The sequence below is a fragment of the Solanum lycopersicum genome, chromosome 2 (assembly GCF_036512215.1).
Source record: "Solanum lycopersicum chromosome 2, SLM_r2.1".
In the NCBI taxonomy this organism is placed as follows: domain Eukaryota; kingdom Viridiplantae; phylum Streptophyta; class Magnoliopsida; order Solanales; family Solanaceae; genus Solanum; species Solanum lycopersicum.
Window position 1 is genome coordinate 67,390,920 of NC_090801.1, and position 104,193 is coordinate 67,495,112.

General features: G+C 32.7%; 11 protein-coding genes and 1 long non-coding RNA gene across 21 annotated transcripts; 6 read left to right on the forward strand and 6 right to left on the reverse strand.

Moving 5' to 3' along the window:
• Positions 1 to 1,095: 1,095 nt before the first annotated feature.
• On the forward strand, positions 1,096 to 2,341 carry LOC101261580 (MYB-like transcription factor EOBI). Its single transcript, XM_004233610.5, has 3 exons — positions 1,096 to 1,409; positions 1,507 to 1,636; positions 1,723 to 2,341. Exons 1-3 carry the CDS (start codon positions 1,262 to 1,264, stop codon positions 2,162 to 2,164), a joined length of 720 nt encoding a protein of 239 aa, XP_004233658.3. The 5' UTR covers positions 1,096 to 1,261; the 3' UTR covers positions 2,165 to 2,341.
• Positions 2,342 to 8,580: 6,239 nt separating this feature from the next.
• On the forward strand, positions 8,581 to 13,161 carry TM29 (developmental protein SEPALLATA 1-like). 2 transcript variants are annotated; one of them, XM_010317567.4, is made up of 8 exons: positions 8,581 to 9,127; positions 10,596 to 10,674; positions 10,913 to 10,977; positions 11,842 to 11,941; positions 12,020 to 12,061; positions 12,140 to 12,181; positions 12,479 to 12,621; positions 12,840 to 13,161. In XM_010317567.4, exons 1-8 carry the CDS (start codon positions 8,943 to 8,945, stop codon positions 12,925 to 12,927), a joined length of 744 nt encoding a protein of 247 aa, XP_010315869.1. In that variant the 5' UTR covers positions 8,581 to 8,942; the 3' UTR covers positions 12,928 to 13,161. The 2 variants fall into 2 exon arrangements, with proteins under 2 accessions (XP_010315869.1, NP_001233911.1); NM_001246982.2 differs by having other exon boundaries at positions 8,598 to 9,127; positions 12,482 to 12,621; positions 12,840 to 13,133.
• Positions 13,162 to 22,424: 9,263 nt separating this feature from the next.
• On the forward strand, positions 22,425 to 27,334 carry MBP20 (MADS-box protein MBP20). 2 transcript variants are annotated; one of them, NM_001374383.1, is made up of 8 exons: positions 22,425 to 22,755; positions 25,316 to 25,394; positions 26,134 to 26,198; positions 26,362 to 26,461; positions 26,541 to 26,582; positions 26,711 to 26,752; positions 26,839 to 26,945; positions 27,061 to 27,334. In NM_001374383.1, exons 1-8 carry the CDS (start codon positions 22,568 to 22,570, stop codon positions 27,188 to 27,190), a joined length of 753 nt encoding a protein of 250 aa, NP_001361312.1. In that variant the 5' UTR covers positions 22,425 to 22,567; the 3' UTR covers positions 27,191 to 27,334. The 2 variants fall into 2 exon arrangements, with proteins under 2 accessions (NP_001361312.1, XP_069149233.1); XM_069293132.1 differs by lacking the exon at positions 22,425 to 22,755 and adding an exon at positions 24,781 to 24,826 and having other exon boundaries at positions 27,061 to 27,307.
• A 45-nt stretch (positions 27,335 to 27,379) lies between these two features.
• On the reverse strand, positions 27,380 to 32,487 carry LOC101251346 (ultraviolet-B receptor UVR8). Its single transcript, XM_004232088.5, has 9 exons — positions 32,110 to 32,487; positions 31,728 to 31,991; positions 30,810 to 31,003; positions 30,677 to 30,724; positions 30,327 to 30,399; positions 29,939 to 30,110; positions 27,991 to 28,422; positions 27,713 to 27,904; positions 27,380 to 27,597 (listed from the first exon to the last, which is right to left on the reverse strand). The coding sequence occupies exons 2-9, from the start codon at positions 31,978 to 31,980 to the stop codon at positions 27,561 to 27,563; spliced, it is 1,401 nt and encodes a 466-aa protein (XP_004232136.1). The 5' UTR covers positions 31,981 to 31,991; positions 32,110 to 32,487; the 3' UTR covers positions 27,380 to 27,560.
• Positions 32,488 to 33,769: 1,282 nt separating this feature from the next.
• Positions 33,770 to 36,683, forward strand: LOC101251049 (uncharacterized). The gene is made up of 8 exons (XM_004232087.5): positions 33,770 to 34,059; positions 34,728 to 34,875; positions 34,958 to 35,077; positions 35,178 to 35,221; positions 35,307 to 35,432; positions 35,754 to 35,838; positions 36,213 to 36,269; positions 36,362 to 36,683. Exons 1-8 carry the CDS (start codon positions 34,019 to 34,021, stop codon positions 36,446 to 36,448), a joined length of 708 nt encoding a protein of 235 aa, XP_004232135.1. The 5' UTR covers positions 33,770 to 34,018; the 3' UTR covers positions 36,449 to 36,683.
• A 156-nt stretch (positions 36,684 to 36,839) lies between these two features.
• LOC101250758 (E3 ubiquitin-protein ligase At3g02290) lies at positions 36,840 to 42,340 on the reverse strand. 2 transcript variants are annotated; one of them, XM_004232086.5, is made up of 5 exons: positions 42,164 to 42,340; positions 41,149 to 41,487; positions 39,957 to 40,383; positions 39,546 to 39,655; positions 36,840 to 37,186 (listed from the first exon to the last, which is right to left on the reverse strand). In XM_004232086.5, the coding sequence occupies exons 2-5, from the start codon at positions 41,263 to 41,265 to the stop codon at positions 37,160 to 37,162; spliced, it is 681 nt and encodes a 226-aa protein (XP_004232134.1). In that variant the 5' UTR covers positions 41,266 to 41,487; positions 42,164 to 42,340; the 3' UTR covers positions 36,840 to 37,159. The 2 variants fall into 2 exon arrangements, with proteins under 2 accessions (XP_004232134.1, XP_010316204.1); XM_010317902.4 differs by having other exon boundaries at positions 42,015 to 42,174.
• Positions 42,341 to 50,775: 8,435 nt separating this feature from the next.
• On the forward strand, positions 50,776 to 52,768 carry LOC101250465 (proline-rich receptor-like protein kinase PERK9). Its single transcript, XM_004232085.5, has 2 exons — positions 50,776 to 51,498; positions 51,594 to 52,768. Exons 1-2 carry the CDS (start codon positions 51,309 to 51,311, stop codon positions 52,514 to 52,516), a joined length of 1,113 nt encoding a protein of 370 aa, XP_004232133.1. The 5' UTR covers positions 50,776 to 51,308; the 3' UTR covers positions 52,517 to 52,768.
• A 7,391-nt stretch (positions 52,769 to 60,159) lies between these two features.
• LOC101261294 (auxin transport protein BIG) lies at positions 60,160 to 82,657 on the forward strand. Its single transcript, XM_004233609.5, has 14 exons — positions 60,160 to 60,400; positions 60,485 to 60,591; positions 60,694 to 60,859; positions 60,952 to 67,040; positions 69,576 to 70,193; positions 70,295 to 70,475; positions 70,775 to 71,009; positions 71,109 to 75,659; positions 75,743 to 75,965; positions 76,520 to 76,924; positions 77,627 to 77,770; positions 78,048 to 79,073; positions 79,799 to 80,305; positions 81,515 to 82,657. Exons 1-14 carry the CDS (start codon positions 60,160 to 60,162, stop codon positions 82,334 to 82,336), a joined length of 15,315 nt encoding a protein of 5,104 aa, XP_004233657.3. The 3' UTR covers positions 82,337 to 82,657.
• Positions 82,658 to 82,899: 242 nt separating this feature from the next.
• On the reverse strand, positions 82,900 to 85,429 carry LOC104645705 (uncharacterized). Of its 5 annotated transcripts, none has more exons than XR_011214952.1 (4): positions 85,336 to 85,429; positions 85,078 to 85,173; positions 83,731 to 83,850; positions 82,900 to 83,129 (listed from the first exon to the last, which is right to left on the reverse strand). It is a non-coding gene; the product is annotated as an uncharacterized lncRNA (long non-coding RNA). The 5 variants fall into 5 exon arrangements; XR_011214953.1 differs by lacking the exon at positions 85,336 to 85,429 and adding an exon at positions 85,272 to 85,301; XR_011214951.1 differs by lacking the exon at positions 85,336 to 85,429 and having other exon boundaries at positions 85,078 to 85,216.
• Positions 85,430 to 86,487: 1,058 nt separating this feature from the next.
• Positions 86,488 to 88,993, reverse strand: LOC101249976 (alpha-L RNA-binding motif/ribosomal protein S4 family protein). Its single transcript, NM_001348176.1, has 4 exons — positions 88,759 to 88,993; positions 88,558 to 88,665; positions 87,486 to 87,560; positions 86,488 to 87,056 (listed from the first exon to the last, which is right to left on the reverse strand). The coding sequence occupies exons 1-4, from the start codon at positions 88,890 to 88,892 to the stop codon at positions 86,825 to 86,827; spliced, it is 549 nt and encodes a 182-aa protein (NP_001335105.1). The 5' UTR covers positions 88,893 to 88,993; the 3' UTR covers positions 86,488 to 86,824.
• A 664-nt stretch (positions 88,994 to 89,657) lies between these two features.
• LOC101249695 (protein kinase superfamily protein) lies at positions 89,658 to 94,960 on the reverse strand. Of its 3 annotated transcripts, XM_019212469.3 has the most exons (9): positions 94,639 to 94,836; positions 94,303 to 94,397; positions 93,202 to 93,589; positions 92,474 to 92,627; positions 91,374 to 91,500; positions 90,730 to 90,812; positions 90,576 to 90,647; positions 90,257 to 90,460; positions 89,658 to 90,167 (listed from the first exon to the last, which is right to left on the reverse strand). In XM_019212469.3, exons 3-9 carry the CDS (start codon positions 93,525 to 93,527, stop codon positions 89,865 to 89,867), a joined length of 1,269 nt encoding a protein of 422 aa, XP_019068014.1. In that variant the 5' UTR covers positions 93,528 to 93,589; positions 94,303 to 94,397; positions 94,639 to 94,836; the 3' UTR covers positions 89,658 to 89,864. The 3 variants fall into 3 exon arrangements, with proteins under 3 accessions (XP_019068014.1, XP_010316202.1, NP_001335108.1); XM_010317900.4 differs by lacking the exons at positions 94,303 to 94,397; positions 94,639 to 94,836 and adding an exon at positions 93,962 to 94,114; NM_001348179.1 differs by lacking the exon at positions 94,303 to 94,397 and having other exon boundaries at positions 89,662 to 90,167; positions 94,639 to 94,960.
• Positions 94,961 to 96,835: 1,875 nt separating this feature from the next.
• LOC101249416 (uncharacterized) lies at positions 96,836 to 99,022 on the reverse strand. Its single transcript, XM_004232082.4, has 5 exons — positions 98,817 to 99,022; positions 98,669 to 98,721; positions 98,450 to 98,519; positions 98,184 to 98,236; positions 96,836 to 97,454 (listed from the first exon to the last, which is right to left on the reverse strand). The coding sequence occupies exons 1-5, from the start codon at positions 98,908 to 98,910 to the stop codon at positions 97,293 to 97,295; spliced, it is 432 nt and encodes a 143-aa protein (XP_004232130.1). The 5' UTR covers positions 98,911 to 99,022; the 3' UTR covers positions 96,836 to 97,292.
• Between the last annotated feature and the right edge of the window lie 5,171 nt (positions 99,023 to 104,193).

Here is a 104,193-nt window from a genome sequence, read left to right on the forward strand (position 1 = left end):
CTTTTACAAAAGCATAGGTAATTAATTAATTAGTGGCATAATACACATCATTACCTATATATGGCATTACTTACTTAAACTAATGTGTTTAGCCAATTAAACAATTCCTTAAAATACTAGAAATGCTACTTGACATCGTAGGTTCACTACGTGTCCAACTTATGACTCATTAACCTGTCCTTTTTTACTTATTCTAATGCGCCATTATCCCCAAATTACAACCCCAGAAGCTTCGATCTTCTCTGCTTAAAATATTAATTAAGGCTGCTAGCTGCATTATTAGTACTTAATTAATTATGTTTAAAACTTACGGCCGAGGCTTACGCACATCAACATTTGTTACAAAAGCATTGGTTAATAAGCCATTTTCAAGGGAACATGCCAACAACCAAGCACTAACTTCAATTTTTTCACGGCTTAGTCCGAGGTCATTAGGCTTTCGAATTTAACTTTTATATATTGATAGTGTAAAATAAACGTTATTATGTTATTAGATTATTAATAAATAATACACATAAGCATATACTATAAATCATAATAATGGAAAAAAGAGCATGTTCTCTTTTGCTACAAAACTATCGATTACGACATATTTAAATGAGTTAAATTTTTTTATAATACTGTCGATATATATAAGTTAATCAGTGTATAATTGAAGCATGCATGCAGTTAAATTCTGTTACGGAATTGCTAATGCTAAATCCAAATATATACTTATCATATATCAAGGAATATTTGTCCTTAATTATCTTTGTTGGTACGGTTCTAATAAGATTTCCAAGGCACACTTGTTTCTCACTAGTAGGTTAATAATCATGTGAGGTGCACCATGGGATAACACATGGCAGATATCACGAGGTGTAACGAAAGATTTGGTAATAAAAATAATTATATGATACTATCTGACTTAACATAAAATTTAATTCAAATAAAAAAAATTTTAAAATTTATAATTTAAAATGAATTTTTAATACTAAGTAATTATCTGAGTAAAAATCATTTTATTAATATTATAATTAAATTATTGTTAATTATAGAGCGTGAAATCAGTATCGCTAGTGCTTTTAAAGTTAGTGAGGTCAGATTAATGCATTAAAAAAGACGGTAAATTGACAGGGTGATGAGAGTATATATATGGTAGAGTAGCCTGTGACTAATTCTGTCATACAAACAGGAGACAACATATTACTAATTAGTAAATCAAGAAGATTTAATTAGTGAAAGTTACTTAGCAATTTTATTACTTCATTAACCAAAAAAAATGGTTAGAGGAATGATGGGTTGGGGTGTTAATACTGATGAACAAGGATGGAGAAAAGGACCTTGGACTCCTGAAGAGGATAAGCTTCTCTCTGAGTATGTTAATTTGCATGGTGAGGGAAGATGGAGTTCTGTATCTCGTTGTGCAGGTATTAATTATAAATATTGAATTTTATTTCTTTATGTTTTGATACGACGTTTTTAAGTTGTTACAAAATATGAATGTTCGTTCGTTCGATCGTTCAGGATTGAACAGGACTGGGAAGAGTTGTAGACTAAGATGGGTGAATTACTTGAGGCCTGGACTTAAAAGAGGTCACATAACACCTCAAGAGGAAGGGATTATTATTGAATTACATGCTTTGTGGGGCAACAAGTAAGTAGATCAATTCTTTCTAGGATATTTAAATTTTCCTTTGGTTCGTTTGATGATTAATTCGTTGATGATATGGTAATGTATAGATGGTCAACAATAGCACGTTACTTGCCTGGAAGGACAGATAACGAGATAAAAAATTACTGGAGAACACATTTCAAGACAAAAGTAAAAGTTCCTGTAAAGCAAGATAAAAAGAGAATTCTGAGGCAGATGAGAAACCAAACACAGCAAAATTATACAAACGTATCCACAACGGACATGTCACCTCAAGCAGAAGAAGTGATCATGATCAAGAGCGATGACGATAACATGTTCAGTATTAATTATAATAACGATGAGGATCCGGTTGAGTTGCCACCAGTGACAACTATTTCAGACACATGGACGGAGAATTTTCCGATGGATGGGTTGTGGAACATAGATGATGAGTTGAAGGTGGCAATTCAAAATCAAGCAGCTACTGCTAATTGTTCTTACGGAACTGATTATGCAGTAAACTTATATAATGGAGGTTTTATTTTCTGAAAAATAAAAGCGTTCATAATGGAACTAAGTAATTAATTAGTCAGATGGTACGTGTATGTTCAAAATGCTTTTAATTTTGAAGAAAAAGATTTGGTACAGTACAAGTGATTGATTATGGTTCTGTATGATGATTTGTATTTAATTAACATGATTAGTGAATTTGATGAATATCCAAAATCAACTTCTTTTATAGCTATCGAGAGTATAATCTGAGTGTTTCATTTGATTTGATTCTAAGTTATGATAATCTTTGAACTGGAATAAATTGACTTCTATTAGCTAGCTAACTATAGGGTTAATGAATACCAATAATTTGAATGTGTCATTTTGTTACCTATCTCTTTTATTTCATTCATCATTTCTTTCTTTATATTTATTCATATTTCACACTATAGAACCAAAAAAAAGAAGAGCAAAACTCAGACAATGATACAAATATCACTACATAAAAAATTAAGTTTTAGCGGCAATTAATTAGCAATCACTGCTATATATATACTTGTAGCGGTAATTAACACTTTTTATATGTCCCTAAAAGCTTTAGCGACATTGGATCTAATGACACTTTAACTAATGCCGGTAAAAACTTTAGCACTCTTTTTTATGTGTCTATTCATTACTGCTAAAAGTTATTTTTATCATAGTATATGATGAACTACTAAAAATACAAATTAACCGTTAAATTGAAAAGTAAAAAAAAAAATCACACATGAGAATATTAAATATACTTCTATATAAATTTTATTGTAATAAAAAAATTAATAATCAACAATATAAATTTAAAATCAATTTTTTCACTTCCGTCCATAAAAAGGATATATCTTAATAATTTATGTAACAAAAAAAATAGGGCAACTTTCACATATAGCAAATAAAAAATTTATATTTGTATGCTATAACAAAGTTTGCATAATTGCGCTCCATAGCAAATATAGAAACTGTATAATTCGCTATACATATAGCGTTGAAGCAAATTATATAAAACAAAGTGTATAAAACAAGAAAGAGAAAGACAATTGAGCACAGAACTGTATAAAAATGAAGTATACAAAACAAATTGTATTATTATAAGTGTATAGAACGATTATATACAATTTGAATTTGTATAAAATGAGAAAGAGAGAAAGACAAAAGAGACTTGACAAGGAATATACAATTGAATCGAATTGTATAAAACGAGAAAGAGATAAATTAGATACAATTTGAAAATTGTATAAAACAAGAAAGAGAGAAAGGCAAAAGAAACTGGGCAGATGAGTATTTTTATTGTATAACTATAAGTGTAGAGGACGAAAATATATGTACTTGCATGTGTATATACAATTTTCTCACACTTTATACAAACAGAAACACAATTTATACATTTCGCTTCTGTTTGTATAAGTGAGAAAGGCGACGGTGGCGATCGAGATTTGGGAGAGTGGCGAGCGAGATCTAGAAGAGGGGAGAGAGGGGAACAAAATTATATGTATTTATACAATTTTTTCTGCTTTATACAATTAAATTTTTTTTTATATACTTGTGTTTGTATAAAAAGTGAGGAAGCGAGCAAGAGATTGGAGGAGAGTGGCGAGCGAGATATTTGGGAGAGAGACGCTTGACAATTTTTTTGCAAACATTTACTATGGAGCTCAATTAAATCAAACCCTAGTTACTCCATCTATTTTAGGTTATTAGTTTGCTATTATATATAATTCTTCCAAAAAAAAATATAAGGCACTTTATTAACTATCTGTTCTAAATCGAAAATTAAGGAATATACAAAACTTTTTTACCATATTAAAATGGTTATATTCATCTGTATTTAGTTTCAATGAACCACGCCTAAAATGTAAGATGGGTCTTAGATTTTTCGTTTGACTTTGACTACATCGTGTACCAATAATCTTCACCATTTGGAGCGTGTGTGTTGACTTTGACTCTCTCATAATGACACACGTGGATAAATTTATGATATATTTATGATATAGTGTGTGTATATATATATATATTAAGTTCATTGAACTAACTTTCTATGTTAATTAAGTAGTCTAGTGAGTAGCTCAAATCTCTAAAACATCTGAACCGACGACTCCTGTTTTAAAAAACAATTTGACGAATATGTATTTAATCCTTATGTTTATATATTGGTCCTTAATTATTTAATGAATTGTGACATAAATTGTATGCTCAAATTGTGTATTGAATTATTATTTTTATGTGGTCCTAAATTGCACTTGCCACAATGTCACGTGAATGTGATAATTATATATGGTCATTTAAGGAAAACAAGAGTCAAATCAAGATTGATATCTGGAATATATATGTTCCAAAATCAGATTGGAAATTTAAATCAGTTTTCTGTGCCTTTCATAAATTTAGGAAAGCTGTTTAAGTAATACCCAAAAGACTTATCACTGTGAGTGGTTTAATAGCAAGAATCGATGTCATAAGTTAATTACCTTCAACATTAATCAATTTTTCGATCTTACCTTTAAAAAAATCAACCACTATATATTTTGAAGTTTCAAACTTTTTTATATAAAACTCAAGATTACGATATCTGTTGTGATTTTTGTAACTCTAGCCTATATAATAGGGATAATGCCCAAGTACCCCCTCAACCTATGCCCGAAATTTCAGAGACACACTTATACTATATTAAGGTCCTATTACCCCCTTGAACTTATTTTATTAATAATTTTTTACCCCTTTTTAGCTTACGTGGCACTATCTTGTAGGCCCAACGATGGTTGACTTCTTTTTTAGACTAGTGTCACGTAGGCTAAAAAGGGGTAGAAAATTACATATAAAATAAGTTCAGGAGGGTAATAGGACCTTAGTATAGTATAAGTGTATCTCTGGGATTTCGTACATAGGTTGAGGGGGTACTTGGATATTTTCCCTATATAATAACATATGTGGATAAATTTATGATATAGCTATAAAATCAATTTTTTTTTATTTTCTCCTAATAAATAGATCTTTATGCATATATCGCTGTTTGGGAATTGGGATGATGTATTTAATTTGATGTTGGAAAAAAAAAAGAAGATGCAAACCATATGTCTTATGTATTATTATTTAATAATATATATACATAGCTTGTGTTTTAGCATGGTATTGGTCTCTTTCCACATAATAGAGCTATTGACATTTTGTTTTTTGACCAAATCTGTCATTCCAAATATATTTGCATATTTAACATATGCTTTTTTTTTTAATCAAAAAATTAAAATAAATACAGATATAGCCAAGTTTTACAGCATGCATGATTCATGAACAATGTATAGCTTTGTGTTTGTTAGCCATCAATTACTAGAATGTTATACCACCTCTATACGTACTATATGTATATATTGTCTTGCTAACAATGTATAGTTTTGTGTTTGTTAGCCATCAATTAATCAACACATTTTACCAACATATTATTCCTCAACTATTGACAAATACACACATAACCCATTTCCCAAAATCCAATAGCATATTTAGACCTTTTTTGGCCTTCCCAAAATTCAAAAGATCTACTAGGAGTAATATAGATTAAGACACGACACGTATGTCCCAAAAAATATACACCCCTATATATGATATTAACTCTTTTTAATTTTTTAAAAAAATCTATTTTCTAGTAATTAAGTACACCAATCATGTTATGCATATATATAATTAGGTATTAAGGAATGTTTATACATTTTTGTTATATTATTAGCCTTAATCTTCTTTTGGAGTCACAGAATTTCATATAAGTGACCATTATTAATTACTTTCCTAATGTATTCAAATTGCAGAATGTCGAACATGTTCAATTTCGGGAAAAATATAATTCAACGTAACCCTTCAATTTTTGAATAGAAAAATTTCTTGAAAATTAGACCTCAAAATTCATTGACCATTAAGCACTATTAGGGGTCATTTGGTGTTATGGATAAGATTAATTAATTTTAGAATAACTTTTTAGTGGACTTTAATTCATTGTTTGGTTGCAAAGCAAAGGTAGAAATAACATATCTCAGGATTAATCATTAGTCTTGAGATAAGTTATTGCTCAGTGGGGGTGGTATAGTAATCTCGGGATAAATTATTTTGGGGTAAAGTGTGTAAATTAACAGAAATATCCCCATAAACTCTCTTTTATGCACTACTTTTACATTTATACATATTAACATAATTTTTAACAACATTTATAATAACATTCACAATCTTAATTATTTGTTGTTTTTAGGGAAAATACCCAAGTACCCCCTCAACCTATGCCCGAAATCCCAGAGACACACTTATACTATACTAATGTCCTATTACCCCCCTGAACTTATTTTATAAGTAATTTTCTACCCCTTTTTTGCCTACGTGGCACTAGTTTGAAAAAAAAAGTCAACCATCGTTGGACCCACAAGATAGTGCCACGTAGGCCGAAAAGGTGTAAAAAATTATTAATAAAATAAGTTCAGGGGGGTAATAGGACCTTAGTATAGTATAAGTGTGTCTCTGGGATTTCGGGCATAGGTTGAGGGGGTACTTGGGCATTATCCCTTGTTTTTATGATAAATATATGCTTCTATTAAAAAAATACATTTTTATAAATACAATTTTTATTTATGGATATATTATAAGTTGAATTTATTTGCATAATTATTATGTTTTTATATTTTGATTTCTCTTACAATGTTCATTCCACTACTAAATTACATATTTTTCATTAAATAGTTTATTACTCACTTAAAATTATATTTATCTATAACTAAAATTTAGATAACTTTAGTTATAAATTTTTTTATACTTTAATAAACTTAGAATGAAATTATTTTTAAGCTAAATAAGATGAAAGTTATTTTTACGCTAAATAAGATGAAAGAATCTTATTTTTATGTTAAATAAGATGAATATTTTATTTTAAAGCTAAATAAGATGAAAGTTTAAGTTAAATGAGATGAACATTTAAATTTTAATATATACGACATAATCATGGCAATACACACAAAAAAAATATTTAAGCTAAATAAGAGGTAATTTTTATTTGTAAGAATGAATAACTAAATCTTGTACAAAAAAAAAAAACTAAATAAGGTGAGGGTATTTTTGTAAACAACCAACAACTTATTCTCAAAAAAAATAAATAATAAATATTAATTTAAATATGACAAACCAAACAAACAACTAATCCCTATACAACATATTCCAGCATAACTAGTATTCAAATCAAACAACCCCTCTATGAAATCCATAAGACAAGAAATAAAACAAAATTGCAAAACAATCAATAGATTAAGGTCTAATAAGACATAAGTAGATAAGTGAATCGTTGAAGAAGACATTGAATTTTGATATAGTACAACTCCATACCTTTTTATGGTTATTCATGTTAATCTTAGGGTATTCGATATAACTTTACAAGTAAAATCTGTAAAAGATATACATTATTCTTATCTTTATTTAGAAAGATTATTTTTGATTGACTCTCAAATCAAAAATAGTGTAATCGAGTATGATTTTTCAAAAAAACAAAAAAACATCAATATAACAATATGAGCGAAATAAACTAAGTAATAGGCATTGTAAAAAAGGAAGAAAAAGATGCTTATGACTTATCTCCGTTACTGAATTGGTTTTCCTCTTCTCCCTAATAAGCAAAGAGCCAAAGACTAATATTGAAATGAGTTATTTCCTCATATGATATTCGACATTAATCCTTTCATCATCAATTAGTTTTTTCGAATGAAGTTAGACTCAAAATCCCTTGTGAAACTTTCAAAAAATTAGGTTTATGAGTTGAGTTGGTTTCAGAATGCTAAAAATAAAATGCATAATACATATATTGTATCCTAAATTTGGCTTCAAATTTTAACTTTGACCTCTAACTTTCATAATGCACAAACAAACACTTTGACTATCTAACTTTCAAATAAATAAACACATGAGTCTTACATGACAAAAATATACATACGACACCACGTAGGACGAAAAATGACATGTAAGACATGTGTGTCTATTTGTTCAATTTTATACAAGTTTAACTGTTTAAGTGTCTACTTGTGCACACCCAAAGTGGAAGGGCATAAATGTTATTTGAAGTCAAGTTAAAGCCATACAAAATAAAAATTGAATTATGTCTTATTTAAGATGGATAAGTAGTTTAGCTAAATAAATTTTTGTTAGTAAGTTTTCCATTTCTATAAATTTACAGTGAAGAAGTGAGTTATTTGCTTACGCATGATATGTACGTAATATCCACTAATACACCGACGCGTGTCCAGCCAATTTAGTACACGCCTTTGTTCTTTCACTGATGGACCGCACAAATGAGAAGCAAAAGCTCCAACAAACTAACCAAGCGCGTGTATCCCAGACAACGAATAGTTGTTGTGCGTGTACTCCACGCGCATCAACAGAAGCGTAAGACTAGTCCCTATAATGCATTGGCTAAATACATGAAACTTGAAAAAGTAGTGGAAATAAGAACCAACCCTAAAGCTCTAAGGTATCTAAATTTGGAGTACCTAAGCAAATCCTAAAGTTAAAACAATGAATCCCTAAAGAAGATAGGAAGAAATGCCATAGATAAAAACAACCCATGTTCACTTTTTCTCTCTCTAAACATTGAAATTCAACCAAAACAAAAAACAAAAGTTGATAAGAATCCTTTCTTTCTTTCTTTGTGTGTGTGTGTGTCTAGCTAGGGTTTGCATTTCTTTCACAATTTTGGTTGTTTCAGTAGGAGAGAAAAGAGGATCTAAGAGTTAGCCAAGAGAAGAAATTAGTGAGAAAATAAAGTAGAAAAAGATCATCAGAGGAAGGAGGGATGGGTAGAGGAAGAGTTGAGCTGAAGAGGATAGAAAACAAGATAAATAGACAAGTCACTTTTGCAAAGAGGAGAAATGGATTGCTCAAAAAAGCTTATGAACTATCTGTGCTTTGTGATGCTGAAGTTGCTCTACTCGTTTTCTCTAATCGTGGAAAACTCTATGAATTCTGCAGCACAAACAAGTAATTTTTTTTCTTCTCTATTCTAAGATCTGAAATTAGGATTGAAGCTCTATATTATCAAAGATCTGTTACATACAACATGAAAAATCATACTCCCATCCTAAAGTTGTTCATAAAATAAATAAAACATATAGATCTTATGTTTTAGTGCGTTTCTCTAGGAGATCACACTATTTTTGTTTCCTTAGTGACTCGAATTCACAATTTTAGAGTTGGAGATGGAGGTTTTTTATCATCCGAGCAACCTCTCGTGTCAGATCCTGAGTTTTAAAATCGAATAAAGTAAGAAAATGCACTTAATATTGTTTAGATCGATCATTAGACAATCTCTTCTTATAAAGAAAAGAGTAAATGGACCGAGTATAATCGTACCTGCAGATCTGAATAACCAGATAAAACGTCTTCCAGTCCTTAATTCTACGCCTTTTTTGATGATGGCAAATAAGACTGATATGATAAAAGACTCATAATATCCTGTTTTTACCTCTGTGATCATAGACATTTGTGATATAAATCAGTCCACCGGGTATTTCTGCGTGCTTCATAAAGTTCATTCACTTTAAAATTTATAGCTAAATATTGACTTTAATTTATAATAATATATATCAGTTCAAATTTTAAGGAAGCCTAGGAAATATCTTTTGGGTAATCTCATGACATGCATATATATTTTTTTTTTCATCCGTGAAGCAAATTTCTATTTAGTTATCATTTGAGTTGTGACTTCTTTAATAGAAAGACTGTAAATTTAACACGGTGGGGAAATTGTATAGAGTACTTGGATTAGTGTAGTAGTCAAAAATTCATGAAGTTGATTGAGTGGCCTTCAACTTAACATATACGGTTAAAAGAATTTATGTTATTTATATCGTTAGTGTAAGGACTTATCGGGTCATTAAAAAGATGTGATCATTATTGAATATATGCATAATCTTAAAAATAAAAATAATTACAATATACAACAAGTAAATGGATCTAATGAGGAAGTTAGGTACATTAGTAAGTAGCATTTACTTCATATCTCTGTGCATTGAAAACAGTTTTTGAAACTGTTTTCTAACAAGGATTATGGCTAACTCAAGTCAGGTTGGTAATCGTAGTTTTAGAATATGATAAAAAATGATTCATTGGTTTACAATAAGTAGAAATTATTTACATTGTTTGTCCATCATATAAATGTTGATCCAAATAATTTTACAAAGAGGCGTAGATTTTATCCTTAATTATCTCTTGAGTACATTATTCGAACATGTTTAATATTTTCATCCCGTTTATAGCTTTTGCATGGCCATATAGGGCAGGCAAAATGTTTTTTTTTTTAAAATAAAAAGAGTTGCGAGCTAGCACATTTTTTTATCCGTGTTAAATAAAGATGGATCGAATATTTATTTATACTTGCTCATATTTGATTCAATCCAATCATTTGAGTATTAATAACTTTTTCCTTTTTATTTATCTTGTGCAACAGTATGCTCAAAACACTTGATAGGTACCAAAAGTGCAGCTATGGAACATTGGAAGTCAATCGATCAATCAAAGATAATGAGGTAACAAATGCTACTAATTTCGTTGACGTCACCTTTTCAAAGGATGAACGTATGTATGATTTTTACCATAATATAACTTACTATATGTAAGTTAGTTGCTTTAATTTCTGACATGATCGAATGCTGCTCGATCACAATTTTTTCTGATCGAATTTTTTTCGCAAATAAAGGAAGAATTTTTTTTTTTATATATATAGACCCTTTTCAAGTTATTGATCCATCTTGTGAGCCATTGCAGCAAAGCAGCTATAGGGAATACTTGAAACTCAAAGCCAAATATGAGTCGCTGCAGCGATATCAAAGGTAATTAACTACTAGCTAGAAAGATAATCTATAGGTGTCAAATGAAACCTAAATATTAGTGACCCGTTCAATTCGTCCAAAATTTTATTCTCAAACATGGTTCAAGAATGGGCTAAATCATAACACGTTTAGTCAGAATCCATTTGCCAACTTACCGCAGTTTTTATGCCCAAATTAACCCAACTTTCGACTTGATAATGAAATAGGCGTCGGTGCAGTTATGTGATCATCGCGAAATGTCATCAGTTTCTATGATACTTTAGTTTCTCTATTCTCTCTATTTTAATTTTTTTTAATGTTTAGTGTCGTCTAAAAGCACTAAATAAAATTAGATATATTCATTTTTTAGTTTAATTTGACTATAAAAAATATTTATCTAAACAACAGTCTAGTAACATTTTATTAAATCCAAAACTTTCGATATATTTATATAATCTTTTATGTACTATGTGGAGGTTTAGAGTATCACCAATTAACGGTGTTTATGATGCTATTAATTTCAAAATAAATAAATATAACAAACTAAATAAGCTTATATAAGTGACATCTTTGGACGCTCTAGTCACAAATATTGTATTTTCTGGCTTTTCTTTTTGTTGAGAAATTGGTTTGCCTTTATTAGTTTGGTTTATAAATTACTCTGGTATGTAAGTATTATTCAAATTAAGTGAGTCGGGTCATGATCTAATCCATTATTTTTGCTCAGCACATATGCTTTTAGTTGGATCAATTATTTATTCAGCCCATTTAAATCCGATTATCCATTTGATACCCCTATGTTAACCATAATCATGCTGTCTAAATTATTTGACATAGAAGGATGTACACAAATTGTATTCTTGATAACTTATTATACTTTAACAGACACCTTCTTGGAGATGAGTTGGGGCCTCTGACTATAGATGATCTTGAGCATCTTGAAGTCCAACTAGATACTTCCCTCAAACACATTAGGTCCACCAGGGTAAGCTTAACTTATAACAAATTTTTAGACCAATTTCAATTCAAGTATTCTGATTGTTATCTTCTGGCTGCTCTATAGACACAAATGATGCTTGATCAGCTTTCTGATCTTCAAACTAAGGTATTCTCATTTGATTCTAAAATGGTCAACATGATGCATGTGTTCAATAGTTAGTAACTTACTATTTTATCATAACAGGAGAAATTGTGGAATGAGGCTAACAAGGTTCTTGAAAGAAAGGTAGGTTGCCCATACATGTGATTCTAACTCATTTTCTAGCTCCATGTATATTACTAGTTGTATTGTGATTGATTTTTGTTAGATTAGGTTTATTTTTCGTCAATTTTTTTTTTTTTACCTAACTAAGTTGCTAAAGTAAAGTATTTCTGTTGAAGAGTCTCACATCGGCTCTTTTTAAGGAATGGGTATATGGGAAATTGTGAGCTAGTTTTTAGGGTTCAGTAATTATTAAGCCGAAGATCAATATTCCTTATTGATTGATGTACCAAAGTCATTGAATTGCATATAATTTGTTAGCAGATGGAAGAAATATATGCTGAAAACAACATGCAACAAGCATGGGGTGGTGGTGAGCAAAGTCTCAATTATGGTCAGCAGCAACATCCTCAATCTCAGGGTTTCTTCCAACCTCTAGAGTGCAACTCTTCCTTGCAAATTGGGTAAATTCTACCATATTCATTCTATATATATCTTAATTTTTAATTTATCCTATCTATTTTACATCTGCCCATTAGTTCACAAGTGAGATTTTTTGAAAAAAAAAAGGAAGAAGCAAAACAAATATAGCTTTTCATACTCTAGAGATATCGATGAAAGTTATTCACACAATTAAAGTGCTTGGCTAAAACAAAAATGTTATTGTTTTGATTTAATGCAGGTACGATCCAATAACAACTTCAAGCCAAATAACAGCAGTAACAAATGCCCAAAACGTGAATGGTATGATACCTGGTTGGATGCTGTGAATGAAAAAGTCCTTTATCTTCAGCTTTGCATAAAAGCATATGAAGTATATTTCTATAATAATAAAGGAAAACTCCAGTACCTTTATTTTCAGCAAAATACCCTAATTAAGGTGAACGTTGTGAACCATTTTCTTTGCATAAAAACAAACTTGTTTGCTTGGAAATGTTTTATTTTATTCAAATCATAATGTGGATGTTGCTGAATATGATGATTATTAGCATCTTTCATGTGAATTCAGTTTCTTTTGTGTATTCAGGTACAGAGAAGATGTCAAAATTTTTTACCTTCATTCAAAATGACTTCTTTAGTTGAAGTAGGAACAACATTTCACAATCAGCATTCCAATATCCTCCGCTCTTCACTATTATTTTTAATCTCTCACACCAAACGAGTCCTGCCCAATCCTTATATCTCCTGCTCTCACCCCACAACCCCAACCCCCACAAATTCCCCGTATTTGTCTAGCTAGATAATATGTAATATTTTATTCTTTTAGAATAATATATATTTTTTTTCTTATAATTTACCATATCGAACACAAGAATAAAAAGTGGAGAATCCCACTTATTTTTCAAAAAAACATTTTTGAAAAACTAATAGTATATGATAAGTTCAAAACTTCCTACCAAACAACACTTAAAAATATTCCTTGGCAAAGTTTTCCAGAATCGATCGGGTCATTTAAACGCTTGTTGGAAAGTCGTAGATTGAAACTTTTATCTGTATAACATTGTAACTCTATATGAACAAGAAAGGAAATATTAGTCGCATGATATCTTTTAATAAATAATTACTTTTTATTTATTATTATTTATAACAGTACATAATAATGATATGATAAATCTGCAATATATTAAAAGTGAATTATGTATGCAATATATGTGTATTGTAACTGTTTTAAAATATATTATGCTTGTTTGTTAAGAAATTAACACATTTTACTAAAATATATGATAAATGTATTATCCATCAATAAAACTTGTAATATATATGTTTTATAAATTACTATATTTGTAACATGTATTAAAACTGTGATAAAAGTATTATCCATCAATAAAATTTATATTATAAGTGTTTTACTGTAATATGTATTAAACTATATTATAAATATATTAAATGTGATCAAGTGAATAAAAATATTATTGCTATAAATGATAAATATTCTTTTATGATATTTTAGGTAAGTTTCCTAAGATGAAATTAGTCATTGTCAATCACATATCAACCCATTTGTATCGTGATTAGGCCTAGAACACAAACTTAGAAATAATGTTCTCAGTTATCAAAGGCCCAAATTAGTGAGATGAACTACAATATGGCCCAAGAAACCACATGGCATTTAAGGAGCCCACTAGATTTTCCAGCCCAATACACTACAATAATGGAACAAAACTTGTTAAATTTGGAGTTCTCCGAAAATTCAAAATCGCTTATCTTCAAGGTCATTCTTATAAATCACCCTAGTTGCTCGAAACATTATCAATGACAAAAAAGAGGAGAAAAAGATTTTTTTTTTTATAATCCGTGGAATATACTTTACTTTCTACATTATTAAGAAATTTTGTGAGAGGAAAATATAAAGTACTTTTAAAAAATATAAATCTTTATTCGAATTAATTAGATTGTTATTTGAAGAGCAAAATTTGCTGGATTCCTATTATTATATTGAATTTATTATTCTTTTGTGAATATATGTTAGTTAGCAGTAGCTATCCAAGCTTTTTTTTTTAAACTATAAAACCCACTAAATTTATTGAAGAATCTAAAGTGTGGTTTCTATTCAAATTAAATAAAAAATATAAAATAAGGAATTGTTCTATGACATGATATTATTTGTAATTTCATAGAGTAGAGTAGCTTTAGGTATCTACGCAGTAACGCAACCTTCTCGTAAGGGAAAAATAATAAATTTAATTAGATACCCCTCTATTATTATTATTATTTGCTTTACTTATAACTTATTGTTTATAAATTGTTCTTTTGGGCTTCTATTGTTATAACTTACAAACAAAGGTGCTCCATCTGCAAAGGATACACCCTTTACGGGGCAAAGTGTCTCCCACGAAAAATATTGAGTGATTATTTTAAAATTTTCATATTATTTAATTGAATTAATGAAGAAAATATAATAATTCACACGGAAGAAAATAAAAAAGTTTCTTAATATTTTAGTGATTACTTGTTTCTTACAACGTGTTTTCGCATTGATTCGGTGAATATAATACTTTTTAATAAAAGGTTTCATTGATTATGATAGAAAAGAATTTAATTTTTAGTTGTATTTTGGAAAAAAGTAAAGACATATAATACAAATATATTATTTTTATATTTTTATCGTGTTATTGATAAAGAAAAGAACTTGAACTCTACTCTAGGCGCATACAATTGAACTTTACATAGTTGAGTTGTCGAGTGACAATTGCTTCATTTCTGAAGAAATGATTTCAGAAATGATGTGTGAATTTGCATTACAATAAAAGAATACTATCTTTTCTGATGTGTGCTTTATTGTTGTATTTTATTTTTTCAAGGAGCGGTTTAAAATTAAGCTACTTGACGGTATCCAAAAAGAGTAAGTAATTGTGATAATTTAAAGTTCGTCAAAAATAATAATTTTTTTAATTAAATTTTAAAGAAAATTGAATATAAATTAAATATAGGTGCAGCTAGCGGCTGCGTGGTATAATTTCTACCTCTTTTATATGGAGATACTATAAATAAAGCAAAGTGAAGTTATTTTTCTCCTTTAGTAGTACACAAAAATATTCTGTTTCCAATTAAATTAACTCTGATTGCCCTGGCAAGGGATCTGGGCTTCATTTTTTTCTTTTTAATTTTTAATTTCAGCCGCCATGGCCACTCACAATTTTCTAATTAGAGAGTCAGAAGATAGTTGTTAGGAATATATATTTTATTTTAACGAAAAAATAATTTTTACATTTTTTTTTGGTTGATAACAAAAAGTAGCTAGCGTGCTGCTAGAGGTGTAGCTTCGTATGATTAGGATATTTATATTTTTATAATAATTCTTTTTAATTTATTTAATTCAATAAATATTATGGTCTTCCATTTGGCAAACCTTGATCCTTGTCACCCTTTTATATAGCAAGAATGCCATGATTAATTATAATGAAAAAGAAAGAGAAGTTCATATGGATTATTCATTCATCTTTTCTTTAAACTTTATTTTAATTAAGTGTTGGAAAAATTATGATATCTCAAAAAGGAAGATTTATTCCTTTAATAATTGCTATTGTGGATGTGTCCAGATTCATTCTCCAGAAAATTACAATGACATAATATTCTCTAAGGAAAAAGGTCAAATGTACCTCTAAACTAATCAAAAAGATCTATATAACTCTCAGTTTAAAGTTTGGTTCATTCATGTCCTCATCGTTTAATTTTTGATTCAAATATGTCCTTATAGGCGTTAGTTGTCATGTTAGACATATCCAACTCATTTTTCATTTCTTTAAATGCCACATGGAATTGTCATTTCATTTTGACCTTACCACATGACATTTATATGAAAATGGAAAGATATTCGGACTCATAAACATTTAATCTGACTCATAAATCAACCCCCTTTAAAATAAATTATCCGAACGATTTTCAATAGTCTTGTTTAATTTTCATTTTTTTCGATAAATTCTGAAAATGAGTAATTGATTAATAAAAAATAGGAAAAATATGAAAAAAATAATATAAAATTAATGACAAAAAATCACAAATAAATATAATAACCTGAAATCTAACATTTCAATTTTTTTTTTTGAATTTTATTTTTTTTGGTGAATCTCAAAAATTAGTAATTGATTAATAAAAAATATGATTTTTTAAATTTTTTTTTGATAAATCTCAAAATTTTTATTTTTTTGGTAAATCTCAAAAATTTCATATGGATTATTCATTCATTTTTTCATATTCTTCATATTTTTTTATTAATCAATTACTCATTTTTGGAATTTATCGAAAAAATAAAAATTAAACAAAATTATTGAAAATCGATCGGATAATTTATTTAAAAGAGGATTGATTTATGGGTTTGATTAGGTGTTTATGAGTCCGAATATCTTTCTATTTTTCATATAAATGACATGTGATAGGATCAAAATGACATGACAATTCTATGTGACATTTAAAGAAATGAAAAATGAGTTAGATATGTCCAACATAGCAACTAATGCCCATAAGGGCATATTTGGATCAAAAGTTGGACGGCGAGTACATGAGTCAACCAAACTTTAAACGAAAGGTATATCTAGACCTTTTCGAATAGTTAAGGGACATATTTGACCATTTTTCCTATTCTCTTTGTACGATAATAGTTGTTTACCGTTGTCTACTATTAATTTGACATAAAATTAAGAAGCCATAAATTATAGGGATAATTTTACCAAATCACCTTTATTAAATATAAATTATTTAAGCATTGAAAAATAAATACTACTCACCCCATTTCAAAGTTATTCAATTGTTAAGATATTTTTTATATTTTTAATTAACTTGATTGTTCAATCTTTAAGATTACTTTCAAAAATATTCTTCAGTTTCTACTCTCCATTTGAATTTTCTATGTAATGAGCTCAAAGAAACTTCAACTAATTTCAATTATTTTCTAGAAAATTTCGTATATTAATGTGGCTGAGATTTTCATAAAAAGAATTCTTCACTATATTGACAAATTAACACTCCATCTTTGGTGTAAACTCTACTTGTAATCTGCACCAAATTTAAAAGTGAATTAGCAGATTTTATGAAATTGCATTTTGAAAATTCGATTGACATAGTTCACAAAATTATTATGGATGACAACTAAATTAATGTAATTCAATAGCATTTTTTAGTCATATTTGTTAAAGTTTTACCTCCAAAAATTGACTGTAAATTTCTGAATGGTTTTACCTCTAAAATTTTGGTTTTAAAAGAAATTTTCTTAGTCATTTTAAGAGTCACACATTGTATTTTGTATTCAGAATGATATAAAAATTTTAGTTAATACTGAAATTAGTTATTATGATCAATATTTAGTTATTCTAAAGATTATTTTGATAATAATGACTAAGAGTAAAAATGAAAAGTAACATTTAATTTATGTTTTAATTTTCTTTTTTTTTAAAAAATTTGTAAAACATTTCAACAATTCAATTGTTTTGAAATGGAGGGAGTAATATTTAATAGCAACGGTAAAATAGACTAAAAAGATAAATTATTTATTGATTTTATAAACTGAATAAATTTTATAAGGCATCTCAAAATAGTGAATATATATATATATATATATATATATATATATATATATATATAATGCAACAGGATTTTCCAAACATGGTATCGGTATATTCATTTTATTTTGGGACAATTAATAAGAAATGACACGAAAAGGGAAAAAACAGACACTGTTTTTATTTATTTTTTTATAAAACAAGAAGTCATTTTTGGGAACAAAATTGAATAGGAAATAGAGAAATTTTCATGGAGGAGGTAATATTTACCATTATGTACTCTTCATTTTTTTTTTTTACTTGTTTTTTTCAAAAAAGAGGTTGGTAGAGGCCATAATAAAAGTGAGTTGTTGCCATTATTATAAGGGCTGTGAGATAAGACATGTTTTGCCTCATTTAGCCAATAAAACATAATCTAAGGGAAATGCTAATAATATATATGCACATAATTAAGGTTTTCATTTTCTAAAATCAACTTTGTATATGCTATAATTAAATGGAATGTTTTTAGGCGTGTTTGACCATATAATTTGAAAGTCTAATCTCACATTATCATTAATTTATGGAATGTATACCATCTTTTTAACTTTAAATCATGATTTGAAATTATCGACTAGTCATATGAGTATTGTACTGTGTTTAATTAATTACTTGTATTTATTAAGTTAATTTATATTAATAAAAATACTCAAAGTTAAAACCAGTTTATCCACCAAATCATATACTATAGTAATGACTAATGAGGGTATGTAGTACCTCATTTTCTATTTTTCGAGGTTATACTTTATATTCATTCTATACACTAATGAAATTTATTATAATATTAAAATATAATAAGTTCAAAACTAAAAAAATTAAATCAATACAATTTAAATTCTGAATCCTCCTTGATTTCGATACAAAACGACTTAATCAAAATAAAGTAAAATAAGACCTCTAGATCACCAAATTGTCCTAAACAATGCCAAAATCTTCTAATACGATAGTAATACCTCGCCATTATCAAAAAGATAAAAAGTTAATACTAATAATTAATTTGGCAATAAGAAAAAAGTAGAATGGCTAAGATTGTCTTCTCATCTTAATACAACGGATATAATGTCTTCAATTAAAGTAACAAACTATAATAAAGTAGGGATTTGAGATTTTGATATATTTTATTACATAATAAACGGAGTAATGTCTCTTCTGATAAAAAAAAATAAATTAAACACTGTCCTTTTAATCTAATTTTTAATATTAATTTACCATAATTAAGTCATGGTCCCCTACTTAAAGCTGTAATATAATTTGAAAGGATTTGGAAAACCAATTTTTACTGTACTATATAAATATTCTAATTAATTGTGCCTGCTTGCATTTTATGGTCCCCTATGATTCTATATTTATTTTTGTAACGCGTGAAGTGTCTTACTAGGAAACAACTTGTTCGTAAAACTCCAAGAAACATAGTACATATTTTTACTGCTCATTAAAATGAAATATCTTGGTTACAGGAAAATAAAAGTGACTATTATTCACATCAACCATGTGATAAAACACGGTGTCATGTATTTATTGGACGAATAAAAATATCTAATGCGAACAAATCTTTAGCTTTACTTGTGTGCATAATAAGGACCACCAAAGTTAATTTTAAGCATATCCATCGTCTTGTTTTTTGGCCACCTTAAACCTTAAGGTGCGTGCAGCGTGCCACTATTCACTTTTATATATTTTGTGCTTGACTCATGATTAAAAGCCCACAAATTTAAAAAAATTGGTATATTATTTGCCTATTGATAATAGCATACTATAAAGGGTAAATGTTAGGATTTTCTCTTTAAAAGTGTTTGATTTGTCTTAAATTTTCCCAACTTATTAGTCTGTGAAAGTTTTGCTCACTGTAATAAAAATAATATTTAACAACAATAAATATTGGTATTAATAAAAAATGTTAAAATCTTTTTCGGCATTAGTTAAGTGTAATTAGAAGCCAAAGGTTTTAGGGGCATACACAAAGAGTATTCTTTTGGGGATGAGTTAGACCTAAGACCTAATTTCACATGGTATCAAAGCAAGACCCGTCTCACTTGATGTTGGTTACCCCAAAATCAAATTGCTCAGGCACCAAATGCTAAGCATTGAGCGTGAGGTGGGTATTAAAGAATGACAAAAAGTCTCACATCGGTGGTTAATGAGATGGTGGAGTCTTTATAAGGCTTGGACAATCCTCCTTCCTTTGAGCTAATTTTTGGGGTGTGAGTTAGGCCTAAGACATAATTTCATAAATTGCTGCTAAAAATACATATTTAGCGATAATTAAGAATCAATTGCTCAGGCACCAAATGAATAGGCCCCTTTTTTTCTTTCCAACCAATAAGGTTTCATCTTCCTCACACTTCACCACCCCACCATCTTTATCCACCAACAACCCCCACCCTTTGGTTCTTCGAACCCCCTACCCGCACCCCTTTCTTCTTCTTTTTCTTCGGTGATCTCGTCCCCCGTCCCCCCCCCTCACCCCCGCCTCCTTCTTTCTTCTTTTTCGGAACACCCTCACCTATTTCTTCATTTCAAATTATTCTTACTTATTCTTAAAAGTGATGAATAAGAAAAAAATGAAAAACCCAACAACTTGTTACATATCGAAGGGTTTGTTGATTATGATGAACTTGAAACATTTTTTAATAAAAAAATTTGTAATTTCTTCATCTCAAATTAGTTTTTTAATTTATATTATTTATTTATTTTGATAATGTGTTTTAAAAATTGATGTTTCTAGTTTTGAATACGTTAGAGTTTGATTTTATTTTTATAATCTTGGATTAATTCATAATTTTCTTTTCTGTTTTTATCTTTCTAAAAACGTATAAATAAAAATAAATAAAAAAGAATTAAAAAAAGTCAAAATTTTTAATTTTCAATGTGGCACTGACGTGACACTAATGTGACAATAAAATGACGCGTGTGTAATACACTTGCTACTGTGAGACTGGTATTGTAGTATTAGGGTTGAAAAAAATCACTTTAAAGATGTTAAGGGATAATTTAAACGCTAGTGTAGTTTAAGTGCTAAAGTAAGTTTTGCAGCCAAGTTCGAGAGAACTTTTATGTATTTTCTCTTTAAATATATACTCTTCTCACTGACGATTATCGATGTAATGATCTGACTGTTCTTTAATTTTCTTCAAAGTTTTATTTGGATTAGTGATTAAATGGCTAAGACTTAATTGTCAAAGTAACTCCCTAACCATGATATTTCTTTTATTTTCTTTTTAAAATTGATCTCTTTATTGGCTTATTTCTCCTATTTTATTTCACCTCTTTCTTCCCTATTTCCTCTAAGACGCAATAAAAAGAGTGCTTTGAAAGAAATAAAAGAAATTGTATGCTTAAAAAAGTATTAGGAAGAGAACTATTCCCAATATTTATGGACAAGATAGTATATTGCTAAGATGGCGGAATTTCAATAATTTTTAATGAAATATATAATGTATTTATGAACTAAATTAGAATTGAAGATTTATTTTTATACAATTAAATTTTAATTATTAATTTAATTTATATCATGTATCACTAGTTCAAGTAAAAATTTAGAGAAAATGGAAAGAAAATAAACGAAGAAGAGCCAAATCTAATTAGGCATATGCTACAATGGAACCGCATTAACAAACAAAAATATTTAAAACTACTCCTAAAATAAAGGAGGAAAACATATATTATAAATCACAAAAAATATTAGTATCACAAAAATGAACCTGAGGGACATATTATGAAACTTTTATATAAAGTAATAATAATCAAATTTTAGAATTTAAATTAGCCAAGTGAAATATATACCTTTAATTATAATTTTATTTTTATTAAAAAAACGATGTCATATATGAAATGTAGAGAGTACTACATAGTGCAGAAGTACTGAATGTCCTAGGACCTTAGCATATAAGGAGTATATACTAAAAATAAGAATGACGTAAAACACCATCAATGCAACTATTATACGAATAAAAACTCAATAAGTATGGCCCAACCATTACCTGCCAACCCGTTGAAATCTCGATTAATTTAAATTTACGTACAAAATAAATAAAAATTTCAAACTAAAACTATCTAATCACATTTTGTCTGGTGGTATGTAGCATAATTTTGTGGCTCTTAACCACCAGATACTAGCAGTGTGTACGTTTTATCCAATCACAAATCGACAACGCAACACCCCTTAATGCTTAAACCACTCTTGTATCAGGTTATTATTATTCCCTTTCACTCAATCAATCAAAAATCAACAAATAAAACCTCCCCCCCCAACCCTCAATCATGCTTCTTCTTCCATATAGTCTCTCAATTAGTCCAAACAAACCTCTCTATCTATGCTAGGTAGCTTATATGATTTAATAGTTCGATTAATTTAAATACGCATTAAAGATAGAGGATGGGAAGAGGTAGGGTAGAGTTGAAACGGATCGAGAACAAAATAAGCAGACAAGTAACATTCTCAAAGAGACGATCTGGATTATTGAAGAAAGCTAATGAGATCTCAGTATTATGTGATGCTGATGTTGCATTGATTGTGTTTTCTACCAAAGGCAAACTTTTCGAGTATTCCTCAAATGACTCAAGGTACTACTCTACCAATTTTATTCGAAATCTATGACTAAACGCTGCTATAGTTTTTTTCTATTGAAGCAACAAAATGATGTTTTACCTTTAAAAATTCCTAATTAGTGTATATATATATATATATATATATGTCATGTTAGTGTTTTGGTTTTTTATTTTTGACATAATTAGGTCACAAAAGTAATGAAGGAAAATTAAATCATATATGCTATGTATATTTAGTAAGCTAATTATTGATCAGCTCATTGATGTCCTCATGCACTAATTTGAGTAATTTCTATAATTGTTTGTATGGTAACTTATTACTTTATCTTTTCTCATTACATACGATTTAGATCGTTTGTTCTTAGCTTGGTGAATTTATTACATTGAAACTAGATCTCCTATTTCTTTCCAAAGAGTAAATCAAGTGATTATTGATCAGTAATCATGAACACATATTTCATACTTCTTAGCTCCCGTTTTGCCTTAGATTTTGAAACTTGAAAATTTGAGTTTTTTTTTTTTGAAAGTGTGCATTTCGGAACAAAAATTGTGTTAGAATTTTTACTTGGAAAATTTTTGAAGTTTTGTGAGCGAAAGTAAAAGTCATTCAACCTACTAAATAGTTTTGGAAATTTATCTAAAATTTATGACCAAAAGCTAACTTCATCATTGAAGCATTGAAATTTATTTATATTTGCTACACGAAATAAAAATGATATTTTACCCTTCAAATATCCCTAAAACTACCCTCATAAGTATATTACTTCCCTTGTGTTTTCCATGTATATTTTGCAGGTAGTCATGTTAGTGTATATTGACATAATTACATTACAATTAGATGAAATGCACAAAATACAACAAATTAAAAGCAAAAGCTGAAGAAAGAGCATTTCATTTTAAAGCCTAGAGCCTTGTGCCTCTTTGTCAGTTCATTCACTGATATATAGTACGAGGAGCACTCTTAATGACGTACATGTACTCCAATTATATTACTAACATTAATGATAACGCAGAGATTCTTTATACTGTCAACGTATAAATTATCTTCTGGTCAATTGATCTCTATTAATGACAAGTTAAATCTTATTAGTCGTTTGGTTTTCCGAACGAATTAATATTGATCCAAATCCTTCAGTTAGTTGTTTATAGTCTATGATTTCATGTTATATTAAAATTGATAAATAATCTTCTTGAAGTTTGTAATAGCAATGAATACATAACGAGTTATGTAAATCATGAGTTTAAAAGACCTACTAACTAGATTTGTTGAGGCCTCTAATATAGTTTTAACTTATTAAAGGCATATCTTATACAACATTGATAAATCTAAATGATTATGATGAATCTTGTAGAACAGACACAATTTTGTGGCAAAATATTGTCAAACAATCTCATCCAGCTACAAAAAAGAAAAGGCACAATCTAGGTATAGCTTTACCTGTTATAGTAAATTGTAAGCAACTTTTTATTTGATCATGAATGGAAGCTTTAATTAACAACCAAAACATAGCTAATGTAATTCTACAGGTGGAGTCTAAAGAGAATAGAGCTAATGTCATTACCTCAAAAATGATCACTAGTGACAATTAATTCTTAATTACTGTTAAGAATGTGTATTTTTAGCGGCAACTACCATTCTTTGTATATGTCCCTAAAACCTTCAGTTGCATCGGTTCGAATGAGACTTAACTAATGAAGGTAAAGACTTTACCACTCTTTATTAATGTCAATATTTATTGCCGCTAAAAATTATTTTTGTTGTAGTGTGTATGCTGACCCTACCCCTGATTATTGTACAGAGATAGAGTATTTATTGTCTCCGAAAGACCCTCAACTCAAATAACTTGCACCAAAGTAGTGTGAAAAGGAAAATATAGAACTAAAGAAAACATAGCAAATAATAGGGAAAGGACATGAAAATAATGTGATAAACTAAAAACAAGAAACAACCAGTAGTAACAGAAATTGGAGAACAAAAATCTACGAAAATATTGTTAATACTATAGGTATGAAAGGAGATAAATGCACACTGCACCAAACTACCACCAAACCTATACCATAGGAAAGCAAGATGATGTTTAACTACGTACTTACCTTCAACCCTTTACCACGATCTCGATATCCTCCTATCTAAGATCATATTCCGTAAATTCATGCATGTGTGTCTAATTAATCACCCTTATCCAATATTTTTTTAGTCTACCTCTACCCCTCTTTAAACCCACCATTGTCGATTTCTCACACGTTCTCACTTGGGCATTTGCACATCTCTACGTCACAGACTCAATCATCTCAGCTTCGCTTCTCTCATCTTAGCCACCATGGATGCCACTCTAATAAATAGATCTATCTCTTTCATTTTGAATTGATATACCTGACCTGATTAAAATGCAAAAAACTTCTCATTCTAAAATAACCTAGTTAGAATCCTATTTAAGTAATATTGTATATCAATGGAAAAATTACCAACTGTAAATGAAAAAATAAAATAAAATTTTATACTATTAGGTCATGTAGTTAAGTTCAATATGCTTACTGGCTTATAATTTTTTTTTTGTTTATTTTTTGATTTTAGTATGGAAAGTATTCTTGAAAGATATGAAAGATGCTCATATGCAGAGAGACAGATGAATGCTAATGATTCTGATCCCAAGGTAAATGCAAATTAATAAATTTCAAATGTTTCTTTCTCTTGATTTATCCTTTAAATTTTATCATTGTTGGTTAAAAAAAAAACGAGGTCTTATAATGAAATATTGAAAGACTCTCTCCATTTTAATTTATATAATTCTTTTCCAATTTAAGTCAATCTAAAAATGATTATGGCCTTTTTTTCCACATTTGGAAAGAACCAAATTAATTAAAGCTTGCTACTTTATTTTTATTAGCAAGTCTCTATAGTAGATAGAAAAAAATGCTGTGAAAAATCTAAAATCATATGTAGAAGTCTTATTTTTTTCATAAATTTTGTGTATAATCAAATTGGTTCTTTACATAAAATGAATGGAAGATACTATTAAAGTGAAATACTTGCAGCATTTTTAAGTTAGAATTTTTTATTTTCACTCAGTGGCATAGCCACATAGAGATTAGGGTGTTCAATTGTCGGAAAAAAAGAACATGTATACTAACTAGTAAATGATTAAATAATATATTTTGGATATTCTTAACATAACAAGCTGCTATTTCTGAACAACTTTTAAGAAATTTCTGGATGCCACTGTTCTCACCAACTTTAGTCCAAGCAAAGTTCATGTTTTGAACATATAAAGCATACTTCAAATACATTTCCCCCCTCAATAAATTTCAAATTTAATATTTTCCCAGGCACTTGCTAATTAGTTTTCTAGTCTTTTGTTTTCCTTTTGATCTCATTAGATGTATTTGTTGTAGGAAAATTGGAGTGTGGAGTATCCGAAGCTCATGTCAAGAATTGAACTTTTACAAAGAAATATAAGGTATGCATACCCCTTCACTTCATTAGTAGTAATACACATGAAAAATGGGCGAATTCTTTCTACATTTGCAAAAGACGATGTAAGCCCATTTTTAATTGACACGTGAAAACAGTGTCTGTTTTAACGCCGAATTCAAATTGTTCATATAATATTAATTGTGTAGGCATTACATGGGTCAGGATCTGGACCCTCTCAGTTTGCGTGAGCTCCAGAGTATAGAGCAACAGATTGATACTTCATTAAAGAGAATTAGAAGCAGGAAGGTCCGTATTAATTAATTACTAATTGATATCAACTGTAGTTAATCTTTAAGGTTAATAGTATAAATTGAATAATATGCAGAATCAACTGATGCACGAGTCCATTTCTGAGCTGCAGAAAAAGGTAATAACGATATACTATTAATATTCTTCTCCATCGTCAATAATTATTCGGATTTACTTGAATCTATACAGTGTTTCTGTATTTATGATATTTGTGTTATAAGTAATACTTGCACTATATATGAGCAGGAGAAAGCGCTCCAAGAACAAAACAACTTGATTACTAAGAAGGTATACATACATATATTTTGCTTTCTAATATCTCAAACTTGTTCAATTTCTATCTGTCTCTATCTATAAATGTGAACCGAAAACAGCTAAAAGAAAATGAGAAGACACAACCCAACTCATCAGGCCAAAACTCAGCAACAGTTCATGTGTTTCCATCACATTCTCACCACCAACTTCCTAACCTTACAATTGGGTACGTACGAATAAATTTTACACTATCAGATTACCTAAAAAACATAATCATTGCGACATATAATTGCTTAACAACAAAATGTTTTCTGTATCCATATATTATATGTGTTGATCAGGGGGGCTTTTGGAGGAATGAACAGAGATGGATCGGGTCAGGCTCATCACTATCCGGGTTCAAATAACAATAATAATAATTCCTCATTGATACCGCCATGGATGCTCCGCCACGTCAGCAACGAAGGATGAAATAATATTCCGGAGAGTATAATTAATTAATTGTATATGTTTTGTTCCAAACAATATTAATCAACTTTCCTGTTTGTGATGTATAATTAGCTTAAGCTAATAAAACTTTTCATCCTTCTTTTTTTAGTACTAAAAAGATCTAGGTTAAATTAAATTAAAGTATCATCATATATAAATGGCAATTAATGGTTAAATTGTAAGTAGATGTTTTGTTGTATTAACTTAATGATGCAGCAGCATAAAAAGTAGAATACATTTATTCAATGATGAAACAAAGACTCTGTTTTCTCTATTGTATTAGATGGATTGAAGAATCAAATCTAATGGCTGAATTATTGGTATGTTACATATTTAACACCCATCAATGATTTCACAGACCAAACTCATCATCATTGTAGTAATGCTCCCTGCAAATGCCCAACAAAAATAAATTTAGTTACTAGCGCTTTTAGAGCAATGACATTTTAGAGCAAGACAGGTTTTGAACATCTGAAGCATGGCATTCAACAGTAGAATTTCTACCTCAATCTTTCACAAAGTCGTGCTAAAGCATCAGCTCCTGTTCTTGAGGCGACATCCTCAACCACTGAAGCATTGGATGGATTCACTGTTTCTGCAAGCCTAAATTCACACAGCTCTTTTAGAGAGCATGCATCAGTCAGCACTGCTGAATGTCCACCACCAGCAGCCAATTTTCGGACTGCCCCAACACACCTGAACAAAGGGTACTTGAATAAGAAATGACTTTGTATCAAAAGATTTCCAACGTCTAGTCAAGCATTGGTTCTCACGAATCGTACCAATCAACTGGTGATGGACACCAGGCATATGTAGACTTCTCATTAGCCGCTTGACCATAGCAGTTATAACCCCATCCATGTATTCGTCCGTCTTTAGCAGAAGTAAGTGTGTGTGAATGACCACATGCAACGAGTTGCACACCATCTGGAACAACCAACACTGGTATATTTCGGAGCATCATCTCAGATTCATTGAGCTTGCAGGAAAAGAATCCATTTAATGGCCCAACTCCCAATTGCCCAGCCTGACCTCCACCCCAAGCATAAAGAGCCCCTTTCGCAGTCACAGCACAGGTGTGAACACCACCACAGGCAACTTCTTTAATACATATGCCATCAAGGGAAACTACACGCCTAGGTAAAAGTTCCTTGTCACCTGACTGAAGTGAACAATGGCCAAGTTGTCCCACGCTCCCCAATCCCCACGTATAGCTGTAGTTAGTCACAATGATAGAACGATAAGTCAGCCTGTATCAAAATCTTAAGAAATGGACAGGGGAAAGAAGAAGGGTATCAATCAAATGATCCGTAGAGTAGTATCTGTTGAAAAGCAAAAAATAACCATCACTAATTTGTACAGAACTTCGAGAGATCCAATGAAATATGTGAATAAGAAATTAAACAAAAAGAAGTTCAGAACAATAATATCAGCTTAAGTCCACAAGCCCTGTCGGTTGTTAAGTCTTAAAGTATAATGAGGGGTACTGCAAGATGGTAGATCATCATGAAGATCCATGTTGTGAAGCTTCTTATTCATTTGATGAAGGGTCAATGACTACGGGATCAAAGTGGGAGACACTACATTAAAAATGAGCTTTAGCGGCAATTAATTAGCAATTGCCGCTAAATAAGCACTCTTTGTATGTGTCACTAAAGGCTTTAGCGACATTGGATCTAATGACACTTAACTAATGCCGGTAAAGACTTTAGCACTCTTTATTAATGTATCTATTTATTGCCGCTAAAAGTTATTTTTATTGTAGAGAGAGGGCCACAATTCGCTTCTGATTTAAGAGTTTTCGGGAGAGCATGGATGTGTTTATCACAGCACAAGAAAAGTTCAATTTATGGTAAGAAATTCGTACCAGCATAAGAAAGAACTAGCAAACAAGAGAACTTAGCTTTGCTATAACATAAGCAAATGTTAGTACAATATTATTAGGGGTCTTTTCTGGAAGGAAATTTATTATCTCAAAGAACTTCATGAAAAAAAATCCCTACTTATCATGATTCTTCCCATCTGTTCTAACCTTCTGTTGCTAGTAGGACGTGGCAGGTATCCTGTGGAATGCGTCTAAGTGCACAAAAGTTGGTCCAGACACCACGGTCATCAAATTAAAAAAAAAGATCGAAATAACCAAAAAATTTAAAAGAGCTAACATGTGAACAGAAGAATTAAGTAAAGTGAATACAAATTAACACAAACTCAGACAACAAAATTTTAGTTAATGCATAGCAAAACTGATACCACCTCATAAGGAGAAATGAGTAAGGATGCACCACTGTTTCCCTCATACAAAGTTAAGACAGGAATACTGAAAAATGCAGCAATCATGCTAAGTCTCTACTAAAGAAACTAAAAGTAATAGCAGAAGATTCATTTAACTTCCTAGAGAACTGAACAACTCTATCTTCCTTTTCTAGTGTGTATGTCTAAATGGGGTAGTTTCTAGGTATCTTCTTAGTAATGACTATCCAACAAAATCCTATAATCAAATCCAGAAGCCATGAGGAAATTTACAAACGTAATATTTCAGTTGGACCAGGCAACTTCAATTAAATTAGAGAAGTTCCACAAATGGAAAAAACAAATCCTGCAAATTAAGTAGTGTATCTTTATGGTTTATTTTCCCTGAAATCCACGTCCACTTGTGCCATGCGGATAACCATATTCTCATGTTTAGCATCAAAACTTATCTCCATCAAGAAAGGTCCAATGAACACTTACACCTCGCCTTTCTCTGATATAGCTGCAGTATGGTACTCCCCGCATGACACTTGGGTAATCTTCACAAGTTCAGGGGCTTCATCAAGAAATCTAGCATATCCATTAATTACACAAGGGCCTTGAAGGCCTTCTGATGTAACACCTCTGCCAAGCTGACCATATTCATTATAGCCTGCTTAACCAGCGCAGTGACAAAATTTTCATTAATACATGACACAATATGTTTTTAACTCTAAGGCTGTGTAACCTGATAGAGGATGTACACATAAAAATTAAAATCACATACAGAGATCCATACACATATGTGCACTGATTTCATCAAAATTACTGAGAGGATATGTTAAGCATAGAATTGTATATAAAGGTGAATTAAGAAAGTGCAAATTACCCCAAGCTTGTAGTAACCCTTCTTCTGATAGAGCTACAACATGAACAGCACCACAAGAAACTTGGCGAATAACCTGAATGAATTGAAAGAGCATACATATATCATAAAATTTGTTGCGCACTGCGAATGTTAAGTCACCGTTGTTTTTGTATGGAAAGCAACTTCTTAACAAAAAAATTGGGGGCATAGATTAGATAGAGAACTCAGGTAAAGGTAAATCTGCTATCATAACATAAATGCGACTAGATAAATGCTTAAGCCCCACTAGGACCACACAGAACAGAAGTAATGTATTTGCATGAAAAACACAGATATCTCCACAAAAGTTCATTCTCAAGAAAAAATAGTACCGTAGAAGGAGAAAAGGCACCCCAAAAGAGTCGTGGGTAATTGGATCCCTGCATAGAATAACACAGGCAAACAAATTGTGATCTCAAATAAACAAGGTAGCTGCTTGAAGGTTTTTTTTTTTGTGAGACTGACCTGGTTCTGTCCCCAAACCCAAAGTCTCCGAGCTGACATGCTACCATCGTTTTCACGTGGTTCTGCAATGGCAACAGTACAATGTGCTCCACATGAAACACTAATAACAAATTCAGATTGCAATTGTTTCACTTTCTTGGGGTGCTTCCTAGCATTTTCAGTTCCGTCACCCAGCTGACCAAATTCGTTAGCTCCTGTTTGAAGGTATAAAGATTAGGAGTGCTCTCTCTTACAAGGAAAATCAACTTCCCCACAAACAAAAGCAGGAACAGACTTCTGAAATTAATTGTCAAATATCAATTAAAATCTAGATTTTTCCCAAAGAGGTAAACTTTACAAGTAAAATTAATTGTTCTATATCAACTTAAAATGCATAAAGTGGCGATGTCTTCTTTGCAACATATCTCTTTGAGTAAAGGAATAAAAAACAAGTATTACACCAAGGAATTTATTTGAGCAAAAATACACAAAATGTAACAAGATCAATTAAGAAAGGCAATAAATAACCAACAAAATAGAGCAATGACCTTTTTATCAGTAAGAATAAGGCAATGGGTTTTAGAGGCAAATAGATAACCCCAACCGAGATCAAACCATGTTAGGGAAAAATTAAAAGATGCCACAGTTTACATGAGAATTCATCATTCATTTGGAAGATAAATACTATAACTGGCACATTCTTGGGTTACACCCAATCTTCAGAAACTCTTTCTCAACCCAATTTCATCAGATAGCATGATCAAACTAAAGAACATGGTTTTCTTTCTTCATTCCACCCAATTTATATCAGAAATACAGAGACAGCTGATGAAAAAAGATCAAATCTTTGGGCAAGCATGAAGTAAACGAGAGTCAATTGAAATCAGAAATAGAGGTAAAACATGGATACTGAAAAGTGAAGGTAAATAAAGGGCAAACCCCATGTAAAAAGCGATCCATCAGAAGCCACAGCAGCAGTATGCTCACGACCACAAGCAATATCCAACCAACGGGAATTCCCACCAGCTGGGCATCCAAATAGCTCTGGAGGAAGCTGTTTTGGGATCCTCAAACTCCTCTCTTTCCCTCTCCGACCCGTTTGCCCAGATTGATTGTAACCCCAAACATAAATAGCACTCTTGTTTGTCAAACTCACAGGCCGAGATACCCCAAGTATTTCATCAATATCCATTTTATTTCTCACTATCAACAAAAATGAACCATAAATTACAAAAAAAAACTATGATCTTTAACTACTGTTTTTGAACCCAAGTCCCTAACTTTGACTCTAAAAAATAAATGTAAGCAGTGAAAAACTTACGATGAAATCGAGAAACAATGGAAGTAATTTTATCCGGAAAATTTGAAGAATCTAAGGTTGCAGTTTGAGCTCCAAAGAAATTGGATGGAGGGAGGACAGGACTGCCAATTCCTGGCCGACCGTTTTACCTCAACTGATTCTTTGAGACCTTAAAATACTCTAATGTCCAAATTTTGTTACTAATACTTCTCAATTTAGAAAAGAAAGAATCTAATTGAAATTTTGTGTTTGATAATAATAAAAAATTGTTATTGCATATTTTACATCATATAAAAATTGCTAATTCAAACTACAGTAATATATGATAATTGAATGGAGTATTAGAGATGAAAAAGCATTTATAAGTACTGTTTACACAATAAAAGAAAATGTCTTCCTATTAATTAGTATGGTTTAACTTGAATATATGATATCATGTGTTAAGTGATCATTTTTGTGTGAAAATTTATCAATCTCTATTGAAAAGAATAGTAAATATAATTAAAATAAATATATTTTTATACTAACAAATAGTATCTTTGTTTTTATTTATATGTCATTTTAAAAAAATTAATTGATCTTTAATATTTGTTATTTCACAAAATTGATGCATAATTATTTTTTCTATTTTAGTCTTGTGAGTCATTAACTTCGAGATATATAGATTTAATCGATATAGAAAAATTAAATAAATAATTTATGTTAATAAATCATATTAATTTATTTTCATTGATTGAAAATCTGACTTTAAAAAATATTAAATAAAAAAAATATAAACCCACTTAATTTCTTAATATACACAAAATATAAAATAGTGACGTATATATAGAAATGATAGGAACACTGAACACTAATCTTTAACATTTCAAACCCCTTATTACAAATTAATCGAAGATTTCTAATTTCGATATTCTTACGTTGCTTTATTAATTAAATCATTTCAAATCTCAATCTATGATTTTGGGTTGACTTCAATGAATAAAGAACGAGATATTAAAATTTATAAATCTATTCATTTTTTCCTGGGTGTGTGTGTTTGGAGGAGGGGGTGGGGGTAAATCTACTTATTTTCTAGTTTTATATTAACCAAGAAAATTAATAATTTTAATTAATATCATCTATCTGAGAATTTCTTTTTATATATTTTATTAATAATATAAATCTCGTTTAAGAGATTACATTGCTTATATTATTGCAGTATTTAAAAGATAAAATAAAAATAGAAAAATATAATAAATTTAATAAGGCTCTATAACTATAATTTTAATAATTACATTGTATATTTATAGTTTCGTTTGCTATACATATTGATGTTTTATATTTTTGTGTGCTTATATATTCAAGGAAAATATACAAGCATGTAAATATATATAAAAATTATGTATTTATATATATTAAAAAAAATTTAAAACTTTATTTATATATTTCGTTTGTCAATATTCAAACAGGGGTATGAACTTTTCAAAAATGTGCACAAATAGTTAGGGTAAATATATTCAAAATTCACAATTTATACAATCAAGAACTGAATTATACAAATTGAACGAATTATACGAACCAAATAAATAACAAAAATTAATAAAATTATAGCATCAAATTATAACAATAATACATAATAGGAAACCAAAGTTTCGAAATAAAAAAATTAACACCAAATTAAAATCGAAAAACCAAATTTTTTAGATTCAATTCAATTCATCGATTTTTCAGTATTTATGTCTACCCCTAATTTTCTATATGTAATACAATTGATCAATAAAGTCCGAAATACATGGTGTATATTTTAAGTTGTCCTAAGTCCATTTTCACATCACACCAAACTCCTAAATTTTTACCCTTTTTTCCTAAAAAAAATTTGTTCCTATTCAAGATTTGATTTCAGAAGAAGCAAATTCTGGTTAAGGCCCCAAAAGAGTCTTTCCTAATTTATATGCTTCCATTGAATCTCCGAAAATTCCTAATTTCTTCGAGGTAACACTTTTCTTTTTAATTTGCTAATTTCTCACTGGTTTATGCGTTAAATAATGGGGTTCTGTTAAATATCAAGATTTAATTTAGTTTTCCTTTTGATGAATTTGTTCCCATTTTTTAAAGTGGAATACTCAGAAAAACTGAAGCTTTGATGATATGTTCTGTTTGACCTTTTTAAATAGTTACTTGAAATCCTGTTTTTTACAAGTCAACATTTTTTCTTGGGGATAGGAATTGGGGTTCTTGAGATTTTCATTTTTGATCAAAGATATTGTGATAGAATCGACTTAAATTTAACCTTAGGGATATAGCCAATTCTTGAATTAAGATTCCGTGGTATCAAAATGAATGTACGGTTCGAGTTGAAAACAATGGGTGCAGTCACCTATAGGCTATATATCGATTCTGATTTGGGAACTGCTAGTATTAGAATATTAGAATCTATTGACTATATACATAAATTTTAAAGAGGATTAATTGATATATGGATGTGATTTCTTATCTTGAATTTGACAATGCTGATTTTGCAACTTTTAAGGGAAAATGAAGTGAAAAATATTCTTAACTGATGACATCTGTACTTTATTCTAGTAAATGATTTATTTTGTATAACAGGAAAACAGAATGAGGCTAGTTAAGATGACTTGTTTGTGAATGTGTATAATCAGGTTCCTGCATCGATTAATGGCCACCAACTGTGGAAAGAAGTTTATCCGAATTGATATCAGTTCGGATACTGTGTGCCCCTGGTGCTTTGTGGGGAAAAAGAACCTTCATAAAGCTATAGCGTTAACCAGTGATCAGTATGATTTTGAGGTGCCATTTGCTTCTGTTATCTGTGGTTCCTTTACTGCCTCTTCCTCTATCTTCACTGGAAAAATCTTTTTTCCTTTTGTAGATTAAGTGGCATCCGTTTCTTCTCAACCCTTCTGCACCTAAAGAAGGGATTAACAAGAAAGATTACTACAGAAATAAGTTTGGATCTCGCTCTGAACAAATGATGTCAAGAATGTCGGAGGTTCATATTTTCTTCTTTTCTCTGGTAGCCCAAACAATGTGTCTTGAGAAGTTGCCTCCAGTGTGTATCACCTAATTTCAACCTTTTCAAAATCATGCAGGTTTTTAAGGGCCTTGGGATGGAATACAACATGTCAGGACTTACGTAAGTCTCTGGCGGTTTGCGAAACACAAGAAAAGCTGTGAAGTGCAAAAGACTTGTGCTATAACAGTTTGTTTTCGGTATGCAGGGGAAGTAGTCTGGACAGCCACAGGCTACTATATTTCGCAGGACAACAGGGGCTTGACAAGCAAAATAATCTTGCTGAGGAGCTTTTTCTCGGCTATTTCACACAGGGAAGGTATATAGGTGACAGGTTAGTGCCTATTCTCCTGACATAGTGAAATTAGTTGCATTAGCATACTAATGCTACACAGTAACAATATTCAATTTTCTTCTCATTTTCCTTTCTATTGGATCTTTCTCCTGAGTTTTGATAATGATTTAAAGTTTTAGTCCTTGTATAAATATTGATCATTACAGTGATGCATCACTGGTCAATAGCCATTTTCCTTCTTTTTTTCCCAGTGTTTTATGACCATAAGCAGATGTTATGCATAATAAATATGGCGACATAGTTAGTATAGAAGATGTCATATATAGTTTAAAGTGACAGCATTTGACTCTCAACGTGTAGAGAATTTCTTATTGAAGCTGCAAGAAAAGTTGGTGTGGAAGGAGCAGCTGACTTCCTTGAAGATCCCAACAATGGGCTAAAGGAGGTATATTTCCACAGCTTCTATCCAATAGCCAACTGGAGAGTCTGTCTTCTATTTTTCTTGCTCGTTTCCTTTCTCGCAGAACATTCACTGAGGGGTGTGTGGGTGTGGGTGTAAGTAGTACTGCTGGAGAACTGCTAAAGACAGTAGTAAAGCAGCCCATCTCAATTATATCTGTACTTGGCATTATGACTAGTATTTTGTCCTGCTCCTTGATGGACCTAGTCATTCATATCACATGTTACCTAATTTTCAGTACCTCATGCTCACTACTACTACTACTTCCCCAATCCCCCCTGCAGGTTGGCTCGTCAGTAGGATAGATCACAATTTTATAAATATTTAAAGTAAATTTTGTTGGTTTTGGGTATGTGAAGGTGAATGAAGAGCTTCAGCAACACTCATCAAATATATCAGGCGTCCCACATTTTGTGGTATGTAAACGCATTTTAGCACATTGTTCCCATAAGCACTTTCGATATGTTAATCCATGAATGAGAAAGTACTAAGAAGTTATATTTGGCAGCTAAATGGCAAGTACCAGTTGAGCGGTGGCCAACCTCCAGAGAGTTTCATACGAGCTTTTCAAGCTGCTTCAAATGTCACAGCATAGTTCATCTCCAACTTCATCTAAGAGTCTTTCTACCTCTTGTGAAGTTGTATGCCCACTGGATAGATACCGGTGACTCTTCTTAAAGTGAAATATTCGATCAGTATTATATATATGTGCTCGTGGCGACTTAATTGTACTGCAGTAATTACTTCTGTTTTAATTTCCATTGAAGGTTGAGAGATTTATGTGACATAATTGAAATGATATTTGCATCGTATAGTTGTTTTTCATAGTACATTATATTGCATCAGTTGTTTGAGTTATTATCTTTACATGGTACAACATTATATATATGCAATCATCATTAGAAAATAGACTTAAAATAAAAGCATTTCAGGATATTGCACCCTATGACGTTGGAACAGATATAAAATAGTATCAGATCCAGTGATTTTGGCAGACAAATGTGCCAACATTCAACTTGTGAAAGTAGGAACAATGTGCTATACACTGGGAGAAATCACTCATCAAATCAAAACAAGATTACATGATGTACTTTGAAACTGTTTTCTGTTGCATCAAATGATCAATATGAACTCGAAAGTTCCAAACAGAGAGAACAGTAATTTCATTTTTACTGATGTATGGTCACACATTTAGCTGCACAGATATTCACAATGACTTTACGTTGATTAGCTTTTCTGGTTTACTAGTTGTTGCCCTTATCTCCTTCTGGTTTCATCCACGACTAAAGCTTTTTAAGAGCAAAGATCATGGCGACTCGTTGAATAGCATCACCTACAAAGCAAAGAGGTCATTAAATAAGAAAAGAAAATACTATGCATCATATACTATAATGTACTACATATGTATGAATGTAAAAGAAATTACTCAACAGCACTTTGAAACGGTCTAAATCTACACTGATAAAGAAGTGAGGGTTCTTAGAGAGACTGAACAACTTTTCATGCTCTCATATATTCTGCTCCTCACCATAATCATCCCCCAATTAATTTATTAGATGTTTTCTGAGTTGAAGCAACCAATAAACAGAAATCGGAGGGAAAATGTCATATCCACCCGATTATACAGATTCTTGAATAGATTTTGTTTCTCAGCCACCCCTTTTGTGTTTTCTGAACTATTTTCTCTTTCTATGGAAGAGTTGCAAGCGCTCTCCTTACAAGTACCGACAACAGCTTTCTTCTCCTTCTTTGTCCTCATTGTTAGTTATCCATCAGGCTGAAGACCAATATATGCTAGGGAACGGAATAAACAATGTTCAGCAACCTTTGTTTTAAATACTGCCAGAGCCGTATTTGAACATCTTTAGTAACAGTAATACAGTTTAAAACTTCCAACCCATCGTTATTCAAGCCCATCATAAAAGCTCCCCAAGAACACGGTCAAATGCAGTGTAATCTGAACAGAGATTTATGGATGAGCAGAGAACAGGCTTGTGAGACAAAGTACCCTACAAAAATTACAGATTTGCTCAGGCCCAGCCAAATCCCTTGTCTGAACCACAGGCATCAGTAAAGAGTTTTATTTGGAAAGAATCTGCTAATAAATAGTCTAGGTAGGCCATAGCATGTCCCCCACTAGTTGGACTCTCTATCAGGGTAAATATTTCGGCACAAACCAAGCATGGACTAATTTTTCTAGTCAAGAATAGACCTGAATGGATAGTCCAATCAGGCCAATGTTCACTCTTCTTCATTACAGCCATTTAACTAGCATACCATAAGACAAGCTGGAACCTCTTACCCACAACCTAGACAGTGGGTGGAATAATCCATAAACCATTATCGGCACTTTCAGATATCTCTTTGATACCATCTAGGGACAACTTTTCTTTGTAAGCGTCCTGAGTGGTGCATGGTTTGATACTTCGTGGATAATAGACGGCCTCTTATACATAGGACTTCTTTATATCTAACACCCTCCTGCACCTCGGTACACAGTGGATAGATGATTGAACTTTAAAGAACAAACTTACCAAATGTTAACCCTATGAAAAAGAATCTAACCATCTCTCCTAAAACTAATAATTTAAACTTTGCACCATACTATCATATAGTATGAGTATTTATTATGTTGTGTGCCTCAAATTCAACATATCCTTAAGTCCTTGATATAACCTTCTCTTAGTTTATTCTCCCACGTGGTAACCAAGGCCCTATAATCTGGGTAGAAACTCAAGTAGAATAATTCCATTTGTAAAGGTTTTTCATCGAGTGTAGGCAACCTTACACTGCCTAGCTGCCAACGTCATTTCTACTTTCTAGCGACCATCTGGCGTCACCAGGCCTCTTCCCAACAACCACTCTGATAGCATCAGGACTCTTTTAAGAGACCATTCTAGTGGAGTTACGCCTCTTATCCGTGACCATTCTGACGACATCGCATTCGTTTCCTGCTACTCTTGATGGCACTATGCCTCCTTCCAGCCATCTCCTCAATGGTGTTATCTCTTCCCATCTATTGCTTTGATGATCTTGTGCTTCTTTCTCGTGCTCGTTCTGGAGTATATGCGCCCCCTCCACGAGTTATTCATGTCTCACTTATTACTTATAAGTTATAACTATAAGGAAAATGAAGCCCACTAGTTTCGCTACTTTCTTTCAATTATCAACAGCAGAGCAATTTAAACTGTTATCATACACACAAGTGTAATTTTGTCAAATTAATTAGTGCAACTATTGAGAGGTTTTTAGCAGCTTGTGAAGGCACAAGTAGATCGTTAACCACATCAGTTCATACTACTATAGAAAAATAAAGATGTGAATTGTTTGCCTCAGAATGTCTGGGTATCGTTTCTAGTACAATACTCCCTCCATCCCAATTTATGTAGCACTGTTTGACTTAGCACAAAGTTTAAGGAAAGAAAGAAGACTTTTTGAAATTTGTTGTCTAAAACAAACCTTAGACATTTGTGGGCTTATAAATCATTTCATTGAAAGAAAAATGAGAATTTTAAAGTTGTTAATTCTAATTATATAAAGGTGACATGCTTGTTGGGACAAACTAAACATGAAATGGTGTCGCATAAACTGGGGCAGAGGGAGTAGCATACAAAGGGAAAACTCAACCTCATCACAGAGTTATAAAGAATATTTATTGAGTATGCATATAGTATAAAGAACATCGCAGTTACCTTGCCGCATACTGGACAGTTGTCACTTCTCTCCATCCACTCATATATGCAACCCAAGTGGAAGTGGTGAGAGCATTTTGTCATTATTTTTGGGTTTTCTTCAGTATATTCTGGAAAAGAGAGTATCATCAAGATGAGGAAATTAATAGTCAAGATATTCCTGAATTTTCGTAAACACTGAACGAAAATATAAAACGGAAACCAAATTATTTTACAAGGGAAATAAATTACAGGAGTTATTAGTGTATTTCCTATTGCATGCTGAAATAATATTGTCTACCCTATGATACTAGAGGGAAGAAAGTGAAATATGAAAGTGTTCTCATGGTTATTTTAGCAGATGGAGTACATAAATTACTCTGTAATGAAGTGCAACAAGATGGATCACAAAATACCTAAAGCTTGACCTACCTTCAAGACATGTCGGGCAGACATCTTCATCTTCTGAAGAATAACAAATTTGAGTAAACTCAGTAGTTGTTTTAGCTGTTGAGAATTTCAATGACTTGGAATTATATTCTTTTGATCCTTCTTCACATACAGACTCCTTCCATTTATTGCCCATACCCAAAGATTCAGAATCATCATCAATATCACTTCTTCGTAGTGGTTCAGTTTCCTCATGTGAATGACTTGAGCCTTTCTCCCTTCTTGAGACTAGCCCATCACGTTGCAAGCGGAAGTATCTTGGATCAGCATCGTAAGGAAGTGGTCTTGGAGGAGAGCGGTACATATCAGATAGTGAGTTATCAAGGGATGCTGAGGAGCTCAAAGATGTTGTACCTTGAGTGGATGAAGCAATGGCATGTTGTTCTCCTCTATGAAACAATGATGCATACTGCACAACAAAACATGGAGTGCTCTAAATTCTATGGCAAATGAAGGAGAGCGATTACATTTGGTACTTACCAATAGAGAATGAAGAAAGCCTTGATGATTGTTTCTCTAAGATAATGTGCTTACATATTACAAATAATAGCTACTGAAATGATGTTGCAGTATTAATTCTTTACGGTACATGCACGAATGTTTGATGAACAGTAACAGAGAAATCATAAAGTTATCTTATTGCCAGTTAAGTTCTTGGTATGCCATGGAGGAGTCTCACGTACAAGGCTTCCCAAAGTTATGTATTTTCTGCTTAACCATAATTGTTGGCTATTGTTCCCTTTGATTATCTTAATTTTGTATTCAAAGTCATGAATTATCCATCAGATATCAAAATGTTGCTAAAAATTGACCAACTTTAGCTAAAAATTCAGAGCAGTTCTGTTTCACTAGAAATCAAAGAGATGAGCCTAAGTCTCTCTACTCAAGACACCTAAATGAGAGATTCTCATGATAGCAGACTGACACCTTATCCTATCAGATATCAAAAATGTTGCTAAAAATTGACTAATTATGTGCTCGATAGCAACAATGATGACAAGTTCAATTTGAAGCACTCTTAATTAGATCAGTAGACATACAGTTTGACAATTCACAGAAAAGTTAAAAGTGAAATCAGTTATGATTTGGATGTACTGAAAGGTAATGCAATGGGGTGAAATACAGGTAGCAGAAAAAAAGAAGATAGTACTACACAATAGTAGAAAAAGCATACCATATGCAAGAAGTTTTGAACAAAACATCGAAGGCATAAGCAGTTCCTATATATTGAGCTGTTTGGATTGGCAAAATCTTCACATTCATCTCGCAAGCAGCAACAAACTGCACCCATGATGATGTCTTCAAATAAATGTTCGTAACTCAAAAACCTTCCACGGCTATCATTGTCAATCCTCCATTCTTGTGATTAGATGGTTATGGATGCAAAACTTGTAAGAATATAACTTACGGAAAATGCAATTGGGCACCCTCTCTCTTCAGGAAACCCTGAATGAGTTGATGCCCTTCATGACCAAGACCTTCAGAAAAAATTTCAAAAACTGTTGTGTATCACCTGTACAAGTAAAGAACAACTATCATATATGCATTGATGGAGAAATACATGGATGGTCTACCTCGAGTGACACAAGAAAATTACAGCTTCCGAAGAATGAAATAAATAAGCTTACAGTTTAAATTTGATATGTGAGCAAGCAAAATCACATTAAATTCAAATTTATAAACAGCTTCTTTGGCATAATCCAGCTGCCTAACACTCAACAAATTGCAATAAAATAAAAAAACATAAATAGATGGACACTATAAATTTGCAGGGAATTATTCTTAATTCCTAATCTTAAACACCACTTGTGAGAACTTAATTCTCAAATTGTTATCATCATCTTAATTTCTTTAATAAGAAGCAAAGGGAACTCTCATACAACAGTGTTAAAGACACAGCTAAACCGAAAACAAGAAAAAATTAAAACAAAAAATGATCAACAAAACAACACCAACAGTGATCAAGAATCAAGAAAATCAAGATTTCTACAATTCAAATCAAGAAATTGCATTATCGATCCCTAAAAAACAGAACTTTACCGTGAAAATCTCTGCATCAACCGATTCCGATGAAACCCATTTCAGTTCATAACAGTTTACAATCGATTAAAGCTCCAATCAGTAGGAGATAGATAAAAGTGAGCGTAAAATACAGTGATAAAAAAAAATCAAGAAATCAAGAAAAGTACCTGAAAATAGCGGAGATTGCGGGGATAATAGAGAGAAAGATAAAAATAGATAATTTCAGAGGTCAAAGGGTTTCTTTTTTATTTTTTCTATCTACACAATGAACAATGTTCTTGCCTTTTTTTTTTTTCTCGCCAATAAAAGTTGCCCCAAAATTAATATGCCACTAAATCAATGCCAAAATAGTAGTCAATAATAGTGTCACTGTAATAAAATATTATTATCTTTTTTATTTGATTTGTTTGTATTGTTTTTTGTTTAATAATTTATTTTTAAGAAAATACATTTTCCTTTTTTTATAATCTTTCCATTTAGTTTTTTCATATGACTATTCTTATAATTTGGTATATTCTTTTGTTTGTTTCATATTAGTTATTTACGGTATAATTATTTTCAAATTGTTTGTCAATTTATTAAATAAAAAAAAGTTTCCCCTACAAATTATAATTAATATCTTTCAAAAGCATAAACAAGTTTATAAATTATTTTTCAAAAGAGTAGATAAATGATAAATTAGTGAAATTATTCATTTTATTTATGACTTTTTAAGAATGAAAATTATAGAGAGTAAAAGGATATATAATTTTAAAAGATCTTATTTTCTGAAAATGAAGTAAAAATTATACCATCCAAATGAAACGGTGGAGTAATTATTTAATAGTACACCAATCTAGACTATACTTGAAAGACAAAAGAGTAATGCTGATTTACTAGCAGAAACCAAATATTATAATATTTGTGATAATGACTTTATTATATTGTTTAATCGTCCACTAATATTTTAAGGAGAATAAAAGTTAGTTTAAAATTGAGATTAAACTACTGTTGTTAGCACTACTTAGTTGTAGGTAACGACATTTAGGGTGTGTTTGGTAGGAAAGAAAAATATCTTTTAATTTTTTTATGTTTGGTTGGTGAAAATATTTTGGAAAATATTTTTCAAATTCAACTCATTTTTCTTAAATTCAAGGAAAATAATTTTCTTTCAAAACTTGAGGAAAATATTTTTCAAAATTCTCTTCCAATACTACCCCATCTTATCAACCGCCAACCCACCCCCTACCAGCCCCACCCTTCCTCACCCACCCTACCAGCCACTCCTACTCCTAACAAAAATTTAAGTTTATTTTTTAAAAAATATTTTAAACTTTAAAATTTCATTTTTTACCCGTACTCTCAACTCCCCCGACCCTTCCCTCCAAAAAAAATTTTAAAGTTGTTTTAAAAAAATATTTTTAACTTCAAAATTTTATTTTTTCACCCCTCCTCTTGACACCCCCTCAAAAGAGAAAACAAAATTGATATTATCTTTAATTCAACTTCAAATCATAATTTTTTCATCCTTACCGTGGAACCCACTCTTCCCCGCCCCGCTTAAAAATATAGACCACCCCCACTAACCCCCTAACCTCACCACCCTCCAAAAAATAATATTATTTTTTGAAAAAAAAAATCAACTTCAAATTTTAACTTTTTCACCCTTTCTCTCGAATCTCCACTCCCTCCACAAGAAAAACTTAAGTTTGATTTTTTAAAAAAAAATCAACTTCAAAAGTTATTTTCAACTTTAATAAAAACTAAAAGATATTTTTCAAAAATATTTTTCATTCAAAAATCAAAACTAAAATATTTCTTATACAATAACCAAACATAAAAAAAAATTAATTAAATATCTACTTATTTTTAAAAAAAATATTCTCTAAAAATATATTTTTCAAAAAAATATTTTATAAATATTTTTATTCTTACCAAACACGCCCTTAAAAGTAAAGATGAGGTCATTATCATGATTCATTGCTATTGAACTTGTACGGCAATTGCCGACACTTTATGCACTCAGTTATTCTTTGTTTAGTTAATGGGTGGGAATACTAATTTATCATTCCTTTCACGAATTCATTTACTTGTCACTAACTTTTACTCAAGTCCTAAGAGAATATATATTATATCAAAGAAATGTATTATAAATATAATAATTAAAAAATTAGAAGTACTTAAATATTATATACTATTTTGATACTTTATACATTCTTGAACTAATACAGAGGATCAACGATTCAAAAATTGATATTAAATTGGTTTGATATTATTTATAAAATATTTTTAAAATTATATATAAATGAAAGGGATGTTCACTAACGATGGTGATCATGAGTAAATTGAAATAATATTAATTAATGATGACAGTTGGTAATATATAATATTATTATGATTTGTGAATGATAATTACCGATTATAATTGGCGAATGTAATAATGATTGGTGATGATCATAGCAAATGGTGAATACAATTGATTTCGGAGATTGAATATAGCAATGGTTATGGTGGAACTAAGGATAATGATTGTAAAAAGTTAAGTGTTAGGTGATTTTTTTTTTGGTAATTGTGGATGAAATGGTGGTTGTGGGTAGTTGCTCAGAATCGATAGAGTAACGGTGAAACTTTTAAATAGACATCTTAATAATATTAAAACTTTGTCATAGATTATAGTAATTTACCACATTAATTGGTATACAATAAAAAAAAAAAACAAGCACACATAATGATTAATATGTGAATGATTAAGATTCAGACCTTGAAAATAAATAAACTTAATGACTTAAATCTAAATAATTAAAATTAAAATATTCTTTAAGAGTAAATAAATGAGTCCTAAATATCTAAGGATTTCGCTTAAATGGCTTATTGTAACTCCCCATCTACCTCTCATAGGGAATCTGTAATAACAATTTTAATCTCAAAAAGTCAATTTATATTCTACGTTTGTGAGAATATAAATTTTAAAAAGTAATGATATGATTATAAATTTCATTTTCATATGAAATAAATGGTTAATAGATATAAAAGTGGGATTATTTTAACAAATATAAACTTGTGAATCAATTTTTGTATTAAAATATCTCGAATCATGATATGAAATTACCTTATCGTAGTTTTTGAAAAAATATGAAATCACATCTCATGATATGAAATCATGAGATGGAATCAGTATAAAGTCATATATCTAAATATTGATTTCATCTCATTATACTGTATCGTAATATGATATCCTATAGCTACACACTTACAAATTAAAATCAAAATCAAAACCAAAACTCAAAACTCACATATAAAACCCAACCCATCAATACTTTGTGGACAAAACTTCTGTAACGTCATGTGGTTGCATACAAAACAAAAGGGAATAGGTAAAGGCTGTGGGTCAGTAAATGGTAGCTGGGTCGGGCTTTATGTTAATGGGTTTTGGGTTTAGTTTTTAGTTTTAATTAATTGAGTCAATTTAATGAACCTTTTTTATAGGCTTATACGAAATCAAATTTTAATGGACAACCAACCATTTTTAATAATTTAATAACATATTTAGAGCATTTTTTAAAAATAAATTTCAACTTTATTTTATGACAAAAAATCATTAAATTATTGTCATTTGATTTACTAAGTCATTCCATTATCACTATTTCATTAACAAAATCACTTAACAAATTTAAGTTATATTTCGAGTAGATATTAATTCTTCTTCTTCTTTTTTTTACCATTCAGGAGGGCTAATTTTAGGGTCGTTCAAAATCTAATTGAAAATCGATAATTTGAACCCCAAAAAGGTTATTAGTTTATTGGTTTTGATTTATTAATTTAACGGTTTTGATAACGCTTTTGATTTTTTTTTGGTTTTCGGGTTATCAACTCTTAACAATTTGAGTTTTTTTTAACATGTTAACTAATAACCCGTAATACATTAAATAATTATATTTATACAATTTTGTATATAAAGTCCTTGAGTTTGGTTTCCTACTTTTATTTCAGGTTGTCTCAAACACTTGGTTATTCTACAATATAAAAGTCTTTGCTTTTAACAAGATATAACTTGTAAACTCATGGGCATAGTTTATTTGGTTTGTCACCTTGTTTTAAAGTGATTTTTCCAATGTTTTTTTTTTTTGTTAAATCTTGATGGTTAAACCAATAACGATCAAAAATTGATAAAACCAATAATCGATAATTCAATATCATAATAATTTTATAAAGATTTAGCATATTTACAAACCGATAACCAATAAGAATCGAACCGACCGATATACAACCCTAATCTATTATCTATATCGCATTGGAACTGAGTTTTCTTATTTTTCTCTTTTGTCTGTATCACATTTTATAAAAAATTTGTATACCAACGAAATTTGATTAGGGTTTCCGTTTGAATTCAAAGGCGAACCTATATGTACTTTTCTGGATGCTCGATCGTTTATTAGCCTCAATACAAATTTATATATATATATATATATATAATACGTTTCAAAATTGACACTATTAAATGTTTAGGAACAAATTCCCTAACGGGTCCTTGTGTTTAGGGAAGTCAAGGTTCAATTCTTGCCAATAGTAACTATATACACCTTTTCTATTTTCTATTTTCCTCTTTCTCTCTCAATATAAACTCACCTGTTTTTTCCTTTTTACTTTCTTTCTATACTTAACTTATAGTCTTAATATCTTATATGTTTTATGAATTTCTCATGAGATGATAATATTAAAAAGTCAGGTCGAATTACTTTTCTATTCTTTCTTCTTCTTTTTTTGAGAATTTTTGGCTATTTGGAAAGAAAAAAAAAACTTTAAGCTAAAAAAAATCTTCAAAATTGAAAGTTTATTTTTATCTAGGGCAACTTTCATATATAGCAAACATAAAATTCATATTTGTATATGTTATAGCAAAGTTTGCATAATTGCACTCCATAACAAACATATAAATGTATAATTCGCTATACATATACAATTAAAGCAAATTATATAAAACGAAGTGTATAAAATGAGAAAGAGAAAGAGACTTGGGCAGAGAATTGTATAAAAATAAAGTGTATAAAACAAATTGTATAACTATAAGTGTATAGAACGATTATATACAATTTGAATTTGTATAAAATGAGAAAGAGAGAAAGGCAAAAGAGACTTGGGCGGGGATATACATTGAATCGAATTGTATAAATTGAGAAAGAGAGAAATTATATACAATTTGAATCTGTATAAAACGAGAAAGACAAAAGAAACTGGGCAGAATATTTTTATTGCATAAATTATAAGTGTATAGGACGAAAATATATGTATTTGCACGTGTATATACAATTTTCTCTCGCTTTATACAAACAGAAACACAATTTATACATTTAGCTTCTGTTTGTATACGCGAGAGAGGTGAGAGTAGCGAGCGAGATCTGGAAGAGGGGAGAGAGGCGAACAAAAATATATGTATTTATATAATTTCTTCTACTTTATACAAACAGAAATAATTTTATACAGTTGTGTTTGTATAAAAGTGAGAGGAAGCGAGCAAGAGATGGAGCAAGAGAAGAGAGTGGCAAGCGAGAGTTTGAGGGAGAGAGGTGAATGGCAAACAGTTTGCTACGAAACACAATTAAATCAAAGGGTGGTTATAGCAATTAATTTGATCTATTAGTTTGTCATTATATACAATTTTCTCTTTTATTTTTGTCCTAGTATTAAACTTATTTTTTTCTCTTTACTATTTTAAATGAGGATAATTATATAGAATGACAAACTAATAATATAAAATAAATATAGTAGTTACCCTTTGATTTATTTATGTTCCACAGCAAACTGTTTGTCAGTCCCTCTCTCCCTCATATTTTCGCTCGCCACTCTCCCTCTCTCGCTCGCTGATTCTTATAGCTCGCCTCTCTCACTTTATACAAATAGAATTGTATAAATTGTGTTTTTAACTGTATAAAGCGAGAGAAAATTGTATAAACGCATGCATATACATATATCTTCGTCCTATACACTTATAATTATACAATACAAATATTTTCCTACCCAAGTCTCTTTTGCCTTTCTCGTTTTATACAAATTCAAATTGTATATAATTTTTTCATTTCTCATTTTATACAATTCGAATCAATTGTATATTCCTTGCACAAGTCATTTTTTGCTTTTTTCTCTTTCTCGTTTTATACAAATTCAAATTGTATATAATTTCTCTCTTTCTCGTTTTATACAATTCAAATAGTATATAATTTTTCTCTTTCTAATTTTATACAATTTGTTTCAATTGTATATGTATAGCGAATTATACATATATAAGTTTACTATGAAGCGCAATTATGCAAACTTTGTTATAATATACAAATATCAATTTTATATTTGCTATATGTAAAAGTTGCCCTTTTAAATATCACGTTTAAATAATTGTGCACTTATATTATTTGATTTAAAATAAATTTATATTAAAAAAAGTTAATGCCCACAAGCCAAAAATCCTAAATCTTGCCAGTGAATTTGATGGCAGTTCCATCATCATCAAAGAATAGGGGAACCCGCCAAATAAGAAGGAATCCAAGAAAACAACACCAGCTGGTTCATATTCTCGAGCCAAACGAGATTGAATACCACTTTAACGATTATTTGTAAAGACATAATATTTAACATGGATATGTCATGTAGTTTAACTTTACCGTCCCTTAATCCTTTCATCCTTTAGATTTATCATTAGAAGTTGGGCAGGTGACGCTATATGGCAAAGTTATCGAATAGCATTCTTGATCACTAATTCCATGTACAGAAACATATATAAGCATCTTAATTATATTGAACCTCAAGCTACCAAGTTTGAAGTAGATTTGAAGCGGTTAAACTTTAAAAAAGAAATTATCATTAGCAGTGTCCTAAATGTAGTGCCATTTGTAGGCAAGTTCCAGTTCCGCAATATGGAGAAATGAAAAGAAAGGGCTATTAATGGAAGGTCAAGTTAAACTCCCTTAGCGCAATTTCCTTAATCAATATGTGCTCTTTCAGTTTAGCTTCATATATAGTTTCTAAAGTGTACTTATATTTAGGATATAAATTTTCCAAATAATCTTTGGGCAAATAATGTTTGTCCATACAATTTGTTATTATTTGGCAAATATTCCAAATACTAATTTTTTCTAGTATTTGGGTCAAATATCATTATTTGGGATATTTTAAAAATTAAAATTTTACCCCAATTTTTTATCTTTTACAAAAACACCCTCTCTAGTAGTTGCTTGCGTTGTATTACATCATTTTTTACGTGAACACCAAAATAGTGATGAAATATTTAGTGAATAATTCTTGTTGCACTCACTCCAAATTTTATGGCCAAACACAGGTGAAATTTCACCCAAATTTTCACTCAAATAATATTTGCCAAGAATATTTGGAAATCTATGGCCAAACACTAGCTTAATACGCAACTTTGATGTTCATAAGTAAACACCGGATCAATCAAACTACAAACATTAAGCTCCTATTTGAAACTTAAAAATTTGAGTGGTTGAAACCGGATCAATCAAACTACAAACATTAAGCTCCTATTTGAAACTTAAAAATTTGAGTGGTTGAATTTGTGGTTTTTACGATTTAAATGAGTTTGAACATACATTTTACCTGGAAAAAAATTTCATCGTAAGTGGAAGGCCCAATAATCGAAAAACTGGTTGAAAATATATGAAGATAAATTTCATGGCCAAACAGATACTTAAAGATAAAATTTCCAAAATCCAAGTGTAGATACTTACTCACACCTCGTGCATAAGAAACAAAATTTAATTATGATCCAAAACATAAAGAAATAACCATATAAAGAAGCCAAGTAAAATCAACAATTACCATATATAAATATACAATAAAACATAATTTTGATTTTATATATACCATATAAATTTTTAACTAAAAGAGGTTAGCGCATGAACAGTTTGAGATATCCTTGCTCCACCCATGACTAAACGATAAATTTACTAATAAAAAGTACATATTTTTTTATTGATTTGACGTAAACACTTATACATGCTACCACCTGGACACCCTTATAACAACATATATGCTGCAAATTTGAGTTGTCTCAATTGGACCATGCACTTTGAATGCTGGGTTGTTATTATCTACTAATAAAAATAATTAGTTGTACGTTAATTGAGAGCTTGGAATATGCAGAGTGAAATCTGAGTTCATAGAGAATCATCATCAGAAAAAATAAATGCAAGTAATAATAGTCAAACTAGAACTCCTAATATAACTTATTAACTTAGTCCGAGAAGATTAGGATTAAAAAATTAGTCATAATTCGTATTACCTGGTGCAAATTCCAAACAGGAATTGATTTGATAAGAGGATCAGAGGCATCCCTTTTCTTTTTCTTCCTAAATACGGCTTCTCGCTAGAAACCAAATAAGGACAAATAGTATAACCCTATGCCCATTCTACAAAATGATTGACTACCCAAATTTTCTACTAACAACCCGTGAAGAGAGAGAAAGATCACGTGGGACAAATACATCATTTTCATAAACAGAATAATCATGTCACTGTTATCGAAATTATTGCACCAGTAATTAATGAGCCATTAAGAATTTATGGAAACAGTTTTTCTACCTTCATAATAGCCAACATATGTTAATCCGATGAAGATGGAAGATAATAAAAGTTTCATGACTGAAGAATGAGATTTCTTGAAATTCCATTGACAGTTAAAAAGCAGAGATAATTTCCTAACTGTAAAAATAAAAAAGAGGCATGACCAACCTAAAAGTGTGGATAAGCAAAAACTTGATACATTATCATACACATGCATGACCTCCCTCTTGTTCCTATTTTTTTACAAGTTCACAAGGGACCAAAAAAAATTGTGGCTGCTATAGAGGTCTCGTGAATCAACTGGGACCCCCAATTGTCTGTCCATGGTATTTTTCATTCCTTACCAACTAATAAACAAAACCCACTATGTTGAAAAGAGAAAAGATACAGACAAGCAAGTAAGCATTATACCTTTATGATTAATACTTGTTTCTGCTTATCTGTCCCAAAAACTTTCTCGTTTCTTGTCCATGTCTGGCCGTAGTAAGGAAATGAATGAAGTTACTGTTGCAGTTAGCAGTTTACTGGTCTCTGCATGAATGACATAAAGAGGGTTTGCGGCCACTCTCCTTATAAATTAATGTCCCAGAGTTCTGAATATCATGTCTCAGCTTCTCATATAACTAGAAGAATTCCACAATATACTTCAGCATTTCTAACCATAGAAAGCCAAGCAAATGACTGAAATTCTCTATTTTGCAAACTGAGAATTCATATGGTAGTTTCTGATCTAGAAAACTGAACTTAACAAGAGTCTAAAACATGATGAATATCAGAATATCTTGGGTTTGGATTTTAGTCCTCTTTCTTGGTTTCACATTTCATAACCTTTCGACTTCACAGGCAGAGAATACTAGGCATAGGCATCACTCAACCGCAGTTATTGAGGGAACTGTTTTCTGTGATACCTGCTTCCAGCAACACTTCTCAGGGGCTAGTCACTTCATTTCAGGTTCATCATTCTTGTCAAAATCTTTAACTATATCATCTTTCTTGGGTTCTCATTGAGCTTGCAGCTCATTAATGTGCATTTAAATCTGTGTTTAGGTGCTACTGTCGCTGTAGAATGTGCAGACTCGGTCAGAAGATCAAGTTTTTACAAGGAGGTGAAAACCAATGAGCATGGGAAATTCAGTGTAGACCTTCCTATTTCTGTAAGTAAACATGTCAAGAAAATCAAGGGATGTTCTGTGAAGCTGATCAAGAGCAGCGAGCCATATTGTGCTGTGGCGTCGACAGCAACTTCATCTTCCCTTCATCTCAAGTCAAGAACACAAGGGACTCACATCTTCTCTGCTGGTTTCTTCACTTTCAAGCCTCTCAACCAGCCAGATCTCTGTAGCCAAAAGCCAAGCATCCAAAAGTCAAAAAAGAAATTAACAGATCCTCAAAAGTCTGCTATTTCAAATCCCAATGATCCTACATTTTACCCTCCAATTCAAGATCCACCAGCGCCAGGTACTTTACTTCCACCTCTTCCTAGGCTACCTCCTTTACCATTGCTCCCTCCTTTGCCAGATCTTCCAGGACTTCCAATATCACCAGTGCCTAAAGACTCTAGCAAATACTACTCTCAATCAGAAACTGCAGCTAAGCCAAATTTTTTCAATCCAATAGGAGGACTTCCCCTGCCTCCAAATCCACTTCTTCCACCACCTTCAATCCTTCCTCCAAACCCATTTCTACCTCCACCTTCTATTATTCCTCCTATCATCCCATCTCCTCCTCCTTCCATATTTCCTCCCTTATTCCCTTCTCCTCCACCTTCAATATTTCCTCCATTAATTCCTTCACCTCCACGTTCTCCACCTTCATTATTCCCTCCGCTTATCCCACCGTTCATACCTGGTTTAACTCCATCTCCCCCACCACCGCCCCCTTCACTCTTCCCACCAATCATACCTGGTTTTCCTGGTGTTCCTCCAGCTTCCACTTCTTCATCTCTACAAAAGAAGAACCCCTCTCCTTAGTCAAGAATACAGTTACACAAACACCTGTCATATAGCTTGGCAACTTCTTTTTCCTTATGCCTCTGTACTTCTCCAATAAACCTACTCCACTTTGTTTTACTACCTTCTTTGTTTCTTGATTTCTGTTTACCTTTATAATTTTTATCCTCGGTTTCATCTTGTTTCGTTTTGTTTTGTTAGACATATTAGATAGGAAATCAAGTGATTGTATGATATGTAAGCTACTTCAATAAAAGCTAAACTTATCAGCGACTGTGTTTATAGAAGATAATGGCTATTGCTAGTAGATATTTAACCTTTAGTGTTAAAGAAAAATTGTAGACCTGCTGGTATTACATGTGTCAGGAACCAAATACCTATATATAGTTTCTGAACTTCTGCTCAACAGAAGAGATGAATTGAACGAATTCTTGGATGAACAAGTACTGGACATTTTATACTTACAATTAATGTAGCTTGGTGGACAAATCTGAGAGTTGTTACTAGTATGCTGAAACTAATTTTATTTTATTAATCTTATACCCTATCCCCTATACAAAACAATTATCCAGAAAGAACCTTGCCATTTTTTGAATGGTAACTACCTACAAGGAAGAGCAGCACATGTTCCAGTTAACATCAATAACAACAATATTGATCAAACATAACTTCTTTTTTACCCTGGAAACTATTAGATCACTTTTCATTATTTACATAGTTATTGGAAGTTTCAAAAACTAAAGAATTCCTATTACTAGCTCTCCATTAAAGCAAAAGATGAACTATCAGTATGTTATAAGAGAATGTTTGACGAGGTGATGACTAATAAGTATGATGGTCAAGCTCCCTTAGTTAAGAAATAATTATCAGCTATAAAAATAAACTCTATATAGACAGGAAAAAGCATAAGCATTTAGAGTGGAGTAACCCAAAACCCGAAATCATCACTTTTATTCATCTTTACTGGTGAAGCAATATTAATAAACCAAAACCATGAAACTCATATGACTTCATGGAAATGTATGCTCGCTTATCATCATAATTCACACATTCTTAAAATTATGAAAAAATTACTGATTGTATTTCACTATTTGAATTCATAGTAGCAGTTGAATTGCTTCACTTCAGGGTCAATTTAATCTAATGTGTTTATGTGTTAAATAAGGAAAACTATCTCATACTACCCATAATCCCATATTCCATTGATTTCCTTAACTTTACCAAGAATGAACATGAACTAACATCTTCCTCGGTCATGAATACCTTACTAACTACATGTGTGATCTGATGAATAAAACAATGTGATGAACGAGGGATTGAACAATTGTGTGCCAGGCTAAGCCACAAGTATATACAACAAAGAATAAAGCAGTAAGATATATTGCTGAGAAGTAAGCATGTGTGTTAGGTTCAGAACAAATTTTCCACTGATGTTAATGCAACATCATTATGTAAGCCTGGAAGAAGTGAATCATTTGATCAAAACTTACAATAACCATCACCAACTTCTTCCCCTCATTTTTCTTCCCAGCAAATAATCAAGAGAAGAATTACTCTTTGGCCAACAACATTAGAACATCTTCTATAACTTATAGTTCAAAAGCAATGTCATCATATACACGTAGACGTCCCACAATTCCACAGATATTGGAGAAAATGTAACATCCACAAACCTTTTTTATCTATCAAAACATCAATTTCTCTATTGGTAGCGATCAAAAGAAAAAACATCTACCATGAAATAGAACTCTGGCTTGCTAAGACAAATGGCCCCTCACAGAGTCTTGAAGTGTAAATCATAATTAACACCTTTATTCAATTCTTTGAGATGCAATGAATTCAATATCAACAAGAAACCAAACTTATAGTATAGATTCAATTGTTTCTGAAGTAAAATACAATTTACATAAAACGAAACTATTGAAGTGGAGCACATTGGAGTAGAAATATCAATCGGAAGATAGGAGCCAGAGCTTACAATCCAACCGGCAGGAAAGCTATTCGGATCTCGCCGGAAAATCTAACATCCCTAGAGAATTTTCTTCCGACTATTAACATATATGATTGTATGTTCTCGTGCCATGATGTATAGCAAAAAGAGATAGGAATAAACAGAGATAAATTAGCTCACTTAAAGCATTAAAAATAAGCTTAACGAGCAACAAATTGGGGCATCGAACTGAAATTAAGCAACCACGAGATATGAAAACACAAAGCAAATAATAATTCCAGAAGAAACCCCGATTAACTACCCGAAAGTTGCTCAGCGCTTTCAGACTCATGTGAACCCTAAAAGGCTCAAACCATAATTGCCTTGGTAACCGGGTAAAAATCAAAGACGCAGTTAGGTTTACCCCTGGCGGTGGAGGCGGCAGCCGTCAGTGGTGGCACTGAATGGAACAATGGGCGCCGGCGATGATAGAAGTGAAGAGATTTGGATGTTTGTGATTTGCTTTACTTTTCCAATAAGGCACAATGTCTGTATAAGGCGTGCGGAGGAGAGAATTTGAAAAGATAGAAATTGGAGGGAAGTTTAAATGAAATTGGCTTTCATTTTACCGGTCAGTTCTTGTCGTTAAAATGTGTATGTGGCGTTAATTTGCGGGTAGTACTTGAATTTTAGAAGTTAATTAATTATATATACACGTGTTTATATATATTTAGTACGTTAGGCTTTTGGTGATAACAAAAAGGGTTAATAGTATAGAATATCAAACTAATAATATAAAATAAATATCATAGTTATTTTTTGATTTATTAGTGTTTCATAAGTAAATTGTTTGTTAGTCCCTCTCTTACTTATATTTTTGCTTGCCACTTTCCCTCATATTCTCGTTGTTTATTCATGTCGCTCGTCTCTCTGGCTTTACATAATAGCATTGTGTTTTTAATTGAATAAAGAGAGAAAAAATTGTATAAACGCATGAAAATACATATATTTTCGTCTTATACACCTATATTTATACAACACAAATATCATACCCAAGTCTCTTTTGTCTTTCTCGTTTTATACAAATTCAAATTGTATATAATTTCTCACTTTCTCGTTTAATACAATTCGATTCAATTATATATATTCCCTGCACAAAACTCTTTTTGTCTTTCTCTCTTTCTCGTTTTACATAAATTCAAATTGTATATAATTTATCTCTTTCTCGTTTTATACAATTCAAATTGTATATAATTTCTCTCTTTCTCATTTTATACAATTCGTGTTATGCAATTCGCTTCAATTGTATATGTTTAGCGAATTATACATATATATGTTTGTTATGGAGCGCAATTATGTAAACTTTGCTATAGCATACAAATATGAATATTATGTTTGCTATATGTAAACGTTGCCCTAACAAAAAAATCATTTTATTTTAGATTATTTAAGTTAGATTTGTGTTTGATTATATATTTTTGCTTTAACACATTTGATTGTGTAAATTTATTTTTCCTCAAAAATATGAAATATAATACATATTTCTATTTTAAAATTTCTGATTAATTTATTTAAAACATGTAATCAAATCTACTTTTACTTGTCATATTTTGACTTCATACACTTATTAAAAAAATAATCATGATATAACGAATTTATCATTTTATTCCTATTGATTGAAAGGACCCGAACATATTTACTCATTATTCTATTTGTCTCGTATTAGAGGGGCATTTTCTATTTTACATGGTAATTAAGAAATCATTAATATGCTGATCAGCTTTCCTATTTTGCCCTTTGTTCATATTAATCATACTGGAAAAAAAAAATTAGATCTTCGAAGATTGTTTAACTTTCAAATGTCATATTAATTGTTGGAATAAAATGAAAAAAAAATAATTAATCATATCATAATTTAGTAAGTGATCAAGTAATGTGGACAAATATTTAAAATAACTACCTAATACAAAACCAAGGAAATATATTTTTCAAAAACGATTAGCTCAATAATTATAAAATTGATAGTCTAATAAATAAAATATTCTTTCTTAATTTATTAAAAATGATAATTAAAAAAAATCAATCATTATAATACTCACCGTAATATAACGTATGTCGTGATTATAATAGAAATTAAATTAAGCATGTTGGTTAACACGTGAAAAGCGATCACTAATTGGTTGCCCAAAATTATTGTTAGTTCAGTCCATGGCCATTACTAATTGACAATTATACTAGTAAAACTGATTTCCCAATTCCATTTATTTGGAAAAAAACACTAACAGGCGATTATTTCTCATTTAATTATGATTTTGATGTAGAAATTTCAAAAAATGAGTTTTCAAAATTGTATTTGGAGTTATATTTTACTTGGAAATATAATTTTGTGAGCGAAAAAATATATTTTAATATGAGCCAAATTGATGAATATTCGAAAATATATAAATTAGCATTTAATTATAAATTTTCAAATATATTTGACAAGTCATTTGTTAGTGAAGTTTTATCGTGTCTTTGACAATAGATTTTTGCAAAAAATATGTGACTTTTTTAAAAAAATATAGGGAAAATACATAAATCCTCCTTAAACTTGGGAGCAAAACTTACTTTAACACTTAAATTATATGAATATTTAAATACATCTTAAAATCTTTTAAGTGATTAAAATACCTTCAAATAAATGACGTGACAGGGAGTGAGTGTACTCTCCTGAAAGTGCCTCAAAAAAGAGAAAAAGAAAAGGTGAATTTTAAAGCTCTACACATGGCTTTTTTAATTGGTCAATATATAACAAATTATTTAAATAGTTTTTCTAATATTGAATTTTTAAAATATGTAAATTTTCGTATTAAGAGGTAAATAAAATTAGCTTAATCATTTTGTTGTCTTCCTCAATACACATCTTTCTTTATTGAAACATATCATCCAACATCTTCATCCCTACCTCTATCAACTATTTTGCTTTTAGTTGTCTTTTACTAATCCATAAACTTCAATACCAATGTCATTTTATTGACGTATATTTCACTATTGGTGTTGTTTTCGCAAATGTAAACTTTCTTAATTTTTGGGTGAACCGTTTTGATTTCTAGAACATTTCTCGTAAAATTTATATTTTTTTGGATCAACTTTCTTATGCAATCTTACTTTCTTATTTGAGTTATCAAGAAAAAATTAGCTTTCAAAAAATTCAACTCTCCAAGAAGGTAAATTTGATGTGAGCTTTCAAAGAGGATAATGTGATTTTTCTTCTTTGAAGTGACTTAAGATGTTGTTGAATAGTAACGAATAAGAAGAAAAAAGAAAAAGTTGAAGGTTGGAATACAGATAAACAACAAGGAAGAAGAAAAAGAGGGGTGGAGATGGGAGTGGGGGTGATGATATGCATTTATAAATCAATCAATTGATATAATTAATTTTAAAAAATGTTTAAGAAAAAATAGTGAAAAAGTTAATGACATTGTGATTACATGGTTATGATGTGGCGCTTACGTGGCTATGATGTAACGAATGAGAGTGATGTTACAGCCTCGGGATGGAAAAAAATCACTTTGGAGATCTTAAGGGGTTATTTAAACGTTTGTATAGTTTAAGTACTGAAGTAAGTTATCCGACCAACTTCAGGGAAATATTTATATATCTTTTCAAAAATATAATTCATACCTATAAATTATATTATTTTATAATGAAAGAGTACAATGATTATAATAATAGGAATTTTGAAATAAAGGGAGAAAATAAAAGAAAGATATCATTGATTTACGAAAAATACTACTACTATTAGTAATAAGAATGATTCTAGAGAGCAAGCTCGGTAAAAAATGTATAAAATATGTTTATGATTGTATAAATTTTGTACAACATACTGGAATAAAAACTAATATAAAACTATAAATTATGAGTGTTTTTATAAAAAATATAACGTTTTGAGTAATTTTTTTTTAAAAATCAAATATTGGAATTTAAATCTAGTTTTTTCTAGAACTTGGATGTTGGATGCTGGATGTCTATCAAATATATTTGTCAAATAATAACAAATTATATGACCAGATATCAATTTTTATTTTTTTCCAAATATATTTGTGGCTAAAGGGACCATAAAACTTGGATTTCAAAATTTAGTAAAAATTTAAAGGCAAATAAATATTTAAAAATAAAATTTTAAATCTAATCCAATTTTATAAATCAAACACCAATTGAAATTTAAATTTAGATTGTTTTATTGTTCGGCAGACTCAAATATACTAAGAATTGTCTAGATTGAATGAATCAAAAACCTTATGTCCAAAAATGATTGTGTCTCCGTATATTGAAGATTAAGATTTTGTAAATTATGTTGAGTAGTAAAAGTTAATGAGAAATAGAGGGAAGATGAATATTTTTTGGAAAAGATTCTATTATGCTTAAAGAAAAGACATATTTTCATCATTGGTGGTGGTAAAAAAAAATGAAAGAGGGACTCCTCGCGCCGTTGTCGTTGTTTGCTCGGGTTCGACTTCGAAAAATAATTGAGAGATTATTTTTTTGACAAAGTGTATTTTAATTATTTAATTAATTAGCCAAAATGACTCGACCAGATTCGGATCTGCGCGATTCATCTCACTTGAAATCTTTTCCATTTTATTTGAATTTTCCGGCGGTGGAGATGAGTGTTCCGAAAGGTTACAACTCATGAACAACCATGACCATTTGAAAGGTTGCAAACTTTCATGAATGTTCGTGTGGATTCTGAAAGGTTGCAACATTTTAAAACTAATGCTATTGGCTATAAATACCTTTGATTTCTCATATTTCTGCTTACAAATTTTTTGACTTTTTTTTCTTCTGTACAAAGTTTATTCATGTACTTTACTGCCGTTTAGTGGCTCACTGATACTATTATTTTGAGTATTAATACATGGTGGATAAAATTGTTCTATCCCGAAAGGCTATATTATAATTCAAATCTCAAATACTAGAGGAGAATAATTTCTTAAGAAAATATTGTGTATTTAGTGGATTTAATTTTTTTTTCACTCTGCTTCATATGTTTGTTACAGATTTTGATACATATTATAATAATTAATTTTTGTTAATTAATTTATATTATTCACTATGTGATTTAAACTTTGAAAATTTATAATTTTTGAAAAGTAATATTGTTTTAAACATAGATTGCATAACAAGATTAACATTTTTGGAAATTTCTCTTAAAACTAAAACAAATCTTTAATTTTGTCAAACATTTTTCCTTTATATTTTTTCATTTTTTTTTGAGATAACTTCGATTGAGTGATTTACATTTAAAAAAAAAAAAGATAAAAATAAAAAATGTTAATGTTGAATTATTTGACAATGCATCGCACTTGGCATCACACTTTCCAAAAAATGACAAAAAATTTCCAAAGAATGACTTGGAGACTACTCTAGAGTCGCATTTTCTAATATACTCATATCTTTTGATTTCTTGCTTTAAACCGACTTTACAAGTAATTTTTCCTTTTATGACTTCACCAGTACTAATTTTACACGTACAAGACTTTATTCATATTACCCTCAAGAAATTGCCCAACAAGTTCTAAACCTTCAACACTTCAATCTTAAATCTTTCCCAGTAAGTTCACATTTCAATCTCAAAACTCTTTCTTTGCATAGTTCAAACCCTATCTATTTCTTCTGAAATAGCGAGAGCTCTCTGCTCTCCGATCGATCATACTGTAATGCACTGATAGATTTCTCGTAATAAAAAAGAGTTATGGCTGAGATCGCCAAGCTCGTCGATGTTCTCTCATCAGGCGATGATCTCTCTAGAAGACTTCGCGCTGATTCATCACTCAATCTAGGGTTCCAGAAACTATGTTTAATTCTCCGGCAATCAGTAGAACCCACAGCCGATGATGCCAACAAGTTAGGGCTTCAACTTTGGGATCAGTCACAGATTCAAGCACTAGCTTCCCTCGCACTTGCGCTTGTCAACTCCACTCGATCTTTATCAGGTACTGTTAACACTTTATCCGTTTATTAATTTGATATAATTAATAGAAGTTTTATTGCGTGCGGCTTATTTGATATTATCACAGTTGAGCGAGTTGAACCTGTAATTGTGGTGGCTATTCAGCTTTCTGTAGAGTTTGCCTTGTGTTGCCTGGAAAAATGGATTTGCAACGGCGATGATTCAATGTTTCAGGTATTAAATTAAGTACTCTGTCTTGTTATCAAGTTCTGCTAGGCTGTTGTTTATGCACCATATTTGTGCTATATTTAATTATTATGTTCTCTCTACTTTCAGAGTTATATCCTGCAGCTATTAGAAATAGCACTAGTTGATGAAACAGACAAAGAGCTTGATCTTTCACAGCCATGCTCCTCTAATGTTAGCATGGATATGTTGCCAATAGCTGTAACTGAAGATAGTGTTAGTAAATGGCAGGACGATACAAGATGCATGCTTCAAGGTACTCGTGACAATTTGTAATTGCGTCATATGTTGAAATCACCTGGTATATAATGTTCGTTTAACAGTTTCTTATTTTGTTTCATTCTGTAGGGGGGAGATGTTCCAAGGAAGAAAAAACAGCTGATAGCCTTCTAATGACACTGGCTTCTGAATGGATGCACCCTGACAATGTGGATACAGCCACTATTGGGCAATCTGTTCCTTATGATCGTAATAAATTGATCGATTTGTCTCAGCATTGGGCACTTGTACATTTGGAATGTGTTCATCGTCTTGTTACTGTTTGCAAAAGCCTTTTAAAGCTTCCAGTTCCATTTGATGAGAAGTTTCCCTTTCCTAATTTGAGGAAGAGATTTTCATTTTGTGTGAGAGTATTCAAGTTACTGGGTAGACTTACTAAAAATAGCTCATATGCTCACTTTGATCCCAAGTTATTCCAATCTGTTGCTTCATTCACTGAGGTATTGCCCACCCTGTTCAGGCTGGGTTTTGATTTTGTAATTGGAAATCCTGCAGTTGAGAGTGGCTTTGAAAGTCAAGTAATGCTGTTGCTTGATGAGTTTATTCAGCTTGTACAGGCAATTTTCTGCAATACGTATGTGTTTCAAAACATTCAAGCATGCATTGCAGCTGCAATTTTTGATCATTTGGATCCTAATCTGTGGAAGTACAGCAAGAGTGCTGCTGCTAACCTGAAGCCTCCTTTGGCCTACTGCCCCCGTGTGGTTTCTTATGTTCTCAATCTCATTTTAGATGTGAGGAATAGAACATATCAGCTATTTGAGTACAAGGGCCTTGATGGTGAAGGTGCAAGTGCCAATCAACTTGTGGAGCCTCCTTCATGTCAGGTTCACTCAGCCAAGGTCAACCTGCTGAAGAAGCACTCGGCGGAGGAACTCTTGAGAATAATATTCCCACCATCAGTTCAATGGGTGGACAATCTAATGCATCTGCTATTGCTACTTCACTCTGAGGGTGTCAAATTGAAGCCTAAATTGGAGAGGTCATGTTCCAGTGTTACCAAGACATCTGTTATGTCCGAGTCCGAAAGCACCATTTGTCATGAAGATGAAGCCCTCTTCGGCGACCTTTTTTCTGAGGGTGGTCGTTCAGCAGGTTCTGTGGATGGATATGATCAACCTGCTGTTGCACCTAGTTCTAATATAAGCAATATGCCCATTCAGGCTGCAACTGAATTGCTCAGCTTTTTGAATGATAGCATTTTTTCACATGAATGGTGTGGTCCTGTATACGAAGATGGGTGCAGGAAATTTACAAGCCACCACATTGACATTTTGCTTTCTATACTCAATTCCGAATGGTGTGATGCTGAAGAAAGAGATCAGGATGATGGGATAGCTCTAAATGAACAAATAAAAGTTAGTCATAGGCATCTCGGTGACATTTGCCTTGATCTGTTCCATAACCTCCTGTCGCGTCATGTTGTGTCTGATTTAGTTGGAGAATCACTTGTTGAGAAAATCCTGGTTATTGAAAATGGTGCTTTTGCTTACAATGATCTAACTCTTGGTTTACTTGCGCATGCTGTTGTGTGTCTGGTAGATTCTGCTGGCAGCAACTTGAGGACCAAAATTTACAATATATTTGCTGATTTTGTGCTTGAAAAGGCAAAAATTATATGTTCGAAGTGTCCTAACCTGAAGGAGTTTCTGGAGATACTTCCCTCGCTGTTCCATATTGAGATACTGCTAATGGCTTTTCACCTATCTTCAGAAGATGAGAAGGCTGTTCAGGTTAATGTGGTGTCCTCTACTCTTAAAGCCGCTGCTGTTCCCTCCAATGGTTTTGATAGTACGCAGTTGTCATGTTGGGCGCTATTAATTTCACGGTTGATAGTAATGCTTCGTCATATGGCATTTTGTCCCCATGTTTGTCCATCATCCCTTCTTTTGGAGTTCAGGACCAAGCTGAGGGAAGCTGCTTCTTCAAGATTGAGGCCTCGTGTCAGAGGCAGCCATGCTTCATCTTGGGTCTCAATTTTGTTTGAAGGTGTAGTAGGTGGTTTTATCAAAGAAACACCTTTTTACAGTGCTTTGCTAAGTCATCTGATTGATATCGCACCTCTTCCACCATCTGCATGTAGAGATGATCCCACAATAGCAAGCCTAGGCTTGTCCTGGGATGAGATGTGTGCCTCCTTTTCCAGGATACTGAGGTTCTGGGAAGGTAAAAAACCTGAAAAAGTGGAGGACCTGATAATTGAGAGATATATTTTTGTGCTTTGTTGGGATCTACCCATCTTGAAATCCACATCGGAACATCTGCATCTTTGGCTAACTAGTGCTGAAGTTCCTGAACTCTCAAATGCTGAGCATTTTGTTTACTTTAGCCAGTCACTTGTGGGTGAAATGAGGAAAATAAACTACAAACCTTTTTCGGCTATGTTGCTGGAGTTGGTTCATCGCTTACATGATTTATACGTATCAGAAAATGTGAGAGAACTTGGATGGGATTTTTTAAGGGCTGGATCTTGGTTATCTATGTCACTGTCATTGCTTACTGCTGGTACCACTGGACACTGCTTGAATAAGTCACTAGATTCTGCTGTTTCTATTTCATCAGTGCAGACATCAAGAGATGGTAGATTTTGTGCCTTCACTGAAGGTGTTATTTCTACTTTAGTTGATGCCAATCAAGTTGAACGGCTGATTAAAGTATTGTCATCTTTGCTGAAGAGATACCTAGAAGTTTACCAGAGAGCTTTAATTATGACGATCGACAGTGATCAGCTCTTGGCCAACCGATTTTCACCTGCAATGTTATTTGTGCACACTGGTTTTGATAAATGCAAACAGGATGAACTGCTTGAGAAGATGGGTTCTGATCCGTGCCATTATAAGCCTCTCTATGGAACTTTGTCAAAGCTGGACACAACTCTTAAGAAGTTATCTTTAGGAGGTCACTCTAAAGTTTTATGGGAATCTTTGTTGCATGGATTCCCCTGTCTTCTTCAACCTCCAAGTGGGGTTCTCCTTTCATCTATTCTTAATGTTGCAGGAGTTGTGAATTGTATAGATGGGCTAATGAAGGTCATTGATGCTAGAGGAATAGCTTGCTTGGAGTCACAGGTCATCTCACAGATTCTTGAATTGGTCTGTAGGATCAAGTGTGACAGGATATTTGAAGACCTTCATGGAAAATGTAATGCTCTTTATCAAAGGTTGACTGAAGGTTCTGGTGGTGTTGACTATAGTAGCTTATTCATATTAAAACACATGGAGGAGTTTTTAAGGTGTGTTAATGAGAGAGATGGTGCTGATTCTAGCGACATTTATGATGTTCTTGTTGTCAAGGTAATTGATATTGTTGATAGCTTAAAGAGAGAGCCTTCCAGAATTGGGGTTTTGAGTTATTTCCTCTCTCTCGAGGACGTCTCCGGACAAATTAAAGATCTTTATGGTTCACAACGTGGTGATTTGTTGGTTCTGGTTGATGCTCTAGACAGATGCAACTCTGAGCTTGTCAATACCAGGGTTCTCAACTTTTTTGTTGATCTTTTATCTGGAGATTTATATGCTCATGTCAAAGAGAAGTTGCAGAAGAAGTTTCTTCATATGGACATGGTCTACCTGTCAAAGTGGCTTGAAACCAGGCTTTTAGGAGCTGAATCTAGTGGAATTGCATGTGCAAAAGGAGCTTCAGTTTCTCTAAGAGAATCAACAATGAACTTCATCACATGCCTGCTGTCTCCTCCCCCTGAAATCCTGTCCCAGGAACTGCATAAGCATTTGGTGAAATCTATGCTGATTTCACTTGATAAGGCTTTTCTGCTATTTGACTTCACAGTAGCCAAATGTTATTTTAATTTTCTTGTTCAGCTTTCCGGAGGTGAAAATTTAATCAAGCAACTTATGCGGCAGACAATGTTGCTGACTGAGAAGCTGGCTGGTGATGAGAATATGCTTCAAGGGCTGAAATATCTCTTTGGTTTCCTGGCAAGTGTCTTGAGCGATTGCTGTTCTGCTAAGAGTGCCACAGAACGATCGTTTGTGAAGTCTATCTCTAACAGTAGTTCTGTGGTGGGGTCTGAATCTACTAGATCTGTTGGCTCCAGGAAGAATGCAGATGCTTTAGTCCTTTCTGCCAGTCAAGGTGGGTCCGCATCAATTGAATGTGATGCAACTTCTGTTGATGAAGATGAGGATGATGGAACATCTGATGGTGAGAATGGTAGCCTGGACAAGGATGACGAGGAAGATAATAACAGTGAAAGGGCCCTCGCTTCTAAAGTTTGTACATTTACGTCCAGCGGTAGCAATTTTATGGAACAGCATTGGTACTTCTGCTACACATGTGATCTGACTGTGTCTAAAGGCTGTTGCTCTGTTTGTGCAAAAGTTTGTCATCGGGGTCATCGTGTGGTCTATTCTAGGTCCAGTCGCTTCTTCTGTGACTGTGGTGCAGGAGGTGTTCGTGGTAACAGTTGTCAATGTCTGAAACCTCGAAAATTTGCTGGAAGCAACACTACAGCCAGTCGTGGTGCTAGTAACTTCCAGTCTTTTCTGCCTTTCACAGAAAATGGAGATCAACTTCCTGACAGTGATTCTGATATCGATGAGGATGTTTTGGTGGAAGCAGAAAACTCTATCAAGATTTCTATTCCAAAGGATCTTCAAGATGGGATGCCAATCTTATTAAATGAGCTTGATCTTGAAAGTTGTGTGGTGGGACTTTGCTCTTCATTTTTGCCTTCTATTACAAGCCGGAGAGACTCTAGCCTTTCTAGGGAGAAGAAAATTTTCCTGGGTGATGAGAAAGTACTGTGTAACAGTGTTGACCTTTTGCAATTGAAGAAGGCATATAAAAGTGGATCGTTAGATTTGAAGATAAAGGCTGATTATTCAAATGCCAAAGAACTTAAATCTCACTTGGCTAGCGGTTCTCTTGTTAAATCTTTACTCAGTGTTAGCACACGAGGTCGGCTTGCTGTTGGAGAAGGTGACAAGGTAGCTATATTTGATGTTGGACAGCTTATTGGACAAGCGACTGTTGCTCCTGTGACTGCAGACAAGACCAATGTGAAGCCTCTTTCTAGGAATGTTGTCCGTTTTGAGATTGTAAATCTCATTTTCAATCCTCTTGTAGAAAATTACCTTGCAGTGGCTGGCTATGAAGATTGCCAGGTTCTCACGGTAAATCATCGAGGTGAAGTGAGTGATCGTTTAGCCATTGAACTCGCTCTACCTCTACAAGGTGCTTATATTAAACATGTAGACTGGGTCCCTGGATCTCAAGTTCAACTAATGGTGGTCACCAACAAATTTGTTAAGATATATGATTTATCCCTTGACAATATTAGTCCTGTGCACTATTTCACTTTGCCTGATGACATGATTATGGATGCTGCACTTATTATGGCTTCACAGGGTAGAGTGTTTCTGATTGTCCTTTCAGAACATGGTAGCTTGTACAGGTTGGAGTTGTCGTCATCAAAAGGAAATGTCGGGGCCAAGCCATTGAAGGAAATTCTGCAAATTGAGGGTAAAGAAAGACATGCAAAAGGTTCTTCCTTATATTTTTCGCTAATGCATCGGTTGCTCTTTTTGTCCTTTCAAGATGGGACCACCTTGGTTGGCCGAGTAAATCCAGATGTAACTTCCCTAATAGAGGCCTCTGCCATATTGGAGAATGAAACAGATGATAAACTTCGGCCAGCAGGATTGCACCGGTGGAGAGATTTATTTGGTGGCAGTGCCTTGCTTGGTTGCTTCTCAAGTTTGAACTCAAATGCTGCATGTGCTGTCTCATTTGGTGAACATGAAGTACTCGTACAGAACTTGCGACATTCAGTGGGTTCAGCATCTCCTGTTGTAGGGGTTGCTGCTCATAAGCCTTTGTCAAAAGACAAAATCCACTGTCTTGTGTTACATGAAGATGGAAGCCTACAGATATACTCACATGTTCCAGCTGGTGTCGACTCTGGTGTCAGTGCTATCAGTGATAAGGTTAAGAAGCTTGGCCCTGGGATCCTCAACAATAAGGCTTATGGAGGTGCAAAACCAGAATTTCCACTGGATTTTTTTGAGAGAGCTACATGTATAACGCAAGATGTGAAGCTGAGTAGCGATGCTGTAAGGAATGGTGATTCTGAAGTAGCTAAACAAACCCTGGCTTCTGATGAAGGGTTCTTAGAGAGTCCCAACCCTGGAGGATTCAAGGTAATTTTATATTTGTCTCCTAATTCATTGAATTTGCCTCTGTCTAGACATGGTTGTTCAAGATTCACCCTCTGAAGTGGAGAATGTTTCACAATTAAAAAGGTTAAAAATCGGATTTAAGTTATGATTTGAAAGTTCCAATCTTTATTTTTGTGTTTGGTGGTCTTGACTACACAATTTCGGTGTTTTGAGTAGAGATGAGAGCACGACCATATGAGGTTGTCATCCTTGCTTTTGCCTGTTGAATCTGAAATGAGCTAAGGGCTCGTTTGGTTAGGAACAATTTATCCTGAGATTTATTATCCCATTCTCTATGTGGGATAAAAATAACAGTACAATCCCGGGATAAGTTATCCCACAATTTTATCCCAACCAAACATTGGATAAACTCATCCTAAACTTATTCTAGTATTAGTTATCCCTTTATCCTTCCTACTAGACAAGGAAGTTATTCCTAACAGTGCATTGTTTTGATGGGAAATTGGCTGAATTTGTTATTTACTGGAAAGAGAGTGCACTGTTGAGTTTGGACAAAACAAAGAAGTAGGTCTTATGCACGAAATTATATAAGATCCCTTTTTAAGATCAGCCATATCTTTTGAACTGAATATGATTGAATGTTGGATTGCATTGGCCTTTTTTTCAAGATAAGGCTTCTAACTATAATTACCACTATACACATAGGCATATTTCTATATGAGTGCAATCGATATTATTTATAGTCCTCGTAAGTACGGTAAGACAGTAAACATAGTTTTCGACTTTGACTTACCTATAGTTTCTTTTTGAAGTTGGTAATGTTGTATTCTCCAACATTGTGTTCTCCACACCATGTAAAGAGAAGCCTGATATTTAAGTGGAGAAGGGTGAAAGGACGGGCTCATTATCCACCGAGTTTAGAAGGCTGTATATTGGTCCAAAGGGCGGGTCACAAATGGATTTCTCGGTTATAAAAAAAGTGCTAAAAAGAGGCTAGATTATTGACAAAAAGCCTAAAAGATCAACTATTTGTTCAACATCTTCTACATAATGTTCTTTACATATAGTAGAGAACTGTGACTTCAAACTTTCAAGAAACGTCTCAATTACACCATATTAACACATCACACAAAAAAAATATTCAAGAAAAGCAAAAGCAATAGTTAATAATCACCATAAAAATGACAGCATACCCTAGGATAGAAGTAGCAGAACAGTTGGTTGGTAGATTTCCTAGGATCTATGTAATTATGGTTTAAGCTTGTAAGGTTTTGGAGGTAGCCAGCATACCCTTAATGCTGAAGAATACAACTTTAACTTTATAAAAAAAAAACCCATAGAAATGAGATTTCAATCAAGACGAGCAATTACTATAAAATTTACATATCCTAATAAGAAAGAATCAAAATGTTTACAACTCTAGCAGGTGTGGTCTAGTGATCAATGCAGTGGTCAAGTGCAATGAGGTCTCATATTCAAATCCTAGCAACGACAAAAACATAAGGTGATCCTTTTCATCTGTCCTATCCTTGGTGGCCAGTTATTGACTGGAGTAGTATCTTTATTAGTCGGAAGGAATTAGTCTCCACTAGCGTCATTCGAAGAACGAACATGAAAAGGGTTTTAGGATAGATGGATGCGGCCCAATAACTAAAGCTCTTTCTACTTCTTGTAGAATTCTCTTCTCTTTAGGGTCCAATTCTTTTTGGGGTATGGTTGAATTTACTAGTTGCAACGAAGTTCATAAATGACTAGATTCTCCCGGAACGCTAGCTAAGCTAATCTATCCAGTGGAATTAGTGGAATTATTCATGGTGCGTGAAAGTTGGCCTAGACATAAAAAGAATTAGTGTATACGGCTCTTAACGAAAAAATTAAATAAAATAGAAGATAGTTAAAAGAAATACTATTTGTTTCAACTTAAGTACTTTAACTTTATCCCAAAAAAAAATACTTTTAGTTGAAACAAATACCACGACACTTTTGAAGATGACATTAAATGAGGTTTAAGTTGTACTAGTACTATTTGATTATTTTGACTTGTAAATATTTGTTAGTTCTAATCAAACATATGATTATTTTGTAAGTCCTTAATATTCCCTAACGAATTAAATTTAAGATTTTTGACCTTTTATTAGATTGTATTTTGATTAAAAAGTTATTATTATCTATAGAATAATATAATATATATTGATTGTATAATTAATTTAGAATTTTGGTACATTTATTATTACATCACTTATTTTAAATTAGTAACTACCTCCAATAATTTTTTTTTCCAATTATGTTGATCTTTTCTTGAACATGCACACCAAATACCGTAGTACAGACACCACGATATTGATATTTTGGCTTCGGTATGATAATTCAAATGAAGCAAAGCATGTATATCCATACCTGATGATGGCATGATGCTATGGATTGCATTTTTGATGCACTCTGTTTTGGAATCGTTGTCTTTATTTTCATTAAATTAGCATGCTAACTTTTGATGCACTCTGTTTGGAATCTAGATCATAGCCGTCTATAGCTTTCTAATGTGTGCCGTTATTCCAGGTAACTGTTTCCAACTCAAATCCTGACCTTGTCATGGTTGGTCTGCGATTGCATGTGGGTAACACGTCAGTGAATCACATACCTTCTGAGATAACTGTATTTCAGAGAGGGATAAAATTAGATGAGGGAATGCGTTCTTGGTATGATATTCCGTTTACAATCGCCGAGTCACTCCTTGCTGATGAAGAATTTATAATATCTGTTGGGCCTACATTTAGTGGATCTGCTTTACCCCGCATAGATTCCTTGGAAATTTATGGCCGAGCTAAGGATGAATTTGGGTGGAAAGAGAAGATGGATGCTGTTCTTGACATGGAGGCTCGTGTACTGGGTTGTAATTCATGGCCTGCTGGATCTAGGAGGAAGTGTCGTGCAACACAGTCTGCATCACTGGAGGAACAGGTTGTGGCTGCTGGACTGAAGCTTTTATCAAGAATCTACTCGTTGTGCAAACCACAAGGTTGCTCAAAAGTTGAGGAAGCTAAAGGGGAGCTGAGCAAGTTGAAGTGTAAGCCATTGTTAGAAACAGTATTTGAAAGTGACAGAGAGCCTCTGTTGCAGGCAGCTGCCAATCGCGTTCTGCAAGCTGTCTTCCCAAAGAGGGAGATATATTACCAAGTAACTGCCTGGACTATCTGTCTGAAATGAGTGAATTAATTTTGCTCTTTCTCTGTTTTTGTCAAATATTTTAACATGATAGGAGATTTCTGTCTGAATAGGTTAAGGATGCCATCCGACTTGCTGGAGTTGTGAAATCCACCGCCATGCTCTCATTAAAACTTGGCATGGATGGGACCACTTCTGGGTGGATTGTGGAGGAATTTACTGCACAGATGCGTGTAGTTTCCAAGATTGCACTGCATCGTCGCTCAAACCTTGCGTCTTTTCTTGAGATGAATGGTAATTTTTTTTTTGGTTTACTAATAACTCTTTGTATTAGTATCCAATGTCGCACACCCTTAGATATGGTGTGATTTGATTGGGTCAAAATAATGAAGGGCATTGTTTCCTTCACTATTTTGATCAACCCCTTCTCCCTCAATTCTCTCTCTCCTCCCTTATCTGTTTGTTTACATGTCTCTTGTCACTCTTGACAACTTTAGAAGCAATTCATTATAGCATATCAATCTTTGCCTTCAGAAATCAATTTTTGGGCTTCCTTCCATGAGCAATTCCTTAATTGTTCTTTTTGAATGTAGGTTCTGAAGTTGTTGATGGACTCATGCAAGTCCTTTGGGGAATTTTAGACATAGAGCAACCAGACACACAGACCATGAACAATATTGTTGTGTCGTCTGTCGAACTTATCTACTGTTATGCTGAGTGTTTAGCATTGCATGGAAAAGATGGTGGCAGGTCTTCTGTTGCCCCTGCTGTTTCATTGTTTAAAAAACTGCTTTTCTCTGCCAATGAGGCTGTTCAAACATCCAGCAGGTTGTTATAGCTTTTGAATCTATTTCTCTGAAAGCATTTCTGTGATTTTTTCATTTTTCATTTGCTTATGTCTCCAAATCTTCATTTCTTTTGTTCCAGCTTGGCTATATCATCAAGATTCCTTCAAGTTCCATTCCCCAAGCAGACAATGATAGGTACTGATGACGCGGAAAACTCATCATCTGTTCCTTCGCGAGTTGATGCTTCCGCTGGAGCTAGTGGAAGTACTCAGGTCATGGTTGAAGAAGACTCCATTACATCATCTGTTCAATATTGTTGTGATGGTTGCTCTACTGTCCCTATCCTAAGGCGAAGATGGCACTGCACTGTGTGCCCAGATTTCGATTTGTGTGAGGCATGTTATGAAGTGCTAGATGCAGACCGTCTCCCACCACCACATTCTAGAGATCACCCTATGACAGCTATTCCAATTGAAGTGGAAACATTTGGTGGGGAAGGAAGTGAAATTCACTTCACTAATGATGATTTAAGCGATTCAGGTTTGGTGACAGTTGCATCTGATGTTGGCATGCAGAGTTCTGCTCCATCAATCCACGAGTTGGAACCAACTGAATCGGAAGAGTTTTCAGCTTCAATACTTGATCCTGTTACTATTTCTGCTTCCAAAAGAGCTGTCAACTCTCTCCTTCTTTCTGAACTACTTGAGCAACTGAAAGGATGGATGGGAACTATTTCAGGAACTGGGGCTATTCCAGTTATGCAGCTCTTCTACAGATTGTCTTCAGCTGTTGGTGGACCCTTTGCTGGCAGTTCAGAACCTGAAAGCATAGGATTGGAGAATTTGATAAAATGGTTTTTGGATGAGATAAATCTGAATAAACCTTTCACATCCAGAAGCCGCACCCCTTTTGGGGAAGTCACAATCCTGGTATATATGTTCTTTACTTTAATGCTGAGAAACTGGCACCAACCGGGAACCGATGGCTCTGCAACTAAATCTGGTGGTGCGGTGACTGAAGCGCATGACAAAACTGCTTTACATATCTCAACTCCTACTTGTGTTACTGCTTCATCTACCTTAGATGGTCAAGAGAAAATAGACTTCATCTCTCATTTACTCCATGCTTGTGGCAATCTTAGGCAGCAAGCATTTGTCAATTATCTGATGAACATTCTGCAGGAGCTAACTCAAGTTTTTAAATCTCCATCTGTTAGCACAGATTCATCTTCTGGATTGAACACCGCTTCTGGTTGTGGTGCTTTGTTGACAATCCGCAGGGAAGTGCCTGCAGGTAACTTCTCTCCATTCTTTTCGGACTCGTATGCAAAATCACACCGAACAGATATATTTGTGGACTACCATCGGCTGTTGTTGGAAAACACTTTCCGTCTGCTCTACAGCTTGATACGACCAGAGAAACACGACAAGGCTGGAGAGAAAGAGAAGCTCTACAAGATGCCTTCTGGTAAAGATTTGAAGCTAGATGGATATCAGGATGTTCTTTGCAGCTATATCAACAATCCTAACACCAGTTATGTTAGAAGGTATGCTAGGAGGCTTTTTCTGCATCTCTGTGGTAGTAAGACACACTACTACAGTGTTCGAGACTCTTGGCAGTTCTCAACTGAAGTTAAAAAGCTCTATAAACACATAAATAAATCTGGTGGATTTCAAAGTTCAATCTCGTACGAGAGAAGTGTGAAGATAGTAAGGTGCCTAACAACCATGGCTGAAGTCGCTGCAGCTCGTCCTCGAAATTGGCAAAAGTATTGTTTAAGGCATGGTGATGTTCTTCCTTTCCTTTTGAATGGAATATTTTATTTTGGGGAGGAGTGTGTAATTCAGACGTTGAAGCTTCTGAATCTGGCCTTCTACACTGGGAAGGATAGCAGTCACTCATCACAGAAGGCTGAGGTTGCGGAAGCTGGAACAGCTGTAATTAAATTAGGTTCACAGGCCCCTGAAACTAAAAAGAAGAAGAAGGTAGAAGAAAGTGATTCTGGTGTTGAAAAAACTCAGTTGGATATGGAAGCAGCGGTTGATGTTTTCAGTGGAAAAGGTGATGTGTTGAGGCAATTTGTTGACTGCTTTCTATTGGAATGGAATTCAAGCTCCGTGCGCTCAGAATCCAAATCAGTTCTCCTCGGCGTCTGGTACCATGGGAATCTGGCATTCAAGGAAACATTGTTAACTGCTCTTTTGCAGAAGGTAAATTTTTTGCCAATGTATGGGCAGAACATCATTGAATTCACAGAACTTGTTACATTATTGTTAGGGAAGGTTCCCGATCATGGTGCGAAGCAACAGAGTGCTGAAGTTGTAGACAAATGCTTGACCACTGATGTGATTAGTTGCATATTTGACACACTCCATTCACAAAATGAGCTTTTGGCTAATCATCCAAACTCTCGAATATACAACACTTTGAGTGGTTTGGTGGAATTTGATGGTTACTACCTTGAGAGTGAGCCTTGTGTAGCCTGCAGCTCCCCTGAGGTTCCCTCTAGTAGGATGAAGCTTGAAAGTTTGAAGTCAGAAACAAAGTTTACAGACAACCGCATCATTGTGAAATGTACCGGTAGCTACACCATTCAGAGTGTGGCCATGAATGTTCATGATGCTCGGAAATCCAAGTCAGTGAAAGTTCTGAACCTTTATTACAATAACAGGCCTGTGGCTGACTTGTCAGAGTTGAAAAACAATTGGTCCCTTTGGAAGCGTGCAAAAAGCTGCCATCTTGCTTTTAATCAGACCGAGCTGAAAGTTGATTTTGCCATCCCAATTACAGCATGTAATTTCATGATTGAATTGGATTCTTTTTATGAAAATCTTCAAGCTTTGTCTCTCGAGCCATTGCAATGTCCCCGTTGCAGTCGGGCTGTGACTGATAGGCACGGTATTTGCAATAATTGTCATGAGAATGCCTATCAATGTAGGCAGTGCAGGAACATCAATTATGAAAATCTTGATTCCTTCTTATGCAATGAATGTGGATACAGCAAATATGGTCGGTTTGAATTTAATTTTATGGCAAAGCCAAGTTTCACTTTTGATAGCATGGAAAATGATGAAGACATGAAAAGGGGGTTGGCTGCAATAGAGGCAGAGTCGGAAAATGCTCATCGTAGATATCAGCAGCTTTTAGGATTCAAAAAACCTTTGCTGAAGATTGTGTCTAGTGTTGGTGAAAATGAGATGGACTCTCAGCAGAAAGATTCAGTTCAGCAAATGATGGTTTCTTTGCCTGGACCTTCATGCAAGATAAACCGTAAAATTGCTCTTCTGGGCGTCCTTTATGGTGAGAAATGCAAAGCAGCATTTGATTCTGTCAGTAAGAGTGTTCAAACCCTCCAAGGTTTGAGGCGGGTTTTGATGAATTACCTGCATCATAAACAATCAGATAATGCTAGTCCAGCCTCTAGATTTGTTGTTTCAAGGGTACCGAATAGTTGCTATGGTTGTGCTTCAACTTTTGTCACCCAGTGTTTGGAGATATTACAGGTGCTATCAAAACATCCGACATCTAAGAAGCAACTTGTTGCTGCTGGTGTTCTGTCTGAGCTGTTCGAAAATAACATCCATCAGGGCCCTAAAACAGCTCGTGTCCAAGCTAGAGGAGCTCTTTGTGCCTTCTCTGAGGGTGACACTAATGCAGTAGCTGAGTTGAACAGTCTAATACAGAAGAAGGTAATGTATTGCCTTGAACATCATCGCTCCATGGACATTGCGTTGGCTACCCGTGAGGAGTTGTCGCTGCTTTCTGATGTGTGTTCATTGTCGGATGAATTCTGGGAATCAAGATTAAGAGTCGTTTTCCAGTTGTTATTTGCATCTATCAAGGTGGGAGCTAAACATCCTGCAATATCTGAGCATGTTATTCTTCCTTGCCTGAGAATCATATCTCAGGCTTGTACTCCTCCAAAGCCTAACGTTGTGGACAAAGAACAAGGAGCAGGAAAATCTTCTCATGTCACACAAGTGAAAGATGACAGTTCAAATGTTTCTGGATCTAATAGCCTTGTTACTGGGAGCAAGTCAATGTCAGGATCATCAGAGAAAAGTTGGAATGGCTCTCAGAAGGCTCAAGATATACAACTGTTGAGCTATTCTGAGTGGGAAAAAGGAGCCTCCTATCTAGATTTTGTGAGACGACAGTATAAGGTTTCTCCGGCTGGAAAAAGTGGTCAAAGATCTCGTCTTCAGAGGCATGACTATCTTGCGCTGAAATATCTTCTCAGGTGGAAGCGACATGCTTCAAAAACAGCTAGAAATGAGATATCATCATTTGAGCTGGGATCATGGGTTACAGAACTCATACTGAGTGCTTGTTCACAGTCTATTAGGTCAGAGATGTGTATGTTGATTAGCTTACTCTGTGGCCAGAGTTCATCACGGCGGTTTCGCTTGCTGAACTTGCTCATGTCTTTGTTATCGGCAACTCTTTCTGCCGGAGAAAATGCTGCTGAGTACTTCGAACTGCTGTTTAAAATGATAGACACGGAGGATGCTCGTCTTTTCTTGACTGTATGTGGTTGCTTAACAACGATATGTAAGTTGATCACTCAGGAACTGGTCAATGTTGAAAAATTGGAGAGGAGCCTGCATGTTGACATATCTCAGGGATTTATTCTTCATAAACTTATTGAGCTCCTTGGCAAGTTTTTGGAGGTTCCAAACATCAGATCCAGGTAGTTACTCTTCACATTCTTAATATATTGAATTATTCACTGACATATTTGCTGATCAATATTCCTCGACTGTTCTCATGTAGATTCATGAGAGAGCATTTGCTTTCAGAGGTTCTTGAGGCTTTAATTGTGATAAGGGGCTTGGTTGTGCAGAAGACAAAACTTATAAATGACTGTAATAGACTTCTCAAAGATCTTCTTGACAGTCTTCTGCTAGAGAGCAATGAAAATAAACGTCAGTTCATCCAAGCATGCATTTCTGGTCTACAAATTCATGGAGATGAGAACAGAGGCCGAACTTCTTTGGTGCGTAATGAATTTCTTGATTTTCCCCCAAAGAAAAAAGCTGCCATATTCTTTTTGTGGAGAAAATATTCTGTTTTGTGAATTGGTTTCCTACGCTTGCTTTCTGTTTCTTCTTTAAAAATTGAAAATGTGTGCAGCAGATCTGATTTCCTTTTTAGCTGTGCAGTTGACAAACTACTTATTTGGGATAGTAATTTCAATACCAATAGAACAATTTTTACATGATTTCTTGAATTTCTTTCTCCACAAGTTTCTTCATCAGATATTCCCAGGTTCAATTTAGAACATTTAACATGCTTTCTTAGTTTAAATTATATTGCCGGAAAGTTTGTTCTTTAGTTGATTATTGGGGAAGACCATTTTATCAAATAGATTGAAGCCTTACTTTTCCTTTTGCTGATACTTGATCATTGCCTGGATTCCTGTTTATTTTGGTTTAAGGAGTCCGTTCAATTTCTTCCTCCTCTAAAAAGAAAAAAAATTCTTCCTCCACTATCTGCTCGGTGCTTAGTATTTTAGTTGGTGATTTTACATTCTTCTATTTTATCATGCAGTTCATCTTGGAGCAACTCTGCAATCTGATTAGCCCATCAAAACCAGAGCCGGTGTATCTTCTGATCTTGAACAAGGCTCATACACAAGAAGAATTTATCAGGGGATCAATGACGAAGAATCCATATTCAAGTGCTGAAATTGGTCCCTTGATGCGTGATGTCAAAAATAAAATCTGCCAGCAACTTGATCTCTTGGGTCTGCTTGAAGATGATTATGGCATGGAATTGTTGGTTGCTGGGAATATTATCTCTCTAGATTTGAGTATTGCTCAAGTCTTTGAGCTAGTATGGAAGAAATCCAATAGTCAGTCTGCAAGTGTAGTTGCCTCAACAACTTCTCTTTCTTCCAGTGCTGCTATATCAGTTCGAGATTGTCCTCCAATGACAGTGACCTACCGACTGCAGGTTTTCTTGTTTCTTTTTGCTTCCATTGTATTGTAGAATGTTGTTGATGCAAACCTTAAAACATACCCAGTGTAATCCTGGGGTTGGGGGAGGTTAGAGTGCACGCAGACCTTACTACCTCTTAGAGATAGAATGGATGTTTACGATAGACCCTCAACTTAAATAAAGCCTATCAAACAGTTTGGAAAAGGGATACAGATATTGGAACAACAACAACAACAAAATAGCGTCAAATGGACAGTACTACAAAACAACAGGAGAGCTAGTAACAACAATAAAATACTGCAATAATTGGCACACCAAAAAAACACCAATGATAGCCGAAATTGAAGATCAAGTAACTAGGGGAACTGTGCTAATACTATTGCTAAGAGGGAGGGTCCAAGTATAACCACCAAGCCTATCCGCAGGGAGGCAAGAGAAATTCTCAACTACCAACTAATTCTACCCTAATACACGACCTCAGAACGTCCTAGGATAGATCAAGATGTGCCATGTCCTGTCTAATCCCTTCCCCCGCCCTTCCACCAATACTTGGGGGACTTTTCGGCCTGCCTCTACCTCTCCTGATGCAAACCTAAAGTTCTTTTCATGGATCTATTATGTTGGTTTTGTCCTTAAAAAACCTGATTTACATCTATGCTTGATTGGCATTTGTGTAGCTTCTTTGGTAAGCTAACATTTCCTCGGTCTTTTATTCAGGGCTTAGATGGTGAAGCTACTGAGCCCATGATTAAAGAAATTGACGAGGATAGAGAGGAGACCCAAGATCCAGAAGTGGAGTTTGCGATAGCTGGTGCAGTGCGGGATTGTGGTGGACTGGAAATTCTCTTAGGCATGGTTCAGGTATATAAGTATTTATTCAAACTTTAGCAGGTTATTCATTTTATACATGTAACTGATTTCCCTTCTAGTATTGCTTGGTATTCCTGCTTTTGCTTTGGTTTTTATTTCCTGTTGTTAGAACTGGGGTATATTTGGATGTTGGGTTGAAGAGACTGCGCAAGAAAGGTTATACATTTCTGTAGCTTAAACAAATGACATACTGGTGATAAATAAATCATGACAAATTCTGCTTGTGACCTTGTGCATGTCTTGATAATGGTTGATTTTGATTTTGCAGCGTTTGCAAGATGATTTCAAGTCCAATCGAGAGCAGTTAGTTGCAGTGCTTAATTTGCTCATGCTTTGTTGCAAGATAAGAGAAAATCGGAAAGCATTGCTAAAGCTGGGAGCTTTAGGCTTACTTCTTGAGACTGCTAGGCGTGCTTTCTTTGTAGATGCCATGGAACCAGCTGAGGGTATTCTTTTGATTGTGGAGAGCTTAACACTAGAAGCAAATGAGAGTGATAACATCAGCATTACTTCTGATGTAGATGTAGTCTCCAGTGATGAAGCAGGTGCTGGTGAACAGGCAAAGAAAATTGTACTACTTTTCCTTGAAAGATTGTCCCATCCATCTGGACTTAGAAAGTCAAATAAGCAGCAGAGGAACACTGAGATGGTCGCAAGAATATTGCCTTACTTGACGTACGGGGAACCTGCAGCAATGGAAGCTCTTGTACAGCATTTTGAACCTTGTTTACAGAATTGGCGCGAATTTGATAGGCTGCAAAAACTTTACGAAGACAATATGAATGATGAAACAATTGCGCAGCAAGCTTCAAAGCAAAAATACACCCTAGAGAATTTTGTTAGGGTTTCAGAATCCCTCAAGACAAGTTCTTGTGGAGAGAGGTTGAAAGATATTATACTGGAAAAAGGGATTACTGGGGCTGCAATCAGCCATCTAAAAGAAACCTTTGCTTTCACTGGACAGGTTGGTTTCAAATCAACTGTGGAGTGGACCTCGGGTTTAAAGCTTCCATCTATTCCTCTTATTTTATCCATGCTGAGGGGTTTGTCGATGGGCCATTTAGCAACTCAAAAGTGCATAGATGAAGGAGGAATCTTGCCATTGCTTCATGCTTTAGAGGGTGTCGCTGGTGAGAATGAGATTGGAGCCAGGGCTGAAAACTTGTTGGACACACTGTCTGACAAAGAGGGAAAAGGTGATGGGTTCTTAGCTCAGAAAGTTCACCAACTACGTCATGCGACAAAGGATGAGATGAGGAGACGAGCATTGAGGAAGAGAGCAGAATTACTGCAGGTTCCTTGCCATCTCACTTTACTCTTAACTCCTACTTTACTATTCTTAATGTCCTTTGCGTCTTTATTTTTGTGTTGGCTTGACTTAACACTACTGATGTGTTGCGTAGTAATGAATGATTAAATACCACTTGTCCTCATCTGAAGCATATTTTATGGTCAAATCTTCCCAGCAAAATTGCACATCATAGCCTCCTGTTTGGTAACAAAGCATTTCCAGAACTAGAGATCCTTAGGTGACGAGTAGACATAACATGAGGCATGAGCATTACTTTAAGAATATTTCTTAAGTAATTGAAACATTTTGCTAAATATAATTTAAAATTGGAAGTTAGAAGTGTCTGTCTTGAATGTAAGAACTGATATTGAGACGCTGTGGAATTGTACAGAAGCTTATCAACAGTATCTATCTCTTAGGAAGATGATTGATACTGAAGCTAGAATTTTTTCAATGTAGGTCAGTGGTTACTTCATATTGTTATATGTAGATGCTAAAGTAGAATAGTTTTCTGTCAAGCATCTAATCATTCTCTGGCAAGAATATCTTTTTATCTAGTGACACAATATGTTTCTTCCCTTCCAATTGTTCCTTGTGATTTATTTAATGAAGCTTCTTAGATGTCTTTTAGATGCAACATTTAATATCTAACAACTGAGGTTATAAATGTTGTTTCGGTTGGGCCAATATCGTAACTAAGGAGATTCATCTCATTTTTATGGTACCAGGGACTTGGTATGCACCAAGAACTGTCCTCAGATGGTGGTGAACGTATTGTTGTTGCTCGACCTATCTTGGAAGGTTTGGAAGATGTTGAGGATGAGGAAGAGGAAGGCTTGGCTTGCATGGTTTGTCGTGAAGGCTACCGCTTGCGCCCTACAGACTTGCTTGGTGTTTACACTTATAGTAAACGGGTTAATCTTGGTGTTGGAAGCCCTGGAAATGCTCGTGGGGACTGTGTTTACACAACGGTCAGCCATTTCAACATCATACATTTTCAGTGCCATCAGGAGGCTAAACGAGCAGATGCGGCCTTAAGTAAACCTAAAAAAGAATGGGATGGAGCAGCCCTTAGAAATAACGAGACACTATGCAATAATCTTTTCCCTCTGAGAGGTCCATCAGTACCAATAGGGCAATATATACGCTACGTTGACCAATACTGGGATTACCTGAATGCTCTTGGGCGTGCTGATGGAAGTCGGCTCCGGTTGTTAACTTACGACATTGTTTTGGTGAGTTTCTATCTTTGTTATTCCTTTCTATCATGTTTTCATCTCTCCACTCCTGATCTTCTCTTTTTATCTCTATCCCTCTTTTTTCTTTATCTTTTTCTTTTTTAAGAAGGTAACATATTTGTGTATTCCTTTACACCAAAAATCAAACAGCGCTAAGCACATCTTCTGGAATAGTTGGCTTTATCTTGAAAACATCTTTGGTTTCTCTCTTCTCGAACTGTCCCCAAATGCAAACTGGAATATTCTTCCATCTCATTTTGTGAATTGCATTACTGCCTTCTCTGTTCCAGCCTCTTTTATTTTAATCCCTCCCTTTCCGTGTGGTTGGGGTCGAGGAGGGAGGAACGGTTTTGTTGGACGATGAGGTAGGTTAGGGGTGTTAAATGGGAGGGTTGGGTTAATTTGATTCCGAAGGTCTGCATACACTCTACCCTCCCCAAATCCCACTTTATGGGATTTCACTGGGTATGTTGTTATTGTTGATTTTGTGTGATTCCTATTTTGTTGATTGAGAAGGTTAAATTGGTTCAATAAAGTACGAAAAAGTTCTTGCACTTTTTGAGATTATAATTTTGTTCATATCATTCTTGAAAGAAGATCTGAAAACTTGGTCAAAAATGTGTTTCATTTTCTCTAAATGGCAAATGGACTTCCCTCCGGATGGAAAAATGAGACCTCTGTTTTGCTTTCTAAATCCTTTTCCAATTTATTCAACTTTAATTATAATCAATTTATTCTACTTTTTCCCATCGTGATTTGATAGAGTAGAATATTCGCAGAAAGGTAAGAATATGTGTTGAACATATTCCAAATCAGACCATCTGATGTTTAAAATTTGACAGCATTAAGGTCAGAAACATAACTAAGTCAACATTACCTCTGTTAGAACTTGGAAGTACAAAAAGTCGAGAACCCACAAGCTGCTTAGAAATTTATCATTCCTGCTGGGGTTCAAAAGTTGCTAATAGTCACCAACTTGGATAATTAATTATGACCTGTTGCATTGGGTCTTAAAACGTTAGGTAACACTTGTATCAAACCCAATCTGACCCAATATTTTGATGGGTCAACCCATCTTGACCCAATCAGTTCAAGCTTTGGCGGGTTACATATTCTTGGGCTGATTTTTCCACTTCTGAAGTAGGTGAAGCTTCTTACAACAGAGACTGTTGATTTTAATGCAAATCTTTTTTGGGTGACATGCAGATGCTTGCTCGATTTGCCACTGGTGCTTCATTTAGTGCAGATTGCAGGGGTGGTGGAAAAGACAGTAATGCTCGATTTTTGCCTTTCATGATGCAAATGGCGCGTCACCTTCTTGATCATGATTCTTCTCAGCAGCATATCATGATTAAGTCTATCTCAACCTATTTAAGTTCTCCTGCATCAGAATCCAGAGCCTCCACTACCTCTGGAACTCAGACTTCCGCTGGTACAGAGGAGACTGTCCAGTTCATGATGGTTACCTCACTTCTTTCAGAATCCTATGAGTCGTGGCTGCAGAATCGCGCTTCCTTTTTACAACGAGGTATATACCATGCGTATATCCAGCGGACTCATGGTAGGCCTGTGCCTCGCTCGTCCCCCAATATGTCTGGGGCTTTGAAAACAGAGTCGGGAAGTACAAGTACATCTGCTTCTGAGGCTGGGGGATCAATTGAGTTATTCTCAACTATTCAACCAATGCTTGTCTACACTGGTTTGATAGAACAACTGCAGCGCTTCTTTAAGGTAAAAAAATCATCTAGTGCGACCACCTTGCGAACCCAAGGGACTTCCAAGAATGTGGAAGATGATGACGAGGGCAGAAAGCTAGAAGGCTGGGAGTTAGTCATGAAAGAGAGACTATTAAATGTTAAGGAAATGGCAGATTTCTCGTCTGAACTGTTATCGTGGCTTGATGACATGACTTCAGCAACGGATTTCCAGGAGGCATTTGATGTTCTTGGTGTTTTGAGTGATGTGCTTTCTGGGTTCAGTCGATGTGAAGATTATGTACATGCTGCAATCAGTGGTGGGAAAAACTGATCCATCAAAGGTGTTTCTGTGACATGCTTTCTGGGTTCAGTCAATGTGAGGATTATGTACATGGTGGCGGGCCAAACAGAGAATTTGTCGAAGGCTCACTTCGGTTAAGTATTGTATTCCCTAGTCTTCTTACTTCGATATATGTGGAATATTCTTTTGTAGGTGCGTCTTTTATTCCCTTGTTACACGAATTGCGAGTGAGCCTTCTGAGTTTTGTTTCTCAATGTAGTCGAAGTGTACATCTTTCTGTATCGACCATAACTTAAAACCAGTAAAATAGCCCCCACTTTGGGCAGCAAAAAATTTAAATAGTTTTGTCTACTTGAGTAGCACAAACATTTTAAATTCAAGTTGATATATTTTAATCATTCCAAATACACCACAAAATCAATATAGATACAAGCAGACCAAACAATTATTGAATAAGTATATTAAGGACATCGATTATGAAATGGTGCAAAGAGATGTCTTAATACATAGAATAAACAAAAATTATTCTCATGTCAAGTTTGGAGTCATTATGGATTTTCCATAGTGCTGTTGAAAGAAGATGAGACAAAGCATAAGAATGAAAAAATTAACCTTCAAAAAAATGAGTCTTGAGAATTCCACAATTTTGATTGCTTTATACAATTTCTGATCTTAAATTAAGAACTCAATTGATAGTCATTGAGATTGGATACTGTAAAAGGAAAAGAAAATGACCAGTCTCAGGAATTAACCCATGTGTAGAGTTTATATGTAACTCAACTTAATTGCCTGACCACTTAAGAATATCCCTACATAAAAGATCCTGCAATAAAATCGAATTAACACCAAACATTATACCATCCATAAGCATTAGGAAGTAAACAATAAATAAGAGAAATTCTGAGGTTTACAACTCGAATTCAAGCAGCAAAAAAATCTGCAAATTCTTTTTAAAAATATTTGAAGTTATAATTCTCAAGATTCAAGAGGAAATTCAAATGTATCGAACTTAACAAGTGTTCAACAGAATTACTCTAAAGCCATATATGCGAGTTTAGGCAAGATGTTGTCCTACTAAATAACAGGAAACTTCAATTGTAATAAAAACCAGTAAGGAAACAATCTTTTTTCTTGTCAAATCCAAAAAGCCTCTACAAAATATCAAGAACGGGCTTCTGAAGGCAATCAAGAAAATCAAACCCCATGACTTGAAGTAATTTTATTTGGATTTTCAAGCAACTATTTCCAAATAGAAACTAATACAAATGATTTGTTCACAAAATACCAACCAACAGTTGCATCTATAAAGAGATAATCCAATGTGAGTAATATAATTGATGCATGTACAGATCTTTATTCAGGATTAAGTGAGTGTATATCTTTTTGAGATTATCAGTAATACATTTATCAAAAGAAAAGTTCACCTGGTCCAGTGTGGTTTTCGCTCCTTCCATTCATTGTTGGAGAATGCTGAGGATTTCTCCATAAATGTACAAATCATCCATATTATATTCAACCCGGAGAGAACATGCTGTGTCAACCAACTTAAACAATAGCATGATAAATAAATTCAATGAGGAAAGGTATATTCATTTCAACAAAGAAGAACATAATGATCTTGAATGAAACAGTGATTCAAATACAGGATAAACAGAGAAGGAATAACATTATTTTTGAACCTCAACATTCATCACTACGAAACAGTAAAAGTATATCAATAAAACTAAGAAAGGTAAGACCATCGATGTTACTTTTTCTAGAAAGAAACTAAATCCTTTTAAGCTCCTAATGCAAAGCACAGTAACTGCTAACTTTTTAATATACTCTAGCAAATAGAGTCTAATCTTTGCAAACTTCCAAAAACTTTTGAATCGAAGCCAAACAGACACGTATATATCAACTTTCAACATCATCAAAAATCACCTTGTTTGTCCATTTTATCTTTATACATACAATTTTGTGATTACTTCAACTTGACAGAATGAAGTTTATCTTTTTAGTCTGATCAATTGTAGGAACTTCCAATTACGTTAATCAGAACGTTTTCTTGACTCCCCATCGGTGTGTACTTGTGTGCTCCCCTTGAGCCTAGTATTTCCTATTTCAGATGTCAACAAGTTTCATTTTCACACTTGGCCTGAAGAGAGAAACATAACTAATATATTTGATTTAGCGATTTCAAGGTACAAAACATGTCATCCTGTAAACAATGTCAAAAACAACGACCAGGTTAGTAGTGTTATACCCTATCCTAATGGATATTACCCAACTAAATCTCAAAAGAACTTTTCCTTCAAAACCTTTCGATAACCATTTGGCATCCCATGAGTTGTATTACTAACAATTTCCAACAAAAGAAAGGTCCGAATTAGAGCTCACAGATTCTCCTTTAAAGCCAAAGCTTGCTGGGAAAGCACACAAAAACATCTGAATGACATTATTTTGTTGTTGCTAGCGTAAAGGAAGCATACAAAACAATAGTTGATTAACACCACATCCTTCAAAAGTAAAGTACAACTTCCGACAATCCTTCAAAAGAAAGTATAACTTGAGATAATGAAGTAATATAATAACTTGAGCAACATTAAATGCATTAGATCAATGTCAAAAATCATTCATCTTTTCAGAATTCCCCATTATCTTACTTGACACAATTTTCAACTTTTAATGCCAATATATTCTTGAAAACTACGGTTTCTTTTGATTTTCTTAAAGTATAATACGAATGTAGCTTTAAAAAGACAACAAGTTGTTGATTTTCTTCACTTAACTGCGAATGCATGCAAGAAATTCAAGAAAAACTGACAATATCAAGTAGATAGGTCGGCTGCAGCAAAATTGATTTGGGGTTCTGATCGGACATCGCCCTGCAAAAAAAAAACCCCAAAATCCAAATTCAGTAACGAAAGCATACCGAAGATGCACAAAAAAAGGAAATAAATTCGAGTGAGATGAAACGAAGAACCAAAAGCACAGCGCAGACAAAAGATGAAGGTACATAAAAAGTGAGAGAGAAAATCTGTATTTACAGTGATGAGAAGCACCGTAATAAGCACGCTAAGTACTAAAATGTATTAATGACTTATTAAGTACGCTAAAGGTAAAATCGTGTATTTAAACGCTCGGAGGAAACAAAATAACCTAAGAATATATAAAAATTATACATTTATGGTAACTATGTAAGTTAAAAAAATTTATTTCCATAATTATTTTTATATACGTGGTCGTTTTACATTTCATATTCATCAAGAAAACTAGATAAGTTTATCGTTATATATTTATTTAGTGTTCTTTTTAAAGTCAAAATTTTTAATTACTGAAAATAAATTAAATTACGTTGACTAATTAAATTGACCAATGAACCAGAATTAATTATTTAGTTTCTTACATTATACGCTTATAACTCTTAAGGATAAAATAGAAAGCGTAATATTATTTACTTATTAGGAAACATATATTATTAGTAAAGGTCACGTATAAATATCAATGTAGAGACTAGAGAGTATGCGCATCTTTGAAATTTTGAAATTATACTGTTGATAGAATTATAATAAAGAATTGAAAACCATATTTTAATATTGTCTTATTAAACATTCCAAACTTAAATAATTAAATTATCAAATAACTAAATTAAAAAAGAAATACTCCCTCCATTCGATATTATTTGTCATGTTATGTTTTTTGAAAGTCAATTTAACTAATTTTTAAAGTTAAATCACATTAATTTGACATTTTAAATAAAAAAATTAGATATTCTAAAATTATATGAAAAGTACTATAAATAGCAATTTTTGCATATTAATATGATTAAAATGTACATTTTAAAATATTAATTAAAGTTTTCCTAATTTGACTTTAAAAAAATCATAACAAATAATACCGAGTAGTCCTTTTTAACTTTAAATATCTTCTAAACATAACCGTGACACTCCATAAAAGATGTCTTTTAAGATGCAAAAAGAAAAGAAAAATAACTCAATAAAAGATTAGAAAAAATGTAGGAAACAAAAAGACCAGCCTTCAAAGAAATGAGACTGAAACCGTCATAATTTTGATTGCTTCATACAATTTTTAACCTTAAATTAACATGCTCTTCTTTCATCTATTCTAAAAACATGTCTTTAGATTGAATAAGGTAAAATATTGTAAAGTTCATATGCTGACCACCCAAAAATTATCTCTAGAGATATAGAATCTTGTACAGTAAAATTGAATTAACACCAAACATTATACCATCCATAAGCATTAGAAAATCAACTTCGAATATAATAAATTTAACTCCAAATGACTGACATGTGAATTAAGTTACTAACAAAGATATTCTATTAAACTTTACTGTTGAATATAATGTGTACATCTTCAACAGTCTACAGGAGCAAAAATGTAGAGGGGAGGTAGTACAAGGCAAACTAGCAGGAGGTAAACCTGCCAGGGAACTCCAACAATGGCCAAGAAGAATGTGTTCCATTTCTCTCATTCAATCAATTCTCAAATGCTTCATAAATCTGTCACCAGTCATCAATTCATTGCATCATAATCGTCTAGCTGATCGTTGTACTCCAAGACCTTTCTCCTAATCTTAGATGTATCTACCCAAGTGATGAAATCCTCCATATTTCTCGTCACGAGAAATGCTGGGTCAACAACTGTATCGGGTCCAACTCGAATATGACCTTGTTCTATGTATGTCACTGCTTCCTTCATGTGTTCAGCAAACTTCAGCCTCACCAAGATAGTGGACAACCTACGCCTGTGAATGAAGAATACATGCATGTCTTTATTACCAAGAACATTATCCTTGCAAATTTTGATCAGGAAGAACAAAAACATGCAGTAACACAACTCCATTTATGACCAACTAGTGGTGACTCGCAATGTTGTCTTAAATCAACAACCTAAGAAGAGTTGAAAAATGATTGCTTGTGCTTGGAAGATTGGTAGGTAGGTGAGAGGTTCTTTTGTATGCACGTAAAACTGCATAATATTACCTTACAGAGATTTTTAAGTGTAGAAAATATAGAGAATTTAAATTTAAAAGTTTTTTATTTGTATTTGCATAATAATGGCATGAGATGAGTTTAAATGGTGTAATATCGTAAGTGACGATTCATACAGCTGACGCCAACTTGTTTGTAGATGTAAAGAACTACACAATAGGAAATATAGAGAACTCATTTACCTGCAGAAGGATGACACAGATAAGTTCTCACACACGGATAAGCTTTTCCTTGTAGTTATTACGCCCATGTTGTACCTGAATTAAGGAGAAATCTATCAGAATTTGTGATTTCATGAAATCTGTGGAAATACTAAGGAGAGATAAGGAGGATGTGCTTTCATAGAGAAAATGATTGAGGAAAGATTTTCAGCACAAGGAAGGATGAGAGCAATAATAACATCTATCAAACCAGAAAAGAGGAAGAAGGAAAATGTTCATGCACATATATTACACTGCTAATGATCGATCATCTTCGCATTAAGTTCGCAAAATATAGTAATGCATACGAATCAAGCAAACAGAATATCAGAGGCAGGCAGAGATGGATGCAGTCATCAACTGTTTCAGAAGAATCACATGGTTACCAAGTATCTGATGCTCACTTGTTGAAAACAGAAGTTCTGTAGCTGAGTTATTATATAGCTACAACAGATTAAGGTCTATCACTCCTGCACCATTATCTTCTTAACTGGCTATTGTCTACATATACTAAGCAAAAAAAACTAAATAAATATACATATTATTGAAAAATTAATGTAGGCATTAAGTAATTAGCCTACACAATGAAGGTCACAAGTTGATATCCGGAGAAAGGATTTTCAAAATATAAAGAAACAAACATAAAAAGCCAAGGGAATCCAACATCTACTATATATATATATATAAAAGATAATTTTGACCTTGTAGACTGTAGTACACAGCATAAATTTTTGCCCAACTTCACTTGGAAAAATATCTCTCACGAACTTAAATTATCAGGGCACTCAAACTTGATAAGTATCGCAACAACATACCCACTGTAATCCCACAAGTGAGATCCCGTGAGGTTGGTGTGAAGCAGTCTCAGACAGGTAGTTAAGGAAAAAACACATGCTGAAAACAAGGAAACAAGAACAATAGCAACAACAAATAATACAATAATTGAAGCAAGCAAACAACATGTAATACTAAAATCGAAGAAACAAGATACTAAGAGAGTAATAATAACAATAAATGGGATTAACAACATAATAAGTTAGGCTAAAACACTCACAGCTTCTCTAGAAGAGAATCGGTCATTTCTATTCTATATGGATCTCTTGGGTCCATCTGCTTCAGTATATTCACAAGCTTCTGCACTGTTCTGCACAAACCTGAGTACCTAAATAGAGATAAAACAAACAAGAAATTAGCTTTATACACCAATAAGACTGTAAGAACAGAAACATTCACATGTGATATAGGAAAGACATACTTTTTGTAGTCGTCTCTGCCAGTGACGTGGTAACGACGCATGACATCACCTTCTCTGTGACCTCCTTCTCTCTTCCATTCAAGGAAGTTCACCTTCTTCAGAAGCTTCTTTTCATGAGCTTTAAGCTTCCTCATCCTGATTGACTATGGCTACCGATTTCGAGCTCTGTAAGGCGAAGGGGACACAATTAGGTTAACCTAAGGAAGAAGAAGATTATTCAATCGGTAGGGGACACAATTAGGTTAACCGAAGGAAGAAGAAGATTATTCAATCGGTTGGTTTCGGGTTGGGCCGATGTAAACAAAATAATCGGCCCAAATTAATAACGATCTTTGAAAGTTGTCTGAATTAGCCACTTTTTGGTCCGGTAATCAAAGTTTACCTGCTACTTCGAAAATATAATTAAAAAATAGGATATTTTCTTTTTATTGTGCAACTAAAAATTTGGACAAAAATACTCCCAAGTAAATTTGTAAAACTCGTAGAGTTTGAATTGCACATTTTCAATTATACTTTTAAATTATTTTGAATATTTCTATTGCATATAATTGGCTAGGACCGCATAGAATAAACAATACTTATAGTCACTGCTAACCATACTCTAGGTTAGGGAGAAAAAATGTCCAAGTATCATTAAATATTATATTATTATATTAGTAATCCCTAGATATTAGATGGTGTATTAAATTTTTCACATATTAGATATTGTTTAAAATGTAATACAAGGACTATTTCATTTAATACATTCACTCCTAAAGTCTTTCTTGGGCTAAAGTTAGAAATCTTTTTCTCATTTAAAAATGAAAAAAAAATATATTTAACCGTGAAAATCTTGAATATGAACTTGAAAAAGCTAAGATATTAATAAGCGTGAATTAGTAAGAGGTGGAAAGAAAGGATACATGTTAAAATCTTGTCAACTTAAATTTTCCGATATAAAAATTCTTTACATGGTTAGTTTATATAACTTAAATCATATCCAAAAACACCAATTTCATGCCAAGTTGTTGATCCAACACTCAGCGTGATGTCTTTCCTATATCTTTTATGCTGCAAAAAATAAGCTCAAGAATTGAAACAAAGTGTTCATGGTTGTGAATGAAAAGTCATTCAACTTCTCTTTCATTAATGCTGGCCATGTTTCTCAATTCAACCTGTTGATGTTCTATCCTTCTAGCCATTCTTGAACTGTCATATCTTGTAAATGACATGGTATCCTCTTTGACAAGGCGCCTCTGTTTTATTTTCAATATTGCATGTGATATTTCGCCCATGGAAGGACGCTTCCTAGGTGTTCTGTGTATGCATTTATGAGCAATTGCAGCAAGACTCCTCACTTGTTCTACACTGCATGTTCCAACAAGCTTCTTGTCTAGGATCTCATCAACTCCATCAGAACTCATTGCCGCCTTTGTACATAACAGGTCAAGACAATAAGACAACGTAAAATTTGCATTTGAAGTGTGATGGGATGGGATGGGATGATCTGGGAACTTACAAGATTTACATATTCCATTAAGTTCTGATGTGGATGAATAGCGGTGATTAGTTCAAAAAGGATAATGCCAAAGCTATATATGTCACTCTTCGTTGTGAACTTGCTTGTGGATATATACATAGGATCTATGTAGCCATATGTACCTTTAAGGCCTGAATTGCGGCCATCATATACCTCCTCTTTTGACAGCCCAAAATCAGCAACCTAGTCATAAAGAAAGAGGTAAATACTCGGAAGTAACAACTTCGGCTAATATGCAAAGGAAGCAATTTAATAGACAACAACAGCAGCAAAGTTGAGTGTATGGAGTTCCACTGACCTTAGCTCTCATAGATTGATCTAGCAATATATTGGCAGTCTTCAAATCACGGTGTATCACTGGGGGAACTGCCTGTTGGAAGAAATGTGAACCAAGAATAAGTAACCAGTCTTGTGAGCACGGCAAATAGAAGTAAATTGGTCAGTCAGACTACCCCATCGTGAAGATACTCAATGCCATGTGAAATATCAAGGGCTATTTGCACCCGATCTTCCCAACTCAGGCTGTATTCCTCACCTGAACATGTGCAGGACAAAACAGTTTCATCACCTCTTCTTAGTCAACAGAAGATTTAAAATAGAGAAACCACACAGAAGGAAGAAGCTCCATTGAACGTATAACCATAGAGAGACAATTAACATTCAGATTATTTTGCGTTGTTTACTGATCATCCCCTCCAGATTCCTTTACTTTTAAGTGAAGATTCTACAGGAATTGGTTGTTTCATTGCAAAAAAATTGACTTTGTAGAATATATAGAGTGATGGATATAACTGTTGATAGTAGCGGCAGAGATGATTCCAAGTTGGAGGTTAAGCCACTAAAGTACTCTGAGAACTAGAAGAAACAAGCTCTGGAAACCCTTTTTCTTGATTTTGGTAAATATATAGAGAAAGAAATAGGATGATTATTTAAGGCAATGAAAACATTTGTTTCGATTCGAAGTTCTCTTTTAGGGAAAGAACAAGAAAATTGTTTCACAGGCAGCTTTAAGTTAGAGCAAAATGTCTAGAAGTTTCTCATCAGTAGTCATCTCCAATAAAGTAATGTTATAAAAGGAAAAGAGTAATACACTTACTGTATAAAAGGTTTGCCAAACTTCCATTACTCATGAACTCATATATTAACATGCGATGTCCTTTATCAACACAATAACCCACCAAATTTACTAAATTCCGATGATGAAGCCTACCTAGAAGTGTTACCTGCACAAACACCAATCGAAATCAAAACTTTATCGAGAACATTCACCTTCATGAGAAATATGAATAGAGGAGCATAAGATGCATTATTGTACTGTTTGAGAGTTGGAAATCGATATGCTTAAAGAACCTCTTAAGACCTTTAGAACCTATATGCTAGCTTCTTTTTTGGCCCTTTTTTTAGCCTCATGTGAATAGGAATTTTTCCCTAAATATGTCCTAAGTAAATATGCTTCACCATTATCTTAGAGCCCACCTGGCATACAAGTCTCATCCAATTACATTGAAGTGCGGTAACATCATCTCCGCCTTACAAGATAAAATGTTCATTTGAGATGCCCCTTTTTATCTCTATATTAAGGTGGCAGATGTATAACTGCTTTCTGAGACTGACCAAGATGATAGATTAAATTATTGATAAGGACCAATTTACAAATTTGATATAGTTCATAAACAATAGTAAAAGAATTTTTTGACTGTCTCATCCAATATACTAAGATGAGGGGTAGGTAATGAGTAGAGTTAATCCAGAACCTTTAAACAGTCTTGGATGTCCTTTTACATGTGACATTAGGCACTGCAGGTTTTAAATACCCTCCATACATAACCCAATTATAGGGTCTACACATGGATGACAAGTGAGGAATAGATTTATCAAAGGTTAGCTATAATATATTTAAAGAATCTATCCAACCCAATGTTTTAAGACAATTAGTGGGTAAACCATGTGTTTCATAAACCAGTTATGGGTACCCTTATGCATCTAATGTGAAATATTGTATACCTCTGAACAAAATTCTTATTTACGTGAACATAAATCTCAAATAAAACGGATATATAGATACAGTTTACAGCCACTACTTTAGCTTTCACTGTTGGATGAGGCTATATAATAAGGATGCTGCAGCAGAATAATTCTTCATAGAAATGACAACACTGTTATTTCTCTGGGAAAAAGTTAACGAGCAATCCATACCTCAGTAAAGAACTCCTTCTCTCCTTGTTTTGAGTCAGTAGCAAGAACTTTCACCGCAACTACTCCACCAGCAGGCATTGTAGCTTTGTACACTGGACCAAAAGAGCCCTGTCCCAGAATGGTTGTAAAGTTTTGGGTAGCTTTTTGAATGTCCCTGGGGTTCCAAAAAAGATCAGCACCGGCAGTCGGCATTGTTAAGCAGTTTAATATGGAATTCGTAGAGAAAAATGTATTCAATAAACGGCTTATTTTAATAATGCTAAATTGCCAATTACAACTTCTAGGCATTCTTCAAACCAGATTGCCTAACACATCCAATGTGTATTTGAAGGATCAAAACAAAGAAACGTATAAAAATATTCCGTTGCATTCTGACACCTGGATTACATAATCTCTCAACATGCTTATATGATGACAAACGAAGCATCATCAGCTTGCCGCTAAGAAAAGAACCAAAGCCTGATGGCGATGCCAGAGAGAAATTATAGAGACAATTAAAAAAAATTCTGAAATACACGGGATAAAAAGGTATCTATGTATGTTTTATGGATTTAAATTGCTCTTAAGTTGCTAATTTATACACATTAAGAAGAGGAACCATGATTGAAGAGTTTCCCTCAGTTACTATTTAGGATGCAATAACATGAAAGGCTGTTGAATTTAGTCATCTACAAGGTGATTCCCCCACCAAAGATATTAATATCCCTTTAGAGTTGTAGATAACATACTTATAAAAATATCTTGGTAATCCAGATGCTGAAGCAAATTGATCTTTAGAAGGGTGACTCCACCAACTGTGCAGTGGTTTTGTGGCAGGAAATCCTGATGTCTTAATAGCTACAGAATTTGACAGAGATGCACTAAAATCAACGCTTGTTCCAAGTCCATTTGTCCGTATTGGAAGAGTTGCTAGAGATCTCTCATTTGGATGGTGCTGAAGATGAACACGCCTTTTGTACCACCGAATTCCAAAGAAAACAAGTGATGCAATGAGAATTCCAAAAGCCACACCGACACAGATGCCAATAATAACTAAATCAGCTTTATGAACCATTCTTCAATCTTTTCCCAAAACAAAGAAACTTGACCATGTTGTGAGACTAGGATGGAGCTTATCTGTCGTAATGAAGGTAAATAGAAGTGAATAGTGCACCTTCTCCAGTCAGTATACAAATTAAATATTGAAGTAAGAAAGCATTAAACTTGGAAGAACATATGGCTCTTGATGATATTATTCATGCTGGCGTTAGGAAGAAATATTTACATGTTGTCAACTAAATTGGGCAAGTAGGGAGCAACAAGCACCACCAATGGAGTACAACACCCCCACCCCCACCCCAGGTACATTGTTCATATTGACAGTAGGAAGAAGAACTTCGTTTGATAAGGTAAATAAATTCTATAAATGTTTGAACAAAAAGGTTATACATTGTCAATTGAATTCAGCAAGTTTAGGGACGAGGGAGAATCAGCAGGGGAATACCCTACCTCTGGAGAAACATGTCAAAAGCATCTAAAGACAAATTGTGCACAAATCTATTACTCCTTTTTATGACCAGAGAATCCGCAGCCATAGCCCTTTGGGTGCAGTCATATTAGTAAGCAAATCGATACTTCACCAGAAAGAAAGAAAAGCATAATCTATGAAAAGAAAGAACAAACAAAATCAGCTACGCTAAACCATAGCCCCTGAAGCATTATACCAGTCCTCTTCTCCATATGGGTTCACGTCAAATAAATTGATTGGTGTTGAAATTCTAACTTAATTAATGGCACCTAACAGTGAAAGACACCAAAATATACCCTTGAGTTTATCATATGGAAAATACCTTGAAATCTAGTGAAAACAAAGATTCAAAACTTCCCCTTATTGCTTTATTACTACACAAACCAACCAAATCAATTTTCCTTTTTTCAAGAAAGCCTGCAGTTCAAGATTATGTTAAAGAACTAGATCAGATCACTCTTTTTCATTCACAATCAAAATACTTGAAGACCCCAGTCCACTCGTCAAGCAAACAGACGAAAGCAAGAAACTCCCCCCCCCCCCCACTCCACCCCACCACCCCCAAAAAAAAAACCATAATTAGCAGTACATGTAACTAAATACGCAGAAAACGAAAATCAAGAATCTTGATTTATTTTTATAAAAAAAAAAAACATACCTTCAGAGGGGAATCTCATTGGGTTTCCATCAAAACCAAGAAAAAGAGAAAAAAAACCGTAAAAGGGTGTGCTATCAATTGTGGAAATGGCGCAGTAGAATGAATAATGGGTAAAAAGCCAATGCACGCGGTTTACTTTTGGTTTTTATTAGTAGTAGAAAAGCAGAGCCCTACTAAACATTTGGGGTGGCTAAGCACACATTAATGGGCGTACATTAAGGGATTTGACAGAACTTAGACGACTCCGCCTTTGGATTTTTCAATGTAGCACTGCCATTTTGGTCGTCTTCTTGTAGTCAATTTGGGTGTAATATTTTCATCTATTTTCAAAAAAAAAATTAAAGTATATTTATACTTTCATCCAAATATATAGGTATCTTGTTATATTTTCTCCCTAAATATAGCACTTTATTATAAGTTAATACAAATTTATCGTTAATTTTGATTAATGAACACGTGTTAAGCTCAAAAACAAATAATTCATCTTCGATTTTTTTAAAATAACTCATTTGTTTAACCTGAGCCAACTTTTCTTTCTTTTTTTTGGTCTTCTTCTTCAACACCTAATTTGAAATTTTTTTTAAAAAAAAAGATATTTGATTTTTTAGATGGGAGTATTAATTTTACCTTAATGGTTTGAGTTGAGGGGCAATGTAGGTCCCTTACAAACCACTTTTGAAAGCAGATGAATGTTGGTTAGGTTTGAAATAACCAATAAAGAAATGGTCCTCTGCCAGACTACAAATGGAAGTAAAATAAAAAATATTCGTTTGGTTGGTTTTGGTCAGAAGCTTTTGTGTTTGTGCCATGAATAAGTCCTCCAATCATGTGCCTATTGCTTCTGAAATGGTCACCCAATATATATATATAATAAAAAAAATATACTACAACAAGTTACATAAATTTACTATTATTTTTATTTCTATTTCGTATCCACGTTCATATTAGAGTTTGATTATTTCAAATTCATATTGTTTAGGGTTTTTTTTCATGAATTGAATCTGAAATTTCTGATTAAAAAGTGAACTGTCTCATTCACTACATCATATCTGTTGATTGTTGTTTCTGCCTCTTTTTTAAAAAAATAGAAATGGATCTATAAGAGGTACAAAGGTAGTAATATTCGAAATAGGAACAATTTGTTGTATTATATCACTGACAAGGCACTTGGACCATAACGGACAATACATTGAAGAATATAACGAGATTGTAGTAATGTTCAAACAACCTTCAAGGCTCTGCATTTATTCATCTCCAATCCTTCTACTTTTGGTACAATTTAATCTAGTCATGTTCTTTTTAATCAACTACATTAACGATATATTGAATCTGAACTTAGGGATCGTTTGATTGGCTATATTAAAAGAACTAGTTCATAGATTATGTAAGGTATTATTTAATATCATGTTTGATAGGAATTTAGGCTTTTATACACCCTAAATGGTATTATAAAATGTATTACTAATACCTTTCATTTGAAGGTATTAGTAATACATAGGATATAATACCATGGGATAAGCCTATATAAAGATAAAAATATTCCTCAAATTATTTTAATTATTTTGTATATTTTCTTGATGTTATTATTTATATTTGTACTAGTAAATTTATTTAAATAAATTAGCTTACAAATTTATTTAGAAAGAGTTGTTTGTTATTAATAAATTCAATACAAATTTGAAATGTGGGTTGTATATCTGTATAGGAAGTTTGTGATCTTTTATATATATATATATATGTTTGCTTGGTTTACTAATTATTTGTATTTTAAACAATTTAAATAATTAACATACATATTAAAACTACAACCTGCAATTTTATGTGTACATGTAGATGATTTATTCAATTTTGTCATTGTTGATCGTTTTTTCAATTTTAAAAGTAGATTGTTTATCTTTTTTAAATTGAAAAAATGTCGTGTTGTGAGTGATCAATTATTCAAATGACAATTATTTATCCTCAAATAGTTCAAGTTAAAAAATAACAAACAAGACAACTAAATTGTTCTTCCCATAGCTAGTTAATTAGAAGGTTATAAAAAATAACATTATCCGACAATTATCCATCTTAATCCTGATCCAATTACAAAATAATTCAAGGATATAATTGAAAAGAAATTTTTTATAGAGTTATAATCCAATCACAATATGAGGTGGGAAAAAAATGAATCAAACACTTGATAAAAATAAATCCAACATTAGTAATCGAAATACTAATAATCCCTTAATTACTAATTCCTGCATTATTAATACCTGTGTTTACATAAGCATGCCGATTAAAATACCTTGACATGATTAATATTTGACTACAATATACAAGGTTAAACGGAGTTTGATGGAGTAATATATATAAACTATAAAGATAGGAAGGAAGCAAATGTACAATAACAAACATGATTTTTGGGCCTTCACTACTAGGGAGGCAAAATTGTGATGGCCCAAATCTACTTGTACTAGTTACTACTACTAAGGTTTTAATTCAGGAAATTACACCTAATGATCTTGAAAATGGACGGTCTTGAGCTTTTGGCCTCTAACTTAATTTATAGACGAACCTTCAAAATTTGTTAAAACTTGAAGTTTTGCCCCGTGACGTGAGGTAAAAGTTCAAGATCACCTACCTTCAAGACTAGTCTTATAAATCGCTCGTTTTAATTAGTCGGTAGGCTTGTGATTATTGATGGGTGGTTTGCTGCGGCGAGGCTTGCTTCTTCCACTATAGTCTTTGGTCAGAAGCTTCGTTATTTCATCTTCTACATCAACAAACTCCTTCGATTCTTCCTTCTTACCTATCTCGTGATTCTTCTTGATATCCGCCTAGTAATCCACTATAAATATTAGTAATAGAATTCAAGAATTAAAAAAAATGTGATGTTACATTGATCAAAAGGTATATTCATACCTGGTTAATGAAATAGCGTTAAATCAAATTCAGATTACATTAAACATAAGAATGCAATAGGCAATTTATTCCCGATTAATCAACTTAATTTTAATGAATGTGTGTGTTATAACCATCATCAGGCTGTCTAAACTTTAGGTAAATTAACGATCATAAAAAGTAGGATTAATATTCTGAATTTTACTAAGGCGTGTTTATTCTTATTAAAAATGCACTAATAATATAAGAATTAATCATTTTATTTATATATTTGTAGATAAGTTAAACCCATTTTTTTTAAATTAATAAACAACAGACTGATTAATATTGTGCCCCGTGAGTTAGAGCGTGAATGATAGCATCTTTTAAAGTATGTGTGTCTATTTGTCCCCCCGGAGCCGAGGTTGTTGAAATATCATTTATTTTTAAATTTTATTTTTTATTTAAAAGATATTAAAATTAAAAAGATAAATATCAAAAACAAAATAACATAGATAAAATATTATTCTAACAGAATTAACATGATTTTTTTCATATTAATATATACATATATATATTTATAATTAAATGTTAATATAAATATCAAAAATTTCAACGATTCTAAATAATTAATTTGTCGCGGCATATTTTCGCGAAAATAAACTTGATAAGTGGGAAAAGAGAACCTGAACATTCATGTGAGAGGTCTTCTTTGAATCAAATCCAGCATCTCCTTTCACTACCAAAAATAAAATAAAAATGACTGATCGGACAATTTTTATTACTAATTAAAAAAAAAAGTAAAAAGTTCAAAATGATCAGAAAATCATGTTAGCTATGAACTATTTAGTAATATATTTTTTTTAAAAAAAAATTGCAGTCAGAACAAATAGATCGATTCGAAATTAAATATTAAAACAGAATAGCTAGTAGTAGTAGTGTATATATATACCTGAAAATTGATACACTAGCATTTTTCTAATTCCTCCAGCAGATGCAACGATACCATCCACATGAGAATCCTGAATAAATTTCAAAAGAATATATGTAAATAGTATACTAACAAATAACTGCTAAGAGAACATAATCAAGAATCAGATCAAACGTAATTCTATATACTTTCACATACATAAGAATCAGATCAAACGTAATTCTGTATACTTTAACGTACATGATCTTTTTCTATAGAGGTAAACTTTAGCCACTCTTTCTTCCTTAGCTTTCCTACAGAAAGCAAAGAAGGGGAGAAATATTACTACTTAGCTTGTAAATAGCGGCTATTAAAAAAAATTTAAATGTATGAATTGAAGTGTAGTTACCAAACAGAACATTAGCTGAAGTGTGTTGTTGTGGTTGAAGAATGAGCAAAGCAATTACAAGTACAAGCTGAATATTGAAACCAAGTGACACCATATTATTATCAACTTAAATAAGCATAGATTAATTTTCTCTTTTTCTCGAGTGGGAGTAGTAAATATATAGTAGAATTAATGTGGGATTTTTATACAGTTTTTTCAAAAATAAAAGTTTTGAGTCAAAGTTAGGATTCCCACACCTGTCTGTCTTATTCTATTATTATTATATAATATACTTCGGTAATCTCAACTCTTCAAATATATTAATTTAACAAAACTTATTAATAAACTGTTCGGAGTGATAAGCATCAATTTTAATATTAAAAAAAAAAAAACTTTTTAGGTAGAAATAAGAAAAATGTAATAGTTCGGTTAAATTTACGGGAAAATTATATATAATAGCAAACTAATAACCTAAAATAAATGAAGTAGCTAGAGTTTGATTTAATTGTGCTCCATAGTAAACATTTGCAAAAAGTTGTCAGGCGCCTCTCTCCCAAAATCTTGCTCGTCACTCTCCTTTAATCTCTCGCTCGCTTCCTCACTTTTTATATAAACACAAGTGTATAAAAATTGTTTCTAATTGTACAAAGCAGAGAAAATTATATAGATGCAGATATTTTTGTTTCCCTCTCTCTTCTCTTCCAGATCTCGCTCGACACTCTCCCAAATAACGCTCGCCACCCTCGCCTTTCTCACTTATACAAACAGAAGCGAAATGTATAAATTGCGTTTCTGTTTGTACAAAGTGTGAGAAAATTGTATATACACATGCAAGTATATATTTTCGTCTTATACACTTATAATTATACAATAAAAATACTCCCCTACCCAGTTTCTTTTGTCTCTCTCTTTATCGTTTTATACAATTTTTAAATTGTATTTAATTTCTCTCTTTCTCGTTTTATACAATTCGATTCAATTATACATTCTTTGTCAAGTCTCCTTTGTCTTTCTCTCTTTCTCATTTTATATAAATTCAAATTGTATATAATCATTCTATACACTTATAATAATATAATTCATTTTATACACTTCGTTTTTATACAGTTCTCTATCCAAGTGTCTTTCTTTTTCTTGTTTTATATACTTCGTTTTATATAATTTGTTTTAACTGTATATGTATAGCGAATTATACAATTTCTATGTTTGCTATGGAGCAAAATTATGTAAACTTTGCTATAACATACAAATATAAATTTTTTATTTGTTATACGTAAAGTTACCCTGAATTTATTTATTAATATGATAAATATATAATATGAACCAAAGGTGTAATTTTCTACTAATATTTTATTTTGAAGGACAAAACAATAAGAATCAAAAATATTGGATTTGAACAAGGTAAGTCATAGTTTATCTTTAATTTTAAAAAAAAGTTGTCAGTAATTTTATAAGAGATGATGAGCTGTTATATATGGTTCCACAAGGTGCCATGCAAATCATGAGTAGATAACGGAGAGTGAATTATTAGTACCAAAATTAAATTAAATGTACTTTAATCTTATTCACAGATTCGGCTACTGTACACCACCTTAAAGTTTTTAAAAAGTGTGTGAAAAATATAAAATAATAAAATAAACAAATAGTGATATGCTTTGGATGCCATTTCGGCTTCTACTAAGGTAATCTTGTAAAAATATTTGTACCGTCTTGTTACTTAAAAGTTAAAACAAAATTACTGTTTATACAATCTTGTTAAATACTCAATAGCATTGATTGGTAAATTTAAAACAAATTAATAAGTATTAGTTAGTGTTTAGATAACAGTACTCACTCCATTTCAAATAATTAAATTGCAAGGAAGAAAATTAGGACATAAATTTAATATTACTTTTTATTATTATCCTTATTAATTATTGTCAAATTAATTTTTAAAAGGTATAAGACATAAATATGTCTTTTTATTCGGCTTTAAATCACATTTATGTCTTCAACTTTGGGTGTGCATAAGTAGACACTTAAACTTGTATAAAGTTGAACAAATAGACAGACGCACACGTCCTACATGTCATTTTTTATCCTACGTGATTTCTACCCATGCAGGACTCATGTGTTTATTTATTTAAAAGTTGAATAGTTAAAATGTCTGTTTACGCATTATAAAAGTTAGAGGTCAAAATTAAAATTTAAAATCGAATTTAGGGTTCAATATATGTAATTAATTATAATAAATAATTTCAATACTAATTAATTTATAATACAAAACTCTTAAAATATATCGATCGAGTCTTTCATCCATAATAGTGGACTATTTCAATCGAGTCTTCAAAACTAAAATTTATAAAATATACTAATTCACTTTTAAATTTGGTGAAGATGACGTGTAGAGTATAACACCAATGGAGTATTAATTTGTCAATATAGTGAATAATTTTTTTTATTATAATGTCAGTCACATTAATGTAAGGAATTACTAAGAAAAGAATTCAGATCAATTGAAGTTTCTTGAACTTACGGGTTTGATTTGTTTTTTTAAATATCAAATTATATTATTTGTGTCGGTTTTTTAAATCAATAAATTAAATTAAATTAATAAAATTCAATTTTTTCAATCTCGAGTTTTTTCACTAAAGTATTAATTCAAACATATAATTTACTTGTATGTAAAATACTTATTCAGTTCAACCAAAATATAACTATTTAAGATGTTTCTTAAGAATATAACATAAACAATGATATGATTAATGACACTAAAGTATCCAAAAATAAATAATAATAATAACAATAATGAAATCATGTAAAAAAATTGCAAATTAACAAGTCATAATGAAAATGATCATAATTAAAAGGTACTAAATTATGCTAAAATAAGTTTAATAAGCATTAGTTACATGACTAAATATTTAAAGAAAATTAAAATTAGATTATGTATTTTAATTGTCTAAACCAAACGTTAAATCAAAGAACAAATATTCTTAGGGATAATTTTTTTTTTTGGATATTAGTATTAATTTGATTTTGATTTAAGTTTTATTATAATTACTAATGCATGTGGACTATAAGCTTTATGGAACTATTCAAATTTTTGAACTTCAAGCTTGAAATAATACATTAAAAGATTAAAAACCATGAAAAAGAATAGGAAATATTTAACAATTAGATGAAAGTAAATATTTTTATGTATAAAATAAATTTTTTAAAATTATATATAATATCGGATTTATTTGGTCTCGAGTTGATTCTTTTAGTTAAAATCAAACCAACCTAAATATAGTCGTGTTTTCTTTTCAACTACAAACCACATCAAACCAACCACTAGTCGAATTTTTTTTCTTGATTTAAAATTTGATTCAATTTTATACACCCCTACTTATCACATAAGGATAAAAATGATAGAATATTCTAAACGTAATTTTAAAGATTAAATAATTAAGTTAATTTAAAATATGAAAAATATATCGATCAATTCAATTATTTTAAATCAGAGCATATAAATTATATTAATGTAAAGAGGGATGTACCCTCCAAGTGATTGATCCTTGAAAACTGTGTGATTTCTCTGTTCCTACCCTTCTTCCCCGCTGGTTCCAATTACTGGGTTTTGCTGGAACTGCAGGTTCGCTCTTTACGAAAATCAACACATTTTACTAACTACATAATTTAACTCTTTCTTCCTACCTGTTATATATATATATATATATAATAACAACTTAAAAGTGAAGATTGGGAAAACGTTAGATAGACAATGTATTTGATTTTAGAAATGACAAGGTTTTGTATTTGGTCGTACGAGATAATTAAATCCCAAAGTAAAGGGATTAGTTATGAGTAAGGCTACGAGTACCGATGACTTTGTCTCCCTCTTTTTAACCAAATTCTAATATGATGAAGAAAAGATCCTCTCGTGATACCGCTCCTTACATTTTCCTAAAAGTCAAGTGAAGAGACTAGCCACAACGTGGACAGGGACTATTGAAGGAACAGACTCAATTCTCCACTTTTCTCCTGGCCAAAGGCATTTCATCAAACACAATCACCTTTGTTCTGTCAAGTGTCAACAGACAACATGGAAGTCTACCCTACAAAAAAAAAAGGGAATTACATCATAGCTTTAAGACTAACTCTGCTTTTATTGGGGTTTAGTGAGGGAAATCACTCCAACAATTGGTTTTTGGTTCTTGGGTCAGCTTCCTGTTGAATTATAGAGATAGTGAAACATCTGTCCTTATCACAGGAGAATGTTTCAACAGCTCACTGTAAAATCAGATCCCAGATGCTTGCGTACCCATTGTTCTAGAATCTGTAGGATCGGTTGTTAGCGAGAATGGATTCAATACAAGGAATCCAAAACATCATGCAGCTAGAACTTTGGTCAAAAGATTGTAGATTTCAGCTCAGCTGTGCAGCTAATGGAAATCTCAGCTCCAGAATGATTTCAGAGAAAGGAAATAGAGTAGTTCATTATCTGGCCAGAGTGTGGCAGAATCTTTGTTTTTTTTTAGGATGGTGGTGTCTGGGCAAGCTTGTCCTTGACTATTACACTGAGTACCTGCTACCTACCACTAGCGTAGGTAAAGCGTAACTCTGTCAATCAAGGCTAAGGAAGATGGAAAGAAATCACCAAGTGTTTCCTGCCTTCGCTGGAATTTGAACTTGAAAAACCTCATGGTTCTACCTCTCACTTCATTGACCACTAGACCACACACTGGGCGAGTATGACACAAACTCAACAAGTCCTGCAGCATTTTGCCCAAAACCATAGATACTAAGCCTGCTGATGTAGAGGAATCTGACATTTCCAGACTTCGATTTTAAGTTCAGCCACCAAAGGTAAGAGGAGCACAAAACTAGATTATGCATTTGATAGAGATTAATATGATTTGCTCTCTTAATTTATACTTGACCTAGTTCCCAAGGTACTACAAATGCATTGATGGAAAGACAGGGGAGGGAGAAAAAGTGGGTTTATACAAACTAGAAGCTATGAAGAGATGCTACTCCTAGCCAGTAGATGTTACACATGCTTCGTCCAAGAATGTTCAACCATGAATAGGAAGCATACATCAAAATACAAGAATACAATTTATCAACTCCCTTGGATTACCCATTATGTCTAAGTGGAAAAGAAATATATCATATATACCCTAAAATATATCATATATACCCTATAGTAAGTATCTCAACCAGTGCATGAAGCTATGGATGAACATGGGGATAAGGAAGCATCAAACACTGAAAGAGTATAGCAATAAAGATAACATTTTTTCTTATATACCCTGTAGTAAGCATCTTAGTAAGTGCAAGATGAAGCTAAGGACGAACATGGCGGATAATGAAGCATGAGTAACAAAGACAAGCATAAGAGAGTTACCATTTAAACCTAGTCTGATACTGATAA

What these genes read in the sequence shown, in the direction of transcription:
- LOC101249416 (XM_004232082.4), bottom strand. Translation starts at nt 98,910, where the DNA reads ATGGTGTCACTTGGTTTCAATATTCAGCTTGTACTTGTAATTGCTTTG. An exon ending in TTCAGCTAATGTTCTGTTTG is followed by an intron (nt 98,722 to 98,816) that starts GTAACTACACTT and finishes TGCTTTCTGTAG; the next exon opens with GAAAGCTAAGGAAGAAAGAG. An exon ending in CCTCTCACATGAATGTTCAG is followed by an intron (nt 97,455 to 98,183) that starts GTTCTCTTTTCC and finishes GTGGATTACTAG; the next exon opens with GCGGATATCAAGAAGAATCA.
- LOC101251049 (XM_004232087.5), top strand. Translation starts at nt 34,019, where the DNA reads ATGCTTCCATTGAATCTCCGAAAATTCCTAATTTCTTCGAG. An exon ending in AAATTCCTAATTTCTTCGAG is followed by an intron (nt 34,060 to 34,727) that starts GTAACACTTTTC and finishes GTGTATAATCAG; the next exon opens with GTTCCTGCATCGATTAATGG. An exon ending in GGAAGGTATATAGGTGACAG is followed by an intron (nt 35,433 to 35,753) that starts GTTAGTGCCTAT and finishes CTCAACGTGTAG; the next exon opens with AGAATTTCTTATTGAAGCTG.
- LOC101261294 (XM_004233609.5), top strand. Translation starts at nt 60,160, where the DNA reads ATGGCTGAGATCGCCAAGCTCGTCGATGTTCTCTCATCAGGCGATGAT. An exon ending in GCGATGATTCAATGTTTCAG is followed by an intron (nt 60,592 to 60,693) that starts GTATTAAATTAA and finishes CTCTACTTTCAG; the next exon opens with AGTTATATCCTGCAGCTATT. An exon ending in GTTCCAAACATCAGATCCAG is followed by an intron (nt 75,660 to 75,742) that starts GTAGTTACTCTT and finishes GTTCTCATGTAG; the next exon opens with ATTCATGAGAGAGCATTTGC.
- MBP20 (NM_001374383.1), top strand. Translation starts at nt 22,568, where the DNA reads ATGGGAAGAGGTAGGGTAGAGTTGAAACGGATCGAGAACAAAATAAGC. An exon ending in CTTTTACAAAGAAATATAAG is followed by an intron (nt 26,199 to 26,361) that starts GTATGCATACCC and finishes TTAATTGTGTAG; the next exon opens with GCATTACATGGGTCAGGATC. An exon ending in AGAGAATTAGAAGCAGGAAG is followed by an intron (nt 26,462 to 26,540) that starts GTCCGTATTAAT and finishes AATAATATGCAG; the next exon opens with AATCAACTGATGCACGAGTC.
- LOC101249695 (XM_019212469.3), bottom strand. Translation starts at nt 93,527, where the DNA reads ATGGTTCATAAAGCTGATTTAGTTATTATTGGCATCTGTGTCGGTGTG. An exon ending in AGAAGGAGTTCTTTACTGAG is followed by an intron (nt 91,501 to 92,473) that starts GTATGGATTGCT and finishes GTGTTTGTGCAG; the next exon opens with GTAACACTTCTAGGTAGGCT. An exon ending in ATCAATCTATGAGAGCTAAG is followed by an intron (nt 90,461 to 90,575) that starts GTCAGTGGAACT and finishes CTTTATGACTAG; the next exon opens with GTTGCTGATTTTGGGCTGTC.
- TM29 (XM_010317567.4), top strand. Translation starts at nt 8,943, where the DNA reads ATGGGTAGAGGAAGAGTTGAGCTGAAGAGGATAGAAAACAAGATAAAT. An exon ending in GAATTCTGCAGCACAAACAA is followed by an intron (nt 9,128 to 10,595) that starts GTAATTTTTTTT and finishes CTTGTGCAACAG; the next exon opens with TATGCTCAAAACACTTGATA. An exon ending in AACACATTAGGTCCACCAGG is followed by an intron (nt 11,942 to 12,019) that starts GTAAGCTTAACT and finishes GCTGCTCTATAG; the next exon opens with ACACAAATGATGCTTGATCA.
- LOC101251346 (XM_004232088.5), bottom strand. Translation starts at nt 31,980, where the DNA reads ATGGATATTGATGAAATACTTGGGGTATCTCGGCCTGTGAGTTTGACA. An exon ending in TGGATCGCTTTTTACATGGG is followed by an intron (nt 31,004 to 31,727) that starts GTTTGCCCTTTA and finishes ACCTTCAAACAG; the next exon opens with GAGCTAACGAATTTGGTCAG. An exon ending in ATATCAGAGAAAGGCGAGGT is followed by an intron (nt 28,423 to 29,938) that starts GTAAGTGTTCAT and finishes GACTAACTACAG; the next exon opens with CTATACGTGGGGATTGGGGA.
- LOC101261580 (XM_004233610.5), top strand. Translation starts at nt 1,262, where the DNA reads ATGGTTAGAGGAATGATGGGTTGGGGTGTTAATACTGATGAACAAGGA. An exon ending in TTCTGTATCTCGTTGTGCAG is followed by an intron (nt 1,410 to 1,506) that starts GTATTAATTATA and finishes TCGATCGTTCAG; the next exon opens with GATTGAACAGGACTGGGAAG. An exon ending in CATGCTTTGTGGGGCAACAA is followed by an intron (nt 1,637 to 1,722) that starts GTAAGTAGATCA and finishes GGTAATGTATAG; the next exon opens with ATGGTCAACAATAGCACGTT.
- LOC101249976 (NM_001348176.1), bottom strand. Translation starts at nt 88,892, where the DNA reads ATGAGGAAGCTTAAAGCTCATGAAAAGAAGCTTCTGAAGAAGGTGAAC. An exon ending in GGCAGAGACGACTACAAAAA is followed by an intron (nt 88,666 to 88,758) that starts GTATGTCTTTCC and finishes ATCTCTATTTAG; the next exon opens with GTACTCAGGTTTGTGCAGAA. An exon ending in GATTCTCTTCTAGAGAAGCT is followed by an intron (nt 87,561 to 88,557) that starts GTGAGTGTTTTA and finishes TCCTTAATTCAG; the next exon opens with GTACAACATGGGCGTAATAA.
- LOC101250465 (XM_004232085.5), top strand. Translation starts at nt 51,309, where the DNA reads ATGATGAATATCAGAATATCTTGGGTTTGGATTTTAGTCCTCTTTCTT. An exon ending in GGCTAGTCACTTCATTTCAG is followed by an intron (nt 51,499 to 51,593) that starts GTTCATCATTCT and finishes ATCTGTGTTTAG; the next exon opens with GTGCTACTGTCGCTGTAGAA.
- LOC101250758 (XM_004232086.5), bottom strand. Translation starts at nt 41,265, where the DNA reads ATGGGTGCAGTTTGTTGCTGCTTGCGAGATGAATGTGAAGATTTTGCC. An exon ending in TTCAAAACTTCTTGCATATG is followed by an intron (nt 40,384 to 41,148) that starts GTATGCTTTTTC and finishes TTTGTTGTGCAG; the next exon opens with TATGCATCATTGTTTCATAG. An exon ending in CTGCCCGACATGTCTTGAAG is followed by an intron (nt 39,656 to 39,956) that starts GTAGGTCAAGCT and finishes TCTCTTTTCCAG; the next exon opens with AATATACTGAAGAAAACCCA.